Below are 141,885 nucleotides of genomic sequence, written 5' to 3'. Positions count from 1 at the left end.
TGTGTGTGTCTGTGTGTGTGTATGTGTGTGTGTGTGTGTGTCTGTGTGTGTGTGTCTGTGTGTATGTCTGTGTCTGTGTGTATGTGTGTGTCTGTGTGTGTGTGTCTGTGTGTATGTCTGTGTGTATGTGTGTGTCTGTGTGTGTGTCTGTGTGTGTCTGTGTGTCTGTGCGTATGTCTGTGTCTGTGTGTATGTGTGTGTCTGTGTGTGTCTGTGGGTATGTCTGTGTCTGTGTGTATGTGTGTGTCTGTGTGTGTGTGTGTGTCTGTGTGTATGTCTGTGTCTGTGTGTGTGTGTGTGTCTGTGTGTGTGTCGGTGTGTGTGTCTGTGTGTGTCTGTGGGTATGTCTGTGTCTGTGTGTATGTGTGTGTCTGTGTGTGTGTGTGTGTCTGTGTGTATGTCTGTGTCTGTGTGTGTGTTTGTGTCTGTGTGTGTGTCGGTGTGTGTGTCTGTGTGTGTGTCTGTGTGTGTGTGTGTGTCTGTGTGTATCTGTGTGGTCCAGGTATACCTTACCTTATGGGGATCAAACACAACTTGATGAATAACCGTTTTTACCAACCAACCGTTTTAACCGTTTTCCCCCAAATGGGGAAACTCTATTTTATAAAAATCTATGACTGCAATGAAAAAAACTAAAAATACAAAAACACTTGCAATTTGTTTGGTTACTTATGGTTATGGTTAGGGCTGCGTGGGGGTTAAGGTCGTCATAGTTAGCATTAGCATTTTCCCCATAGAAATGAATCAGCCGTCCCCCAAAAGATATGATTAGATGACTGTGTGTGTGTCTGTGTATGTTTGTACAGTTACTGCGTATGCAAAGAGGGGCTAATAATAGCAGGGTGTGTTTGCACAGGCCAGTCCCCATGGACCCCCCCCCCCCCCCCCGCCCCATGCGGGCTGCAGATTAGCAGCAACACGACAACATGGGCTTGCGGAATCAGAAGCAAGCCCGACTGCTGTACTACTAACGAAAAAAAGGATTCGGGAGGTGGGGGGGGGGGGGGGTTTGTGGGGCGCGAGGAGCTGCTTGCGTGACTCAACCTTCTGATGCTCCCATGAGGAGGCGCCCAACCACATGCGTCAGAGGACGGCGCCTCCTGCAGGCCGTGATGGAGCCTGTCCCTAAGGGGGGCCCGGGTCTGCGCCTCCTTCCCAGCGAGCCGAGCCGATCGCGGTCTCGTTACGGCGCTGATTAATTAAGCAGGCTCCGGTGGTACCATCTGCCGGCTGCACCCGCAAAACTTCCCCTGCCATGCTCAGCCGACTCCCTCGCCTGCTCCCTCGCCTCCTCCCTCGCCTCCTCCCTCGCCTGCTCCCTCGCCTGGCCGCGGAGCCCCTAAACCCCCCCCCCCCCCGTCCCCACCCCCATATTAATATTAATTTATAAATCGACACCTTGGGCTAACAGTTAATAAACACTTTGGCCCCCGAACCCAAGCTTAAAAAAACAGTCTTAAAAAATTAATAAGTCATTGCTGGGCACCTTGTTCCTCTGAGACTGATGCAATAATTAGATATAATATTAAATGACTGCTTCATTAAAATTATCATCCTCAGACGCGACGTCTCGGATTTGGGGATTCCGGCAGAGCGGAGCAGCGGTGGCGTTGTTCCATGTGGCCGGCGTCCGTCTGTTCGGCCTGCGACGCGGCAGGACGGATCCCGGTGCCATATCGAGGACGCCAACTGCGTGGCTTCAGCTCGGCGGCCGATTTGGGCAGAACCGCTGGAAAGTGCCGTGCTGGTTCCGGGTAAAAGTCATAAACGCTTCAGTGTATTTCGGCTTTTAGGAAACCTGCTTTTTAATAAATGTGTGGATTTTGGTAAAAAAAAGTGTAAAATGCAGCCAGTCTCTCCCAGTTCTGCCCTCCTGCACTGAACCTTCCTCTTACACTGGACCGTCTCCCTACACTGGACCGTCTTCCTACACTGGACCGTCTTCCTACACTGGACCGTCTTCCTACACCGGGCCTTCCTCTTGTTTACGAGCAGGCCAGTGATATCCTGTTAGCGTGCTAGTCTGCTGTGGGGTAGCAGATTTTTAATGATAAACAATCAGTTTCAGTTTGCCTATAATTATAAAGACACAGGGCCTGTCCCCAGCAAGACAAGCCTGCAAAACAACAGGTGTTTGCCTTAATAGCGGGACTGATCTTATAATTTCCTGTAGCTGAAAAAAGAGACAAATTGCTCTTAATTTCAGGCCCTGTGACATGTGACATGGTGAAAAAGCAGTATTAAAGAGGGCTGTTTATTAACCTCCTTTGATTCCACAAGAAAATAATGGCCACAGTAACAAAACTGGTGTATAACCTAAATCAGATATATTTTTAGTTCTACATAGGTGTATTTTTAAATTGGACGGAGAGAAAAGTAAAGATTAAATTATCTATGATGCAATATTCTGGAATGAATTGAATAACGGGAAATTAACGATTAACGATATATATATATATATATATATATATATATATATATATACATATACACAGATATATGCAGATCTTTGATTTACAAAATGTCCCCTTTTTTGATCACATTGAGTTCATTTTGATTGTTATGAATGCACAGTGTCCTAAAACATTCCAAACTACATTTCAAATTTATATTGGCAATGTTTTGTTCTAAACTTTCATTAAAAGGGTAATTTAAACACTTATCCTGGCTGGGCTCACAGAGCCTTAAAACCATGTGTTTTATTTAAATGTCTTGCTTTTGTATTTCAAAATACAATTATCTTGATACATTCTGTTTCATCCATCCATTCATCCATCCATCCCACTTTTCTTGTGCAGGCTCGGGGTTGATGGAGGGCTAGTTTGAGCATATGGTTTCATTCAAAATAAAAGTTTGTCTTCTGTAATTTTTTTTAAACCGACTACTGGAGTATTTATACGGCAACGTCAATAAAGTGAAAAAGCAAAAAAGTTGGCGTAAATAATTTTTTTCTTATTTTGTTCTCTTTGGCTCAGTTAAAATCCCGCAGGAACGCGATAACTCAGGTCGCCTGCCTCTCCGCTAACCATAACCTTGATCATGACCCTAGCCCTCATCGCCCATCCTGCCAAGCGGAAACACACCGCAGACTCTCCCCTACATCGCTGGGTCGCCCTGGGAGCTCTCACAGCCTCCTAACGGATCCCTGCTCTTCTCCTCTGTCCACCAAAACACAAGCCTGGGATTTGAACCAATGACCTTCTATACCCACTGAACCACATGTCAGGTATATATATGAGAGTGGGGTGTGCCTTCGATTGGACAGTCATCGGTGTAAATCCCAGGGTCAGTAGAGTGATTTCATTGTTGACCTTTTCCACAAGGACCGTAACCCCCATGTTGAACCTTTGAACAAGGACCCCCAGTAGCTCTAGGGACTGACTAACCCTGGCTTTTCAAAAATATGCCTTCAGCTTGGATCTGCTGCTTAGATAAATATATTTATACGTTCAAAATGCAGTCTTAATATGACAAATAACAAATTCTGTTTATTCCTAATGTAGACGTATTTTGAAAGCCATCCTCACAGCGATTTTACCCCAAATTATGGGGATTGGGAATTTCGGGAATCACTCGTGATATTTACAGGCTGATTTTCGGCTTTTCCGGATTTCACGCCAGTCATGGCAGGACAGGAGAGTGACTGAGGCATCACCGGTGACACAATGCTCCACGCTTCTGTGCTCGGACAAGGGGGTGCGATTTCGGGAAAGTTTTGGCCAAAATAACCCCTTCGGTGAGCAAACTGCCCCCCTCCCTGCACCCCCGACCCGCTGCCTGATCAAACACAGCATGGCACTGGGCCTTTCTGATAACAGCCATTCCCACTCAGAGCCCCCCTGCACCCTTATCTCCCCCCCCCTCCCCCGCCTATCCTTCACCGGACTGCACCAGCTGTGAGGCGACGCTCAACCCAGCCAGAACGGGGGGGGGGGGGGGGGTGCTTTTACCAAGAGGAACGCAGTACCGCCCATGATGTCGGTGAGCATGTCTGTACGACTTTTACCCTGACTGCTTTTACTAAAAATAAGAAGCTAACGCCGAGTGGTGAAATCTGCCTTTACACACACACAGACACACACACACACACACACACAGGTTCGTAGTGGTATCTTTGCGGGGACTTTCCATTCATATCTATGGAGAAAAACTCTAATCCCAACAATGACACCCTGAACCCCCACCCAGCCCTAACCTTAACCATAAGTAACCAAACAAAGCAGGATACATTTTTAGTTTTTTGATTGCAGTCACAGATTTTTATAAGACTGAGGTTATCCTTATGGGGACCAAGAAAATGGTCCCCATAATGTCAAAATAACAGTCACAATCTAATATAGACACACACACACACACACATACACACACACACACACATACACACACACACATACACACACACACACACACACACACACACACACACACACACACACACACACACACACACACACACACACACACACACACATACACCCGGCTTTGAAATCTCTTGTGGGGAGGGGGTATGCACCCGATATTTTCCAGACCTGTTTCTCATGAGTATGGATCACGCCCGGACGAGGGGAAATTTCACAAACATTGGTGCGGGGGTGGGGCAGGGGGGCATTTACAATGTAAATCCCGGCCTTTTGTCTGATTGGTTATGGTGAGCATTTCCGCCAGAGCCGGGTTTGGCGGGGAAGGGGGCCCGCGTCACTCACGGCACCGAAACAGTAACCGGCCCATTCAAAACCGCGGCTTCTCAGCGGGAAGAGATGCGACGTTTCCTAGGCAGGGATGAGAATCACAGAAGGAGCAGTAAAAGCATAACAGCGTGAGTCTTAGCGCGCATGTTACTATCCGAGCCGCAATCCCCGCTCCTACAGCACGGAGGCGACGGCGTCATCTTTGAAAGCGGAATAGGACAGCATTGGCCTCGGTCCCTCTATCACTGGCTGCCCCACACTGCCCCCCCCCCCCCCCCCCCGCACCTCGTTCTCATGAGCCAGATGACACTCCGGGGAAAAGAGGGAAAAAGACTGAAAGAGGGAAGGAGATGGAAAGAGAGAGAGAGAAGGCCGGAGGAGGGAGAGACGGAGTGGCCTGGCGCTCTGACCCCGACCCAGATCTGCTTCCTGCTGCCACCCCCTCAGGCCACGTTGGCCAGACCCGGACCGGCACAGGAGAGTGGAGCTTCTTACCTTTCTGGCCTTGCGTTGTTCTCCCTGCCTCGCCCGTCCACCGAGGTCACCCTGCCTCCGACACCCTGCTTCTGACAAAGTTTGCCAAGCACTGAGTGAAGAACGAGAGGAGGTCAGGAAGGGAACAAAGGTGGGGGGAGTGGGGAGGTGGGGGGGGTGCTCACCGATTCAGACAGGAACCCAGCTAAAGAGGAGCCATCAGCGCCCCCCCCCACCCCCCGGATGCCCCCATTCTGTCCCGTTCTGGCTGGCTGGACATGGGGCGCCCCCCCAAAAGGAAAAGCCCACCGCTAAGACCCAATCAGCCGCCCTGCCCTGGGGGGTCCACGGTTGCCCCTCTAAATTGGATATCCAGGCGGATTTGGGATTTCTCTTTTGTTTGTGGCCCCTGTTGTTGTCCTGCATATTTCCTGCATATTTCTGGTCCCCCCACATGCAAGAGCCTGAAAGCCCCCCCACACACCATGGGGGTGTCAGTTTTTATCATGGGAACTTCAGCTGGACACACAGTCAGACACACCAAGCCACTTAAAGCTCGATCCGGCCCACTGAGATACACAGTCACACCTATAGTGTTTGCTGCAGACATCCCTGATTAACAGGCCCTCACTCGTATATGGGGGTGCTGTATGGATTTGCGGGTTACAAAGCTGTGCCCATGATCACCATTGGTCCTCTGAGCGAGGCCCCTAACCCCTGATACTATAAGAAATGCCTGGCCCTGCTTTAGGATAAAGGTGTCCAGCACATAAATAAAGTGCTGTAATGTACTTCATAGCTAGTAGTACTAACAAGCTGTTAACAAGCGTAATAGTCAGGGCTGAATTGATCATCTGGTAAACCAAGGCTGATCTCAGGGGACCAGCCTGGGAAAAGTTATATTGGGACCTTCCCGTTAGGGACCCCAGAATTCAGGGCTGATTTTTAGTTTCAGTTCAGACATGCTAAGAGGGACACATCAAAAGTAATCTGTACCACTGCACAGTTTTCACTGGAGTGAAAAGTGCTGGCCTGTGCCTCAGAAGAAGCCTGCCACAGAGTCCGCCTCAGAGAGAACCCGCCTCAGAGAGAGCCCGCCTCAGAGAGAGCCCGCCTCAGAGAGAGTCTGCCACACAGAGAGCCCGCCTCAGAAGAAGCCTGCCACAGAGTCTGCCTCAGAGAGAACCCGCCTCAGAGAGAGTCTGCCTCAGAGAGAACCCGCCTCAGAGAGAGTCTGCCTCAGAGAGAACCCGCCTCAGAGAGAGTCTGCCTCAGAGAGAACCCGCCTCAGAGAGAACCCGCCTCAGGGAGAGTCTGCCTCAGAGAGAGTCTGCCACACAGAGAGCCCGCCTCAGACGAAGCCTGCCACAGAGTCTGCCTCAGAGAGAATCCGCCTCAGAGAGAGACTGCCTCAGAGAGAACCCGCCTCAGAGAGAGCCCACCTCAGAGAGAACCCGCCTCAGAGAGAGCCCACCTCAGAGAGAACCCGCCTCAGAAGAAGCCTGCCACAGAGTCTGCCTCAGAGAGAACCCGCCTCAGAGAGAGACTGCCTCAGAGAGAACCCGCCTCAGAGAGAGCCCGCCTTAGAGAGAACCCACCTCAGAAGAAGCCTGCCACAGAGTCTGCCTTAGAGAGAACCCACCTCAGGGAGAGCCCGCCTCAGAGAGAACCCGCCTCAGAGAGAGCCCGCCTTAGAGAGAACCCGCCTCAGGGAGAGCCCGCCTCAGAGAGAACCCGCCTCAGAGAGAGCCCGCCTTAGAGAGAACCCGCCTCAGGGAGAGCCCGCCTCAGAGAGAACCCGCCTCAGAGAGAGCCCGCCTTAGAGAGAACCCGCCTCAGGGAGAGCCCGCCTCAGAGAGAACCCGCCTCAGAGAGAGCCCGCCTTAGAGAGAACCCGCCTCAGGGAGAGCCCGCCTCAGAGAGAACCCGCCTCAGAGAGAGTCTGCCACACAGAGAGCCCGCCTTAGAGAGAATCCGCCTCAGAGAGAGCCCGCCTTAGAGAGAACCCGCCTCAGGGAGAGCCCGCCTCAGAGAGAACCCGCCTCAGAGAGAACCCGCCTCAGGGAGAGCCCGCCTCAGAGAGAACCCGCCTCAGAGAGAGTCTGCCACACAGAGAGCCCGCCTTAGAGAGAATCCGCCTCAGAGAGAGCCCGCCTTAGAGAGAACCCGCCTCAGGGAGAGCCCGCCTCAGAGAGAACCCGCCTCAGAGAGAACCCGCCTCAGGGAGAGCCCGCCTCAGAGAGAACCCGCCTCAGAGAGAGTCTGCCACACAGAGAGCCCGCCTTAGAGAGAATCCGCCTCAGAGAGAGCCCGCCTTAGAGAGAACACGCCTCAGGGAGAGCCCGCCTCAGAGAGAACCCGCCTCAGAGAGAGACTGCCTCAGAGAGAACCCGCCTCAGAGAGAGCCCACCTTAGAGAGAACCCGCCTCAGATAGAGTCTGCCTCAGAGAGAGTCTACCTCAGAGAGAACCTGCCTCAGAGAGAGCCCGCCTTAGAGAGAACCCGCCTCAGAGAGAACCCGCCTCAGAGAGAACCCGCCTCAGGGAGAGCCCGCCTCAGAGAGAACCCACCACAAAAAGCCTGCCTCAGACAGAGTCTGCCTCAGAGAGAGCCCGCCTCAGAGAGAGCCCGCCTCAGAGAGAGCCCGCCTTAGAGAGAACCCGCCTCAGGGAGAGCCAGTCACTGCAGTGGGCAGTGAGGCACGAGGGTCATCAGTCAGCTCATTACAGGGCCATCAGACCCAATTGGATCTGGTGGATTTACTGGGCTGGAGCTGTAGCCGATGCATTTTCGCTGATTACCGGCACCTCAGTCCTGTCTCCTTTTAATCAGAATCACAGACAGGAATCACTCTTGTTTCTCCTGAACAATGCTCAGTACATGCCAAGGACGTTATAGGGTATTCACAGGCACCTTCTGGGCATTCGCACAAAAAAGCAATGCGGTAAATCAAAGGCGCAACAGATTAGCCCTTCCGGGATTTCAGGCTACAGGTGTGTGCCCACGATTACACCTCCTAAACAACAGCCATTAAGACAATATTGATAAAGCTTGTGTGTAAATTTAATGGAGAATCCACTTGTGAAAAGATCACATTTAACGTGGCAGCATCTTCAAAGAGGCGAGGCTCAGGAATGACAGCCAGAGGCATGAGTGAGCAGGTTCTCCATCCATAAGGCATCGGCATCCACTTTCTCTTTTCCTCGCATCAGTCCATCCTCACCCTCTTCTGCTCGCTCTGACTGAGAGCCACGCTGTACAGGATCCACCGCTGGTCGCTGCTCTTCAGTAGCTGATCTCACACCTGTTCACGTCGCTGTGATCCATTGTGTCACAAACCCAGCATAGTTATAAATCACAGCGCTGTTATGGAAATGTGGCACTCAAGGCTGGGTTAGTGGGCAGGGGGAGGGGGGCAGGCCAGGTGAGGGGGTTTGTGTGGGTCATGTGATGCAGGGACTCTGGGCTGAATCGTTCCAGCTCGCGGAGTTTGCGTGTCACGTTCTCCCCATGTTGGTGAGGGTCTTCTCCATGTTCTTCAGCCTTCACCCCCAGTCCAGAAACATGCAGGAAGAGAGGTAGCATCTCTAACTTGACCATGGTGTGTGACTCGGATGTTTGGGGCGTACCCTGTGATAAAAGGGAATCCCGTCCGGGGTGTCCCCCTGACACGTTCTCCGCGCTTCCTGGGTCCCGTGCTGGGTGAGTGGGCATGGATGGATGGATGATTGCCCATGGTTTTAAAAGGCTCCACCCGACCACCCAATTTCGGCTACTTTAAGGCGAATTTCACGGATGTTTGTGCTTTCTCTACACCAATCTTCAGCTCATAAGAAAAGGAGATGGCAGCTTCCCACGGATGAGGTGTCGCACCTGGAACAGGAAGCGGGGACGCGGCCCCACGTGTCAGCGAGCCGCTGGAGTGTGTTTGACATGCGTGTGGATGTGGCAAGCGTGCTGATTCGCCGTGTCCTGCACCACAGACAGCCATATTGGAAGTGGCGAGCGGGAACGGCGAGCACAAGCTGTCGCATATGTTCACCGGCGCCGCCCCGCAGGCCTGGTGGAGTAGAACGAGGCGAGCTCCCTCCCTCCAATTAGCGGCCGTGATCAGTCAGTGTTGATGAACAGAGGAGGGGGTGGCAGACAGGGGGGCACGGGCGGCTTGTGAGCTGTAGAGCCACAAGTGCTCCCCCCCCCCGGGTGTCCCTGGGTCCCTTGGGCAGGGGGTGGCACACACACCCGGGGTGGCATGTCGGTGCATACAGCTCAGTCGGATTTCAGGCCCAAATGCAGAAAACGGACTGAGTGCGAGTTAAAATGTAACAGAAAACACTTTAGTAACCTACATGGGGAAATTCTCTTTTCATCTCCTCCATCTCGCTTCTCCATGAGACACACATAGAGAAAAGAGTAAGTTTGGGGGGGGCACAGCGCAGGGTCAGCCAGCATACAGCGCCCCTGGAGCTGGGGGTTATGGGCCCACAGACATGTGACTGTCCTGCTGAGGCTGGGCCTCAAACCGGCGACCTTCTGATCACAGGCCCCCTCCCGCTGACCTTTGACCTGTAGTCTTCCCTTCATGCAACATCACCCATGGTCCACACTTGCATCACCCCGGCACCATGGACTCTAGTGGCTTCTATCTACCTTAACACCCCGCCCCCCCTGCTCCCCTCACCCCCACCGGCCAATGAGATTGCGGCGTCTGTCTCAGACTGCAGGGTGTCTGCCTGGGCAAGCGAGAAGGCTCCAAAGACCACACGACTGACGGACAAGAGAACAACTGGCGCTCATCCCCACCACCTCCCTGACCCCCCCACCCCCTACACAACAAAGGCCGACTTGAGGAAATCCTGAACTGAGCCCCCCCCCCACCCTGGCACGTGATGGTGTGTGAGCATTCTTGCAGAAATCCCCAGGCTGGCGAGCCAAGGACCAGGGAAATTTAAATTAGGAGGAACACAGACGTGGGGGGGGGGGGGTGCATAGAAAATACATCAGGAGGGCAGAGATTAAAGGGGCCGAAAGAAGGTCTTGCAAGGTTGGAGGTCAACCTGGGGTTCTGGGTCTGCTGGGGCGGCCAGCATCTCCGGCTATGGTGGCTTTGCTTTGTTGTGGTACCGCTTCCCCTTTTTAAATCTTTTTTAATTTTGTGAGTGGAGTGCAGATTACCTTCGGCCTCTCTAATGCCACGTACGCATGCATGCTGATCAGCCTCCCTGTTGCCGACGGTCATCGCTTAAAAATGCATAAGAACAACTGATGTGTGCAAGGAAATAGAATCTGTATCCCCCCCCCCCCTCACTCCCCCCTCCCCTCCCCTACCCCACCCAACCCCCCCAAACGGGGAAATCCGCATGTTCTGAGAACACCATGAAAAAAAAAAATTAGCTTATCTCTTAATCATTAAACGCGAGAGACTTGGACAACGTCCTGAAAACTCTGCTGTCCCGTTAGGACGGCAGGTTAATCAGGTCCTCCGCGACGCTTAATGAGCACATCAACTTCATGAGACAATGAGACGTTTTAATTATGCGCCATCCCACGCACGGGGCCAACCCCATTTCAGTCCTGGAGGATTCGCCCTGTGCGTGGCACGCCGATGTTTTCCCTGCCGGTTTTAGGATAAAGAATCTTGTCTCAAGTGAAGATAGGTAGAGGTTAGGGTTAGGGTTTATTTATCCCAAAGAGGGTCATTTCGGCAGCATCTAATGAAAACGCCAGTTCTCAGGTGAGGCAGGAGCACAGTAGCGCACACAGCAGCTGTCTGGGGCAATAACAAACTCCAGAAGATTATTCGGAGGTCAGAAGCTGGGAGAGCCGGTGGGAATCACTGGAGCGTGACTAGAAGACATTTGTCAGCATTGAAGGAAGCATCATCCGTGGAGAGTGTTTAAGGTTTTCTTTTCAGGAAAAGCAGAATTAACACTCACCGGCGTCTCTCTTCAGGAAATCGGTTAAGGAACGGTGAGGTGCTCCTGCCTTTTGTGACTTTGCCTGTCGTGCCTGGACATTAACCCTCCTTTGGTTTGTGTTGCTCTGCTGAAAGCCACAGGCTCTGCTAGCTGTCTTTTGTCTTTTTGCCGTACGCTTACTTTTTATTTTTTATAAAACCTGTGCCACGAACCCCAAACCCCGAAATGTACAGTTTCATGGACGTTTTTCAAAAACTGCTGCTTTGTGCATTTCGATGAAAACGAGCAAAAATAAATCACAGTGACACTAATATTATTGCGCGATTGTCATTTGTATTTATGTTATTAAGTCACATTTCAATTTCAATTTATTTTTATATAGCGCCTTTCACGACAGAGTCGGCCCAGGGGCACAGTTCCGCAAATGGGTGCGTTGTGATACATTGTAACATTATTAAGACAGAATAATATAAAAACAGGGAAATGAGAAGACAAAGTAATTAATCAACATAATTAAGTTATTACAAGATGAGGCTGCTTACAAAAATATAAGACTGGAGAGAATGTAGAGAGAATTACTCGTGCAATTTGCCCCACATTTATCTCATGTTATATGAAATTGCTGAATTTATATTGTGTGAAAACACTATTTAGCCAGTCATAGTAACGTTGGCCTCATGAATTCCGAAAACGTGACCAAGCATTTGAGTTACTTTCCCAGAGTTTTATCTTCATTATGAGACATTTCTCATGTTTCATTACTTAATAGATTTTTTTTAAACAGGATAAAAATACGCTTTCTATTTAAAATATCTGGGTGCATATCTGGAGCTTATCTAAGGGAGAATATTCTTACAAGAAACAAATAAAATAATATTTGCTTTGCGCAGTTTGAAACATTCACAGGCACCGGATTTTCTAATAGAACAATCTAATTTCATTTTCATAAAATCCTAGCTGGTTAAGCTAAATGGCAACCGGCCAAAAACAGTTGCGAGCTCCTCTACGCGATGCACGGGTCTGCTGAATTCTACAGCCTTCCTGTCTCTGCATTTGGGCCCAGCCGCTTACAGCGCAGCCTGTCTTATACCACACGACGGAGGAGACACTCTCACACAGAGCATGCACTCTCCTTTCACATACGTAGGTGAAAAATATAATGCTTCACTCTCAGTGATGCTGTCCTGCCACTTATTTGTCCTTACATCTATAACCCAGTTCTCAAGAAAAATGACGACAGCATCATCCGTGCTCATACAGCATAGTAGTCATGTCCTGCTTCACACGGGACTGTGAGAGAAATCAAAAACGTAAACCGGCCCCCCCTCCCATTCCACACAAGATGACGGCCAGCCTGAGTCCACAGAACACCACCGAAAGGGAGCCGGCCGGCACGGCCTCTTCGGATCAGCCTGCACGGCTCAGTGCTGCCTTTTCCGAAGACGCTCGGGAAAATTGTATAGATTTGCGTTCTTTCTTCCTCAGCTGAACGACACAAATGCCACTTACTGCTGCTCACAGGCTAACATAGTCACCGTAAGTGAATTGTTCTGTTTTTTTTTTCCTTTATGGATTCCGTAGAAAGGAAGACTGCCTATTGTCAGACTGTCTGCCTGGAAATCGATTTCCGTGCCTCGGTTTCACAGAGCATTCAGTCCTGTATCCTGTATCTCTAGGCTTCAAACACATTATCTTTCTCTACAATGAATTAATATTGTTTCCAGTTTCATATCGGAATTTCTGGTCTCATTTTTTACCAAGACTGTAAGAGGAACATCATGACTTATCTAGGATTATATATGAACTTAACATGCATGCAAAACTAATGGAATGATTGCTTTGTTATTCTTGGATCCTGTTGGCAAAATGGACAGAAAAAAATAAATGATCAAAAATGATCATAGATTCAGGAAATTCTCAGAAACTCAGATCAACCTGGACCAAACTGAGTGATCCTGTGAGTGATTAGCTGTGCAATTAAATTCTGTGGATCCTGCAATTTTAGAGGGACCATTCCATAGTTTATTTAAAACCACTATTTGGTCTGGTGCTGTGGTTGAGCAGTAGTGTCATCTCATGAGTTGAGGGTTCAAATCCTTACTTCCAAAATCAACTATAATGTCAAAGTATTAATATGAGCATTTTCCACACTATTGACTTTGGTCTATACAGCCATTATTGCATATTAGAAATTGCCTCAGTGTAGGTGAAAAGTGGAGGTGGAGGTGTTGTCCAGAAGGAGGGGAGCCCAAGCAGATAGAGGAGGTGGAACCAAGACATCCGATTGGTTGGTTCCGCCTCCTCTAGTACCTTGGACCCACCTTCTCCACAATCTGATTGGCTATCTCTCTGAACCAATCATTTTTCATTCTGCCCTCAGAACATTTTTGTTTATGTACAACTCCCTTGAGCATCCCGCAAGGGTGTGGCATCCTGTCCAGGGTGCCCTCTGCTTTGTGCCCAATGTCTCCTGGGATGGGTTCCAGGTCCACCTCAATCCTGTGCCAGACAAGCCCTTGGAGGAGCCCTGGTGGGAAACCGGTGAGCTGAGATAGCACTTCAGTCCTGGGGTTTTTATCCCTGCCATTGTGGTTTCATTCTCTTTCATGGGAAGTGCCTATATTCTCCATCTTGCTCACAGACAGTATACTCCGTATTAGAGTCAGGCCCTAGCAGATATTTGGCAGGATGTTCTAGATGCACAGACCCATGTTGTGGATTGGCTCTGTGGCCCAGGCCTTCCCCTTTCACAACTGTCATGTATCTCACAAAGCTGACAGTGGTGGCACATTTGAACGGCTGGAAGGTGGATGGTCGGGTGGATTTCAGAATTTCTAAAAGGTGACAAGAGGGCAACTTAACTCTCAAAGCCTGAGGTGATTGCGATGCCTGTTTGGCTCTTGTCTGATCAGTGAGCCCACAAGAGGAACTTCAACAACCTCTCAAGGGTCCAACAGCAACACCCTTGGGCCAAGAACCTTTCAGCGGAAAATCCTAGGACCTTATACGTCAATGTATCAATATGCAGGTTTTCCAGACACTAAACACCATTGGCTTTGAATTCAAGACTTCTTTTAAGGAAGTAATGCCACCATAATTGCAGAATAGTCCTGAATGATGTGTGTATAATATGATTGTGAGTATGGATGTGTGTATAATATGATTGAGAGTATGAATGTGTATATAATATTATTGAGAGTATGAATGTGTGTATAATATGATCGTAACTATGGATGTATGTATAATATGATTGAGAGTATGAATGTGTGTATAATATGATTGTAAGTATGGATGTATGTATAATATGATTGAGAGTATGAATGTGTGTATAATTTGATTGTAAGTATACAATAACTCTAACCCTAACCCAAATCAGAACTGCCAAACTCAGCCTGTTTAAAATGACCTGTGTTTTCATTTTCAGACGATCGCATCCGGAAAAGACTTTAACATCACCGCTGGCTTCTTAAATTTAAAATATAAAATATAAAATATAATGCTGCTTATATGCTATATAAAAATAAATATAATACCAGGCACCAACCAGCTCAGCACCTGTGAACAGCTGCCCATATACTTATGTTTAACTGTGAAATGGCGTTAATTCGAGTACGGACTGTCAAGCAGGACTGTGCAGTAGCATAACGTTCGGTATCCTACTATATAAAAAATATTTGGGAATAAATTTAAAAGTCTAATTATATTCTCAAAAAAAAGGATCAGATTCATTCTGAAGTTATCCATCCATCCATCCATCCATCCATCCCTCTAACTAAAAATCAGATTGTGTTCAGTTCTTACATGTGACCGCGGTTACCGAATTGAGATCAACTTTCCTAACTAGAACAAAACGCAACGTTATGTGTATTTTTATCGTCTTTTGATTTTGGAAACAAACATTTAATTTGAATATTTTATATAACACGCAGACATATGTGTGTGTGTGGGTGTTTAATATTTAAGGAAAATGCTAACATAACGTAATCGCCGCTGTATTAGTTTTCTTTATAAAATAACGCCGATGTAGGCATATTCTCAGAATAGCGCAGTCCGTATTTCTCACATCCTAGGCTACTAAGGTTGAACAGCAGTCCCCTGACGAATTCCGCTTATATAGCCGCTCTCTACCATATCGATCAGGTACGTGCGCAGTTGTTCTTGCTGACCGTCTCCAGCTAAGTCCCACGTGTTCTTAATTTTTCGTCATGGGAAGCAAATAAAGGGACGATTCAATGTAATCACTATAAGGTTTTTCTTTTATGAATTAAATCGTCTGTGGACAAAAAAAATCCCTTAGTCATTCAATATCTGTTTAAATATTAAAATCCCAGTTTAAGCTTCCAGCTAGTTCTAAAGAGCTTTAAAGACGCCCGTAAGAGAGCACCGCTCATTGTAGGATAATCGCGCTGTCGTTTGTTTAATTGGGCTACCAGGACACAGGCAATATGAAATATGCCCTGTTAATGTGGTTTTGCAAATAAATAGCAATCTCATATATCACTGTGTTGGTTTCCAAGTTAAACAGTATACCAAAGGGGATTTAAAAAATTGAAATACAGGCCTATGTATTTTATCCTACATTTCTATAAAATACTTAATTTTTAAAAGTACGACGGTTTTGAATGTATTTTTAACTAAAGCGCAGAAAGTAAACTTGATTGTATATAAGCCTACAGGACGCTGTCGAGGGGGTCTGTGGAGTCACATTTAAATAGACCTACCCAAATACGCCTTAGGTATAGCGCATTTAACTTTATATGCATACTTTTAATAGATTTCCTTCAGCTTCGTTTATAGGCTTATAGGCCTATCCTGAAAAGTCAGCAGTACAAATGAACGGACATTTGAATACGCTTTATTTATTTTTTATAAATAAAAGATAATGGCATCATTATCTTTGCATGAATTTGCTCACACAATCAAAGCTGACATGCTTAATTTTAATCGTGTTAATTTAACCGCGGGGGCACGAAAAAACGACACGCGCCATCCGGGAAACTTTATTTTTCTTCCAACGACTTTGCCTTTTTTAAAGTGCAGTTAAGGAACGATGGGTCGCGCTTTTTCGGTGAACGTGATTAAAGCTTTTCTACATCGTTCACCCTTTATTTGTTTGTTTGCTTGTTGTGACTAATTGGCTTCTTTTGTTGTGGTGTCTCGCTTTTCGTGTAATTATTTCCAGTTCCACATGACCAGCGAGGGGTCCTCACAGAACTCATTTGAGGAAATCTTCCAGCCTAAAACATTTATGAGGAAAGACCAAAACCACTATCAAACGCTCAGTTATACTCACTGAATTACAATAAACATCAGATTACATGGTACCAAAAATTCGAATCATACATATTTTGGAATCTGTGTTGTTACCTAAATACAAATTAGGTAAATAATACTACGCATTAATCCTGCTGTACGCCAGCCCCACTTTTCGGTTTTAGGTGACAGCAAAATAACCAAGGAGAGCAAGCCGTTCTCATTAACAGTACTGACAGACCTAACAATGTTTATTGCAATATTTCAGGTACGGCTGCTTACCCTTAAGTAGATAGGCCTACGTTTCCTTCATCTAATGTTAGATTCGAACCGTATTTTATGCTGTTTTCCTAGCAGAAGGATGTACATGATGATTAGATACCACCGTTATTAGCTATCGCTGCCCTAACCTTTAAAAAGATTAAAATCTAGAAAAGAATACAGTGCCTATTGTACATCTAGTAAAACCAATTTCTTAAAAAGCAAATCAAAGTACGACACTCCTTCCGCGAGTTTGCATTATTAAAGATTTATCTCTTATATAGCTGACGCAGTTTTACAAACGAATTAAAGTAATTTGTTTCCCCCCCCCCCTGCATTCCACGTGATTGCGGACGGAATTAACTAAACTAATTATGTCTAGTTGTCCATGTCACGGGGCGTTACTGTTTTTACCCCTAAGTGGGTCCTTGGAGCGCGCATTGGCTTCATCTGTGAGAAAGATCTTGTTTTTTTAAATTGTAGCCCTATTATAGACGGCGCTGGCTATTTGAAAACAGTCATAACTGATAAAGGAAGCACGAAACTGCATAACTAAGGCCAATAAGTTTGTTAAGGAATTTGCGGAAGGGACTGGAATTGCAAGCTGACTTATTCGCTTGAAAAGGCGTTACTGCGAAATCTGCCATATTTAGCATCTCATCTGTGTGGCCTTAATTAAATAATTACTAAAAATCACATTTGCGTTCCATTATGTATTGGCTACGATATGAAGGACTGATGGAATTCACTGGATGCTTAGTATTGATTTTTAAATCGAATATTTTAGGAGTCACTCAACTGAAAGACAGTAATAAAATAAGCGTTGAGCATCGATTTTTATTAAAGACTCAGTGAACTTTAATCATATTCAGTTTTATTGTAAAAGTATAATTTCTATCAGACAACATCTGATTTCGGCCTAATGGGTATAGCTAATACATATTAACCTTTCATTTTCGGCGTAGTTTTCAAAAATCAACGATCTCCCTGTTTTCTGTATGTTCTTTGATTCGTTTGTTGATTTTATTATAACTTCCAATATATTATTTAACATATTGGGCATAAAGAAATACGTAAAATCACAGAGAACCATCATTCAAAACTATGTGTAGACGGATTTTTACGTATCATACTACGCTGAATATCAATATTTTACCATAGTGTCACTGGATGCTGACAAAACGCTATAGTTCGCTATAGACTTAGTTCGAATCCTGAGTTATATAACGGTCAACGCCCTTTAAAAATATTACCTTTTTCTGTAAATAGGATATATGAAACAACTTAAGTTGCAATTTAAGTACAAGACACGTGCTCGTTTGTTGTATAGAAATCATATACCTTCACTTTTCTAATAAATTTAAATTAAAATTATATTTTAAAATGTATGTATGTTTTAGGTGGAGGACTATTGGTCACCTCATTACATAGTCGTTAGAAATGAATTTATTAGTAGTACGTGCATTTATATAACTGCATGTAAAAAAAACCCTAAATTCCTTGGGAAATGTAACCTAACAGGTCTTTATAGCATCAGTAGCCATTCTTACCTTTAGAAATGACTATTCATGAAATACACCAAGGAAAATACTTTTTTTGACAAGACAAATAGAATTCCGAATAAAATATGTACTGAAGTCTTCATATGGACATGCATTTCATTGAATAAAACATTAGACAGAGTTCTGTGCAGTTCCTAGCTTTGTGTATAGAGGGTTTGGAAAATTCGAGTTACTAATTTGAAATGCACTATTTCGTTTTTCAATAAACTTACATTCAATTAAATTTATTATACGCTGAACTACCCGGTCGCACCACATTTGCCTGATTAAAGCTGACTGTTGATTAATCGTTTTGACTCAACCTCTCGAATGTATTAAACAGCATCAGCACACACCTCTCGGCTGTTTACGCTGAGGACGAGATTTTAATTAATTTTCAAAATACTATGGCAAAGACGATGGGAAGACCAATACAAATGTCTGCTTAGGGTTTACGTTAAAGTGATATAACACAGGTCGTGACAAGGAGACCCTTTAATGTGGAAATGTTAACGCGGCTGTTATTGTTGCCTACGAAGTGGATCAGCCATGTGCTGAAAGCACAAGTGTGATTATTTCTACGTTTAAAACCATGTACTTCAGATTTACAGACCCCGGGGAATTTTATATTTTATAACCATATTCCGCGTAGATTGATTTCTTTTTACTGATGCAAGGTGCAAGCGTCATATGACAGGATTAGAGTTTGCCGCGAGGCCCCCCAGATGCAGATACAAATTGTAGCAGGAAGGAGTAAAATACGCCGGCGTTCAAATTTGGTTTTGTTTGCAGCAATAGGCTGCTGTATTGCGGGTCTAACTGAGAGACAAGGTCACAGTTTAACATTGCTTTGATGTTTTGGTCCCTGGGACATATAAGCCCTTTCTTGTGAAGGGCTGAAGTGGCATTGACTTGTAAAATGGGACCGGCACGAGATCATGCAAATCCAAAATTATTCGAGTCTGCGCAGAATACGTAATATCGGAAAGGACTCAAAAGTGACAATGACACTTTTTAACTTTCCTGAAATACACGGCTATGCTGAAATGAAAAGTTCACGGCTAAACGGCAGAGATGTATGCGGTGTGTTTGGAAAATGTGCCTTATGCTCCAGCGTACCTTGGGTCTGTATGTAATAGATATATTTAAAATAAATTGCTAGCGTAATACTTCTGACATATGTGACATCTTGACAAATGCGTGCCTATGTAAATACCCTGAAACACATTGATGTGTATAATTGCATGTTCTGATGTAAAATTTCGCTCCCATGAAGGCCATTAAAATACTTTCCTTTGATGGCTATATTTATATTTTTTTAATGTTCAGTTAATTACTTTGGAACGGCGTTTTGTCGAATGTCAGTCAATTGACATTTAAGATCTACGCTGAAAAAAACATAAAATAATTTTTAAAAAGTCGAATATGGAAAATAAATCGGGACTTTTCTGAACTCCAGTCGGATACTAGTTATGCTATACTTCGGAGTGCCGCGGCAATTGTCTAGTAGTAAACTTGATGACGGCCATAAATGTAATTCCTTTGTTCCCCACGGTCATAGGACATGCACAGATATCCGAGGGTCAGGTCGGGCGGAGTGACACCTAACAATCAATCCACAACAATCAATTGTGTCGCTCCATTGTTCTCAACTGCTTAGGCACCGCAGCGCTATGAACTCCGCACTCATTCATTTCCTGTTATGAACATTATTAGTTATAGGTTTATGAACATTCGACCATAATCAATGTAACAGTTTTCAACTTTCAGACGCAGCCAATTTTACAGAAAAAAATGGCTGACACTAGGAGTTGCGTGACCCTGTCATAAATCTTTTAAAGTTGTGTAGTATAAGGCCTTTGGAAGAAGTAATGTATTACGTGTCATGTATACTGTTTTACTGAAACATATTATATTCCTTTCCGATTACAAAAATAACACTAGTTAACTAGTTATCAGAGCTTGTCAAGTTCAAATTGAGAACCTCAAAGTATTTAAGAGCAAAAACATCCAACACATCTGATCGGATGTGTATTTAAAAGTCGACCACAGAAACTCACGATTAACAGTTAAAAAAAACTGGTAAACAGCATCTATGGTGACACCTGCGTCTACTTTCTCTTCTTCGGCAATGTGCCGTGGAGGAAGACATCTTAAGGGAAGGAGAAAAAGTTTAGTAAAGAGGAACTTTGCAGCAGATGTCAGACCGTGGGGACCAAGGCCGTGCCTAGAGGAGGCATGCGATGTTGTGGAGGAAGAGGACATGAGTGCACATTGCGAGCAGTTCTTTAGTCTTTTAATGATTTCACGGTTCCTTCTCAGTCCTTTTTCCACCTAAAACGTTTAGTTTCAGCCCAGCGATCAACCGCGACAGCGCGACAGGGAGCGGAAGAGCCGAATAATTTCAACCTGCAACTCGCCAAAGGCCACTGATTCAATAGAAAAGAGGGGAAAAGTTTATTGTCTTTTTTTTTTTAACAAAATTTCCCATCTCTTCTACTCTCGCTCACCAGCATGAATTTTGACCAAAAACATCAATCGCATAGGACCGGGAGGTCAGGTAGGAACCCGATGTGCACATTTTACTTCCATTTAACCGTCGGATAACCAGAAATACGGCAGATGTTTTAACCAAGCGAGCAACAGTTTGGCGGGGCCGCACCCTCTTCGGAAATCTGCGCGCCAATAAGGTGAATGCAACAGCACCTTATATATGTGTATTATATATATGAAAAGACAAGACGGATATGAGAGACACAGGGGATGCTGTCAGGTGAAGGAGGGTCATTCGCCTTGTAGATATGTTAAATAAGTTTATGTCTATAGTTCGGTATTATACATCGTCGTGTATTTGGTTTTGGTATTATTTACTTTTCCCCCAAATATTATAGGCATACCACGTGTTTGTGTTCTTTTAAACCGTGTGGAGCACAGTGTAGTTTTAAATCTGCATTAGTTATTAATTTTGTGTATCTGAACTTAATGTATTGGTGTTTATAATTTGATGTCAGGGAGACTCAGAAGGCGGAGAGGTTCAGGGGGTATAACGTCGCGATGGCCAACCAGACTCTCATACGCAGCCCATCGGGCCCCATGCAGTACGGGCAGCATGCCTGCGTCTAGGCCTACACAGAGGTTCCTGTGTCATTTGAATACTTTCCATTCTGCGAATTATAGGCGACTTTTAAGTGTGATATGATATAGACTTACAGATCGATGAGATTAAGATGGCTGCTTTTAGCTGATCTGCGCTGTATTTGGGTCGTGTCTCTTTAATATGTGCGCAGTTTTGATTCGTCGAAGCATTTTCCTGGTGACTCGGTACCCGAATTTTAGTTACCAGGAAAATGCGGATGTGCTTTATGAGAATACAGTTTATTATTATTATTTTTTTTTTTGCATATAGCATGAACTATTGTGAAGTTGAGAATAACCGATGCTGTACATTTTGACACATAAAATCATTTCTATTTGTTAAGGACTAACACATATAAAGCATATTTAATAATCGTGTTTCATTTGTTTGGACAGGACATGTGAGTTTAACCCTTTCAAGGTCATTTTGTTAACAGCATCTTAAGTTTGCACTATTCGCTGTTTGCTCGAAATACGATTTTTGGTAGAACAGGACGACTTGTGGGTGTTTTATACTAAAATGAGCGAACAGGACACGTTAACCTGTCTGGCTTCAGATACATATACCGGTGTGATTGAACACGCCCACCGGAGCGGCCATACTGTTGATTGACTTCTCATTTCGTGATATCTAGCATCGTAGACAAAAAAATAGCTAATATTTTAAGAAAACACAATACGTTACATATAGAAAAGTTACAAATGGGCAAATTATCTCTCGCACTTTGAACACCTATCACGCATTTTTTTTCAGTAATTAATGGCCTTTTGAAACCACGCGCATGTTTATACGCGTGTCCGTTAACATTAAGCAATGCGGTAAATTTGTAAAATATGAAATTCAAGGACATGCGTGATGCAACAGGTTCGTGCTTCTGTTTTCCAGTCGAGTGGGACCCCGTGCAACGAAAGAGTAGCGGCGTTTTTAATTAAAGTACATAAATACCCACCACTGAGCTTAGCAGTTAGTACGGAGACGGAAAATGCATAGCTGACTTCTCCTAATGCGAAGCTTGCAAAAGATACAAAGTAGATAAAATGTCACGCGTCAGTGGTAAACTGAAGTCAATTTCTTGATCTAATCGGACTTTTAAATGAATTTAATATAATTTCATTATTCTGAAATGAGCGATTGTTTCAAACCTCACCTTCGAAAGTTGTTATTGTGAAAAAAGAAAAAATATATATTTTAGCGTCACGTTATTTACAACATAATTGTTATGTTTTCTGTCGCATTTTCCTCAATGTTTTACTGTCACTGTCACAAAAAAAAGAAGATTCATAGGAGACATAATACTGCATAGAATCTTGCTGATTTTTTTTTGTTTAAATCACTCAGCAAAAAATACAAACATATGGGAACACATGAAATATTATACAACACATTACCCATAATGCTTGGGGGTTTATCTCACCGTGAAACGTGATTTGGAAGGATCAGTTTAATCAGGACTATTTTCTGAAAGCATGGAAGTACAGCAGTTTTCCCGTTGCTCATAAATAAACGGCTAAACTGATGGCAATTTTGCGAAATATTTTCTTGGAATAATAGGCAGTAGTAGGACTACTGGTTATTAAGGCTACTGGTTATATTATCGATAATCCACTCTCTAGTAGTCCACGTGAGAGCAGTTGTTTCATAGCTGTTTGTTGGGAAATTTAAGCATTTTTCTTGTCGTACTGGTCTTCAGGTTTACCGTTGTCGAGCCGCGATGACCAGAGTACACATGCATGATCAGGCCGAGTGGATGCTAGCCCGGTCACAGTGTACATATTCCCTACACAGTCTCCTCAAGAGGCCCACCCCTGCCTTCCGTGACCCGTGAAATAACGCAGGGGATTGTTTGCTTTCCATCTCCGCTTGGACAGGCGCGCGGGCCGCTTCCCGCACTCTCCAGTGGAAGCGCTATTCTGTCGTAATTTGGTGGGCAAGTGAAATCAGCACCAAAAATGAATAAAAAAAATCAGAAGCAAACTTGACTGGGTTTAACAACAAAAAAAAACAAGAAAATCTCTCTCTATCTGTAAATAAAAGCCCGCCTTTGTCTGGGGAGGCCTGGAATAGAAAATATTTTCCGTTTTTTTTCATTTTAATTAAATTTGCTAATGTCATTGCATAAAAATATTGAAGGTTATTTGGAATCACGGAAGAGTTACGTGGTCTGTGTATTTTAATTAGAGCTGCAAGTCAGGATCAAACAGTGAAAAAAAAACAAATTCTGAATATGACTATAGTTAGTATTTTATTTAATTATTTATTTATTTATCATTTAAGAATTAATTCGAACTTAAGCGATATGATGTTCTCATTATGTTTACAGCCAGTGGGCGTGTAATAAAAATCTTGCCGAAGTGTTTATATGCGCTATTAGTTTCTTATTGTCTTTCCCGGCTTGGATGAACCCAGATTCGGTATTGCAAAGGAACGGCGGCGCTATTATTGTCCAAAAATGTAATATTTCCAAACGCAACAAAGGAGACGATAAATACGAGATGAGAGGAGGGTCTATCGATCGCATAGATCCGATGGTGCTCCATTCGGGCCTCCTGGTTAAGTTACAAATAAGCCGCGAGACCAAACGCCCGAGACTAACATACGACCCTATTCATTTCTTCTTTCATATTTGCTCTCTTGGTTGTACATTTCATTGCCTATAAATGACGATTTATTTCGATTTGTTTCCTGTGCGGTGAATAATTGGGGAATAAAGAAACCGGTAAGTTTGTGTCGTTAAATGAGAACTGGAACGCGCAGGATTATATACGGAAATGTTTTCACTGTCTCCAAATTTGATCAGATTTGATTTTTTGATATATTTTGCCTAAATTGTCTCAATAAGCATGTAAAATACTTAACATTACAGTTGCAATATAATATAATAATATAACTCTGTATTATACATGGAGCCTTTAATTACGATTCAGTATTAGTGCTTTTTGGTATTATTTGCTTTTACATACCAAAAATCTAGGGAGTTATTCTCAAAATATTTTAAACAGCCCAATTATTTTGTTTGTGTAACCTGATGGCCAAAACGTTCTTGTTCTTATTTATGGATAATTTTTACGAATTTTTAACTGCAGTCTTTTTTTGTGAGCACTGAGAATCCCGTATCATGGCAGATTAATCATATTAATGCGTGATTGTGCGACGGGGCCTCAATCCGCCTTCCGTTAAAAACAAAGATATTTCGGATGCTTCCTCCGTTGTAAATCGTTGCATGTAACTGTTCACACCGGCTAGACCTTCAGACGTCCTTCCAGTTTCTGCCGCGTGTTCTCTTGGGGGGCTTGTTAAAATATGTGCTGGTATCATTTTTAGCGGCTAATTATATAAGAAACGTTAAAGAGAAACATGGAACACCCGGCAAACAATACGTAAATGTTAATTCCTTTAGGGGGTTTTAAATTATTTTCTTTCCCCCCTTTGCCAATCATGAAATTTCTCCCAATTTAAATACCTTTTCCCCCATTAAAAGCTCATCGATGTTTGTCGATGTGTGTCTGACTTGGTCGAATCTGACCACCTACGCCCCCTCGTGGTCAAAATTGAGCCTCGTGTGTACATTTCAGTAAATACATAAAGAAATTTAGATAGTCGTCGCTGTGAAAATATTTGTCGTTACCGTCATACATAATGTTACCGTTATGCGCAAACATTTCGACAAGAAGCAAAAAAAATGTGAATGGAAGATTGTTCTATTTCTACAATATTTTTGGTGCAAATGAAAGTGAAATACTTTACAGCTCGATTTATAAGTATTTTAACATAGCCTCAGTAGCTTAGTTAAATGCTACGCTCCCTATTCTTCAAACACATTCACACAAAACGCTATACACTACGAATCATTAACCAGAACGAAAGCAAGCGCAAATGGGGGGAGTGGATTTTAAAATTACATGAAATACTAAGAATTGAAAAAACAATGAAGGTTGGTCTAAAATAATTTACACTAAATTTATAAGCTGCATACTTTGTAGTAATTTGTATAAACCCTGTATATTTTATACATGTTTTTGGTTTTTAGTAGATTTGTGCCCACAGTCCCGTTATGTGGCATCGATTTTAGTTTCACGAAAAAGCACGGCGTGTTTGGTGAAATCGACAAAATAGCATTTGGTTAATAACGAAGAAACAAACCATTTATATCTGAGTCGCCCAGCAACAGAAAATGCACACAACAAATACGAAAAGCTTGATTTAACGCGCTATAAACAAAATTTAGTATCAAATTGAGCAAAACGACCTTTAACAATAGATAACAGGCATAATAATTTCAGCTAAATACTTTTGTACAGCCATTGATGATGGTAATTCGATAAAACTTAAATCGTTACATAAAATATATCATATGCGGTATGGTAGGCCGAAAACGGAAGGTTTTGATAAGTGCATGTGATTATTTTAAACTTTCACCACTATTTAAATCTATTACAATATAATAACTTTGTTCAAAAATCTTCCGTCAAATGTAGCCTTATACGGACATACATTGGTTTGTTATTTTAACATTCCGTTGAGGAATTTTAACAAAATGGTGAAACAGTTCAAAATTCAGCAGGATTCACCGTTATTTCATTTTTCTGCGACTTTTTTTTACTTACGGTTAATTAAAAAAAACACGAATACACTAAAGAACAACTGAATATGTATACGTAATATATTAAACATAAACGGACAGACAGGGCGTATCAGATTTTTTGCCCAAAATTAAAAATAAGACAATTCACTCCAGCACCGGTACTCTCCGAGTGCTTTCATTCGCTTAAGAACAATTTCTAGCCTCGCCCTCTTTACTTCCTACCGCCAATGACTGTCAACCCCGCCTACAAAATTGCTCCATCTCTGCGATTGGTTAACATTGCAGAGCGCTGTCTGTGGTTGGCGAAGCGAGTGTGAGTGACAGAGTATCCGAAGCAGAATGGTGGGTTTCGGGGCCGAGCCTGCGGCGCTGTCCACACGGATGCGGGTCCTGAAACGCGCAGCGCGCACTATGGCTGTGGATTTGCCCGGAGGCGCAGCCACACGGTGACTTCGGCGCGCTTGTGCCTCATCGCGGGAACAGCAGAAATATTTACACGAAGAACAATAAAGACGGCATTTTTTTACAGGCTCTCCAAGGTGCATGAAGAAATTCCCGTAGTAAAGACAGTGAAGCCGGTTTACCTTGGATTACATTCGCATTATAAAACCGCAACCGAGCACAACTTCATCAGACGGAAACCAGTTCTTCCAAAGTTCTTCTCAAAACACTTGACGGTCATATTTGGATTGATAGGCCCATCTGTTTGATTTTTGTGGATGTTTTGCATTAATGTATTTTTATTAGTTTCCAAGCTTTCAATGTACTTCCACAAGTCAATATATAAATACTTTTCTTGCTGTACTTTGGAATCCATGCCGTCATCGACGATAACACTGAAGTATCTGAAGTAAGACTTCTCTGCGTTGACGAAGTGGATTGTTAACGACTCTTGTGGCTTCATCACAACCTGACGTGAAAGCGATGGTCGCGTGAGAAAAAGATCGCAACTCGGACGTCGCGGTCCTATTTTTTTAAGATTCACGGTCATAGTTTGCAGGTCACTTTCCACAGATGAGACAGAGGCTGCAAAGAAAGAAAAAATAAATTATTCATATATTATAGCTTTGAATAATAATAGAGAAGCTGAATTACGGACATTTCTACAAAATGAACAACAATCAATATAGGAGACGTATTTTTCCCCCCAAAGGCTTTCTTAAAAATATATAATAAAATAAACAAATAACCAGGCTGTTATACAGAGTACCACATCATACAGCGAACTACGGTGAAGGAGAGCACCCCTGCCTTCCGAGGAATCTGCAATTTTACAATAAGTCAACAAAATTATCTACGTTCATTCCAGTTTCATCTTTATTTTTAGAACGTGACAACTTTTATCCTGCTAATCTTAAGAAATTATTATTGGGCGTTTTTGACTACCAGAATCTTTACTTTTACGATATATACACACACAAATATATTGTTATATATGTATATATATATATTTTTTTTTTTTTTAAAAAGACTTTCAAGGATTTTCACTTAATTACCAGTCTTACTTCGCCGGGAGTGTAAAGGACACGCGCCGGCGAGCACTGGCTTTCCACACAGTTGAGTATATTTTTGTGCGGATTCACTTGCCCTTGTTTCTCTGCCGAGGCGTCACTGCACGTTTTCCGGCCGAGGGAGTTTGTGTCACACCGACCAGCCAGCTGCTCTGGCTATAAGACCTTTTCCATGGAAATACATTGCAAACACGACCCGTTCGCTGCGATGCATAGTAAGTGCGCTGCTACCTCTTTATGAAGCAATTATTATAATTATTCTTCCTGTTATAAAATTATTATTGTTATTATTAAGAATAATAATGGCTATTATCATTTGTAATTTGCAACTGCATTTCAGAAATGTCCGTACACATTTCAACAAATTAGAACAATTACTAAAGAATCACTACATTATAGCTGAAGAAGTCAAAAAATGCTGTGCAAGGAATTGTTCAATTCGTATCATTAAGGAAGAGGACGCTTGTTGCAGAAGCTGCGACCTTTGGTGTAACGTTACTGCTGGGGGGGGGACGTCTTACATTGTTAGTGCTGAGAACGGTTTTGCTGAGTTCAGTGGACTGTGTCTGTGTTTACCGCCATGCTTATTTCCTTCGGTAACAATGTGGCTGATGTCCGAAAGCTTGGGGGAGGGGGGCGGCTGGGGGTGGGGTTGGGGGGGGGGGGGTGGGGGCAGCAGTGGATGGTATGGTATGATTTAACAGCTCCAATCCACCACGCGCAATAATGCAACAGCCAACTTGACCTGTAAAGCAGCACATAACGTCCATGCTGAATTTCAGCGAACGCCTTCGGACAGGCCGTCAGTCGGACCCCGGTGACATCCCAGGCGTTGACGGAGTATCCGCATATACGCACCATCTCGCATTAAGACGCGCACCAACAGCGGTTTAATTTGAAATAAACTGCTAAATAAACTGCAGTGACTAGAAATCTTCACATATGTATATCTATAATTTATAATTTTCGAACGCGTGCCTGCTTTATTAATTATTTTTTTATTATTATTATTGTTATTATTATTATTATTATTATTAGTAGTAGTAGTAGTAGTAGTAGTAGTGGCAGTAGTGATAGTAGCAGGCCTTTAAATTTTATATTAATATCACTGATGCTTTAGCTTTTTTAAATTGCAAGAGGCGTTAAAGCTGTTTGATGATGCTATGCGGGGCACGTGGTGACTACGGCCTCTGCCGTTTAACTCTATTTACGTGTGAAATGCTTCTCTGAGCCTCGCTGTGCTCCAGCGACTTCGGGACGATTGGTCCTTTCACACGCGGTTATGAGAAATGACATCCTCTTACCACGGCGAGTTAAACGGTGGATTAGATGTACAGATCCCAAAAGTTACAGCTAATCACATTTCTTTCAAAGTGCAGCATTTTTTTTGTCATTTTGAAGAAGCGGATTGCAATCGTAACATAATACGAACATCCGTAAAAAAACAACAGGAAAATCCCGGGCACTTTAACAGACTGGCCATCGATACATTTGGGGTGAAAATTATTTAAACACTAGAATAAGTTACTTTTCTTGTTGGGTAGCATGCTAAAAACCCAATGACGAAAAACTTTGTGGTTAAAGAACTGTGGTAGAGATTGCATGGGCTACGATTTTTTTTGACCACACAGAAAATTTTCACAGAAAAGTTACAAAAAATAACAATGACGTTTTGCACTAGAAACAATGTACAGTTATTGGAACAGTGCCTAGAGATTTTCTGATCCTTAAATAATTTCAGATTTTGCGTCGCTCTCTTCCTCTCCTTCCAAAGGCCCAACAGCAAAATACACACAGGAACACCGAATAAAGTCGGTGGGTTTCTTCATCGGATGATGCCAGACGTCGTTAATATGTTATAGATGAAAGTGATGCCGTTCTCACTGTTTGAGAAATAGTAAGAGCGCTGTTCAGATATTCAAAATACACCTAGTAAATCCCCGGTATTAACATTTCCGTAATATAGGTTATGACGTCTCGTTATGGAATTAACCGGTAACCTGTTGTCAGGTGAACTACCCATGTCAATTTAAATACAGAGAACAGATAAACTTTGTCGACGATATCAAACGAATTTAGGAGTTTTTCTTAACATCCCGACAAAAATATGACTGAAAAGCAATACATCCAGATTCGTATGATCTGGATGTGATTTAAGACTATGACCATGAGGCTTGTGTTTTAGATGTAATTTGGAATTTGCACGGTGACGCAAAATGGTTTGATTTTAAACCTCGCGGCAAAGCCGCAGCTGGACTTTAAACAGGAGACGTTACAAAGCTGCCGCTGATCGTATTGTTTCCTGTCGTAGCCTCTGTCACGATATTTGAAGTCTGAGACTCTAAGTTTCACCGCCGTTAATAGACAGTCGAGCGCAGCAGCGACTGAAGTAAACAGTCTTAAAGTTGTACCACCGGCTTGTGCATGTCACTCTTAAAATGATTGTTTTCGTTTATTTGATGAGCAGAAAAAATATTTAAGGATGAGTATTTGTCTTTTGCATAATCACAATATATGAATAAACTATATCATTCATTTGTACGTCGACGTGCTATGAAGCCACAAAACGTGGAATATATTTAATCATTTATTTAGTGTTATATATAGTATTAGATGTACATAATCGAAAGAGATGTACAACAGAAAAACGGCAGCCCATTTTCTTTAGCACTGTAGTTACCAATACAAGACCTCCTCACCGTGAAGGAAAAGTGAACCGTTTTGAATGATGTTTGATCGAGACAGTGATAAACGCGGCGAGCATTAATATCGTTTCCTGACTTTAATTGCGTTATTATTATGATTGTTATTGGAATCGTGGGATTACTAAAATAAGTGAAATATTGTAAGCCTATTACGCGGTAGAAACGATCAAGCGATTTAGTCTAATTAATAGTGATATTTTTTTGCTGATAATGTATAATCAGCTTAAATGTTTTCGCATTTATGACTTGCAGTCTAGATTACATAATAATTAATGTTATATCACCATTTTTGGTTAAGAAAGGCCTGTGTGTCTGTCCGTATTACCGCGATTACGTATATGGTGTCGAATACAGGATATTTATTTATTTACTTTCTTATTTACTCAATATACTGCATTCCGCAAAACACTAAAAACAACATATGTCACTTGACCTGAACGTATCATGCCGAATGCAATAATTTTTTCATTGAAAAGATAAGCTTTATTTTTTATATATATTTCTGCAGTCACAGCGCTTGAATTCAAGCCTTGTATCCAAATTGGTGACGATATTTTCCCTTCAAGCTACTGAATACATTTTCCTATCCCCATATATGAAATTTCATAATCTGCCTCGGGGCTATTATTTTTTACTTGAGCGATGCTTAATCACATTTCTAAGTTAAAGGTATGGTCGGCCTCGAAGCCAGGATTTGCGGGCTTCGGTTTGCCTCTGAGCTGCCCCGTCTTCGTCACACACCCCGATTTCTTTTCAATTATGAATGGGAAGTAAACCCGTGACCCGTTAACGGCAATAACGGATCCTGACAAGAGAGATTGTGAAATAAAAAGACTAGCTTAACGGACCTTATTTTCTGGATGGGAGAACATAAACGTCTCTGACACCACAGCCCCCTCCCCGCGCCCCGGCTCTGGTGTCGCTGTCGCTCCCTATCTCTCTAACGGTAGGTAATAAAGTAATACGGATGGCCAGCAACATCTCCCGTATTCATTCCGTTTGAACGGAATGTTTATCCTAACATTAAATATTGATTGGACGCTTTAAAAGGGGCGCAACCCTTTTATAGTACAGACCCCCAGAGGCGTACATTGGAGAGATGTGTTATATGTACGCGGGGGTAAAATAATCAGAAGCAATAAAACATCCCCAAATACTGGATTTTAAACTGGTTTCCGAAAAAAAAAATCACCGGTATTCAAGCGAAACTTGATGAGGTAACTGAAAACACGTGTTAACATGAGGGGTTTTCGAGCTTAGTACGATGGCGTTTTTATTGACATCTGCTTGGCACTAAACACAAACCCTTGATTAGCAAATGAGTTACATTTGTAATAACTATTCTCAGTACTATTGTGCATTCTGAGAAAACGCCGACCGCAAACGCCGACAGAATGTAGTCATATAGCGGACGCTTGGTATTGCGGCTGAGGTCGGCCGGCTACCGGCAGCTGGCTCGTGTCACGGGGCAGGAGGGCGTCCGTGTGCGTTTGTGTGCTTCAGGGCCAAAGATGGTGCTGGACCAGGTCTCTCCAGGCAGGTAACAAGCTGGCCTCAGCGAGAGCCAAGGGCAGGAGGTCCTCTGAAGTTTCAAAGACTTTCATGCTACTGGGTCTGATCCTTAATGCCATCTGGCCAAAGTAATTAACATTTTTTGCTGAATAATTAAAAATAAGTTTTTCTAAATGTCTTTAGAGAAATGAATTATTCCGGATATGAGTTTCACTTTTAGTGGTTTGGCTTCTGCAGTCATGTAATCCATTTTCAGGCTGAATTTCTGATGTCATGAGTTCCCAAATTTTTTGGGGGGAAGTTAGTTGTACATTTAATCATCCCTGGACTTCACCACTTTCTCGAGATGCGTACCTTTCATTTTAATTGATTAATTGATCTGAAATCAACTCCTACTATTTTGTTAGTAATTATGACATCTTTTATAAGACCATGCAGGGTTCATTTAGGGGGTGGGTCATCAGTTTTTAAATCACGCTTTTTTAAAATCAGTATATCATGCATTCACATGCACATCTGCACATCGTGTAGCAGGATATTTAACACGCTGGATTGCTGAGCTTCGCTCATCCATGTAGGTTCTGCATTCCTTTAGGGCTAAACGAGCAGCCTTCCACCAGGAATCCTGAGTCCTAATTGCCACCATGGTACCGTAGCCAAAAACTCCATTTTCGGAAGGGGCCACGATGTGGCTGTATCCAGCTTGCCCCCCCCCCCCCCATCCGTGGGTGTGTGCAAGGCATCTCTGGCATTGGGATCCTGTGTCCCAGTCTCGCACCGGACGGCTGCCATGTGACTTTGGAACACTCAGGACTTCGTACACGTGGGGGCCACCATAGAGTCGAGTTTTTCTCTGAGCGTGATGGGGCTGTCAGCGTTGTCTGTGGGGGTGCGATGGCTCACATGATCAGGAAATCTTTGACTGAGAAATGCAGCCCCTCCCTTATTGATCACATTTTCTTGGTTCCAGATCAAGGGGCTCTGGAGCAATGTGGTAGCCGGGCGCCTGCGCTGGTATTCATCTTGTAGGCATAGTCCAGAGGCTCTGCTTATCTTATACTCAGCTTTCTCAGGAAACCTTGACATGCCAGTGGGCCCAGTGTACCCAGGTTTGTGCTGGGAAGCCAGTGCCCACTATCAAGCATCCCCACAAACACCCCCGAGTCTGAACACTTTTTATCAGTCAAACCATCTTCCTCTGCTTCTTTAATTTCCCAGAAATTTGGCAAAATAGACCCAGAGGCTTTTAATAACATTTTTTTAACCAAAATAAAAATAATACATGTAAAGACAGATTTTAATTTTAATATTGTCAGCCAGGGGAAACTAAGGGGATTTTTAAAAAATCCCCCTTCGGCTTGCTTACGAAACTCATTAAACCTTGGAGCTAAGATTATGTGCCCACGCTCGGTTTTTTTGGCGCAATATTTCCCCGACAATAGCAATCAGTATGTTAATACTGTAAAGTATCTGGATAACGCGCCATCGTCGCTCTGTTATTTCTCGTTGTGTTCATAAACCGTATTCAGGGCGTTAAGTGTAGGAAATAAATGCAGTTGGTCTCAGATGTTTATTAACGTAAGAATGGTCGAATATATATAGTTTTACAGGCCACCGGGCAGACTTCGAACGGCGCAGTTTTTGTTTGTTGTTGCTATTTGCTTTTCATCAAAGACGGCGGCCAGTGGGATTTCCGTTGGGGGGGGGGGTTTAACTCCCCAAAGCTTTGATATAATCTGGCTCTTCTGTCCCTTTCCGGTGCTGCGATCGCCGCCTCGTGTGCGCGGTGCGCTCGCCCGCCGCTGGGGGTGCTAATGAGCAGCCCTGAGTCCCGGGGACTGGGGTGAATTACGGAAACTTCCCCATTTCACAGATCACAGTGGCAAGAAATCGCATAAGAAAATCCGGTGACAGAGCTGTGCGTTCACCCAAACTCACCACAAATAATCGATTAATAAGTTGAGCATTTTTTTGCGATGGTAACTGATATTTAAATTCTTTCAGGTGTTTTTGAATCTGTGATGTTTTGTTCTGTGGATGGTTGACCTGCAGGACTGGTTGTCTGTGCCTCTTACGGGCTCTTATCTAATCAATAATAATAATAATAATAATAATAATAATAATAATAGATTTTACTTGGTGGCACCTTTCATGACACTCAAGGTCACTGAAGACGGGTTTTCCTGGTTTGAAACAACATCGTATTAATGGAATGTGGTGTTAGTAGAATCTAATGCGTTTCTCACTTTTCACAAGATGGGTTAGAGTTTGTAATGCCGAGGAATTAACTGCATATTTATTGCTGGCAAGCAGCTACTTCGTTTATAATCACTGCCGGCAAGATAAGAGACATCGGACGTGACCTTATGCTTGTCGTTGGTGGAGTGAGATTACTGTCAGAAATTCTGCTATCAAACAATGAGGTGCCTTGCTTTACATTTATGAGAAATCACTGACTCCAGGATCACTGGATCCTTCTGTAGGACACGGCGGGGTCAACCAGCTGGGAGGTGTCTTTGTGAATGGGCGCCCCCTGCCAGACGTGGTGAGGCAGCGCATCGTGGAGCTGGCGCATCAGGGTGTCCGGCCCTGCGACATCTCCCGGCAACTGCGGGTCAGCCACGGCTGCGTCAGCAAGATCCTGGGCAGGTGAGCGCCCCGCTCTGTAGCTCCGCCCACTCTCTCTACTCAGTGGTCTCATCCAGTAGCCCCACACAATGACCATACCTACCAACCAAGCCCAGCTCCCACCAGTAGCTCCGCCCACTATCCATACTCAGTGGCCTCATCCAGTTGCCCCGCACTATCACCACGCCTATCAGCCAAGCCCAGCCTCCACCAGTAGCTCCGCCCACTATCCCTACTCAGTGGCCTCATCCAGTTGCCCCGCACTATCACCACGCCTATCAGCCAAGCCCAGCCTCCACCAGTAGCCCCGCCCAGTGTCCCTACGCAGTTGCCCCCCCTTTCACCGCCCTACATTTTGACCCAAACCTGTTACTTCATGATTCACACCTGCGATTTGCTCGCACGGTTCCTTTCTCCCTTTGCACCCCAGTGTTTTTTTCGCACTCAGTCCCAGATTCTTAGGCCGTGAACCTTTTCTGGTGACACGTTGGTGGAGGGTGCGGTTTCTCAGTATTCCAAACTTAAAAGACCCTCTGAGCCCGCAGCTGTGACTCTGCACGCTCTGGAATAATGCGAGCGCCGTTGATTACAAGCAAAGGAGGATTTGGGATGAATACATTATATTTATCTTCTCTCCCTTGCCTTTTCTTTCATGCCCTCTCTCTCTCTCTCTCTCTCTCTCTTTCCCACTGTCTCTGTTTCTGCTTTTCTCTCTCTCCCTCTTCGGAGACAAACCCTGCGAACGGCTCAAATCCTGCCCCTCCCGTTCTGTCTCACAATGAAAGCTTACAAAAGGAAAAGATTCATCACATTTGGAATTTGCATCAAAATGAAACTGGTACCGTATTTCGTGCAGAAAGGGAGAGAGGGGCGGCTTGAAGGGTGCGGGATTAGCGGGCAGGGCTCTCGGCGCTGTAGAGAAATGTGTTCCTCATTGTTCCCCGACGCGTCCCCTTAATGTCTCTGGGTGTCTCAAAGCAGCACTGGAGTATTTCATTTCCTCACTGCTCCACCATCAGTAAAAAAAAGTCCCATTCATTTGGATCAGGCCAAATAAATAGATGGCAGATAAACCCCAGCTTACCCAGGGTGCACTGGGGATCGATTCACCATCATGTGACATTCCTCCGCCGTCAGGCCCTGCTCTCTGACTTGCTTTAACGTGTAGCAGTGTTAAGTGCTCCCCCCCCACCCTGAAAAGAGTGCTGTGTTGAAAAGTCCCTTTTTAACAATTCTGTGATCTGACCTTGGCTGAGGGTTCGACTCCCAGCAGGCCATGCACCTGGAGAGCCTTCTCAGCAGGGCCGCCCATGCTGTCGGGGCTTAAGTTGCACGGGGACTGAAATTAGGGGCTGATTAATTAGGAATCACAGTCACACTGGGGGGATCTGAGATACTGCAAGGGTTTGTACTTTAAAGAGTCAGATGTACATGCTTTTAGCTGAAGCAACATGCTTTTTTGAGAAAGCAAGGCGAGTCAATCCATGGAGCAGTTGGAGTTAAGGGACGTGTTCAGTGGCCCAAGGGTTACATCACTCTGCTGATCCTGGGATTTGAACCTACCAATCACACGCACATTGTATTAATTGTGTATTAATGTGCTGAGTCACCTGATACTTGTTGGAGGAAGGGGGGGCGGAGCTTGCGGAGACCCACGCACACTGTGGCTTTGCTGTTACCGCAATGTGTAAATCCGGCCCGACACAGACCAGTAACGTGTGAAAGTCGATGAGAACGTAGCCATTCTGGCCCTTGGGGCCCCCAGCAGCCAGGGCGTTCTGTGGGCTGGGGGGCAGGGAAGATCCCACAGCAGACAGCCCCGGTGAGAGATGGCACGTGCTGCATAGTAACCCCCCACCCCCCCCGCCCCGTGCCGCCTGGTAGCCCGTCATGGCACGCCTCTGTGTGAGGTACCTCTCTCTAACTCTCTCTCTCCTGCTTTTCTTTCCTCTACTCCCTCCTTCTCTTTCTCCCATCTTTTTTTTTTTATCTATCTCCTTATCAGCCTCTCTGTTTCTCTCCTTCCCCCTTTCTCTCTGTTTCTCTCCCTCCATCCCTCTTTCTCTCTATCTGCCTCACTCTCTTCCCCCTTTCTATTTCCCTCCGTCCGTCTCTCCTCCTCCCTCTTCCCCTGCCGTGTACCATGCCATGTGCGGGCAGGGTGCCATGTGGCCACATTCTCCATCCTGAAAGCTGACTCGTGCTAAATGAATAAAAAGCAGCCCCCCCCCCACGGGTAATTTGGCAGATGCTCATTCCCCCCCCCCCTCCCCTGGTACAGACCCCACACACACGCCGGCACCGCCTGGCCCTGCCAGGCGAATCCTGAGGAAGCTACTCATGGGTGACCATCTGACTTCTGGTCGGACTGGCATAGCGACACAGTGATGGATGGCGCCCAAATTATTAATTCATCTTATTAATCTGTCTTCCAACCGCTTATGCAGGGGAGGCTGAGCGGGGAGCCTGGAGCCTGTCCCAGGAAGCATGCCTCACGAGGCGGGGGGTGCGCCCTGGGTGGAATGTCAGTTTATCGCAGGACAACCGCTCACTCACTTAGTCTATTAGCATATACGCTAATGCTAATGCTAACCCTTAACTGCGTGTTTTGGAGCACACAGGGAAAAGCCACACAACACAGGAAGAGCACGCAAGCTCTATGCAAACTTCAGGCATACGGGAGCCGGGTGGAATTCAAGCCAGGAACCCTACAGGCGTTGGGATGCAGTGATTTTACTCATGCTTCTGAAAGAATGACCGTTCTAAGTCTTTCTGAATTTTCCCCAAGTCGATATAAAACCCGAGGCCCATTTGCCGGTTCTTCCCTTGACCCCGGAACACCTCCGCCTGTCCCTCAGGTACTATGAGACTGGCAGCATCAAGCCCGGCGTCATCGGCGGGTCCAAACCAAAGGTCGCTACGCCCAAAGTCGTCGACAAGATTGCCGAGTACAAGAGGCAGAACCCCACCATGTTTGCCTGGGAGATCCGGGACCGGCTGCTGGCTGAGCGGGTCTGCGACAATGACACCGTACCCAGCGTCAGCTCCATCAACAGGTACCGGCCCGACCTCCGTGGGGCCCGCTAAGCACTCGTGCGCCGGAGCACACTTACGTGTTTTCATTTAGTGGATGGTTTTATCCAAAACAAAGAACTGTTAAGGAATCTGGGTCAGACAGTCATCTACGGTGTGGGGCCAACCCTGGACTTTGAACCAGTAACCTTTTGATAACTTGCGTAGCTTCAGTACCACTAACCTGATGACACGAGCACGTTGTCCTTAAAAAAAGCGATTTCTGATACAGATTTTCGTGTTTATTTTCACCCAGTAGAGGCAGAATCCTAGGCAGTGAAACTGTTTCTTATGTCACTGGCCCTTGACCGAGCTATTAGCTGACCTACTGTAGCTACTACAAACCAAGTAACTTACTAGCAGAGAGGAAATTCTGGGTCGTCCCTCTGTACTTTTTTCCCTGTATTTTTTTAGCTAGACCTAGGACTGGCTAATTAATCATCCTGTTGTCAGCTTTAAATAATGAATCGAATTATGAGCTCGTAATTAAAACGCAAAGGCACCTTAATAATGTCTGGTTAACGGTGGAACATGAGACGGCCGAGAAATTGGGTTGGGACCGGGCTGTGGGGGCCGGGATGGCTCATTTGAGGGGGTGATTCAGGATGCGGGTGCTGTGGTGATTCTCGGGGTGAAATCATAGCTCTACATGGCCGGGCAGCTTGAGCATCCAGACTGAGTGGGCCCCCCTGGAACACATGTAAATCTGGAGGACGGCGCTTAGGAAACGGGTTCAGGGGCCCCGAAGGAACGTGTTGGGGCCTCGAACACATGAAAACCTGGTGACCGGCGCTCGGGAAGCAGGATCAGGGGCCTAGGAGGAACCTGCTGGGGCCTTGAACACATGTAAACCCAGCAGCTGGCGCTCGGGAAGCAAGACCAGTGGCTCTGGAGGATCTTGCTGGGGCCTCGAATACATGTAAACCCGGCAGCCGGCGCTCGGGAAGCGGGATCAGGGGCCCGGGAGGAACCTACCGGGGCCCCCGGCTCCATATTTATGAACAGGGTGCAGCTCGCTGGTTCGACACAATGTGTACAATGACACCGCCCCCCCCGGGAGAGCAGAGCGCGGCTGTGCATGGGCAGTCATGCAGGAAGCGTGTGGCCTGACTGCCATGTCGGCCTGCCTCGGCCCCGTGGCCCCTGTCACAGGCCACGCTCACACAGACACAGGCACACACAGACACACACACGCTCACACAGACACGGGCACACAAAGACTCAGACACAAACAGACACACACACGCTCACACAGACTCTTCTCTCTTCTCCTCCACAGAATCATCCGGACCAAAGTGCAGCAGCCCCCTGGCCAGCCGGGCTCCGTCACCTCTCACAGTCTCGGTAGGGGCCTCCGCCATCCCCCTGCCGTCCCCCCACTGTACCCTCAGCATCGTCCTATTGTTCCCCCACTGTTCCCCTGCTATCCACCCGCTGTCCTTCCTCATCCCCTCCGCCACCCTCCACTGTGCCCCTACTGTCCCCCCTTGTCCTCCCGTTGTCCCCCCACTGTTCCCCTCTTGTTCCCCCATCGTCCCCTTGCCGTCCCCCTGTCATCCCTCCTGGGGAGTTTTGCCATGGGGGCAGCACCGTGCATGTGTGTGTGTCGGTGTGTGTGTGTGTCAGTGTGTGTGTGTCGGTGTGTGTGTGTCGGTGTGTGTGTGTGTGTCTGTGTATTTGGGTGTGTGTGTATTTGGGAGTGTGTGTGTCGGTGTGTGTGTGTCTGTGTATTTGGGTGTGTGTGTATTTGGGAGTGTGTGTGTCGGTGCATGTGTGTCTGTGTATTTGGGTGTGTGTGTATTTGGGAGTGTGTGTGTCGGTGTGTGTGTGTCTGTGTATTTGGGTGTGTGTGTATTTGGGAGTCTGTGTATTTGGGAGTGCATGTGTGTCGGTGTATTTGGGTGTGTGTGTGTGTATGCGTGTGTGTATTTGGGAGTGCGTGTGTCGGTGTGTGTGTGTCTGTGTATTTGGGTGTGTGTGTATTTGGGAGTGTGTGTGTCGGTGTGTGTGTGTCTGTGTATTTGGGTGTGTGTGTATTTGGGAGTGTGTGTGTCGGTGCATGTGTGTCGGTGTATTTGGGTGTGTGTGTGTGTATGCGTGTGTGTATTTGGGAGTGCGTGTGTCGGTGTGTGTGTGTCTGTGTATTTGGGAGTGTGTGTGTCGGTGTGTGTGTGTCTGTGTATTTGGGTGTGTGCGTATTTGGGAGTGTGTGTGTCTGTGTATTTGGGTTTGTGCGTATTTGGGAGTGTGTGTGTCTGTGTATTTGGGTGTGTGTGTGTCGGTGTGTTTGTGTCTGTGTATTTGGGTGTGTGCGTATTTGGGAGTGTGTGTGTCTGTGTATTTGGGTGTGTGTGTGTTGGTGTGTTTGTGTCTGTGTATTTGGGTGTGTGTGTATTTGGGTGTGTGTGTGTCGGTGTGTTTGTGTCTGTGTATTTGGGTGTGTGCGTATTTGGGAGTGTGTGTGTCTCTTTGTATTTGGGTGTGTGCGTGTGTATGCGTGTGCGTATGTGGGAGTGCGTGTGCGTATGTGGGAGTGTGTGTGCGTATGTGGGAGTGTGTGTGCGTATGTGGGAGTGTGTGTGCGTATGTGGGAGTGTGTGTGCGTATGTGGGAGTGTGTGTGCGTACGTGCTGCATTATCTCATTAAAGGAGAATTCTCTCCCAAAATCAGATAATTAAAATAATGAATTAGGTAGAATAAGAAAGAGTGCCTGCTCTCGTTACATTTTCCACATCATTAGACAGTAAGTATGCCGCCGTTAGACTCCCCTGAGCTGCTCGATGGCGCCTCTCTATGCCGTGGGAGGGGAGACTGGATTAGGATCACACACCTTTCTGTGAGCTCTCCCTGGGAGACTGGCAGGGGGCGCTGTGTCAGGGGTGGTGACACGGGTCCTTTATGCTCCTGTTAAAATGACCTCGGTGTCCTGTCTGCCCCTCCACCACCCCCACCCCCCCCCAGCTTCCACGGTAACCGTGACTCAAGTGTCAGCAGTGACCAGTGACACGGCTGGCTCCTCCTACTCCATCAGCGGCATTCTGGGAATCAGCTCGGCCGCCGAGGCCAGCAAGCGCAAACGGGAGGAAGGTAGGAGGGGCTTCTTCTTCCTGGGAAGCGGGGGGGTCGGGGGGGGGAGCAGCCTGCGGGAGGGACTGTCGGATTCCACGTGTTTGGGTTTCGCTGGTAGGATGAGGAGTCCGATGCGGTTACGGAAGCCGAAAATGGAAGCACGTACGTGCGTGTGTGAGCGACCGGCCGTAGGCGTGTTCGCGCGGCGAGAGGTTGGCACGGCGGAAAAAGGGAACGGCGTAAACCCGCAGGGACCCTCTCGCCTCCGAACGGGCTGCTGCGTGCTGGCAAACCACAGCAGCAGTGTGGTGTGAGATATGACTCAGCTGTCAGCTATAAGCCAGCCGCACCCTCTACCTTTACTAGACGACGAAAAGGAGCATAACTATCTCAGCTACCTTGATTACCCCCTTCAAAGTGAGGAAATACAGGATGATAAATGATGAATGATTTTTCGGGGGTGGCGAGACAAAACCCCCCCTCCCCCAAACAGGGACTAGAATGATTCAGTCTGTAAAAAATGAAACGCGCATTTTATGAAATGATCAGTTTTACCTTCCCCCCAGACCATGGCATGTTCATTTATCCACTCACACATATGACTTAAACTGCCTGATCTTTCTGTCTGTATCGCTCCATCTCTCCATCTTGAGGACCACTTGTCCCCATTTATAATTAAAACGACCTTGAGGCTATTTACCTGCTTTTATTAATACTGGAGCAGCGAAGGCCGATGTCTGGAATTATCCAGCGGGATTCCGGAATGTCCGTCGGCCAGTCGGGACACGGGGTCAGACGCGATGTTTCATCGCTTATTTTAATAATGGAAAAGTGCCGGAATGGGTGATTTGCGTTATTGATGGACACGGCATTTGGGTGGCGGGTGCTAAACACGCGGCCTTATGACCGGGGATTCTGCCCCTTTTAGATGTATTGCTAAGTGTGGTAAATAGGCTCTGGGGCTGGGCCTGGCCAGGGAGCGGACCGTGTGTTTGTTGTGCTGCAGATCTATTAGGCCTCTGTCGAGATGGGGGGGCATGGAGCCATCATTAGTCCCGGGCTGTCAGCGAGGCATATTTACAGTAAATGAGCCCCCCCTCCACCGTGTTTGCATAAGGGCACATATGACATCGGCTCAATTATGCCTGCGAATCCATTAATCACGCTGGAGTCGGGCTCATTTAGGTGGAGCTTCCGACTGGGACGGCGTATCTTGAGTCCCGGGGCCGACGTGCCACAACTGCTTCTCCCTGCACTAGCTCTCATCCCTCCCTGCTGGCCATTAGAGCGCCCCCATGTGGTCGCCTGTAGCCAGATTTCTGAAATCCCTGGCCCACCTTCGCGTGGGAACACTGGGCCCACGTGTCTGGGACATCCTCGATGACATGTGCCCCCGCCTGCTTCCTGAGCCACCCCCCTCACCCTGGATGGGGCTCTGCTGGATGGCCATTAACCAGGGGCCGCGGGCGGGGGTGCGCAGAGCTCATGTAGAGCCGGCTCAACCAAAACAAACATGTTCATCTTGGGGGTGGGCATTAAAAAGCCATTGTGCGGGGAGACCCCCACCGTAAATGGGCCTGGAGCAGATGTCAGGGCGGTGGAAGGAGGCACCCATCCAATGCGGCCCCTCCAGTCAGTCCTCCCCCCCACAGACAGACCACGCTGTCCTGCGTCCTTCGTCAACAGCCATGGTGGCACAGACCCCAGTCCTTACTCTGTAGCCCCGCTGTGGCGTCCTGGAGAACTGGGGGGAAGACTGGAACTAATCAAAACAAATTACTTCAGTCACCTGACTCTGCCCCCCCCCAGACAGCTGGAGGCCACGCCCCCATGCCTTCTCATAGGCTCAGGATATTTCAGAATTCTAAAGAAGAATGTTCGTTGCCGTCGGCGATGGTTGCTGCAGTAACACAGGTCATACTTAACAGGAATGGGTAGGAAGCCTCACAGATGCCCCTGTAGACAATTCTGAGAAAGCCAGGATGCTTGCGGTCATTTCCATGTCTGCCTGTATCCGGCCACAAGTCTCCCCATCGCTGGGCCGACAGGGACGAGGTCCGCGCGGTTAATCTTGTTAAGCGTGGTGTTAATTACGGTGCAATTAGTGGGAGTTGCCGGCTTAATTGACGCTACATGCTGTTGGCAGCAGCGCCATGATGAAGCGGGGCATCCCTAAATGGATTTTTAATGCCCGGACCGTTGCCCGGCGCTGCAGCATGGCTGTGACTCTTACCGGTGCAGGAAGAGAGGACTGAGCGGGATGGTCCATCAGGAACATGCAAATGGATTTTATTTGACTGGGTTGATGCTGGTGAAGCTCCTGTCTGCAGGAGGGCTTCTGAAGGCTTCTGAAGTAGTTATTCACTGGCGTTTCTGCTGCCCTTCAAAAAACAAAGACACACCAAGGCTCCAAGGCTCTTTTCCAAGGGCGATGACTGTCCTCTGCACCCAGCAACCCCAACTCGGCAACAATTCCCTGCATTCAACCTCTGCTGTTAGTAGATGTCAGCTAGTTACTAGGTAAATTGAGGCTGATCCAGTGTCTGCCTGTTTTCATGCATGCTATGTAAAAACAGAGGTACGTGTTTTATGAATCCATCCACTGTCCGTGTCCCCTTTCCCCATGCAGGATGAGCCTGGAGCCTAGGCCATAAAACACACCAAACTGGGGGTGGGGGCTCTCTATGGTATGCTGCTCTATCGCAGGAAGCATGACTGAGTACAGAAACACACAGACACGTACACGTTTGTATCCATATCTTTGTGGGAACCATCCATTCATTTCTATGGGAATATCCCTAATCCCAGCAATGATGACCTTAACCCCTATAGAGACCTGCCCTTAACCATAAGTAACCAAACATTTTTAGTTTTTCGGTTGCACATATTTGGTTGCACGTATTTTTTATAAAGCTGAGCTTCCTCTTGTGGGGACTGACAAATTGGTCACTCCAACATCAAAATAACTCCAACATCAGTGTCTGGGTTGTAGTATGGTGACTGATGCCTGGGTTGTAGTATGGTGACTGATCCCTGGGTTGTAGTATGGTGACTGATCCCTGGGTTGTAGTATGGTGACTGATCCCTGGGTTGTAGTATGGTGACTGATGCCTGCGTTGTAGTATGGTGACTGATGCCTGCGTTGTAGTATGGTGACTGATACCTGGGTTGTAGTGTAATTACTGATGCCTGGGTTATAGTATACTGATAAACATTTGAGTTCTAGTATGGTGACTGATGCCTGGGTTGTAGTATAATGACTGGAGTCTGTGTTGTAGTATGGTGACTGATGCCTGGGTTGTAATGTCATAGCTGATGCCTGGGTTACAGTATACTGGTAAACATCTGAGTTCTAGTATAGTGACTGATGTCTGAGTTGTAGTGTAATAAGTAATGTCTGGGTTATAGTATACTGGTAAACATTTGAGTTCTAGTATAGTGACTGATGCCTGGGTTGTAGTGTAATAACTGATGCCTGGGTTATAGTATACTGGTAAACATTCGAGTTCTAGTATAGTGACTGATGTCTGGGTTGTAGTATAGTGACTGCTGTCTGTGTTGTAGTATGGTGACTGATGCCTGGGTTGTAGTGTAATAACTGATGCCTGGGTTATAGTATACTGGTAAACATCGGAGTTCTAGTATAGTGATTGATACCTGGGTTGTAGTATAATGACTGGTTCCTGGGTTGTGGTATAGTGGTAGACTTCTGGGTTGTACCATAGTGACTGATGTCTGGATTATAGTGTAACGATCATTTATGGTTTAAAATCTTATGACAAAAATCTCTTAATATCTCCCCTTAAAAAAGTGGATGTGAGTCTAGTGACATAATAATAATAACAAGCAATTAGTTTCAGTTTCAGTTCACATGCATGGATCACTGTTTATGTGTAGTGGCGACTGATGATGACTGGCTGAAACCATCTGAAGATGAAGATGTTATGAGAGCAAAGCATCTCCTGCACATGAAGGTGCCACATATATTAGGGCTGATATTATGGGGGTGGGGGGGGGGTTGTCAACAGGCACAAATCATACAGGTTACTGGATGCTTTAATGGGCCTTTTGTAACATGATAAAGCAGGATTTGTAATGTCACAAAGTTCCCTTTGCCATTAATTGTCTTATTTCTCTCTCTGTGCAATTTGTAAAAACACAAAGGGTCTGAATTCATAACATTTCCCAGCGTGGCCATAAACCATTCAACGGCAAAACGGTGAACATGCCCAAAGATTCACTCGGTAATTGGGAAGAAAAAGTGTGAATTGATTTACATGCGAATTTATTTTGCGCGTCCCTTTAGCGATGGGGGCGGCTGGAAGGAACGTGCCACACGTCTGGGAGGAACATGTGGCTTACCGTGGTATTCCTGGGCAGCCCTGGGTGCTTCTGTGTTGCTTAGATTTGCTAGACTGAGTCATACGGATGCGAGGGCTGGTACTCCTATACTATGTATTAAAATAATGTTCGAGTAAATCTCGGTGGGAAACAACATCTTCTCACTCACGTGCTCCTGCAGCATGAATTCACTTTGTATTCCGGGAAACCTGTAATATTATTATTGTTATTATTATTATTATTATTATTAAAAGCCGGAAACTCCGTAAAGCAGCGCATAGAGACACCAGCTCACACGTTTCAGAGGCCGAGGCTTCAAGAAAAACAATAGATACGACAATCCTTGATTTCATTCATCAAAATCCTTCTCCAAACTCTCTCTGTCAGGCGCCCGGTCTCCCGCCGTGCATCGCAGGCATGAAGACTCCACAATTTATTCCCTTTTAATTAGCATAACTTAGCCCTCGTCAACGGGACACGCGACATGTGATTAAAAACCTCCCAGTTAAACGTGGAGGTGGTCAAAGTGGCAAAGTGGAGGGTGTGTTTTTTTTTTTTGTTGCGTCTGCCGTGAGAAAAGCGTGTAAAACCTGCGTCTCATCGCATTATCTGCTGCAGTGTTTATTTTTGGGGCTGCTGGCGTGATGCTTCGCTGTTCAGGCCTCTTTCGGAGCTAACAGGAAACATCGGGGATATCATGCCAGTATGGTAATACATGGTAATACATGGTAATACTGCTTGTTTCCTGATTTTCTCCAGATCCGTTAATGTTAGCAGGCCTGTAGGGAACTTTGATTCCATGTTTCATCAGTGGGGGGGGGGGGGGGGTGGGGTACTGCTCCTTATGGTGGTGGGGGGCTGTTTCTGTATTTTTGTAGCAAATAGTAAAGTCCTTGGTGTATTCCTGTGATCCAAGTATGGATCGTCAGGCAGAGGGCTGGGTTTGGGGGGGTCAGTGGCAGCTGTGTGGTAGGCGGGATGAGGGGGGTTCAGGGAAAAGGCCCCACACGACCTGCGGTGACCCCAGCCGGCCAGGGGGAAGTGGCCTGAATGGCGGGAGCCTGTGCCAGGCGCAGACACAGAGGCCATTGTGTCCCTGTCTGTCTCCTGCCAAAAGACCAGCTTCCAGGGAGGGGCCTTTGACGGAGGGGGGAGGGGCGGCGGCCTCCCCAAGCCGGAGCCTATCAGGCAGCGCTGCCCCCTATAGTGCTACGCCTTACGTTCGGTCGTGGGGACACCCATGGTGGTGGGGGGGGGGGATTTTTATAAACGTAACCAGTGTTTCCTGTGTTTTCACCCCCCGTACTTCTCACCCCCTGAGAGGCTTAGCATGAGTCAGTGGGGGGGAATGGGGGGCACTGAGGGGGGGGAGCCCTTTCTCAGACCCGCGGCCCCCTCAGTGCCCCGGGCTTTGATCTTGCTGGGAGTGGGGCCCCTGGAAGGCGCTCACCCGCGGCTGTGGGCCGTCACAGAAGCCCTGCAACCCCCCCCCCCCCCCAACTCACTATGCTAATCTGCGCCTGGCAAGGAGGGACCCACCGCCTGCATCCGCCCCCCTGCATCTCCAGCTGACGGACTTGTTGGGGTCCTGCCCCCCCCCCCCCCAAAAAAAAAGGCTTTCATTTTCAGAATAGACAATGAAAAGGAGAATGGGGTGAGAAAAGGACCAGGACAATATGGCTTCATTGGTTTTTTTTGTACGTGAAGGAAAGACAGTAAGCAGGCGAGACTTTCCTGAGCTGCCGGGTCTCCCGGCCTCCTGGTCCTGAGCTGCCGGGCCTCCCGGCCTCCTGGTCCTGGGCTGCCGGGCCTCCCGGCCTCCTGGTCCTGAGCTGCCGGGCCTCCCGGCCTCCTGGTCCTGGGCTGCCGGGTCTCCCGGCCTCCTGGTCCTGAGCTGCCGGGCCTCCCGGCCTCCTGGTCCTGAGCTGCCGGGCCTCCCGGCCTCCTGGTCCTGGGCTGCCGGGTCTCCCGGCCTCCTGGTCCTGAGCTGCCGGGCCTCCCGGCCTCCTGGTCCTGGGCTGCCAGGTCTCCCGGCCTCCTGGTCCTGGGCTGCCGGGCCTCCCGGCCTCCTGGTCCTGGGCTGCCGGGCCGCCCCGCCCTCCTGGTCCTGGGCTGCCGGGCCTCCCGGCCTCCTGGTCCTGAGCTGCCGGGCCTCCCGGCCTCCTGGTCCTGGGCTGCCGGGCCGCCCGGCCTCCTGGTCCTGGGCTGCCGGGCCTCCCGGCCTCCTGGTCCTGAGCTGCCGGGCCTCCCGGCCTCCTGGTCCTGGGCTGCCGGGTCTCCTGGCCTCCTGGTCCTGGGCGCTCGGCGGCCAGCGTTTATTCACGTTTCATGTCTTTCGCCTCTGCTGGGATGAGGCGAGGGAACGTTTGGCTGGAGCCCCATGCCGGGTGTGTTTGAGACACCTTCGGTGCACGTGGTTAGGGGGACCTCTGATGGACACTCAGGCCCGTGTTAATTCCCGTTACACACTCAGGTTCCGAAAACAGCTGCCCCCGCCCACCTCGATCCGTCTGTCATGGCTGAGCGCTCAGCGTGACCAGTGGAGAATAACATTTCACAGCCGTGCCGGGGCCCGAACGCCAGGTAACACGCTCTGGCGCTTGGGGGGCACGTTATGCAGCGCCGGTGTACGATCTCGGTGTGTGTGACTCTCTGTGATCGGCCTCGACCTCACAGCCGACCTGGATGCTCATTACCGGGATTCCAGATCCGCAAGGAGGTCCGGGACTGAAACACATGTTAGTCCGGGAACAATTATTTAGATTTTCAGACAGTATTTTTTCCTCCAGTTCGCCAAGACAATAACTTAAGATAATAATTAATCAAAATAGGTCACCGTCAGGTGAAGCAGCAAAGGAAGGATTGATGGGGGCTACTTTATCCCTAAGGGGAAGTTGTCTTTTTGCCCATTGCTGAGACACACAGACATACAGTTGAGAGCAGAGATTTTAGGGTCAGAAAGCAGGCTAAGGCTACGTCCGGCAACCCTGGAGCAGCTGGAATTAAGGGTCTTGCTGAAGAGCCCAGTATCGGTGTCAGCTGGCTTCTGCTGAAGCAGGGACTACAGTGATTTTTGTATGGCGGGGGGGGGGGGATGTTTGGATGTGAGGCTCTAAATAGTCTGTCTTAGCAATATGGGCCTGTTTACAGCCTTGGGGCAAGCTTTGCTTGTGATTGGCTGAGCCAGGCTCCTCCCGCCATAGATCAAGACAGCTTGAGCTGTTGGGATGTGGCAACGTCATCGGGTTGCACATTGCTTTGGTCACATGACTCAGTCGCAAGTGTTCACCTCTTAAATTGACAAGAGATATGCTCAGTGTTGGCCAGTCAGGGGGGCGGTGATTTATGCTTATGATGTCTGACTGGTTAATCAGCAGGTCCAATCAGAGAGCTCCTCTCATATACAGGTGCGTAGCTGCTGTTTTCTGCTCTCTTACAGCATGAGAGTTGGAAAGATGGGCGCATCATTCTCTGAATCCATGCTGCAATTCCCCCCCCCCCGGCCCGGCAGGGCAGCCCCCCCCCCCCCCAACCCGCTTTCTCTGGTCTCACACTTCATTCTCATCCCTTCTTATTCTTTTTGATTTAGTGCCTCTGATTGCCTGACTGCGGCCTGGTCCCTGGGGTTCAGCCAGAGTGAGGGCCAGGGGCGAGGGGGGGGGGGGGGGGATGGGGCTGGTAGGAGAGAGGGGGGGCCTATAGGCAGTGGTGGGGGGTGTGGGTTTGGAGGTAGCCGAACCACAGGGGACCTTGGAAAAGCAAAAAAGTGTTTCTCGGCTAACAGGGATGAGTCGCTCCCCGGGCACCCCTCGCCTCTCTTCCCCTGATGGGGGGAGAGGGGGCACCACTGTCCATCTATGAAAGCGATTAGCTCACGTTTATAAATGGCCCAGTCCGGAGGCAGCCTGTCTACACGTACCTCATGCCATCAGTACAACATGCTGATGTTCATGCGTTGTATAGTCGCCTATTGATGATGTCAGAGCTCCCAGCACTGTGCACATGTAAACAGCGGCTTAAATATGATACCTAGGCAGAGTCTGACACACAGCGGTATATAAAAATAGCTCAGTTTGCATTGACATCTTAGCAGAAGATGAACAGTCTAACCCAGAATAATTTAAACCAGTGTTTACCTAAAATCACAAGTAATACTCTATTATTTATCAGGTTGTTGGATAGCAGTTGTGATAGTGTACAAATCTGTTACTACAGGCTATTAAAGGCTGCAATTTTACCAATTAAATACCTTCGTATCAGTGGGGTATTTAAGGCCCACATGCAAGCAAAGCTGGTGATCGATTGAGTTTGGTGCATTTGAAATTTGGGTCCCTTTTTACTTAGTATTTCCATCCATCCATCCATCCATCCATCCATCCATCCATCCATCCATCTTCTAACTGTTCATCCTGGACAGGGTGACAGGGACTGGGTATTTTGTATCTGTAATTAGTCTGTCCACTAAAAAGCAGACTTTATGTAAGAGGGCACAGTGAGTTGACGCTCCAGCCAGGTCGGATCACATGCACCCTTTTGGACTCCCCCCACTGCCCCCTCCCTCCTCAAAGTGGCTGGGCCCACACCGATGAAGAAAGCAATACATGGGCCGAAATGGCACCATCAGCGAGACATGATTGATCAATTGAATTCTATCAGCCGGAGTGGACAGTGGGATTAACTGGGTCGCTCGGGTTCAGCCAGTTAAAGAGTTCTGCTTGGCCCAGCTTCATTTCACCCGGGCCGGCCTGCTGAAATTGGTCAATCAATAGAGGCTGGAGACGAGGTGCGACGTCGGGGGCGGGTGTGAGGCCGGCCTGTGGTTGGGTAATGCGCGTGTGCAATTAGAAGTGGGGGGGGGGCGATTTGATGGGCCTCTGTGTGGCCTTGTCATCCACAGCTGTCTGACCCCCTCAACAAAAAGTATTTGGGATCCCCCGACCAGCGATTTTATTTTGTCTGCCTGAGTCGTGCTTTGGGTCACATTTGAAGAGAAGGTGCTCTTGTCGGCTGTTTCTCCTGGATCGCTTGTGATGGACACAGAAGTATCACTCAGTGCTCAGGCAGACGCTTCTGTCCATATCTCGGCAGTAACAGCTTAAATCTCTGTGTCAATGCCTTAACATTGGAGATAAGTTAGGACCCAGACTTTTAACTACATGCGCGTGAGTGTGTGTGACTGCTGAGGTTGGCTAGTGTTTTATACTATAGCGGTGAACTTTCCATGCTATTTTGCTCCAGTCAGCCTGGTTCTCTGTGTCTCCTGTCCACACTGCGTCTCTGTGTCTCCTGTCCACACTGCGTCTCTGTGTCTCCTGCCCACACTGCGTCTCTGTGTCTCCTGCCCACACTGCGTCTCTGTGTCTCCTGTCCACACTGCGTCTCTGTGTCTCCTGCCCACACTGCGTCTCTGTGTCTCCTGCCCACACTGTGTCTCTGTGTCTCATCTTGATTTTGTCTCTGTGTCTCCTGTCCACACTGTGTCTCTGTGTCTCCTGCCCACACTGTGTCTCTGTGTCTCCTACCCACACCCTGTCTCTGTGTCTCCTGCCCACACTGTGTCTCTGTGTCTCCTGCCCACACTGCGTCTCTGTGTCTCCTGTCCACACTGCGTCTCTGTGTCTCCTGCCCACACTGGTTCTCTGTGTCTCCTGCCCACACTGCGTCTCTGTGTCTCCTGTCCACACTGCGTCTCTGTGTCTCCTGCCCACACTGCGTCTCTGTGTCTCCTGTCCACACTGCGTCTCTGTGTCTCCTGTCCACACTGTGTCTCTCTGTCTCCTGCCCACACTGGTTCTCTGTGTCTCCTGTCCACACTGTGTCTCTGTGTCTCCTGCCCACACTGTGTCTCTGTGTCTCATCTTGATTTTGTCTCTGTGTCTCCTGCCCACACTGTGACTCTGTGTCTCCTGTTCACACCCTGTCTCTGTGTCTCCTGCCCACACTGTGTCTCCCTGTCTCCTGCCCACACCCTGTCTCTGTGTCTCCTGCCCACACCCTGTCTCTGCGTCTCCTGCTCTGGCCCTACAGCGCCTCTCTCTGTGTCTGTCTCATTGCAGCACTGCAGGAATCTCCGCTGGCAAATGGCCACTCGCACCCAGGAAGGGACTTCCTGAGGAAGCAGATGAGAGGGGAGCTCTTCTCACCACAGCAGTTAGAGGTATTGGACCGCGTATTTGACAGACAGCCCTACCCTGACCTCTATCCCACCCCCGAGCCCAGCAAGCCCCACCAGGTAAGGGGATGACCACCCAGCTGCTGGGTCTGCCCCCCTCCACCCTCTTGCTCACTCATTCTGCAGCCTGTCTGCTTTCTAAGGCACCTTTCCACCTCCTCAGGTACTGTACTTTTGGAACTAAGAATTTGGTACTTTCTTTTTTTCCATTGACTTCTAGTTGAGCACCACTATCAGTACCAGTACCAAAAGTACCAAACCAGCTGAGGTACTTTTTCGATACTTTGATACTCCGGAGCAGGACTTGCAAACGTGATTATTGTTGATTGGTTACGGAAATAACCTGCCTCGCAAACACAAAATACATCTGTCATCCTGAACAAGTGTATTTGTAAACTCAGAAAATAATGATAAACAAAGTAAAAGAATCATAATGATGGATGCGTGTACAAATAAAGACACCAGTTTTGATTACAATCTGTTTGGAATATACGATTCAATGAGATGCGGATGCCGTGACAAGAAATAAAAAATATTTGCTATTATATATTATGGCTGCACAATATTGGAAAAATGTCAAATATGGTACTGTGATTTTGTTGAAATAAAAATTGGTTTAGCAAAAAACCAAAATTCTCACAAACCTGTCTAGGAATTATTTACATGGCAGGGATGACAATGATAATGATTGTCTTGGAGAGTGCATGCAGAGCTCGTGCAACAGCAGCGGAGGTAAACTTGAAACTTTTTAAACATATATAATCTTGAAAAGGAACAATCATTAAAATTGCAAAGCTTGCTAAGTTTTGTTTCCTATGACAGAGTACACATATTTCAGTGAAACTCCCTCCAAACGCTATAATGTTCAAACAGTATGAAAATGCCTGATCTCAATCCAATTGACTATTGCAGTCCCTGCAATGTATGAATTGCTTGTGCATAACATGTGATATCAATATTCATAACGTATTAATATCACACATCAGCCAGCTCTATAATATACTTAAAAAAACCATCTTTGAATTAAGAACAAAACATCCCACCTCTGTTGTGATGATGCCATACTTTTTGAAGTACCAAAAGTATGGTACCTGGTGCAGTGGAACAGCGCTCGTAGGCCTGGGTTATCTGCCCCCCAAAACCATTTGCTTGCATTTACACACTTCAGTGAATTGTCTCCTGCCTTATTTTAAAATTGATCTTGGAATAGTTCTTAAGATATTTTTCAGGATTTACTTGTTACATGAAGCAGAGGTGTGTGTGTTACATTCAGCAGAGATGTGTGTGTGTATTAAATTCAGCAGAGATGTGTGTGTTACATTCAGCTGAGGTCTGCGTGTTACATTCAGCAGAGATGTGTGTGTGTGTGTATTACATTCAGCAGAGATATGTGTGTGTTACATTCAGCAGAGATATGTGTGTGTTACATTCAGCTGAGATGTGTGTGTTACATTCAGCTGAGGTGTGTGTGTGTTACATTCAGCAGAGATGTGTGTGTGTGTGTGTCACATTCAGCAGAGATGTGTGTGTGTGTGTGTGTCACATTCAGCAGAGATGTGTGTGTGTGTGTGTGTGTGTGTGTGTGTTACATTCAGCTGAGGTGTGTGTGTTTCAAGCTCTTGTTTGTACTTGGCCTGTTCCATCCAAAATATTTCTGCAAATAAGTTTAAAAACGAAAATGTCTTTCGGGTTTGTCGCAGGATGCCTGAGTGTCGTTCCCCTCAGCGACTGAGGAGTTTGTTGGCACCCTGGGACTTTAGTGTTTAGCGTGGAGTCTGTGTCGAGTGCTCGATTACTTCTGGGATTTACTGACTGACTTCGTTTTTCATTTACTGAACAAATTCAGCTGTTTCTTCAGACTCGGAGCAGCTTTCATGCTTCTCATTAGCCGCTTCATCTTGTCACTTTGGATCGATTTATATCGTCGCCCGCTGGGCCTCGGTCTGGCGCGTCCGTGCTGTGCCGCGTAAATATCGGCCGTTTGCAGCCCCGCACACACAGAGCAAGTGCATGTGTGTCCCGTCCGTCTGCCTGTGGGAAGAAGTCCTCAGCGAAAGCCCGGTAATTCCCAGCCTATCTCTTTAGGGGCCCCGCGGAGCCCGGCGGGTCGGGGTCAAGGAGCCCTGCATTAACCCCAGAGCGGCGGGAGTCCGGCTCGCTTAATCACAGTGATTACACGGGGAATCGGCCCGTTGCCGCCTGGCCACGCCATCCATTCACGGGCCCCCACCGCCCCACAATGGAGACCCTCCTTGGCATCCAGCTCCCCCTCCCCCACCGAGGATTATTGAATCACAGGGCCCCCCGATTGACAGCCCCTGCCGGCCTCACCTGAACCTCCGGTTGCTCTTCGCACCCCCGACCCGCGGCACCCCCGCCTGGGGATTGACGGCGGGCTTGACCCGTGCTGCGCTTGTTGTCGTTGCACCGTCTCGCAAACATGAGAGATGCCTGTGGCGGGGGGAGGGGGGCAGGGACCACTTTTGCCTGTCAGAAGCAGATGTGCCAAACGCTCGCATTTATTCCCCATTCCGCATGCTGACAGAGCGGTTACACTCACAGCTCTGTGTCACTGGGTGTGTATCAGCCAGTCCTGAACCAGCACAGCATAAGCCTAATTACTCTGTCTGTCTGTCTGTCTGTCTGTCTGACTGTCTGTCTGTCTGTCTGTCTGTCTGTCTGTCTGACCGTCTGTCTGTCTGTCTAATCTTCCGTACCATTTACTGCCTCAGGTCTCTGCTGTTCTGGTCACACTAAGGCTTTAGGTTGGGCTTAAAAACAGTTTCCTCTATAGCGTTCTGGAAGCTTCCAGCTCCAGGACTGACAGGCTTTTCCTTAGGTCTTCCACACAATCGTGTTCACCGTGGGTCTCCTCCCTCCTGTAGACGTCTCTGACTATTCAGTTTGACTTCGGGACGTCCAGCCGCTGCTTTAATCGGGCAGGATCTGAGGCGTGGGACGGGTGCGGATGCTGGATGTCAGGGAGGAGACAGACACAGGCCGCCTGCAATCACCCCCCCCCCACCCCCATCCCCTCGGAGCGGCTAAAGGCTGCTCAGCAATTAATTTGTCTTTCTGACTTCGCAGGGGTGCCTGTAATGCCGTACCCTCGTCACACGGAGTTCATTTAAATTTCCCTTTCAATCGCAGCAAATTGCCAAGGTGATAAATCAGAGCGTGAGGCCTGTTTCGCCGACTGTAATCGCGGCCCTAATTCCCGGCTAATTATCCTGAGCAGGCACACCAGATCAATAGCACAACAAGACGGGGGCGTGGGGGGGTGACAGCCGGGAGCAGGGGGGGTAACCCCACCATCACACCCCATCGTGGCGCGGCTCCTCCCCCCTCTTTCCGTCTGCCTTCCCTCTCCTGCAGTTTAAAGGTTAAACAGGGGGTAAAGGTCGAAGCTGGGTGCTGATGGGAACTGCAGTCATCGACTCCTCACGCAGGGACACAATTAAGCCCCCCCCCAGCCTCCCACACCTGTCTCTCAGTCATCAAGGGGTCCATTTGCATGGGCCCCCAAGGTTACAAACAGGAACTGTAATGGGGGCTCCAAGGTGATTTTTTTTAGTGGGGGCAGAAAATGACAGACACCTCTTCGTGGGGTGACCCCGGGCCCCTCCCTCCAGAACTCCCATCTATTCTTTGGACTCTGATTTGATTCCTTTCACTTAGCAGCCTGTTACTTAGTAGCACACATGTTAGTTATTGTTTTATTGCTTAGAGGGTTTTTCTTATCTAATCCCAGTTTGTAATTTTCTCTTCTTAGAAGCTGCTGGGTATTCGTAGCAGAGCGCTTTAGCTCGTACGGCGGCAGACTATCAGAGCTTCTCCTGGGGCCCCTTAAACTTTTACCGGGAAATTTTCCACCCTTTAATTTGTCATTTAGGACGATAACACACTGCTGTGTACTGACCACTCCTTTGTATTTATAAAGATTATATTTATAAAGTCTCTCAGCACCTGAGGTCATCAGCGTCAGTCCTATTCTTTTTTTTTTAAGTGTTGCTGGACTGTACCACCTGGAGGGGATTCCGGGGGAAGGGGACCTTTTAGAGAACCAATGAAAAGGCTTTTTGAAGAACGAATCAGACAGAGAGCACAAAGTGGCTCCTACCCACACCCTCCTCCCCCCCCCAGCCCCCACCCCACACACATGTGTCTGGCCCGCCTGAGCTGCTTTTAATAGTGCCTGTCAGAACACCCCCCCTGCTTTCTGTCATCCCTGGCAGGAGTGACAGCAGCTTTATTTGTATTTACAACCTTTTTTGCAATCGGTCTGTATGAGACAATGTGAAGGTGGGTGGCAGGGTGGGGGGGGGCATCGGGTGGGGGGGGGGGGTGGTGGAGTGGAAATGCTATTATGCAAATGAAATTGAACATCCTTGTTGGGTTGAAATAATTTCAGTGTAGCCCGATTAAGGCTCATCTGTTATTGATGTGGACAGGATGTCTGAGGGTCCACAGCTGGTGGGCCAGGACCCGGCTCAGGGCCAACCTGGGAGGGGGGGTCAAAACAAGGGGGAGGGTCTGCAGAAGCATCCCAGGGTGAAGGGTACATCTCCTCATGTTCACCTTTAAAGGCCGCTGCTAATGACGCTAATGTCCGTTAGCTTTCGCTCATCCCCAAACATGCTCGTCGTTCGCGTTGTATAAGATGCAGCTGAGCACCATCCTCACAGTCCGCAGAGCATTAATGTTACGTCTCTTAATTCTGTTTTGCTCACTTTACGGATTCATTTTTAGGCCTAAGGGACCGGGAATTAAATTTATAGTTTGATGAAGCTGAGATCTTAAGGTAATACTAGGAATAGTTAGCTGTGTTGGTGGTACGCAATTGGAATTAAAATGTATTTAACACCAAGTCGGGCTGTCGATTTTACAGTGTCTCCTGGTTCATTGAACATGCAGACAAGAACCACAAGCAATATTTCAGATGTATATTTATTTATTATATGAAAGAAAAATCACAGCTATAAGGAAAAGTCTTTTCTTTATTTTAAGTTCCTTAATGTGCTGCAAAAGCTCAGTCCTGCACGCAGTGTTCGCACATGGGAGCCGGCTGTGCCCTCTCCGCCGGCCTCCCCTCTCCGCCGGCCTCCCCTCTCCGCCGGCCTCCCTTCTCCGCCGGCCTCCCCTCTCCGCCGGCCTCCCCTCTCCGCCGGCTGTGCCCTCTCCGCCGGCCTCCCCTCTCCGCCGGCCTCCCCTCTCCGCCGGCCTCCCCTCTCCGCCGGCTGTGCCCTCTCCGCCGGCCTCCCCTCTCCGCCGGCTGTGCCCTCTCCGCCGGCCTCCCCTCTCCGCACAGCCGGCCTCCCCTCTCCGCCGGCTGTGCCCTCTCCGCCGGCCTCCCCTCTCCGCCGGCTGTGCCCTCTCCGCCGGCCTCCCCTCTCCGCCGGCCTCCCCTCTCCGCCGGCTGTGCCCTCTCCGCCGGCCTCCCCTCTCCGCCGGCCTCCCCTATCCGCCGGCCTCCCCTCTCCGCCGGCCTCCCCTCTCCGCCGGCCTCCTCTCTCCGCCGGCCTCCCCTCTCCGCCGGCCTCCCCTCTCCGCCGGCCTCCCCTCTCCGCCGGCCTCCTCTCTCCGCCGGCCTTCCCTCTCCGCCGGCCTCCTCTCTCCGCCGGCCTCCCCTCTCCGCCGGCCTCCTCTCTCCGCCGGCCTTCCCTCTCCGCCGGCCTCCCCTCTCCGCCGGCCTCCCCTCTCCCTTTCTCTCTCCCCTTCCTTTCCCAGTTCCTCTGTCACAGCTGTGTGTCTGCGTTCTGATCAGGGTTGATGGCTTATGAATTCCGAAATTGACGAAATTTACAGGAAAAAATGAGAATGATCCATCTTCTTTAGCGGCCTGTCACAGTGCTGGCGAAACTTCATAATCCTCAATTACGCCGTGCTATTCCGGCACATTTACATGTAGGCAGCAGGGTGCCCCCGCGCGGAAGAGCCGAGGGCAAGGGGGAGGGGGACTTGGACCGTTTACGTGGCCCGGAGGAGGGGGCCATGAACGGGAAGGGGATGAGTCAAGGCTGGGCAGCATGTTGGCCCGTAAGGACGCGCCCCCCCCCCAGCACAGGAGCCTGTAAAATGTGTCATTAAAGCCGAGTCTCTGTGTGTGCAGCTGCCAGTATCCCGCGGATGTATTTACGCAGCAAACCACGCTCACAGCCTGGGAGTCACACATTGCGTCTGGTGGCGCCTTCAGGGTGGTCACTTGTATATTCGTCTCGCCTGTAAGGGCACCCGTGAGTGGGCCACATCTCCAGCGTTCTGGGAAACGCTTCTTGGCCTCGGTGACATACATTTATAGTTTGATGACGCTGAGATCTTAAGGTAATACTAGGAATAGTTAGCTGTGTTGGAGGTACACGGTTGGAATTAAAATGTATTTAACACCAAGTTGGGCTGTCGATTTTACAGTGTCTCCTTGTTCAGTGACTTCCAGCTGGAAGGACACATCATTGTGATGATATCCTCCACACACACACACACATCCACACACACACACACACACACTCCCCATTACTATCAATTAGCGCTCACTATCAACACACAGCTCAGTTATTACCAGCTTAATGACACTCTGCTCCATCAGAATTAGTGGCTGCACCGTTTCTCAGCATCATGGCAGTAATAAAAGGATGAAGTCGTTAGAGCCGCCTTGAGTAATCTGGGGGTGCGTTTGGTGGGAGGCTGTCACTGTCACCCCCAACCGGCACGTGCCCCGGTGGTGATGTGAGGTCACAAGCAGGTGAGGCTCATGCATCATCTGTATCTAGTGCTGGTGATGGGTGGGGTGATAGAGAGGGGTTGAGCTGCAGGGGATTCTGGGATTTTTTATCTTCCTCGCCCCCCCCATGTATACACTTCGTTGACAAAGAAAAGCACACTGACCGCATTATGTAACATTATTTCAGTCATTTGTAGATTATTTCTTTCCCACATTATTCCAGTCCCAAAGTCTTTCATTGGCAGATTATTTCATAATCGGGGTGTTTTATTGCAGTCCCACGTAATTTCATTCCCAGAATTTTTCACTCCCACATAATTTCATTCCTAGAATTTTTCACTTTCACATGCTTTCATTCCTAGAATTTTCCGCTCCCATATGCTTTTATTCCCAGATTATTTGAGTCCCAGAATATTTCATTCCCAGATTATTTTATCGTCAGAATATTACAGTCCTGTATTATCATTTCCCAAATTATTGAATTCTCCGATTAAACTTATTGCAGAATATTTAATTTTCTGTTTATTTGAGTCGCACATAATTTTATTCCCAGAATATTTCTCTCCTACATGCTTTCATCCACAGATTATTCCAGCCCCAGATTATAAGACTTCATTTTATTCCCAAATGATTCCACTCCCACATGATTCGATTCCCAGATATTTTCAGTCCCACTCGATTTTATTCTCAGAATATTTAATTCCCAAATGCGTTCATCACCTACGGAGCTGAAAGGACCTGTGCAAAAACATAAGACATATATCCACATACGTGCGCAAAAGTATCTCCTGCACACGTGAAAGTAAGTCATGTCTTCGTGAAACTCTTGTGCATGCGAAAGTATCTCGTGCACGTGCATGTGCATGCAACACTCTTGTGCACACACAAAAGTAACAGAATTGTTTTTGCTCAGGTGCCTTCAAGGGCTCCGTAATCCCCTGATCATTCCAGTGCCAGCATATTTTATTGCCAAATTTAATTCCCAGATTATTCCAGTCCCACATATTTTTATTCCCAGATTATTCCAGTCTCACCTGATTTCATTCCCTTTTGTTCTTTATCTCTGCTTTTTGCTCATGGGTCTCTTTGGTCCAGGTGCTTCTGATGGGGGCTGGGGTGGGTGTGAATCTGACCTCTGAAATTGCTTTCGACTGCGAATGGTCCCCCCCCCCACTTTCAAACTCACGCCAATCTGCAGAGCTTCAGTCTCTCTCTCTCTGCTCTTCTCCCCACAGACTGCAGACTACTCCGCTATGGCGTCGCTGGCGGGGGGCCTGGACGAGATGAAGAGCAGTCTCACCAACCCTGGGCCGGCGGAGCTGGGTGCCGGCGTGACGGGGCCACAGTCGTACCAGCTGGTGGCAGGTGAGCACTAAGGGAGCCCACTGCCGGGCTGTGGAAGCATGGGCCGCCCACTGATCTACAACAGCACCTCTTATTGCCAGTAGTGGCTGCTCTGAATGCTTAGTCAAACAAGGGAGACAGATAAAAACTGCAAGAATAGCAACCCAGACATGGAAACGAGGGAGACCTGCCAGGGAATGAGAATGTCTGGCAAAGCGGGAAGCTACTTTGTGATTATGGTCTGTGGGGTCCCATTCCAATTCAAGCTGGTATTCCCTCACTGGGACAGAGAACACAGGCTTCCTAACTCACTGACTCCTGACATCCAGCTGGAAGGACACCCCCTCATGCGGAGGAGTCAGATGACAGACCCCAGGGAGTCAGCAGCCCAGGGAGTCAGCTGACAGAGCCTAGGGAGTCAGATGACAGTGCCCAAAGAGTCAGGAGCCCAGGGAGTCAGCTGACAGACCCCAGGAATCAGTTAACAGTGCCCAGGGAGTCAGCTGACAGACCCCAGAGAGTCAGGAGCCCAGGAGTCAGCTGACAGAGCCCAGGGAGTCAGATGACAATGCCCACGGGGTCAGCAGCTCATGGAGTCAGCTCACAGATCTCAGGGAGTCAGCAGCCCTGGGAGTCAGCTGACAGAGCCCAGAGAGTCAGCTCACAGATCTCAGGAAGTCAGCTGACAGAGTCCAGGGAGTCAGCTGACAGACCTCAGAGAGTCAGCAGCCCAGGAAGTCAGCTGACAGAGCCCAGGGAGTCAGCTCACAGATCTCAGGGAGTCAGCTGATAGAGTCCAGGGAGCCAGATGATAGACCTCAGAGAGTCAGCAGCCCAGGAAGTCAGCTGACAGAGCCCAGGGAGTCAGCTCACAGATCTCAGGGAGTCAGCTGATAGAGTCCAGGGAGCCAGATGATAGAGCTCAGAGAGTCAGCAGCCCAGGAGTCAGCTGACAGAGCTCAGGGAGTCAGCTGATAGAGTCCAGGGAGCCAGATGATAGAGCTCAGAGAGTCAGCAGCCCAGGAGTCAGCTGACAGAGCTTAGGAGTCAGCTGGCAGAGTTCAGGGGGTCAGCAGCCCAGGAGTCAGCTGACAGAGCTCAGGGAGTTAGCAGCCCAGGAGTCAGGTGACAGAGTCCAGGGAGTCAGGAGCCCAGGAGTCAGTTGACAGAGCCCAGGGAGTCAGCGGCCCAGGAGTCAGCTGACAGATCTCAGGGAGTCAGCAGCCCAGGAGTCAGCTGACAGAGCTCAGGGAGTCAGCAGCCCAGGAGTCAGCTGACAGAGCCCAGAGAGTCAGGAGCCCAGGAGTCAGCTGACAGTGCCCATGCATTCTGCTCTCTAATGAGAAAATCATTAGGATTGGAGAGGACAGCTGCTCTGACAAGGTGTATTAAAGGGTGTATTAAAGGGTCTCATGGGGGTGGTTGGAATGGGGGCTTGTCATTTACTGAAGAGACAGGGAAAAGGAGGGGGGGCAGGACTGTACCCTGACACTCACAATGAAATAAGGGAAGAAGAAAAACAGATCCTCGTTATGCTAAGGGCTTCCCAGCATCTGTGGCCCCACCCCTTATTCACACCGAGTCCAATTCACACTGGAAGTACCCCACAATGCTGGGACATTGCCCACAATGCTGGGACATTGCCCACAATGCTGGGACATTGCCCACAATGCAGGGACATTGCTCACAATGCAGGGACATTGCCCACAATGCAGGGACATTGCTCACAATGCAGGGACATTGCCCACAATGCTGGGACATTGCCCACAATGCAGGGACATTGCCCACAATGCAGGGACATTGCCCACAATGCCCCCCCCACACACACGCACTCTATGCCGCCCATTCCATCCAAAGGGGTGCCATGAGGTACCAGTCAGCTCTTGGGAGTGGGAACATTTTCATACATCTTTTTGAAGTTGAAAGGGCATTCTGGGAAATGGCTGTTAGTTTGTGGGCCACACCATAATGGAGAAGGGAGATCACCTGACCATAGACACCAAAGTCCAGAGAACTGAATGGAGTGTGATAGGGCAAACATGATTTCTGCTTTCTATTTGCCTGTGAAATATATTAAGTTTGTTTCTTACATGTTATATGTTATGCGTCTGTAAGATGTGTGCTTTGAATGAAGCAGAGGATATACACAGGAATGTCCGGCTGTGGGTATATACTTCTTTGGCTTTCACATCCACCTATAGCTCTACATGAGAGATACTTTTTGGGAACAGAGCACAAGGTCAGCCTGCACGCCAGGAGAAGCTCAGGTTAATTAAAGGTCTTGTGCTATGGCCTGAAGTCGATACTGTTACTCTGGCATGGGATTAGAGCCCGCAACCTTCTGGACATAGACTCAGATTCCTAACAAACTGAGATACACAACAGCCGTTAGCAAACAGTATTATAAATATGTTCCTGGGTAGTTAAATGCAGCACCATTTACACCTAGATTGAAGCAGACCTTTATTCTTGTTCGGGCTGATTTGTGTTTAGCGCTGCCCTCTAGTGGTGGGAAATGTAAATTTGAAACAGAGCATAGTCACGGTAAAGCCGACTTTTACTGCCCGGTGAAAAGCGACTTAATTTCATAACTGCTTGTAGCGTAACTCTCGTTTGAAGCTGTTTATTTCAGAGACGATCACATATTGCAGTATGTTGCATTTGCTGATATATAAATATTGCATTACTAGATGGGTAATATGATCCAACATGAACAGCTGTCTTTAGAGATGCTGTAATTGTTCCTTACTGTCCATCGTTGTTTTCTAAGTGCCTGCGAGTATGATCGTCGCCCCCTGCTGACAGGAACATGCTCTCCCTGGGCACCAGCCCCCCCCCCAGTGGACAGGCTCCTGTCTGATCCCTCTTACTAGACTTCCCCATATTCCCTCCCACTTTCTCCTCTCTCTTTTCCTCTTACCTTCTCATATTTATCCCCTTATCTCTCCTCTCCAACTCTCTTTTACTTTCTTTCTCCACTTAATCTGTCTCTCCTTCTCCTCTCACTCTCCTTCTACTCTCGCCTCCTCTCTTTTTCCTTCTCTTTTTGTCCTTCTCTCAATTCTTCTTCTAATCTCCTCCTTCTCTCTCCTCTCCTCATTCTCTTCTCCTCTCTCCTTACTCTCTCTCCTCCTTTTCCTATCCCTCTCCTCACTCCTCCTTCTTCTCTCTCTCTTCCTCTGCCTCTCCTTTGCCCACCCCGGTCCTGCCCCACGCAATGACCCGCTGCGGATTATCAGCCAGTCGCCACTAATGCCCCCCCCCCAAAACCCCCTTACTACTTCACAAGCTGAAGGAAACTTTGAAGTGTGGTAAGAGGAGGGAGGCAGGGCGCAGGTGTGAGACCTGCATTATCAAGATGAAGTTAAGCTACCGTGAGAGAGAGCAGACAGACTCCAGCAAACCCGGAAGGAGATGCTGTCCACACCACACCTAGGGCTTTCGCTGCATTATGTTTACACATTTTTATTTGTTTAGTTGACGTTTTTATCTGTAAATGGATACTTACTCAATGGCCCAATAGCGAAATCACTCTGCCAGCACTGAGACTGGAGCTGCCGACCTTCCGACCACAGACACGGGATCCAAACCCACTGAGCCACGCACTGTCCATGTTCCCTGCCTGTGCTCTCATTTTTGAAACCATTTTTACTAATTTGCATCTCATTTCAGATGTATTACACACCTTTCTTTAAGAATGTACGGCATGTTTTGTTGGCAGCTTTTGGTTTCGGGCTCAGCAGACACTGAGAGTCACAGATACAGGCTTGATCTTCACTAACCCTGTGATATTTACATTGAATTTATTTAGCATTTATCTTCATAGTAAAACACAGAGCCCCACAGCGCCTTTCCTTCTATTCCGGGACCTTGTAGCTGGGCCTGCCTCCTGCGGCTCTCATGGACCACCCCAGTATGGAGGTTGGGTCTGTCTGGTTCTGCCGTGAGCCCTTTTCCAGACCTTCCTTATTTTGGGAGAAGATTCCCAGCAGTCTGGCTATTGGGGCAGAATCACGCCATAGTTCTGACCCATTTTCTAAGGATCCCTTGCTGAGTTTTGAACCTGTGTCTCCGGGTCCCGCATTGACCCCAGAGCTGCCCAACTGCAGTCCAGCTCTCAGTGTCCTCCCTGCCCCCCCCACTGCTGAATAAAGAGAAGTGAGCGGAGGGGGCATTCATGAAGACGGATGGCGTGAACTCAGCTCGCTTTTATTGTGCTCACCGTGTGGAAGAGGGGAGATGATTTATCGCTACGGGGTGTCATGTAGTCTAATGCAGTTATAAATCCATGCAGTGTTGATGGGCAGCCGAAAGGCGGGAGGGAGGGGGTAGATGATAGGGGGGGGGGGTAAATGTGAGGACAGGGCCAGGCCAGGAGAAGGCTGGGATTGAGGGGAGGGGCAATAAGTTCCAGTGTCCTAGTGGAGACGCCTTTGGGTGCGAGGCATGTGTATATGGGTGGCTGGGGGGGGTTATGTGACACCTGCTTGCCTGTTATCAGCATGCCCCCCTGCCCGACCCCCCAGCACCTGTGGCATTTCACTATTTGTCAGGGGGCATCCTTGGTAGCCCCCGCCCGATTGACCCCTTCCCCCCGGCCTGTCTGCGTGGGGGACATCTCGCTAACACCGTCATTACGTGAATGCGTGTGTGACCGCTGTTTTATCAGCCACTAATTAGAGTGCCGGCAGACAGCTGAGGGCAGCTCGGGGGCCCGGGGCCCGGTGCCGATTGCGACAGCGAGGGCCCCCGGCTGGCCTTGTCACCCCCCCCCCCACTCGCCCTCCCTGCCCATGTCACTTTCTTGGCTTTGCGCTGCCCCACTTCTTGTTCATATAATTAAAGGCTGAAATTCCCCCCCCCCCCCCCCCCCATTAGCAGAATGAACCGGATAAACAAGCAGGACGTAGCGTCAGTGACTGATGAAAGTCGGGGGGACGTGACGTATTTTAACCCTTCTTGGGGAGTTTCCAGAAACTTCTACTGCTTTCTGAAAAAAAGTGCAGACGTCAAACAAATGTCGTTCGCTATCATGAATTGTGTGTTTCCTTGTCATCTTAAAAAGAATAACAGCAGCTTTAAAAGTGTTGATTGCTGGCAGTGAGCCGACCTGTAAACTGTGCCCGCCTCCCTGATCCGTGTGGCGACTGACCAAGGCGTACACGTGTGTCTCATCCCTGCAGGCCGCGACCTGGCGAGTACCACCCTGCCTGGGTATCCGCCTCATGTGCCCCCTGCTGGACAGGGCAGTTACTCCGCCCCTGCGCTGACCGGCATGGTACCTGGTAAGTAAGAATACCAGGTTGTTACCATTTTTTTAATATGTCCCAAATTTTGCATTAAGGAATATTTTTCTAACCTAAAACCTCTTTCTTTTAACCCCGAATGTGAAAAGCGTGGTTTGGTCGTAATCTAATTCTCACCCTTGTTTGGATGACATCACAGCCCATTCCGTCCACATCTGCGACATTTGATTCTTAATGTGATCATTACTGAGTTATTCCCACCAAATCCTAGGAAAGAAATTCCACCTAGTAACTGTCAGAGTCAGGGGCAAAGTGTCTGGTGTCTGGAAAGGGGCGGATCTTTCTGGCCAGATATTTGTGACATTTGGATGCCGGTGGGTCTGTTTATATCATGGGACACGTTGACAGTCACTAGACCCTGTTACTTGATGCTGGTTGTGTCGTGGTGTTTTTCGTGAAGAGGGCCTAGGGTGTGTCACTCCGGGAGAGATGCGTACATTTGTGGCACTCGCATTGCAAAGCCAGGCCTCCCAGAACGCGATCCGGTTCCACGTGTGTTTTGGAAAAACTGGGATGGTTTACAGATACAGTCTTTGTAAGTGCTGTCCAGCCTTGATACGAATGAGCAGACTAACTTTCCGGGTTCGATCAGACAGATTGAATAAATTTGACCGTTGCATTTTTCTCAGAATGGGGCCTCTGATTTTGCTACCCCTCCCCCGGCTATAACCTATGATAGCCTGTGTTATAAATCAGTCCCTAAAGCAGCAATGCACTCTGGTTCCATGGAACATTTTGGAGGGGTCCGTGTTCTACTGTATCCCCGGGACCCGTGCTTGATGTTCCGGGTTCAGGAATGTTCCGCGCAGAAAGGTCACCGTCGGCAGCAGGCCGGGATTTATGGCGTGGCGATTGACTCTGCGGCAGGCGCGGTTCTCCATAGCGTTGGCCACCTCGAGCGGCCCTGCAGCAGAGATGCCAAGCGGCGCCAGGGAGTAGCGCCTGATAATTGAATTCAAATCAGGTTATGTTTAACTACTGCTTGGTCATTTAAATAACTGTTGCCTGTCCTGTGTCCGCCCCTTCTGACAAGGGACCCCTCTTACCCATGTTTTTTTTTCTCCTCCTGTGGGGATCTCAGGAGAGGGAGTGTGCAGGGGTGTGTGTGCGGGGTGGGGGGGGTGGGTGTCTCTGGAACTTCCTCTTTCGTCCTGTCTGCTAGGATGACAGCACTCCCCTGGGAAGGGGGGGGGGGGAGGTGAGGGGTGGAGGGAGGCAAGGGGGTTGTTTTGTAGGGGGGGGGGCTTTTTAAGGGACAATGAATGGAAAGATGCAGCCAGCATATCGGAGCTTTGAATACAGTCATTAGGGCCCCTATGAAGCAGCTCAGCTGTCCGTTCCCTCATCAGTAATTTGTTTTAAATGAAAATCACCACTGACCCATGACTAATTCATTCATTTCCAGACACTCCATCTTATGTTCCTTCTACTCCTATGATCCGGATCCAAGACAACAGAGCCTGTTGGGGCTACACAACAGTCAGGGTTGAATTTTAATCCCGCGCACGTACACGCGGCTGTGCGCACGCACGCGCGCCGTAGGTGCGGGGAGCGCGCGATCGACTATCGCCGAGATATTCGTGTCTATATTCAAATTCACTTAAAAGCGTGCAATCTGCTCCTCGGTTTGCATCCATGCTGTACGGCTCCGTGCCGTACACTGTACTAATGCACGTCCTAGAAAAGGCAGTCGTGCGCAGAATCCTGGGTGTCTCCTTCGCATGAGCGCTATTTCTGCACCCAGCTAAATTTAATACATTAGCTTATATGGGGCTGCCCTTAAGTCATTTATAATTACCAAGAGTTTTGCGACATTTGCGGGGAAAAAAACTTTTCTTTCTTACCAGTGTTCCAGCAGACTTGAAAGGGTAAATCAGCGAATATAAATCGTAGAATAGTACGTCAAATGCAGGCATAGCGCATCAACAATTTGTCAAGTGCCAATGATTAAACATCGAATACTAAAATAATCAGCGGCGGAACCTAAGAAGCGCCTTTCACAGGTTCTACCTCAGATATTAAGCATATTAAATAACCTTACTGAAAAGTAGACACTTTATGATATTTTAACATACACATTAATTATAGATAGATAGATAGATAGATAGATAGATAGATAGATAGATAGATAGATAGATAGATAGATAGATAGATAGATAGATAGATAGATGAGATTTTTTATCACCTTTGTTAACCAGTTATATTAGCGGCCGTCGGAAGCGCAGCGTTTGCGCCTCTTCGTTACCCGCACGTTTGAGCGCAGATGTGAGCAGTGATGCGATCAGAGGGGGCCACCTCCTCCACCCCCCCGTAAAGCATATGCAGTGAGTTTCCCAGCGAAGCTATAGGAGCACAGTAATCATATTAAATATATTAGGAGCAATTCGTCGGTTAAAACATTGCTGTTTTTCTGCTCTATGCGAAGCACTCTGGGCATAGCCTAACGCTTACCAGTTTTTTGTTTTAATCTTCAATTTCATTAATAAGGTACGATGCTTCCTCACTGCACCGACACAGCTAAAGACCGCCAAAATAGGGCAGGGAGATCTCATTAACCGGGGGAGGTAGGGGGGAGTTAAAGACTCAGAATGTGCTTTAGAGGCTGCTTGGTGCTTAGGGAGGCGAGGGCAGAGGGTAATAGACCTCAGAGGAGTGCCGAGAGTGAAATATTGACTAATATGTAAGACAACTGGAGGTGGAGATACCCGCTTACTGAGGGAAGAATTTGAGGAAAAGGATGAATAAGAAAAAATCCTAATGTATATATTCCAAATTAATAAAGTTTAAACAAAACAGAGTTTTAAAAAAAACTAACCATTTCACAGTGCTGTAAAATTGCTGTGCAAATACAGTTTATTATATATACAAGAATATTTGCAGAGTAGCGATCACGACGAATGTTAAAATACCCAATGTGAACGCGTTTACGTTTTATTTTACGACCTTCCAGAACGTATTCCAATGAATAGTAGCGAGATTTGCAAACACGAGATAAAATGCATTCAAATAATGTAGCGCACTTACTTTACTTCACATGCAGTTAAACTTGTACGCATTATGGATCATTCCTGCAATATATGACAGCAATAAAGTGGCTTTTATTATACCGCGCGGAATGTGTTTAAACCCCCTTAAACGACTTTATTCTCAAGCTTAAAGCGACGGCGCGAAACTGTATATGTATGTATATATATATATATATATATATATATATATATATATATATATATATATATATATATATATATATATATATATATATACCAACGACCTTGTTGTTTGCGCCCCGAGCGCCAACAGCATTTTGCGCTTCTTTGACGAGCGGGTTTGACCTTGAGGGCGCAGCAGCGGCGGGAGCAGCCGCACCTCCGCCCTCCCCGCTGCCGCTCGCGCACACCCTCCCTGCTCCTTCCCCGCTCCCCGCTCCCTCCTGGAGATCACCCCTGTCTTCCCAACCTGACACGCAAACCTGTCGCCACACACGACTCTCCAGTGACAAGAGAGAAAATATTAACAGTCCGGGTCTGACAACTGATGTAAGATAGCAATTACCCCATCAGCTTAAAAGTCTTTAAAAATGCTGTCAATATTCCTGTTTTATTCTTTTTTATTAATAGTCATTGGCATCGCTGCTATGTACACAGCTTAAAGAAACCGACATTTAAAGTTATTTATATGGTCAGTAAATCCGCTCAGACTTAAGGATGCCAACTTCCAATTTAAAATAAGCAGGTTACTTTTTAATAGTAAATAGTGTCATATTTCCACCAAGTTTAAATTAGAGACAAATATGTTGGGGGGAGAGAGACCATTTTACTGGAACGTGAAACACGGAGTCCAGTCCACACTCCAGAAAGATGGTCATTGACAGCAATGCCTGCCCCCCACTTCAATGGAAGGTTTCCTTTTGTGTTTTTTGGGAGGTGGGGGACTGACTGGCTCCCCCACTACCTGATAAACACATCCCTATAATAATGTGCTCTTTAACCTGGAAATTCCTTTTTTTCCTTTTCATTTTCCAAATCCTTATCTCTGTCTCTGCTGTCCTCTGCCTCTCCTCGACCAAGCCCCCCCACCCCCCGCCGCCCCCCCATCTCCCCACCCTGCCCCATTCGGCTGCCTCTCTCCTCACTTCCCAGCACCGCATCCCTCGTTCCTCTCCTCCGGCTGCTGCGGGGGGTTGACACCGGGGGTGCATGGGAGCACTCAGGCAGAACAGACGGGGGTGGGGGGGCACAGGAGAGGGCCGGGGGGCCCAAGACTGTCAGCCAAGGGAAAGAGCTCCCTGGAGAGGAAGAGAGAGAGAGGGAGGGAAGAAGAGAGGGAACAAGAGGGAGCGAGACAACAAGATAGAGATGGAAGAAGATAGGGAGAGCCAGGAAGAAGAGAGATATGGAGAGACAGAGCGAGGGAGGGAGAAAGATATGATGAAGGGAAAGAGATGAAGAAGCAGAGCGAGGGAGAAAGAGAAGGAGAGACAAAGGGAGGGAGGTAGAGGCAGAGAGATGGAGAGAGGCAGGAAGAATGAGGGAGAGAGAGGGAGGAAGAGAGGGAGGGCGAAAGAGAGATGAAGACAGGGAGGGAGAAAGATGAGAGAGAGGGGGAGGGAGAAAAAGGGAGAGATTGAAAGGCAGGGGTGAGAGACGTAGGGAGAGAGATGAGAGATAGAGGGAAGGAGAAAGAAATGGAGGGAGAGAGACAGAAAGATGGAGGGAGATAGATGAGAGATAGAGGAATGAAGAAAGAGAGGGAGAGATGAGGGAAAGAGATGGAGAGAGGGAGGGGAGCTGGTGATGGGGTGAACAGGGAGGCCTCGAGAGGCCCTGGAAAGATTTGCCACCCTCACCAGAGAGACGTCAAAGGAGGCGAGGGGGAGCCCAGGGAAGGAGGCGTGTGGTACATTTACATAGCTGTCTAAGAGGCTTGATTTGCCCGCCATTGCAGCGAGCGCCCTGGCGGCCCCGAGCGGGCTCAGCGGGCTCAGCGGGCTCAGCGGGCGCCCGTGCACGACGCCAGCAAAGACTCTTTTTAACGCGGCGTTTTGCTCTCCGCTCTCTTGCAGGCAGTGACTTTTCCGGGAGTCCCTACTCCCATACGCAGTACTCCACCTACAATGAATCCTGGAGATTCGCCAACCCCGGCTTGTTAGGTGAGTCACGGCGTCTTGTCCCCCCGTGCCGCCTCCAGGTGTGAGTGGCCTGCACAGCGCCCCCTCTCTGCTAGTGGGTGTACAACAGCTTTCCAGCATGTGCCGCATAATGGATGATCAGTGGCCGGTTGACATATAAGAAGAGCCTTGATTCGGACCCTCTCCTGTGTGTTCCATCACTTTGCCGTATTTGTTTGGTCTCATCCGTGTTTATTTGGTGCCGGCTAACAAACGCCAGCAGAATGTGCAGCTCTGTGACGATCCACCTCTGGCCTGCAGCTAGGGGGCAGTGTTTCTATCAGTCTTTGTAGATTTTGTTGGTAGAATTATACCTATCCATCCATCTTCCAGCCGCTTAATCACTATAGGATTGCTAGGAGGCTTGGGGGCAGTCCCAGACTACTCAGGACACAAAGCAGGGATATGCATGGAAAGAGATGCTGGTCCATCACAGGGCACACATGCATGGACACACTCCTACACACAGTCACATGTTCTGGGCAATTTAGAGAAACCAGATTGTCCAGTGCGAATTTACACGACACGGGGAGTACATGCAAACTCCACACACACAGAGCAGAGGTGGGATTCAAGCCCCCGACCCTGGCAGTGTGAGGAAGCAGGGCTCCGCACCGAGTCCGATAGGGTAACGTATTCCTTAAATTCCAACAAGCCGCATTTTTAGTAAACAGAGTAAGCGATGAGGGCAATATCATGGATCTCGGATGAATTTCAAATACGTGAAACTGTGAATAATCTAAGAATTTTGCAAGTTAGGTTATATTTGTAAACTCTCCATGGAGTCTTACTCATCATTTCTTGTGCTTGAGTACAGCTGCATTTCACACTCCTTTTGCCAAGCCGTAATCTGCAGTGCTTCAGAACGTCCGGAAATTAGTAGATGAAATCCAGGGAGCAGAAGGCAGTGGGAACTTTTACATGTTAACATCTTTCCCTGAACTAGCATCTGACTGTTCGTTTTTTAAAAAACTCGATTCAGCAAAATTCTAAAAAGATCCTCAAAGGTTACAAGTTTTTCAGTACATTTGTGACGAAGGAGTTCCTAGGCAGAAAAGGACAGAGATACTTCTGTTGAAAATTTATATCGAGTTCTCTGCCCCGGGTCCCATCCACACCAATATTTCCCCAAAGTGCGGGTTCGACTTCAACAAAATAGACACAATTCTAGCTGTAAGGCAAACAGCTGAGCTGAAACAGGTTTACAGAAGAGCTTTAGTCTGTGCTGTACACACGTGTGTTGCATCCCAAACAGAGGAGGGGGGTTTGGTGGTCACAGTTTAACCGCTGTCTGGTGCTAGTGTCACTGTATGGCCATGTATGTGTTTTTCTGTCCGTGTCTATTACAACATTTATTCTGACCTTAACTGCATATACAATAAATTTAGCTAATCACGTTATGCAGTTTGAATTTAGATAATTGCAGTAGGCAGTATGAATTTAGCTATCTGCAGTATGCAGCATGAATTTAGCTAATTGCAGTATGAATTTGGTTAACTGCTGTATGCAGTGTGAATTCATTTAACTGCTGTATGCAGTATGAATTTAGCTAATTGCAGTATGCAGTATGAATTTAGCTAACTGCTGTATACTGTATGAATTTAGGCAATTGTAGAATGCAGTATGAATTTAGTTAATTGCAGTATACAGTGTGAATTTAGGTAATTGCAGTATGCAATGTGGATTTAGCTAATTGCAGTATGCAGTATGAAATGAATATGAATAATTTCTGTACAGCTTGTTTGTGATATTAAGTAATTCACTTAAAAAACTTGGTATCTATTATAGCCTGTGTATTTACAATATACCAGAAGTTTCCAGATGGAATTAATTTTGTTTGTCGTTACTGTAGTGAAAGATTTGTGACTTGAGATTTGAGGTGGACACTGGGTGTCATTTAGCATGGCTATGAAGTGTCAGGCAGTAGTTTGAGTTCCAATAAGAAAAGCTGGTTCTCTTGGCCTGGAGACAGATATGGACACGGAGTCTGTGTTTGACATTCAGGTGGTGTCACCGATTAGTTGAGGGTGTGGCAGGATTGAGACTATGAAGACCCCCCCCCCCCCCCATATCGCTTACCCATCCAGTGTCCTTTGCTCCCCTCAGTGTTCCAGCAAGACTATGGCTCGCGCCTGGGCCCCGAGATCGGATGCACCTCTGGGCTGTTTGCCGGTCAGTCGGGCCAAATGCAAGGTACGTAGGGAGCACACTCGGCAGGGGGCGGCTGGAATACAAAGGGAGGTCACTTTCAGAAATGCTGGGACGCGGGGGCAAGGGGGAGGGGTCTCATAGCTAAACAGAGTCACACTGCCTTCTGCTTCCGCTGGGTCCCAATCGCTGGCTATGGAGCCTCCCGTGACCTACCTGAGGGCCCTGTTTACGTTTCCGTAATTCTTAACCGCCAAGCCAGGCAATCGATTCACCCTCAGTCTGGAAGTTTATAGGACAGATGTTGCCATGTTTAAATTATTCAAATGCGATGCACGAATGTTGCCCCAGTGTTGAGGGCAGCCATGAGTAGGCATGGCCTTTTAAGTTCAGAAGTCCAGCTCTGATTGGATCTGAGCTCTCGCACAGCATTAATGTGTTTGTCACAGTCATGTGATGAATTCCACGCATGGTGGTTAGTTGCTATTAGTAAACCGTGCAAGAGATTGATAGGAGGAGGGTTGAGCATGCTGGGATGGAATTTGACAGCTGATCTCCATAGTCACAGAGAAAGCATGATGAGAGGGATCCTACATGGAGAAAGGCCGTTGGCTGCCGCCCGCTGTCGCATTTAGCTGTGGTCGTCAGCATGCTGTCCTCCATGACGGCGCAGAAGACCATGCAAACCACGGCCTTAACACCCCCAACTCTCCAACTCATGCCCCGCAATCTGAATCTCTCTGTCTGCCTCCTTCCATCCTCCGCCCTCCTTTCCGTTTCTGTAGGCCCCGCCATTCTTCTCTTCATTTCTCATGGCTAGGCCCCGCCCCCGCGGTGACCCCCCCCCATCTGTGCAAATACACAGCTATGGCCTTATTAGCCCATTAGCTTAGCGAAACACCGCTCTTCTGCATCTTTCCTCACTCAGATGGGACACACACACATCCACCAGTCCCTCCATCCCTTCCTCCATGTTCTGGCTCCCCCTAATGAAGAATAATGACGCAGCGGCTGCCCGGCGGGCTCCTTAAAGGTGTTTCATCTTACCAGCTCATCAGCACTTAAGGCCGACGCTGTGATCAGGATTCATTCCTTATTTTGGAAACTGTTACTTTTCCCTCGTGGTGATCAGGACAAGCGAAAGAGGGTTTAAATTTTATCTGACAGTGATCGCACTGCCAGAAGCACCCCCCCTCTTTCACTGCAGAAGTATGCAGTGCTACTTGGTCCTGGTTCACGGTCACAGAATGTGAATCCCAGAGGAGCCTCAAATCTTAGAGCCCACGCGCGAGTGGACGTTCCCTACCAATGGCCTGCTAAACCCCCCCCCCCTTCCCCAATGGACCCCCCCCACCCACCTTGACAGTCCTAGGGGACTTGCCCCATTCTCTAGGCCACAGACGCTTCATCTGTGTTGGCCTAGCTGGGAAGGCCAGTCCGGACCAATTTGGATTGCCAAGTAGTTTGCACCCTCTGACCGATAACCCACAGCACCTCCTTCAGGTGAACGGCGGTGAGTGCATGTGCGACCACAGAGTAAGCAGGAACAACATGCAACGATTTTAAAAAATCAAAATGAAAAAAACCTGTTATTTCTGTTATTAAGATTTTTTACAGCTTTAGGTCTTTTACAGTTTTTACATTTTTTACATTTTTACAAGTCTTTTACATTTACAGTATTTGGCAGATGCCCTTAGCCAGAGCGACTTACATACGTGCTTTGAGACTCTGCGATGAATTTTTCCGATACAAGCTCAATAAGGACCCAGGCTATACCATCTATCTGAATACTCTGTTGGGAAAGTGCTAAATTTTTATATATATATATATATATATATATATATATATACACACAAACAAGGAAAAGAGCTTAGAGTAAGAATACAGAAGTACTGTACTACTTCAAGTATTTCTGAAAAAGGAATGTTTTCAGTTGTCGCTTGAAGACAGTCAAGGATTCAGCTGTTCGGACATCAAGGGGGAGTTCATTCCACCAACTAGGTGCCAGGACAGAGAAGATCCTTTTAGTGACAATATATCTATATATGAGAGTGTTGTACTATTTCTTTGGCCAGAAAAAAATTATCTCTTAGAAAAACTTTGAATCATTACCTTATTAATTTCTGTTTTGTACTGTATAATACAGAGAAAGGACTTTGTCCATGTCCCAACTGCAGGATTGAGTCTAAGGCAGTGAAACGCCTTTGTCCATGCCCCGACTGCAGGATTGAGTCTAATGCAGTGAAACGCCTTTGTCCATGTCCCGACTGCAGGATTGAGTCTAATGCAGTGAAACGCCTTTGTCCATGTCCCGACTGCAGGATTGAGTCTAATGCAGTGAAACGCCTTTGTCCATGTCCCGACTGCAGGATTGAGTCTAATGCAGTGAAACGCCTTTGTCCATGTCCCGATTGCAGGATTGAGTCTAATGCAGTGAAACGCCTTTGTCCATGTCCCGACTGCAGGATTGAGTCTAATGCAGTGAAACGCCTTTGTCCATGTCCCGACTGCAGGATTGAGTCTAATGCAGTGAAACGCCTTTGTCCATGTCCCGACTGCAGGATTGAGTCTAATGCAGTGAAACGCCTTTGTCCATGTCCCGATTGCAGGATTGAGTCTAATGCAGTGAAATGCCTTTGTCCATGTCCCGACTGCAGGATTGAGTCTAATGCAGTGAAACGCCTTTGTCCATGTCCCGACTGCAGGATTGAGTCTAAGGCAGTGAAACGCCTTTGTCCATGTCCCGATTGCAGGATTGAGTCTAATGCAGTGAAACGCCTTTGTCCATGTCCCGACTGCAGGATTGAGTCTAATGCAGTGAAACGCCTTTGTCCATGTCCCGACTGCAGGATTGAGTCTAATGCAGTGAAACGCCTTTGTCCATGCCCCAACTGCAGGATTGAGTCTAATGCAGTGAAACGCCTTTGTCCATGCCCCGACTGCAGGATTGAGTCTAAGGCAGTGAAACGCCTTTGTCCATGTCCCGACTGCAGGATTGAGTCTAATGCAGTGAAACGCCTTTGTCCATGTCCCGACTGCAGGATTGAGTCTAATGCAGTGAAACGCCTTTGTCCATGTCCTGACTGCAGGATTGAGTCTAATGCAGTGAAACGCCTTTGTCCATGTCCCGACTGCAGGATTGAGTCTAATGCAGTGAAACGCCTTTGTCCATGTCCCGACTGCAGGATTGAGTCTAATGCAGTGAAACGCCTTTGTCCATGTCCCGACTGCAGGATTGAGTCTAAGGCAGTGAAACGCCTTTGTCCATGTCCCGATTGCAGGATTGAGTAAAATGCAGTGAAACGCCTTTGTCCATGTCCCGACTGCAGGATTGAGTCTAATGCAGTGAAACGCCTTTGTCCATGTCCCGACTGTAGGATTGAGTCTAATGCAGTGAAACGCCTTTGTCCATGTCCCGACTGCAGGATTGAGTCTAATGCAGTGAAACGCCTTTGTCCATGCCCCGACTGCAGGATTGAGTCTAATGCAGTGAAACGCCTTTGTCCATGCCCCGACTGCAGGATTGAGTCTAATGCAGTGAAACGCCTTTGTCCATGCCCCGACTGCAGGATTGAGTCTAATGCAGTGAAACGCCTTTGTCCATGCCCCGACTGCAGGATTGAGTCTAATGCAGTGAAACGCCTTTGTCCATGTCCCGACTGCAGGATTGAGTCTAATGCAGTGAAACGCCTTTGTCCATGCCCCGACTGCAGGATTGAGTCTAATGCAGTGAAACGCCTTTGTCCATGTCCCGACTGCAGGATTGAATTCCCTTTTCAGCATAGAGGCCTTGCACATGAGTGTTTCCATAACTGTCCTGTTGCATGAATTTGAGCGTCCCGATTTATATACACACATTGTAGCCCCTGCTGATGTGCATTGAAAGAGTCTACCCATAGCTTTCCAGTTTATCAATATCTTCCCCTGGCACAGATGGTACCTGGTCTGGAGTTTGTCAATGTCCAAGGGACTTCATCTACTCCCAAGACACAGAAACATGACCCAGAGAATAACACAATATCCTGGCTGATCCATCCTTGTATTGATGGTCTGTCTTTTCTACCATAGTATCAATGCACCATATTCAGCTGATTGAATAATTGTCCATTTAGGTTCTTGCTTTGTTCGGAAGATGTTCTGCAGCTCCTACTCCAATACTGCTAACACTGGGAATTCAGTGGAAGCTCAGCCTAGCTGCACATATGCCTAGTTTACTCTTCAACTGTATGTATTTTTGTAATGTGCTATTTGACTAGTATTTTGGTTTGGACAAAAGTGTCTGCTAAATGTGTAAAATGTAAATGAATTGGAAATGGTTCTGATTTCTAACTGGATAATCCCGCTGTCCATCAGCAGCAGTGAGATAAAGACATCAGGGGAGGTTACTTCTAGGGAAGATGTCTGCTCTGCTTGTTGGGGTTGACAGTTTCAGGACTGTTTTCTTGTTTCCTCCACAGGGTCTCCTTACTACTACAGTGCTGCCACCCGAGGAGCAGGACCGGCCGCCACCACCACTGCCTACGACCGCCACTGACCCACCCCAGGGGTGGGGGAGGAATGGGGGGCGACGGAGGAAAAGCACCAGCACCAGCCCGCGTAAATCTGCTGAGAGGGTGGAGGGAGAGAAGGACTCACTCGTTCTGAATGCCTTTTTCTACAGGCATTCTCGCGGGCAGCCTCCGAGACCCCAGCCTGAGGTCTTTAAATATGACACATGCTCCCCCCAACCCTCCCTCAACCCTTCTCCAATCCAAAAAAAGAGAAACATAGATGGCCTTAAGGTCACTGTCCAGCCAGAGGTGCCCAACGCCAAACTGATGCCGATAATGAGAGCTGGGTGGTACCCTGACAGCTCATAAAAAAAAGGTACCGATTTGTCCCTCAAAACCACCCATCATACATGGACCAATCAAAGGTTTACAATCCAACGTGTTGACCAGTAATCGCCGACAGCAACCAGCACCGGAAGTGGCAAACTCAGCATTTCATTTTTCCGCTGACGAGTAGAAAAGGAGAAAGCATACGAGATCTCGGCAATCATTCCTGTATGCAGCCAGCTTCCAGAATAACAGCAAACACAACAATGGTTGTCATCACCCCAACTTCTCGCATGGGTTTTCTTCATCTGCCTTGTCCTTTGTCACCTCCGTCCTGACGTGCCACTCAACGTAACGTGTACCACCCCTTGCCTCCAGAGGAAGTCAGTTGTCTCTTGAGCGCCCCCCCAGGGGACTTATTTCACATTACACTAACATGTCCCCCCAGACCATATTCCAGACATCCACACTGAACATGCACAGGGTTTTCCATGGGGCGGGTACCTGGGCTGTATGGTGAACATGCTGTGGAAATAGCAGACCCGTCTCGCCAGTGGTAGCAGTCCCGTGTGTTTTGGTCTAATAGGACAGGAAGTTCACGGAGATCAGGAAGCAGGTGGAAGCCTGAGAGACCCTCCTCACAAGGCCGCTGCTCCCATAGGCAACTTGTATTCATCCCACCATATTCCAATCCCAGCACTTTTAGTAGATTCAACTCTTAACTCAGCTTAAGATCCCATTTTGAAATCGCAGTAAATGTATCCTCCAGGGGACATCGCTGATAAGAGGCGGTGACCCCCCCACACCCATTCACACCCCCTTTTGTGTCCCCGGTTTGCAGGATGGGACCACTATGGTGACAGACAAAGAGACCATTTTCTCCCCCCGGGAACGAGGCCCGGCGTTTATCCGTCTTTAATGAGTATATATTGGCCTGAGAGTCTCCCAGTGGCTGAACTGAAGTGGTCTTGCCAGTTTAGATGATGATTGAATTGATGAAGAGCTGGCGGCAAAATCCTCTGGCGGAATTGAGAATCTTTTCTTTGTAAAACCCTGTGTAGACACTTGGGTCCTGTGCCGGTGTGTGTATGAAGCTGATTTTCTTTTCTGGAGTGCCATTTGCTCAGTGTAGATTCAACTGCAGAGGGCTTTGGTGTGAGATGATGCTGTCCGTCTTGCCATATATTGATCTACATGCATTCTATGGGGAAGCACAGATGCAAAACATCTTGCTGACTTCCCTCTTGCTTCTTTTCCTGTTCATATCCTGGGGGATTTGACGTCCTGCTCCAAATGCTACTTTAGACTGTTGAGACACATGGAGGGGTGCGTTATAAACTCGGGTTCGATGGTGGGAGGGGGGAAGCGGAGTGTACACAGTGACTCTTCTTTCCCGGAGACCCATCGAGCTTATTTCTCGATGTAAAATGTCCTTTTGGGGGAGCAGAAGTTTGAACATCATGTCCCTTGATGTTTTTGTATCTCACATAGAGAGGCCTACACCCACCTGCTGCAAATTCACATATGGACATAGAACAGCACACAGATCTCCAACATCATTTCAAGCATGGCCTGGTGTACATGACCTTGGCCAGCCAAATATAATAGTCTGAAAATAGTACAATAGTGGCCGATAACATGGTGTGTGCAGGGTACAGTGGTTTGATAATCTAGCTAAAGAACACCAGCTTTGGATTTAGGGCAGGGGGAATGGAGAGAAACCGTGAGGTGATTTATCAGCTGGAAACGTGGCAATTTCTGCTCCCTCGTTCGTACCAGACGTTTTGAAATAATTCTTTACTCAGGGTAAGACCTTCAGCATTATCCGAAAGGGTGCTTTGGTGAAAGGCAAGAGTTAAAGAGCGCTCTGAGGGAATGAAGAACATAGGCGCTACAGGACAGTTTGGAAGTACAACATGCCAGATGGCCATGACAATGTCAGTCAGTGGCGCGGAATTGTGCTGTGCCGGGAAGCAAGACTAAAGCACAACAACAATGAGCCCAATCAACATTCAACAATGTTGTACGTCTTCTCCAGACAACCTACCTTGATATCCTGTTAGAAGTGCATTCAGAATGACGTCATTTCCTCTGTACCACTACTAACTAGTACAAATGTATCCAATAGCATGTAAAAACTATACGTATAGGAATATATTTATATATGTACACCGAGTATGTACAGAACTCCAAAAACTGACTTACAGCACAGAAGCGTAGGTTCTCTCTATATGCAGAGCATTTGAGTAGGATTTTAATGTGTCTTAAATGGGTTTAGATGGTGAAGAGTTTAATATATTTCTATGGTAGCCTAAACATGACCAGTGTTCTGTAGATGGTGTGTGACAGTGAGTATGGTAGCAGGATACGTTAAATGAAACACAGGATCCCACGACAGCCATAGTGAGAAGCCATCACCCAGTTGCACTTCTCCCCAAGTTGCTTGTAAATTTAGTTGCCACCTCTTGTCTGTGATCCTTGGCTGTCTTGCCCATAAGAGATTGAGGACACGGAAAAAGTGCATGGTATCTTGATACCCAGTGCAACTTCCACGTCATACCGTAGTTTACGCAAGTGGCAGGGGACAAGTCGAGACCTCCAAGGTAACTGAAGACCCGCGTCCGAGGATGAATGCCTTCACTGGCAGTGCCGCTCAGGGGGAGGGTGCTTCTCAGGGGGAGGCCATCTCTGTAGATTCCCGCTTGCAAGGCCGCAGCGTGGCAAGGGGGGGAGACACTGTGTCCCAAGATCCTCTGGTCCGCCGTAAAACCATGTGACACAATACATGACCAAAAGTATGACGAACCTTCATTGAAAACGCCTCCCTTTGTGGCTAAGTAAGACCTTTAGCATCAGTTTGAGCATTAGTTTGAGCCCAGATGAGAGGATTATTTTGCCTAATACCCGTTCGAGCTTTCAGTTTGGTTGAATGAAATCATCACGGCACAGGAAAGCGGTGCGTGTGAAGTTCTGGAACCTCATCTGGAACCTAAATCACGTGAGGCAGTCCGATTCATTTTTGATGTCTCCTCTATGTGTTGCAGTGTTATCTTCTGAATGTAAGCATCATCTTGTGAATTCATGCATTTCTTAGGCTAACTTGCGTAGACGCAACCCATGGAACCATCAGAGCAGTGTTAAAATTGACCTTATTCCTTCCATCCAAGGAGCGATGCACCTGAAGTACACCAGCTAATTTACAGGACAGTGCCTTCTCTCAGCGTCAGTGACATTCTCATATACCCTACTCTCCTGTGATTGTCAGCAACCCAAAGTCATCTAGTGGACTTGGACGTCCCCAAAAAGCTGCCAATGTTTAATGATTTCCAGCTGGGAAATTCAACCATTGATGGTCATGTGGTTTATTGCACTAAACGCAGAACCTTCGACAGACAGGAAAAACTCAGTCTAGGGGGTTATTTCAGCACAAGTATGCCAGTAGTCACGGAGCACAATCAAGACCCAAGTTGCCTGTTTGGTTTGGGTTATGAAGCTTTTTTTATGGAATTATGATGCTACAAGCAGTATTAAAACATATTTGCAGAGTATGCAATTCAGATTTAGGGCTCTGGTATTGTAACCGCAAACAGCCCCGACTTTTGTTCTGTTGGTTTGAACTTCTTAGGAGCTCAAATCTTGATCCTGAAGTGCAGGACTGCTAGACAGTGTTATCATACCATAGCAGAATTGTAGTGTAGATTTCACCCCTCACCATTGGACCATTTCTCATCCCCAGTGTCCTCCTGTGTTGTATGTCTGTTTGCTGTATGGCTCTTAACGAGCACCCAACATAGGCATGTGACCTTCTGCGAATGTTCCGCTGACTTGAACTCCTGTTATCTGTCTGAGGTCCAAATCAATGCTTCGGGGACACAGCAAACAGAACCTTCAGCTTAGGCCTCCTCTAGCAGTTAACACCGAGTTTAGCTAGTTGATCCATATCTAAAGAGGGTTGCCCTAACCCTGGTTTGACCCAAGCTCAGGTGAAGCGAAGCACAGCAGAGTTGTCATGCTAACACTCTGAAAGGCATGACTGGGGATGTGTACTTCCTTACCTGCTGTGTCCTCTGTGGCGGTTGGGGTTGGGGGGGGGGATACCGGCCCTCAGGGACCGTAGACCTGCTGCGACATCAGAAACCATCCTCTCCATCTTCATAAAATCAGCTGATCGCTCCCCATTCCCGCAAGATCAAATGTGCTTACCTCCCTGAAAAAAACGTGCCCCATGTCTCCTTAGGAAAGGTTATTTCGATATCATTCAAAATTGCAAATCCTTAAAAAAAATACTGAATAAAATCAAAAAAGTGGGCGTAATATTCACGGGCCCTGTCCAATTTTCATACTGACCCTCATGAATAATCTAGGATGCAAATCAGAGGAGGTATATTTATGATGTTTTGTTACTACTGCGCAACCCGTCGCCTCGACACATCTATCAGCACAACGCCCAGCGAGTTGGGCGCACGATTATAAACGGAATTATAATGAAGCAAAAAGTGACTTCATTACAGCGGTAATTGATTTTCTGGGCTTTGTTCTTACTCTTTGGTCTGCTAACCATTCGCTCCTACTGACAAAAAAATCCCTTTGAGCCAATCACAATGTATAATTCTTCTCATTAGATTCAGCAGAACGCATTGTTGAAGTTCTGCGATTTTAATAAGTCTGTTCCAGGAAGTACAAAAAGAATTATTATTAGATTTTTTTTTTTTAACTCCCGTGAGATGAAAAAAAGCCGCAAAACAGCAAGTGTGACATGTTAAAGTTTCTCTTAATGTAACTGAAGAATTAAATGTTTGGGGGGAACACACATTATGACACATGAAATAGCAAGGGTTTGCGTCTTTTGATTAAACGCTGAAATAAAGGACTGTTTTATTCTGTCTATTCCTACATGCAAATATTATCACATTTTATAGGGGCTAATTGGTCTGTGATTCTAATGATCCCATTTCATGCAAAGCTATGGATTGCTTCAGGGGACATCAAGGATTAGGCCTTTATAGCTGTCTGAACAGCTCAGCAACTATTTAAAATGAAAAGGGGGGAGGTACCACACTCCACCGAGGAGTTTTGTTAGCTGATAATGGAATTTCTTGCGCAATGGGAGAGACCACCTCGGAAAATTTGAAAGTCACTCTCGTACGTCCCGTCTCTCCGTTTACATACCGGGATCCTTCGGTTCCTAGGCGCAAGAGATACTGGCAGCCTATCATCTTGCGACAGATTGAGACGCTAATCCCCGCTCACCGCGACGGGCTACCGAGATTTCGGAATCGGAGGGGTGGCGGTTCGTTCGCTGCAACTGGGGTGGCTGGGATGCCAGACTGGGAGGGTCTAGCCTTTACTAAGGATTTCCAAAAAAAAAAAAACACAGATGTCCTGGTTCTCACCTTACAGTGGCCTTTCTGTAAACCCTCGTTATGTTGTGTCCGTGGCTTCTTCTGTTCTGGAGTGTTGAGGATATTTTATACCGACTAGGTTTTTGGAGAAAAAAACGCTGTGAGGAAAGCAGGCGGATTTGTAAATCGAAACTCGTCGACGTTAAAAAAAATAGCTAAACACAGAAACACGTAAATACGAATACATATCTATAGCATCCACCAAAGTCTGAGATGCCAGTTTAAAAAAGGAAAAAAAAGCGTCACTTGTAAAGAATTGAAAAAAAGTTAAAAAAAAAAAAATACATTGAAAATGCCTTGAAAAGGATGGAGACGACAACGAAAAAAGGATCCTTCTTTAAGAAATGTGTATGTTTTCTATTCAATTTTCTAGTAGCTAAAACAAACTCGGTGTTCTTTATTAGTGTCGTGTGTTGCTTTTCGTGTCATAATATTTGAATGTACTTACAACAGGGCCAATTTGCCAAAGATATACAGTATCGATTCATTTCTCTCTCTGATTTTGTTTTCCGGGTTGTTCAAGCTGGAAATTGTGACTTAAATATCATTATTATTTTGATTGCTATTAATATTATTATTATTATTATTATGTTTTTTTTTCTTTCAAGAAATTTAATTTTATTTCAGGTTTTTTTGTTTATAAGATATGGTGAATTGCAGCCAGCTGAGAATGACTCAGCACAAACCTGCAATGTTATGAGATTGTAGGCTAATCAGTATATATGTACATCTGTTCACCTGAGTGACTGTCCTTGTGAATTATCGATTTATGTACCAGTAATGTGAAGCAAAAGTAATTATTTGTAAATATTTGCCATAATTTTATTGGTTCCTAAAAATAAAAGTAATTTTTTTTAAGTGAAAAGCTCTCCTGTTGTCGTGCTCATCTCAATGGCTTCTGTCTCATGTACCATGTGACCCGCAGACTGCTGGGTGATTGGTTTTCACATGAAGGTCACATGATGTGACTGGTGGCTGATGGGTAGAATATTAATGAATTAATTAGGGGTTATTTGTGATGGTAAAGATTGGTCTCAGTCAGCTTCAAACTTTGAATATTAATTATTGCACCTTTACTTCAATTCTTTTATATTGAAATAATGATATTTCTGATTATTTTACAGTCGAAAGGTATACACCATGACCCCCTCCCCCCAAAAATGCCGAAGCTGAACTTCCAGCCCAGATGGGTGGGGGCCGGGCTGGAGGGGTCGGGGCTCAGGGCGATGTCGGCTGTCCTGCTGGCGGCCCAGGGGCACTTGGCCAGAGTCCCAGGCGGGTGGGGGGGGTGGTGGGGACCCGGGTGATAATGGGACACATGCGGAACGACACGCCACATGCATGCTAAACAACATATACCCAGCTTGAGGCCGAGTGGCAGCCAGGATGCTGTTTGGGCCGGTGCCCAGGCCTGTGTGTGGGCATGGCAAGGGAGGGCACCACCCCCCCTCCACAGCCCGCAGGCCGTCACAGCGAGGGAGGGAAATGGAGCCAGGATGCCAATAGGGGCTTATCCCTGGGGGGCACAGCCAGTCAATCATGTCGGCAACACAGGTCTATAGTGCTCAATCCTCAAAAGGGGTACTGACTTAGCAAACCACGGGCACTCCCCGCCCCCCCCCCCCATACAAAACTTCAACACCCCCCCTTCATTGCCTAATTTCGCTTTTTCTCAGACAGTCTGTGCTGGGGGGCAGGGAGCAGGTGCCGATGTGAAGTTTGCCTTGGGTGGCCAACGTCATCGCTATTGAAATCCCACTGGCACGTAGACAGCCCTAATTTCCAACCACCCCCTAGTGCCGGAAAAGCTGCACCGGGAGGCTCAGTCGATGCCGTCACGCTTCCCAGAGCCTTTCCGGTGTCAGGCAGGGACGAGCCCAACTCCCTTCAAACTTTTTTTTTTTTTTTTCCAGGCAAAGGGGGAAAAAATTACTTACATAATGTTCCAAAAAGCTTATTTAAAAACAGTTGAATAATAAGGGTGAGCTGTTCCACTGCCCCCCCCCCCCCCCCGCCCCCTCTTAGGAGAGCGGGTGAAGTTCCTCAGAGGGAGCAAGAGTCAGGCAAATTAACGCCACTCAGTGTGGGCCGGCAGCGCAGCAGCCGAGCCGGGCCGCCGAGTCGCACCGTAATTGCTCTCCCTTATTAGATGAGAAGCCGTAACGGGTGCTGGGAGAGCAGGGAGGAGGTGAACAGCCCCCACCCCCACAGAAGAGATGCCCCAGAGCGGCCAGCGACGCTGCCTTTTAAAGGGAGCCTTAACTGGTTTTTCTGATTTTACCAGCTGCTGAGATGGTCCCGCCAGGAGTGACTCTGGATGACGGCGACCGCCGAGGCGCTCGCAACATGCTAAGTTTGTCGGGTCCGATGTGTCTCACAGAAATCGCAGTCAGAAAGGAAAGTGCAAGTGGCTCCAAAGTCCACTGCAGACAGCTACTTATACAATCAGCCAAGTTTGGTTCCAGATTATTAATAACGTCTTAATGACATTTTGATACAAAGTGTGGACTTCCAGACAGAATTAAAAATCGGCTCAGATTTTCCACTAAAGATGTACAATATTAAAGAATGTCAAGATAAAAATCGCAGATAGAGCTACGTCTCTGTTGGGTTTTTGCTGACTCTCCCTTGGCATTGGGCCAAATTTCTCAACGTCGAATCCCTGTTTATTGTTTTGATATGTTTATACTTAATAGTCAGCAAGTTAGAATCCCTAGTCAGCTATGAACAGAAAGTCTGATTCTGATAAACACAAAAAGTATTTTGACTCTTTGTATGCAAATATGAGATTCTCAGTTATCTTTTACAGGCTCTTTGCGGATTAATTGGACATTAGTAATTAGCAAGCCTTCCTGCTTGCTTCCTGCTGTAACAGTCAGAGTTTAAACGATGAGAAAAATGGTGAGGTGACCTCTTTAATCCATGCGGCTTGGAAATTAAATGAAGGCTTTTCACTCGATTGACAAGCAGATGCAAAGTGACGCTGGACGCCCCCCTGCAGACAGAAAGACCCCCCCGTTGAGCTGGTGTCGGACACCCAAGGCTGGGTCACTCATCCGACATAGTGTCACCTGTCTCGCTAATCTCCAGGAAACTCTCCTCTTTTGCTGGGAGAATTAAAAGCGAAGAGTCTGGCTATTTTTGTTTGCAAACTAAACTACCGGATGTGAGGTCCGCATTTTAAAAAGTTGCAAAGTAGGCCAAGCGATTTTGAAATTTGAATGTATGAAGTTCTTCTGCTGCCAGTCACTGGAAAATAAATTGAAAATTATTTATATTTATTTATCTCCTTGGTATTCTTTTTCAGGATAGTGTTTGTACCGTGAATTTTTTATTCATTTGCACCATGTATGTCTGCACTTTGTGTACCGTCGTTTCACTTTGTTTTGCACTACACGTTTGTTTGTCTGCACTGTCTACCATCAGTTGATTTTGTTTTGCACTACGTTTGTTTGTCTGCACTATGTGTACCATCGTTTCACTTTGTTTTGCACGACATGTTTGTTTGTCTGCACTGTCTACCATCAACTGATTTTGTTTTGCACTATGTTTGTCTGCACTATGTGTACCATTGTTTCACTTTGTTTTGCACTACACGTTTGTTTGTCTGCACTGTCTACCATCAGTTGATTTTGTTTTGTTTTGCACTACGTTTGTTTGTCTGCACTATGTGTACCATCGTTTCACTTTGTTTTGCACTACACGTTTGTTTGTCTGCACTGTCTACCATCAGTTGATTTTGTTTTGTTTTGCACTACGTTTGTTTGTCTGCACTATGTGTACCATCGTTTCACTTTGTTTTGCACTACACGTTTGTTTGTCTGCACTGTCTACCGTCAACTGATTTTGTTTTGTTTTGCACTACGTTTGTTTGTCTGCACTATGTGTACCATCGTTTCACTTTGTTTTGCACTACACGTTTGTTTGTCTGCACTGTCTACCGTCAACTGATTTTGTTTTGTTTTGCACTATGTTTGTCTGCACTATGTGTACCATCGTTTCACTTTGTTTTGTTCTGCGCTACATGTTTCTTCGTCTGCACTATGTGTGCCATCATTTCACACTTTATCTACCTCGCAGCTGTATACACCAGCATTTCTCCCTGGGATCAAGAACGCTTCATCTTATCTCATCTCAAGGTTTGGAGTCAACAACGATGGGAAACAAATCAGGACCTAACTCCCCACCCGGATCGTCCTTATTTGGCCGGCGGCGGCGATCTGGGAGAGCAGCGAAGTTTCAGCGCAGGCCGCGTGGGACGGGAGGGGATGGTGTTGGTGGGCGCGGGACAGGCATGCCAGCGCTGAGCTGGTCAGGGTTTGACACACAAAGCCCGAGGCCCAGAAGCTGGCATGGGGAGTGCCTTTCAACTCATTTCAACTTAGCGCTTCATCTGGCGCCGTCCCTTTAATGAGACGTAGGAGTCACCTCTCAGGGAGACACCTGACAGAAGTAAAGGAGCATAAAATCGTGACCTGTAACTAATAATAAAACCTCACAGGCATGAAATTCATCCGGGGGAGGGGGGAGCTCCCTTTTCTGTGAGCCGGCTGACAAAATGGAGGCAGCTCCTTTCACTCGCATATTGGGGGGTCGTGAGGGTGGAGGGAAGGGGGAGGGATCCTTTAATCGCAGAAGAAGCGGCTGGCGAGGAATGCACCGCGGTGAGTCGGGCGATGTCGACCACACGCCGCTCGTTACCATCTTTGTGCCGGAGGTCAGAAAGCTCAGGGAGGCGAAGCCTGCGGCGGGGGCGCGTGCCGAGTGGTGGGGGTGGGGGGGATATTCTGGATCTTCACATCAAGGCTGAATATGTTGTCAAGAATGGAACTCCATTTTGGAAGGCGAGGCTCTATTTACAGATTATACTGTTAAAAGATGACGTATTAACCTTCCGCTGTCAACGGAAGTTTAAACGACTCTTTATGTCAGAAGGCAGGTGTTCAAACAGACTTGTACGCTGGAGGTTTCTGACTCAAACCCCCCAGGGGCCCCACAGCTGTCCTCTTTAACAAGGTAACTAACTCAGATTCCTCCAGTAAAATGTCAAGCTGTCTTACATTGGTTTATATTGAAATAGAATATTTATTACTTCTTATAATAAGATGTAAGGAGTTTAAATGTATAATTAGCCAGGATTGACGCCCTGTGTGATTCCCCCATTGTTGTGGGCCTTCACCTGCTTAGTGTTTCCGGAGGCAGAATACTCCTGGCTTTCCAGAGTGAGGTCCTCGTTTGTAACAGGGTCGGATTGAACTGGAGTCTGTAAAACACAGGAGCGTCACCTGAGAGAAGATAAGTTTTACATTGTAAAATATAATGCTTAAGAGCTTTTAAGATGATTTTATTCAAAGCAACATGTAATTTTTTTTGATAAAGCAGGGCTAGACAATGCCTGGAGGGTTAGGGCCTGGCCTAATCCTCACTGACCATGGGATTTGAACCCACAACCTTCCGATTACCAGCACAGAGCCCCAACCTCTCAGAGTAATTTATTTGAACCCCTGTCTTTTTGAGAATCTCATCTTTTATATGTTCGCCCCCCCCCCCCCCTCCCCTTCTGGGGGTCCTACCCTTCACCTCGACATCCTGGGGCTGACACGATCGAACCTGAAGCGGGGAATGGATTTAAATAAATATATAAACGAACAGATAAGTGAGAGAAATTGCAGCACATGCGAGGGGGGGGCTGGCTACGAGGAAGTCTTTTCTCATTTGCGGGAAGTGGATGCTTTCCGAGAGCAGCCTGTCGGGGCCGACGGGACGGGACGGAGGGGTGGGGGGGCAGGCGGCTTTAGAACAGAGAGAGAGCGAATGCTTGATGTTGAGATAATTCACATCGCCACGTACTGCCGGCTTAATTTGGAGCAAATTGGCCGATTTGGCAGGCTGCTTGAGGTGCAGCTGCCAAGCCACGTTACTGCTGTACCTCCCTGACCTCTGAGAACATCAGCCAATTTGTTAGTTCAGGGTGACACTTCACATTACACACCGTCCATCGAGGGGGTGATCATTATTTTCCTGGTCACTGGACAACTGTTCCTAGTAATTAAATGGTAGCTTTTTTCCAACTAGTTTGTCGTGGCATTTTTGCCGATGTTGAGATAAATGACGCCTTTGGTTTTTGTGATGACTTGTCAGGTAACATTGGAGCTGACTGTGTGTTTGGGGGCTGCAGAGGGGGGCAGCATGACCTCACTTTTCCAGGGGCTGTGGGTTCAGTCCCTACTCCCAGGTCGAGGTGTGTGCAGGTGGTGATGTTTGTGTCGGTTTCCTCTCGTGGCCCAAAGATGCGTGGATTGGTGCCTCTTATTGCCCAAATTATGCAGATGGGGTTGCATCCTGTTCAGGGCAAGGCCAAGTTCATGCCTAGGCTACCCGAGGTTACAGGATAGGCCCCGCAGCACCTTAGGAAGGACAGAACCTCCATTGCTTGGAAAGTCTTTCCGCCAGCTAACCGTGCCCAATAGCTGATTATTGACATTGCGTCGTTTTAAACTCTCTTGTTTCTCTTTTGGCTCAAAAAATAGTTCAGGCGGCCCATTTTGGGAGGGGATGCTACGCAGATTAGCCCAGAGCCCCCAGAGAAGCTAATCCGGCTGTGGCCTAGAGTGTCCCCTCCCTCGTGTCTCACGGGAAACTTAGCATGAAACTGCCACGGACGGACAATCACTGGAAACGCTCAGACGGACCGAAAGCGTTACGGATCCCGAGGATCAGCCCAGTGTAGATCTCTGTGCACGGCCTTTCGGTCACCTGAGGAAACATCACATCATTCCCTCGTTGGCATATAACTCACACAATTTCATGCCTGTAGGGTTTTACTGTTAGTTACAGGTCATGATTTCATGGTCTTTTACTTCGGTCAGTATCCGGCATCCATACTAACTCCACTTCAGCTTTCCGCTTCTGAAATATTTCGCAGGTTCTGTTCAGTACAAATATCGAACATACCACACGCTCATTCTTTCTTTATCATAATTTAACAGAGCCCTAAAAGAGGATCAATGGCCAGACGTACGATAATGATTCCTAATTATCCTCTCACTTTCTTTTTGCTTCTCAGTTTCGATTTTTTCCCCCCTCACGGTTATTTTTCGGTTATCGAGTGACGCTCTGTTATTCATATATCAATATTTAACGGCGCTACAACTTGATATGTGTCTAATTAAGATTTTTTATGTTGCATTAAAATTCCGCTTTTCCGTTTCGGAATTAATTTCAATATCCACTGGCCGATGAAGGAAAAAAAACGCAAATTGGAATAAATTGATAAATAACGTTTTTGCCCCGCTCATTTGTTCATATTAGTGATCATCCTTTATTCTTTTTTTTTAACGGAGGTTTATGAGGCTTAAGCCATGACTCACCTTCCTCCTTACCGTCACGCTGATCTGAATCGCCGGTGAACAGCGACTCGTATTGGCGCGGTTAAATACGACTCGCTGCCCGCCGTGAGTCGCGGCATCGGCGACGGAGTCTGATCAGAGGTTGTTATTAAGTACATTACATGGGGGGAGGAGGGAGCGAGATCACTAAATCAGAGAACCTTCCAAACAGCCCTCTTAACAAGCCATGTAGTGTCATGTCATTTCTCACCCCACCCACACCCCACAGCAAAATCTAAATGTCAAACGACACCGTCAGGGGCGCGTGGCGAACCCGCCGGCGCGTGTGCGTGTGCCACAGCGCCCGCGTGACAGGGATAAACGTAGCATGTTAAGCTAATAGCGGCGCTAATTCCTGAAAGGCCGAGTCCCCCCCCCCCCCCCACACTTACCCTCTCATTCCCACCCGCCCTCCTGCACCCCCATTCCCCCCCCACCCCCCCATCCACTCCTCCCCGCCCGTGAAACTGACATCCGTGAAGCAAAAAAATAAATAAATTAGAAAAAGTGAAAGTCAGAACTGACAGGCAGGAGCCCCCCCCAGCCCCCCGTGCTCCCCGGCTCCCGGACCCCCTCCCTGCGGATTTGTCTTCAGTCTCTGCCCCATGATGAATGGCCCTGTCTGCAGAAACTCATCCCGGGCCCAATTAAAGCAGCCAAGAGGCACCGCCAGCCGTCAAACGGAGGGGAAAAACTCCCTGCACATACTTGACTTCTTTTCCCTCCCTCTCTCTCTCTCCCTCTCTCCTCCTCCCTTCCTCTCGTACACTCCTCCCGCTCCGGCTCCTACTCCTCTCCATCGCGCAGGCAGACACTCTCTCGCACATGCACGCCAACACACTCTCACACTAAGGTTAAACATAAAAAGACACTTTTTAACAGAGATGCTTTCTATTAATCACGTGCATGAACACACACACACACACACACACACAGAGTCATTCTGTCAGAAAATGGCCATTTAATGCTTTAGCGAGCCGCCGACAGATATGTCACGACCAGCCGTCCTCTCTGGGGCTCCCCTGGTGCCTCTTTCATTTATTAATTAGGCGACGGCTGCCCCCCCCCCACACCCACTTTGCCGAGCACCGCGGGAGAGCCAGGACAGGGCCGCGAGGTTAAGGAGTGGCGAGAGCGGGGGCCCAACTTTGCTTTTACGACACGCAGATGATAGGCGGCCCCTGCGCGTGCCTGGGGGGGTCGCGGGGGTCACACTGCCCGTCAGACGCAAGAACAGACCATGAACAGGTCTGCCGAAAGCATCTGTGTATGTACGCCTAGAGCCGCATAAATACCTGTGTCTACAACGAATTATATGGGGAGGGGGGTAGGTAAATATAATGTAATATATTTCTGTGCCTTTTTATAAATATGAAACATTATCATCACAATGCACGACAAAATATGTGCAGCGTTGTTTGTTCAAATCCATTAATTCAGTTGCATCAGTATTAGCACAATGTGACAAAAATATAATGTGTTTGCATCACTCCTTAACTGTGTTCTGTATGCGTGGATTTGGATAGATAGATAGATAGATAGATAGATAGATAGATAGATAGATAGATAGATAGATAGATAGATAGATAGATAGATAGATAGATAGATAGATAGATAGATAGATAGATAGATAGATAGATAGATAGATAGATAGATGGATTTGATCGCATACATTGTCATATCAGACTGTGACATGTTTTACGGGAATCTCCCATCCTTTGGGTAGGTAGAAAATGTTGGGAATCAAAGTGGGGGGAGGGACTCCTGATGACATCAGCATGCCAGATCCCGCCCCTGAACTTCTGAACTCTTCCTAGCCTTTGCAAAACTCACCTGGAGACTGATGGAAACTGAGGGGCTCACAATGACTGATGGGTATTAAAATGTCTCGTCTAGTTTTGCCGTGATTAATACTCTGTCAAATCAGTAGCCAGTTTATCGATACTTAGCCAACAGGAGCACACCACCATGTACGACAAACGGCACTCATCTATGTTTCAGCTACAACACTTTGGGAAAAGTTTTCAGCTAAGCACAGGACTGGATTGAGAATGACATTTTGGATTTTAGAACCCAGAAGCATAATGGGAGGTGGGTGTTTTTTTTGAGCGTTTTACCGCTAGCAGACTTACCGCCCCGTTCTGCCACCCCGCACCTCCCACACCGCACGTGGCTTCCATGTTTTTATGTTTTTTTTTTTTTTTTAATCGCAAAGCATCCCACCGTCACATGGCAGAGCAGGAGCGGAACATACACCGTCGCCTAGCCGCTGCCAATCGCACGCCGTCCATTAGCCTTAAAGTTGAACCAGCGCTTCTCATTGGCCGGAAGTCGCCTTTTCCCTCTGGCGATATGATCAAATCAGATTGAGCCAGAGGCGGTGCTTCATTTTCTGTCTGCAGATGAGCTTGATTCTCATTCCAAGAAGGAGGGCGATTGACTGATCGTCGCCCTTTCCAGCCTGAAGGCCCTCCTGTGCTGCACTGATCCCAGATCAGCACACCACCCACCTAAATCACAAGAGAAGGGCCCTCATACCTTAAAGCATTACAGTCATGTGGTGCCATTGTAATCATTCTACCAGTAAATCAGTGCCCCCCCCTCCCCAAAAAAAAAAAAAAAAAAAAAAAAAACTCTCACCCTGCATCTGTCCCCAAAGGACGGTCAACACATTAGGCAACATAGGGTGCCATTTTCAGAGGGGGTGCCAACTTAGCGAGCCAGATTACATTTGTCCCAGATGGGGAGGGGGGTGATGCTGATGGTACTGCCCACAGGCCTCTGTATTCATCCTTTTTCCTAAAGCCCCCTCCCATCACCAAATGGGACCATAATGCTTTTTTTACCCAATGTTTTTTTTTTAACTTACAAGCTCTCTCCATCTCCCCCTGCCCCCACCCAACCTCTTACTCTCTCTATCTGTCCCCCCACCCCTCCCTCTCTCTGTGTTTATCCACGGCTTGTCACTCAACCGGGGAGCGGTGGGGGGGGCAGGCAGAGTGGGAGTGATCTGGGGTCCTTAACCCCAGGCTGGGGGTGCGCATCTGACAGCAGGGGGCGGCGTGGAGGAGACAGAGAGCCACGCGACGGCGGCGTGACGAGCGGCGCGATGCTCGGCGGCCCGCTAACGCCAAACGGTGTCAATCCAAAAGCCGGCACGCAAAACACGCAATTATCGGCAGCGCCGCCGTACCCACAATCCACCGGGCCTCCTGAGGCTTCCCTACGTCTCATTTCATTAAAAATAATGGGATTTAAGGTGCCCAGGAAATCTGTTTACAAAATATATATATATTCAAAAGTCACTCACGTGTAAATAAACCACAGGAAGGTCCTCACTGCAGTAATCTGGTCCACAAACCCTTCTGTGAGTCAAATTCTACGTAAGTTGGATTTAGCCGCATTTAGAACACCCTATTGATCAAAATGTTTCAGCCTAAAATAGAAATGCGTAACAACACACATTAAACAAATGAATAGGCAAAACATCTATTTACTGACAGGTAAATGTCACCTTTGTGCATTAGCATGTCCATAAGTACGTCATGAGCCCATATTCCATCCATCCATCCACTCGTCCATTTTCTGTAGCACTTATCTAGTACAGGATCGCAATGAGGGTGGAGCAATTCTGAGGCAGGGGGCACTGAAGGGAATTCACAGTTGGTCTTTCACTGGACACATATCAGACACACAAACACACACACTCACCCAAAAGCTGAAGTATTATAGGAAAGACAAAATTATCGGCCCTAAGATCTTGCAGATGCTTACAGATGTTTGCAGATGTTTACAGGAGCTGACTGCACCCCCGAGCTGGGAGCTGGGCAGGACTGCAGTGACACCGGAGAGAGGCCCTCCCTCGGTCACGGGGGCTGTCTCTTTACTGCGGTTTTATCCCGCTGACTGCGAGCGGCGCTCCGACAGCTTCTCTCATCTCCGAAGCTGTCAGCGCCGGTCCAGGCTGACTCGCCGTGCCGGAGACGCTCACCCGCTCAAGGTTATGACATCAGCATCGCCGTGCCCCCCTCCCCCACCACCTCCCACCGGGATCTCACCCTACGACTAAGCGGGACACCCCCCCCACCCTCCTTCCTCCGGTGGGGAAGCAGGTCAGCGTCGCCTGGGCCACAGACAGCGGGATGTTTTTGGAGACCAGTCAGCCCCCCCACCAAGCTCTGGGGGGGGGCAAAGGCACCCCGACGGTAGCGGCGGCGAGGTGAGAGGAACAAAGGCCCCCTCGCTGGTGTGGGCGTGGCTGCTCCGCTGGAGGCATGGTTGCCATGTGCGTTTTGGGGATGCGGGGTAGGGGGGGCGGGGGGGTCCTTTGAGGGGTGCAGAGCCAGGCGTCAAGACATTTCCCGCTCCATTTCCCCCCCCCCACTCTGTCCCCTCGCTCCCTAATTAAAATGTCCGCGGCTGCAGCTGGTGCCCAGCTGTGCACTGGTACGGGTGTCAGCCTGTCTCCTCTCTCTCTCTCTCTCTCTCTCTCTCTCTCTCTCTCTCTCTCCCTCCTCCTCACTTTACCCCCCCCCCTCCATTCCACAGAGGTCCCATCCGTTTTTCTTCCCTCCCTCTCATCACTGACAATTAGACCATATGGATCAGTCAGAGGGCCTCGGAGATCACAGGGAGAAAAGGTGACAATATAATTAAGGTTTTTAATTCTCTGCCTGAGTGGGTAAGTCCAGTCTTCATGATAATTAGGCCACTTCTAATGAAATAAATCTTTATGAAAAGACCACCCCCCCCCCCCCCCCCCCCCCCCCCCCGCCTGTAGACTGACGTCTGGCTTTCCTCTGCTGTGGCATGTTTGCAGACAAGTGCGTTAGCACGCTGTCCCTGTGTTTACCGAATATGAAAACGGACGTCCCTAAACGCTCTTACAACCAGTGCCGACGTTTTTCTGCCGGTCGCCAATTCCGATTGATCCAAACCCTTTTAGTTTTTTCACAAGGTCGCTATGGGGCGTGACCCACCCCCTTTCTATTTTTTCACACGGTCGGTATGGGGCGCGATCCAACTCCTTCCTGGTTTTTCACAGGGTCGCTGTGGGGTGCCATTCCAACTCCTTCCTGGTTTTTCACAGAGTCACTATGGGGTGCGATCCAACCCCTTCGTTTTTTCCACAGGGTCACTATGGGCCGCGATCCAACCCCTTCGTTTTTTCACAGGGTCACAATGGGGCGTGATCCAACCGCTTTCTGTTTTTTTCACAGGATCACTGTGGAATGCGATCCAACCCCTTTCTAGTTTTTCACAGGCCATCCGATAACAGGGACTGAGGCCTAACGCCACCTGCCCATGTTATGAGGTGCACTACGGGGGTGTAAAGATGCATCGACGCTTCTTGATGAATTAGTGGCGATTCAATGCATCGGTATGTGAGCATCAGAATTGATTTTTGTACGGTAAGGAAAGATACTCCTGCTTCCAGCTTGCAAAGCTCTCTTGTTTCACATGCTGCAGATGGATGGATAAAGTAGCAGTGGCAGAATGCAGATTCCCAATGTGCAGGATGGTAGGGGAAACCTGACCAACATTCATAATGCAAGTGCTACCTGCTGATCTTTGTGCTACAGTGATGGTCTTAGCGCTACGGTGATGATGCTTTTGGGAAGCTGTCTGTTTTGTGGTGCAGAATACTCACTATAATGTGCACATAATCTTAGCGCTATGATGCTTTTGAGAGACGCTCCTCTTTAGCAGCAGAGTGTTGTTCTTTTTTTCAAGAAATTGATCGAAACCTCGAGGTAACTAACTAGATCGCGAAGTAAAAAATAATGCTGGTCTTTAGAGATGCATGAGATCAATATATCGGTAGCAGTTTGATGTGTCAAGCTGAAATTGTGCATAAATATATTAAGTTTATTAATATTCAAAGGAGCACCAGAGCTGAAGACATAAGTTCTAAAATAATGGATATGAGTGGATAATCAGAGTAATCGAATAATCAATTAATTTAATCAAAACATGACAACAATGAAAGATTTCCGACGCACCGAATCAAATCGCCTTAGACTTTCCTGCTCTAACGTAGACGACAGGGTCTTTGAGCAGCATGTCCAGCAGGACTTGTCACGTGACATGTACAGTGAGCAGCACCTGATTTTTGTCCAGCTCAACGGCAGTTTGTTCAAAAGTCCTTCGAGGATGAGCTATCTAACATTACAGACCAAAACCATCCTCATCCTCATCCAAGAATGGGCGGGGCCGGCGCAAGATCTGCAGACGACCGTCATTTGGACCGCGCGGCTCGAAACGGCGGAGTTTCATGAGCAGCTACATGAGTGGGAATAGGAAGGAAGTCGACTGGAAACCCCAACAATATGGAAATTTGTAGCGAGACACAGAAGGGGATCCGTCACACGGTGGAACTTTCTCAGTGACTGGCTTCACGTTTCCGCAGATACCTGTGTCAAGGGGAGCAGCTGACACAGATTGCGGGCTTTATTGAAGTGCACACCGATCGTCGTCATTCTCCCTCATCTTAATACGGCCCGTCAGGCTATACCGGGTAAACACACAAACACACACCCACACCGACGCACTAAGATCCGCCCGCGCCTGCACACATTCGCACAGACAGAGCCACACATTAAGAAACAGGCGCGCACACACACACAGGCATACATTAACAAACAGGCGCAAACACATACCAAACGGACTGAGTAGCCAGGGATCACACAGCGTTCAGTCCACGCGCTTGGGAATAATCAACCCGTCCCCCCACCACCGGGACGGCGTCTCCTCCCCCCGATTATCTTTCCCGGGGGAGTTCTAGCGAACCACCAACCACCGCGCCATCCTTGCTAAACATCCTTCATTCTCTATTCACTTTACTACACTTGTAACTTGCAATTCCGACCAGCGAATCGCGCTCTGCTCGCGGAAATAAAAGCCAATAATTTAACTTAAAAATACCGGAAAGTTTTGCAAACGTTCGCCGGACCATCGGACGGGCATGACGCGCGCGTTCGCTGCTCATTCCCGTAATACGGGAGCATGCTGCTTATTAATTATTCATGAGCGGCGTCCCGCTGTTGCGTCAGTCGCATAGCAACTGATGCGAAGTCATTCGGTGCCCCTCGGAGAGTCAGGAAAGACGAGTGTCTGTGTTCGGTTCGCGACGAGAAAAGCTGCCGGTGGAATGCGCGTCTGGCACGGGATCCTAACCGAGCCAGCGAGGGGAATGGGCCTTGGAGATGATTACAGACGGTATAGCTATCCAGCCAGTCAAAGCAGTAACCACATAGGTGGCAAGGTCGGTTGTCCAGTTAAACTAGCCACGAACAAATTTCAGCAGTGGTAAACTAGAAAATTTAAGTTATATAGTTTTACTCACTCATTCTGTAGTGGAATAGTATTTATTTATTCTTTTAGTTATTCTTTGGGGACCGTTCCTTCATAAGGGGGTGTGCGGCAGGGGACTGTCACGGCTTAAATGGTCTTTCTTTCCTAGGAGAAGCAAACAGAACGATACCTTCTGCGCTTCTTGGTGTATTAAGAGATCCTGTAATATTTCAAGGTCATATAAGCAAAAATCAGTTTTCATTATATATAAACTATACATTTTCTAGATAAATTATTCACTTCGTATAGGACTGGCTTCCTTGGACTGAAGCTTTAGAAGGACATCCTGGAGGAAGTTCTGCGGAAAGATCCAGAGGATGTTGAAGGACGCTGTTCAGAGTTCTGCCCTTGGTCTGTCTTCTTGCAGATGTGAAGGCGCCTGACAGCAGATCAGAGTGGCACCTCCTCAGCCCGTGATCCAGCCTGGTCAGGTCACCATCACAGCGAGCTGCAGGCCAGCCGTTCAGATAATCAGTCCTCGCACCTTCTCATTGGCTCAGGGGTCCTCACTCTCATGCTCACACCCAGGTTCAAATTACACTCCTAGCGCATAGGCCTCCATCAGCCCTGGGTGTCCCCGGCACACAGACCGCCAACTCCGCCCCACCTCCTGCACCCTCTTTAGACCTAAAGACCTGGGAGCGTGACGAATATGCAATTAAAGCCAACGGATGGCGTGAGGGGGGCTCCCCTGCTAGGGGGGGTCCGCACGCAGAGCGCCAAGGCAAATGGTCTCCAGGCTGGAGAAACCATCACTCTTCCAGCCAGGGTGGGGCAGGATGTCTGGATGACACAGTGTAGATATCAGCACACGGCGGGGTACGCTTCTGCAGAACGCCAGAACCGCTACCGACACCGGGCACTGGGGCCGCCTCCTTTTCCCGGGCGTGCAGGTCAAAGCGGACAAATGCTACAGCAAAATTTACATCGTTAGCACCAAGCTATTTCCTATGACTTTTTAATGCTTGCATCTTCTCCGCGATTTTATGTATGCCGGCAGAGCCCAGAAAGGTCGTGTTTACATAACTCTTGCCGGACTGCCATGACGGCGGGAAACCGGAGAACATCCGCATCCATTCATTAGCTGGAAACTAATAGGCAGAGACGTGCGCAGGGAAGGACGCAGTGTGAAAATAAAGGCTAACAAAAGCTACCCAAAACATAACTGTGTCTGTGATACAAACTTGAATGGATGCATACCATGCAGTTAGCATATGATTCACATTAGTAGTTCAATGTTAATATAAGATAATATACTTTAATAACACACTGATCACTATATCCTACTCAGTAGCTTCACATCAACCACCCTGAATGAGTCATCTGGCTCGTAAGCCAAGGCAAGATCTACACCTTTTCCCAGCAACAAGCGAGTGTTTCAGGAACCTTCCGAACTGACACTGACCCCCAAACTTTGCACACTACAGCACTATCAGCACTGCATCTGGCTGGCCTCATACCTCACAATGATTACAATCAACTCCTACCACGCTCAACTCCCATCTGTGCCAAAGGTCAGCCGGAATATTGATTTCTTATCACTGAGACAATCACAGCTTACCCGTCCTGATATAAAAGAATCTAACTACTAGTTTCAGGCCGCATTAGTCTTAAAACTCTAAAAAAACGGGTTTGTACTGCCGTATAATTCTCCCTAAGCAATAGAACCATCAGGGTATCACCAGCTGTAGGTCTTACTTTTCCGTGCAGGAGGGAGACAGTACGTCTCATTTATTTAAACTGCTTCAAGTAAGTGATTAAAGAAATTCAACAACTCTTAGTGAAAAGTTTTATTGCCATTTCTGATTTGCAGCTTGGATGCAAAACAGCTAACTCTTAAGCGGTAACAAAAATAGTGTTCAAAATGTCATGTTCTACCAAAAACCTCCATCTATATAAAAGCCCAGGCTTTTGTTAGGTGCATGCACATTTGTATTTTGAATACAAAATTACATTTATGAAAAGCGCACCACATGATCCCCAGGCGTACAGCAAATCAGTGCCAGGCAACGCCATGGAGACCAATTAAAAAATAATAGGCAGTATTTCATGTAATAAAAACAAGTCCTGTCATTGGCCAGACTGATCACATTACCGGTTAGTAGCACCAATCGCGGCATCAGCCGCCGGTCCGTGGCTTCCGCAACAAACGCAGCATCTTTAAAAAAATATAGCCGAGTCCGCAGGTGTAGACAGACAGGTTGAATAACTTAAATAAGTAATCGAAACTTGTGCTGACCATTAGCCAAAGGCAATAGTAGAGGAGCCATAGGCAGAAGTAAATAAGGTAAGTTAGTGCATCCACAAGCCACTGCACTAAGGTCCATAAAATCAATAAGGGACTGACGACGATCCAGACACACCAGTAGAGTGTGGACATCAGATAGTCAGTGATGCTCCCAGGTGACACCACGCTGTCCTGAAATAAAGCCCACAAGCCACTGAGTCAAAGTCCCAGAAACACACGTTTGACATTTTAGTACCTGCTTAGTCTGTCAGTGGTTATAGGTTTGCAATACAAGTCCTCAAAATTCAGAGGAATTTTGCAGGTAATCTTGCAAAGGAATTGTGAAGATAGTGCCATTTGTTAGTCGTGAACATACAGCGCCCTCCTTCTGGAAGGTTCTGAGCTGCATCTGAGAGTCCAGCAGTTCTTCGGCAGTAGATTCCAGTTTGTTTTTTACTGCAAGACAATAACAGGCATTGTTAGAGGTCAGTCAATCCACTATTATGAGGATATTGACCTTATAATCCATCCATCCGTGACTGCTTACCCAGTACAGAGCCGGAGTGAAACCGGAGCATGTCCCCAGGCGCTGGGCGGGATACCAGTCAATCACATGACCCACACAATCACACATGCTTGCATACAATACGGGTAAGTCTGAGGCATCAGTATGCCTAACAAATGGTTTGTGGACTATGAAAACCGAACAGAGGTGGAAAGCGAAAATCCAGACCAAGATTTCGTTTCAACCAACCAACCAGTTCAGTACTCTGTGCATGTGACTCTTTATACCCACAACTGGTTGGTTGAAACAAAATCTTGGTTTGGATGTTTACTTTCGGGACCTGAACTTCCCACCTCTGGGACCAGAGAAAACCCACGTAAGCTTGGGAGAGAAGACCCCACACACATCTGGGATCAGGAAATGATCCCAAATTCCTGCAGTGCTACCAGCCGGGCCACTGTCGACTCGAACGCACCAGTACAGACATATCAACAACACTTACAGAAGGCGGCAGTGACCAGCAGCACCACAGCCAATAGTAAGAGCCAGTAGGAAAGCCTCCATTGGTCAATATCTGAAGGTGGGCTTGCTTCGGGGCTCTAAGGAAAACAGTCGTGTCAGTTAAGGTGCAGTTTTCAGACTTAAACCGTGGCACATGTCAGCATAACGGGCGAATGATAAACCCTGACACTGGAGCAGGGTGGACTTTAATGGTCTCGCTCAGGGGTGGCAAACCTGATCCATGGCGGTCCGGTGCAGGTTTGTGGGATGACCTCTCAATCAGCCAATAATAAAACAGTGGTTCGCAACTCCAGTCCCGGGGACCCACTGCTATTGGCTGACTGAGAGGTGACTTCCGTGGTCTCCTCTTGGTCTACCGCTGTAATGTCTTGGTTACACGTTAAAACACACTATATTGTAGAAAAGGAGCGTAAATATTAACTATTAATATTAACCGTTAAAGTTTGACTTGGATGGCAAATTTTATGGTATAAAATAAGTATTATACATCATTGCTGAGCAAACCAAACCCGGAGTCAACACAGAATGCCTTTCTCACATGTGGCTTTACCCCAAAAAACCTGCATATATACAAAGGCAGGGATTGGGTGGCACGGTGGGTACAGCAGGCAGCTAGCTGGACATTTCAGGGTAGAGGGAAATATCATCCGCGAATCCACTATTTAAAGTCGGGGTAGCATTCAATAAAGTGAGACCTAATGAGTGCATTTAACAACTTACGATCAGGACACCCATCAGTGACAGCTCGCCCTGTGCACGGACGCGGATAGCCGACGTCCATCCCGGCAGCGAGGCGTACAACCCGGACGGAACATCCGGGCACTAAACGTATTTTACCTGCGATAACTCACCTTTTCCATAAGCACTTGCACAATGTTTGCCAGTTTGTAGTTCCTGACTACATCCTCCCAGCGTCTGCACTCCCTCCGACAGTCTGGGCACTTCAGCTCCAAAGCCGTCCGGAGACCTTGTATGCAGCGGTGACAAAAACTGTGCCCGCAAGGTAGCAAATAAGGGTCTTTGTAGATATCCAGACATACGCTGCATGTCAGTTCATCGGAAATGTCACCCATCTTAATTACAAGCAGCACGCAGCAAAGTAAATGAAAGACACCGCGACATACGCAGGGAAGCGGACGCAACGCCGCAGAAACATGTTCTGCATTCATATCCGGGAACAGGACCGGTTCAAAGGTTATATGAGCAAACTCTGAAAAGTTTTTTTTCTGCACGCAGAAAGCTCGAAATACGGATGAACCGAGTTTGGGTTATGCGTATATATTTGTATTTAGGCCAAAATTAAAGTTCAAATGTAAAGAAAAAGAAAACGAAAGTGAAAATACTGTTGCAACGGCAACATTTAGTAAATGTCTGCATTTTGCATGCAGATTGCGGATTTGAATTCATGCGCGGATGGTCTTCCAGCGATTTTTCCACTTTATGTGAATCTAGCCTAATGCAAGACACATTTTAAAAACTATTTTCTGTGATAATTTGAAAATTTTTACTTGCTGCATATCAAATCTCTGCCCTGTTAAACTGTGTATAAAACTTTGCATTTTAAGGAACAGGAACAAACATTCCCAATAAAACATAAGACAACTTTAGAAACATTTATTCTTACGTAAATATTGCCTCCGCTCACGTGACTAGCTTGAACCCCCCCCCCCCCCCCCCCCCACGCCCCCGTGGCTTTGCGGGACCGCAGAGGGACGCTGACAGGTAAAGTCTGCACGAGCGGCCGCCCCGACCAGCAGGACTCATCACTCCCGGACCAGCGAGGGGAGGGGATGGGGGGGGGCACCTTCTATACTTTATCTTCTTATCCGTGCATTAACCTTCCTCCCCCCTGCAGGGCAGCAGAGAGAACACGGCGCAATGGGGGTTGGCGCTTTTGTGTCTTTTCTTTACAAAAATAAATAGCTCTTGAATATTACCGGCTCTTCTCATTCTTCTTGCAGCCTGCCCTGTTTGGCAAATTTAATAAAAGCATAAATAATAGATACGCACCATTTGTGTCTTTTCGAATAGAATAAAATGAAATATATGTAGAAGTATTTCAGCTACATAGTAACCTAACTAAACGAACGTTATTAAAACGAAGAGCAGTTAATCAGCTGTTATTGTAGTAATGATTTTGTGGAGCACAGTGATGGTGCCCCTTCCGTCCGGCGAAGGGGGGGTTAAGTCCTTCACGGGCGGGGTCGCCTTGCGGGCGGCGGTGATCAGAATGACACGGTACAGAGATGAAGTAGTAATTCAACATCAACCTCGTTTTCCCGGACATAAAGTTTAACTCCGGAAGCGCAGCTGTGACTTCGCTTAACGAGCCTAATAAATCCCGTTTAAAAACAAGCAGAGGGAGGCAGCGCCATGCAAATGAGCGCCTCACCTGATAAGTCCGGAGAAGAGGCGACATGATCTAGAGGCCCGGTGCTGGTTAAAGCATATTTAAACTAGCAGATGCTCTGCTCGTCAGATGGCATCACCTAACTGCATGACGTCCAGACTCCGGCCCCGACGTTTAATCAGGCTCACCAACGCCTTATCCTCGCTCTTCCCAAATGTATATTCATAACACCGCGCGAATGACCCGGAGGAGTTCATTATTTATAATACAGAATACGTTATAATAATAATCTTGACTAGATTCATCTAAACACAAAACTGGTTATAAGAAATACGGATATACAGTCTAAAATGAAGAATACATAGGCATTTTTTTCTCAGATAGGCCTAGATAAAGTGAGACTGTGGTATCTACAGTAAATATATTTATATATACTTAACTACGCATAGGACAAACAGTATTTGGCAAAAGTGATACAATACGTTACATCCAAATTGTTGGTTTTCTAGATTAAGATTGGCCTTCACATAATCACCAAACCAGCTTACGCTACCCTGGTGTCTGGGTGTGCAGAGAGGAAAACGCCAGCTTAATTAATATAAGTACGAGTAATCTAGCACACAGGCTATTCATTGATTGTAATATCTGACCTCACACTATTGTACTTTGCGTTGTACGTAACGCTGATCACGGTAACACTGTAACGGCAGATCAGAGCGATGTTTTACGTAGAAATCAGGGCTATACAGGACGTGCATGGACTAGGGTCTCCGAACTGTCCACATATAAACCAACTCAACTCATCAAAAACTGAGAGCAGAAAATACTTGTAGCCCTACAGTCGGGTTAGGGAAACCCGTTGCATTTTTTCTTTTATTCCCCCCTGTGTCGGTCCCTGTGACCTCGGCCACAGTCCAGTAGCTCCTCTCCGGGCGCAGCGGAGCCGCGTGCTCGGGACCCCTCCTCAGGGAAGCCTCCTTAGCGGACCTGCCATAGCTCGCCGCGGGAGCACTCGCGGGGACGCGTGTGTCACGACAGGAGAACAATAGCAGGACACCGGCGGATACATGTGTCAGATTCGCAGTGGGACGTTCCCAGGTACCAGGCTGAATTCGGAGCGAGACCGCGTGTAATCTCGAGAGGAGAGTGGCAAGGACTGATGCACGGCTGTTGGGGAAGCCCTCTCAGCACTGCGGCGAAAAGCTGTGAAGCTGTACAAGAGCGAGACTGTGCCGTGCAAAGCAAACAAACATTTCACATCTTCTTACTCTGCTGAATAAAGATTCATCGTGGCATTTCTCTAGGATCTTTTAGGTACAACCCTGTTTTTTTTACCATGCCGTTTCTTAAAAAAGCCTACATGAAGGCAAATTGATGCTCTATAATAATAATAATAATAATAATAATAATAATAATAATAATAATAATAATAATAATAATGCAATTGGGTTAAATGAAGAGGGATGGGAATCATTAAAAGAATAAATAAAATGTTTTTCTTTGCAGAAAATTGAACCCAGCTGAATAAACGGTTTGATATAAATGTTTGACTAATGCTGTCCGCGCTGCAACCGCCATGATATAGGAGCTCGTTACCTGACCATGCTGTCTGCCGGGGGTCGGCGGTCTGCCTCACGCAGACAGACCGGCCTTCAGCCCACGAACCGGGCGGCATCCAGTGACTGCGCGTCCCTTTAAGGGACAAGGATCCATGTCCATGGTCTGCTATGAGCGACTACAAAGACGGGGAAGCTAGAAAACCCAGACACATACACATCAGTCTCCAATCTTGACACAAACGTTTAATGTTTACATTGTTTATCTATGAGGCAAACCAATAACTGTTGATAACTGATGAAATGCTGCCTTTTGCATTTTGACTGATTTTGCATCGCGAAAGTAGAGTTTAACTACACAATCCTAAATACAGGCCTAAAACATTAAGCGCCATACTGTCTGATAAAAACACAATTCACTATAATCTTATACGGTTTTGTATTTTTGCTATTCTTTTCATTCAGCCTTATTCTTTAGTGGTTACTGGTTTTTCTCACAAGGATCACAACGTAGAAAGTGTATCCCAGTCCTTCAAGATTATTTTATCATGACTGCACACTAAATAATATTCTGCCAAATACACTTTCATAAACATTACCATTCATTCAGCAACGCAAATTTTTTTATAATAACAAATACTTATCGACGGATTTATAGTCTGATAGCCTTCGCACTAGCACTTGGCTATATTTTCTAAGAAATAGTATTAGGGAAAGTAGAAATCCTCGCTGAACATTCTTTGTGCAAAGTAAGAGAACTAAAGAGTTACCTCTTCGCAGTCATCATTCCCACCAAATGGGCCGGGCGCTTTCCCTCTTTTTGATTATGCTCTGCTGACACCTAGTGTTGATATTCAGAAATGTAAAAATCGATTTTGTACATTTACTTAGCAGGCGCCTTTATCCAAAGTGACGTACGACTGAGAAAGCAGAGTCAGCCAGTCCCAGGAGCAATTGGGGTTAAGGGCCTCGTTCAGATACCCAACGACGAAATCATTCTTCCGTCCGCGCGACCTTCCGGTCACAGCTAGACTACAGTCCTGCCACTCGACGCACTTTGAATATCCAAAGCTTCCATAGAATACCAACAGTTAAGGTGTATTGTTTGTTGTACGAACAATTAAACAATTAGGTTGCAACAATTTTCATTATAAAAGAAGTAAAGTTATGACGCAACGTTGCATCAAGAAAAGGTTACAAATATAGTTTGATGGTTACTTTCAGTTAAAAACATAGATAAATACACCTGAGTAGCATGCAATCAGTCCGAGGCGTACGGATATCTTTACATCTCCCATCCAGATGTAATGCGGCAACATCTGGATACACCGGCAATGAGATAACAGAGCTTTGGCTCCATCTGCTGGACAAATTAAATCAACGCTGAAAATGCTGTAGGGATAACGTTACCATGCATACAAGGAAACGGATGCAGCGAATCTTATACAAATATCAGTGTGTACTAATTTTTGGTCAAAAGCAATATAAGATACACAATCACACTGTTGATTACAGCTACAGATAAAGTCGGAGGGACCTTGTACCAGTTGTTGTCCCCCCCCCCAATTTAAATAACAAAAGTTAAAGGAAAAAGTTTTTAAAAAACACAAATGAATAAATAACATTCCGGTTGGAATGATTTTGCTATTTATTCTCAGTATGCTACCATCTGCTGGCTGGGTACTCGCGGTATGGATCTGCATCAGCGGCCGGTAAGTCCATGCACCCTCAGCTGTCGTAAATTTAAACGACTAAATCACTGTTATGCACTTCACTACCCCCCCCCCCCCCCCCGCCTTTTTATCTTGAACATGAAGAAAAATCATTTATGGCGGTGGACAAAGCATCCGCCGCCACATCTGCTTGGAAGATCGGCCGCTCCTCCGTTCATCCCCGAAAAGTGCCTCAAGTGTTAATGTTTTCCATGTGCGCGCGAACGACCCGATTAACGCGAATAATACTCAACGTCCCATACGGAAATTAAAATAAATGCAAATTAACATCTGACAACCCAGCCCCGAGTGTTTAACACTGTTACAGAATCAAACCGCGTGTTACAAAGGCGTCGTCCTTTGAAACGTGGTTAGAGGAGCAGCGTAATTTCAGAGAAGTTCATATAAAAATATATATATATATATAAAAACACAGTGTGTTTTTCAGCTAGCGTGATGATGGTATTTCTTTGGGTATAAAAGGTTAAGACAGGGCGAGTAACATGCGGGGAATTATATTAAACCTCATTATGCGTCGATTAGTGTGCTGACGTGTTTGAGTGGCTCGGGCAGTGGGAGTCGGGGGGGGGGGGGGGGTCGGTGGTTTATCCAGAGGATAAACACGTGGGTGCTGGCGAGGGCAAAGCAGAATGACACCTATTCTTTAATTTAACTCCCCCCCCCCTCCCCCCCATTCCCCACCGACCATTTTCGCAAAGGAACGCTTAAATGATGTGTCACAAAACAGAAGGGCTGAATTAAGAAACTAGCAGTCCACTCTCTCAGGATCCACATTCTGGGGGGTTGGGGGTAACTATTCCATATATGGTTACCATGTGGCTTCCAGAGCCGGCAGAGAGACGGCGCCCCACCCTCTCTCCACCCGTGGCCACTTCACTTGCTCCAGCGGAGTGTTTTATCATGCTAATGTGTGCAGGCGGGGCTGTGCAGTGCGGGGGTGTGCAGTGCGGGGGTGTGCAGTGCGCGTGTTCGGCTGTACGCACCAAGATCAGAAACCCCTGATCAAAGACAGGATTTTTGAACCCCCCGTCTCAGATTCTACACCCCCACCCCGTCTTCGCCCTACTCAACTTAGCCCATATCTTCATTGAAGATTTCATTACATATTCAGGCTGAAGGACGCCCCCTCCCCCAAAACAAAAGGTCATGGTTACCTTTCTCTGGTGTGCATGCAGAGGATAGCCCTTTACACACAAGTGTCATTATACAGTGTTGAAACCACATCAACACCTGTGGCTGACATTTTGTCCTCCCGTATTTTAATTACAATGTAATTACGGTAGGTGTGATTACCACAAGCGACACTGTGGCCTGGCACCTATAGAGTTATAGGTTTTCTCTGTGAAATGCGCCCATCGGACTGACAGACTTCAAAGAGGAGGAAGACTGGAATTTTTGAAGTTCCCCTGGCGCACGATTGAGGATTTGACAGTGTGTGTCCTGTGATGGACTATCACTCCGTCCAGGATGTACCCTGTTTTGTGCTCTGTGATGCTTTGGGATTGTATGATCTCCAGAGTCACATGATGTAGTGTGCAATGTTAATGCTGACATTGCAGTATTCATATGCACATGCAAGTGTAGCATTGCAAGGACAGTAATAGTCAGCTGGGTCAATACCATGGATGTAAATTATGGGGGAATGGGGGGGGGGGTTAACCCCACCAATAACTAAAACCAGTTAAATGGGTGGAAACCTCAACTTAAATGGGTGGTGCCCCCCGCCCCCCAATGCTCGACCCAAAATTATACCCATGCTTGAGGCCTTCAATAAGTTTCACCAAGAATGCAGAGACCGCACTTGTGGTCTTGGTAACAGCGGTCTTGCTGACTTGCCTCCGAAGAACGAACTTTGGACGCGATGAATCATGGGATTGTTCTGGTTTGCACCTTTGATATTTGGGACAGAGCAAAAACGACATCTGGGGATTTGTACCTTGCTCTGTACTTCTGTGCTTAGTATTGGAACTGGTCTTCGGCAGTGGAAGATGATGTGACACGGGTACGAGAAGTACGGTCAAGCAGGCGAACTGAGAAACATCCCACGAGTTTTACTTGGCTGGACGTTATTTCGGGTCTTTTTTTGTTTTACAATATGTCACAATGTTTAACACGGAAAAAATGTCAAATATCGTGATTTTATTCCATTATTGTGGAGCCTGGAGTCTGGAACCTCGAACTTGGAGCCCGTCTCCGTCTCAGAAGGTGCCTGTTGAGGCAGCTGGTGCCTTGGCTGGAATGCAGGGCCCACGTCTACATTAAACCCGAGGAAATAGCAATTATAGCAAATTACTTATTTAATATTATTTAAAAAATTTTATTACTGGGTTTTTATTACGTTCAAAATGAATGATAGCAGTAGATTAGGACAAAGTCTAAAAATAAATCATACAAGGAAAGTGCCCTTTCTAGGAAATTAAAATGAACATTTTTAAAATATTAAATCAGATTAATTTTAATTAGTGCCCTTTTCCCATAATCAACATATTTTGTTTTCATTCATTTGCAGAAAAAGAGGCTTTTGAGTAAATAATTTTGGAGAATCACACTGAATATTGAAAAAGGCTAAGCTTTATTATAAATGGTCACTATGTAACTCACACATTTTTTTAAACAGTTTATGCGATAACAGACATTAATATTATATGATGCTATGCAGATATGAGCATTACTTTGCGTGATATATATATATATATATATATATGATGCAATAGAAAAGCACATCAAATAAATATTGTCAAAACTGTTTAACTGTTAACAGCATTTAAATCTCAGTGCCAACTGGCTTCTATAGATATAAAAACATTTATGCTGTATTTACAGTAATTTAAAAAAGACTGTAGAAAATATGCTTGTAATAATTGGCCAATTGGAATGTGAATTCCCACCTTTACTGGTGTCAGGTTTGGATATTTAATGAATGAAGGCATTTCCGGAATGATCCGGCCCTGGAGGCCTTCGTTTCTGACGTTCCATGCTGGACACTCCTATCACGATATGGTGCCTTAAGCACCCCCTCCCCAGCACTTCACTTTACCCCACTGGAGTCAGAGCCCCCTGCTGGTGAGTGCCGGCAGCACGTCTAGCCCTGCGAAGGTCCTCACTCGGCGAGCTGAAGACAGGGTTTCCTCCCCTACGACCCTGTGGGGCTGCAGAAGTGTGACACGGGTCTCCTGGCGCCTGGAAGGCAGAGAATCACGACATAAGGTCTCGAGTTTGAGACTGACGGACCGTTCAGAGAAAGCAGGCCAATGGCTGTTCTATAAAGCAACGGTCGTCAGATCTGAACTAAAAAATTCCACATTTATTTTAATCTCCCCAATACTGGAAGCAGGTATTTCACTGCGTGTATAGTTCAGCCCAGCTCTAAGGGTTGATGTTTGGATGGATACTTGGAGGAAACCATGCAGAAGGAACACAGCTGTGGATTTCTGCTGTAGATCATGGTAACTGGAAGAAACAGTAAGATGTAGAGTGATTTATATCTGTACGCTCTACGACAAGAGCCTTGTGGAGCAGATCAATACTATGAAGATCTGTGAGATCCTGAGAAAGTGTGTGTGTGTGTGTGTGTGTGTGGGGGGGGTTCTGTGTCCATGGTAACAGTTAGGCCTGCTCTTCCCTGGCTATCCTTGCCCCCCTGACCTGCCTCCTCTTTCGGGGGGTCCCTGCCCTATCTATCCTGTGTGAGTGGTCACCCCCCCTCCCCCCCCCCCCGCCACATGGCTTACCTCTGGGCCCAAACTGCTTCATGTAGCAGTAGGTGCAGTAGGGCTTCTCGTCGTGCTGGAAAGGACGGGAAACAGCAGGTAAGTGTCAGGGTTTGGGACGCAGGCCTCCATGTCCTGGTGTGACACCGGCGACTTTTGAGGGACACTTAAGTGTGTGACTGTGTGTCTGAGCAGTGGTGGTGGGCTTTCGGGGTGGGGGGCATCAGCCTCCACCCAGAGCTGCTCCACAGCTGTTTATGAAAGTCTTTTTTTTTTTTTTACATTTTTAAATTAAACCACGGTGACGACGTAGCTTCTAATCACCAAAGCGGAGGGTTACAACAAGAGCAGGTGACCAAGAAGTAAATGCTGAAATGCCGCGGCTTTCGCGATGTGACCGTGACCGTGATAGCGTGGGGGGGGACCCGGGGTCCTGCGGCGCCCTCTGCCTCCGTACCTCTGCGTGCTGGCCCGGGGTCAGCTGCCGTTTACACTCCTGACACTTCAGGCAGAGTGGGTGGTAATCCCGGCCCAGGGAACGTTTCTTTTCACCTGTCGGAGGGGGGCTTGCCTCGTTATGACATCATCACATGAATTCAAGGCCTTTTGCACTGAGATTTATAAATAAAACTGACACCATTTTGTTATAGAAATACGTAGTAAGATGTATGTAAAATTTTAGATATGCAGATCTAAATAACAAGAAGAGGACAGAATATTGATTCTTCTCTAATCAATCCCTTTGTTCAGTCAATCTTACTATGTTTTCTTAAAGCAATTATTACTCCTTATGAAGTTTACCATTTATTTCACAGTATTGTGCTAATTTTTTTTCTGCCGTAGTCTAGCCTGGCCTGGCAGCACTGTGGCGGGCGGTTCAGACACCCCGCATAACCCCCCCCTTTCCTGCCTAAGCAACACGGGTTGCTCCATTTGAATTAACCCACTTCCTGTTTTGCTGCACATCCTCCTAGATTTCATCAACGGTCAAAAGCAGCCTGACGTGTCTCTCTCTGCCCTCTCGCAGGATTGCAAAAAGTGCTAGATAGCATTCTGGGACCCCGGGACAGAAGCGAAACCCCTGCCAGTCCTCGCGTAACATTCCAGTGTGTAAAACACACACTCCTCATCAGTCACAACATATGGGTTACTCAGATCCTCCGCAGTCCTCCGTACACACATACCCACACAGCAAAGCATGTAACCAAAGCCAGCAATAATTTTCTATTTCTTGGAAACATTAATAACTAATTATGCTAAAAGCTGAAAAGTTCCTCAAGCACATACTAGTAATTTAATGAAAATGAGCAGCGTGACCTAAAATTGAGCAGCTGGTAAACTTAAGCTACTGCCTTATTTACTGTTTTATATTTAACAAATACAGTTTGTCCAAGGTTAAAACCTTCAGGTGATACCCAAGGTGTCAACACAACACAATTGTTTGAAAATACAGTGGTAAGTAGTCAAGGCAATCCTGGTAGTTTACTTTAAGTCCTGAATGATAACATTTTGGCCTTTTTATATCATCCATCCATCCATCCATCCATCCATCCATCCATCTTCTGTAACCGCTGGTCCTATTCCGGCTTGCAGGGGGTCCGGAGCCTATGGCCTTTTATATTCCTTTAGTTATTATATAAGATTCTTGTTTTTGCTACATTTCCTGTTGTCCGTTGCTCTACCTTTCATGCATTTTCTGTTCTGAGAAGCTGCAAAAATCTAAACAGATTTAATAATCTGAAAACTCACATCAACTTTAACTAAACATAAGAAGCCTTATAATCGGAGCAGAATCGCATCATGAAAGGCCGGATGTCTGGGAAGTAGAAACGAAAGCTATTCTGCTCTTAGTTCTGCGTCAACGTGACAGGCATAAAGTGCATATGCACCGTAAACTCACCGAAGTAGACGGGCTTTCCACAAATCGGACAGTATCCCACCATGGCCCCCGCCGACGTCAAGTCTCGTTCTCTCCCAGATTAAACGCTGCTGCGCGTCTCGGAGATAATCAGGGACAAATTCCACATCAGTGTAGCTGCTGCAAGCGCCGTCGAGTGACGCCAGGATGTGGTACCAGGCATAAGATGAAAAAAGAGAAAAGAAGAGCAGGGGAAAATCTGTCATTTCAGACGACCGCAGCTTGCAGCTTTTTTTCGGTGTTCAGAAGACAAAATGGTGCCCCTGAATTTGCTGCTCCGGAAAATGTCAGGCAGGTTTCAGATTTAGCGTCTTTTATTGACAAGATGCCATTTCGCTGAACGATTTGACAGCCAAATGCTGCAGATATGGAAACGTTTGACAAAATGAACCGCTGACCCAAACCTGGGTTGATTCATGTTTAGCAGTCAGCGGGTTCTTCAAAACTTCAGTCAAGTGCTGAATCACGAGAAGCTTTAAAATTAAGTAAATGAAGTGAAATAATGTTTCTGCGTATCTTGTCTTGCTCTCGTTTGAAACATACACACACACACACACACACACACACAGTGGTGAGAGTGAAGCTTGGGGTTTGAGTACAGGGTCAGGCCATTTATCCGGTACCCCCGCAACATTTTGGGGGGTTAAGGGCCTTGCTGAGGAGCCCAGTGAACATGTGACTATTCGGTCAAAGATGGGATTGGAACTGGTGACCTTCTGATGGCAGAAGTCAGACACCATCGCCCCAGTTTGAAAGTAAACACACCATTTTAGTCATGCAAAAAATGCTAAACTTGGCATTTCAGAATCTGAGGGAAATTTTAACCGGTAGGAGGTGTAGTTTACAACCGCTGGAAGGCTGTTCCGCCATGCAGAAGCTAAGGCTTATGGGAGATGGGAGACCCCCAGCCGGCAAAGACCCCAACCCCGTCTCTCCCTCGGCTCGAAGCTGCTATGGGCGCCCTGCCGACCTCAGCGGAGTGACCAACCTGCCTGGAAGCCTTTTAATGAGTAAATTCAAAAGATCTCAATCAGCCGTGGATTTGCAGCTGAGATAATGAGACGAGTTACATTGTGGGAATGTACCAGGTGGAAAACAGCGATAGCATTTGAGTTTGCGCATGTACTGCTGATACATGTTTTATTCAATATTAATAGTACAGAGAGTTTTATTGTTATTATTAGCACGAGATTATTACATAACCATCCATCACCCATAACCACTTATCTAGTACAAGTTCACGGTGACATTAATTATATAGTCATGATATAAAATTAATTTTAAATTTGAATTTTCCCTGTTATTTCCAGACCCCCCCCCCCGATCCTGATTAGGGTGAGTGGAAAGCAGCTAGACGAATGGATCGAACTTGCTTTGCTATTCAGCGTTTCGCCAGCTGAATGAGATGTATCATTTTTTACAGGTGGATTTTTTACAGAATTTCTATTGTACAGCATATTTCTATTTTTATTTCTATTATGTACAGTACACTTCTATTTTATGTAAAGAATTCTCTTTTAGGTCACTGGCGGTCGTGTAAGCATTTCACTTCATATCGTACTGTGTACGACTGTGTATGTGACAAATAAAATTTGAATTTGAATTTGGATCGGACACGCACAGCGGGGAACGAGAAACCCTAGAACAGGTATTCAAAAGTAAATTTAAAATTTAAATTCAAAATTGGACTTCATTGACACAATTATTGCCAGGGTCCTTGTTGCTAAAGCACAGCATTAAAAATAAATATTCAGAAATAAATGCACAGCTTACGGGTCTCGCATAATCAAGTGTTATTGCAGTTGTAGCCTGAAATAGTATATAAAGGGAGACTCTCTGTCCACGTGACACCCATCCAGGCTGTTCTTTCTTCATAGATGTAGCGTACTGAGCTTTACATCTTCCAAAGCTTCTCTACATACAAAGAAATTCGCGTTTTAAGTATTTAATGCCATTTTTTTTTCTTTTATTTTTGCCCACTCGGTATTGTTATTATTATTATTATTATGTTTATTTTTTTACTCATTTCATTAACTGGCGAGCTCCTGAATTCCTTCCCTCCACAAATTACACCTCAAAAGACACATAAATCTGTATTTCAGAGCCCCACTGAGTCTGAGGGCCCAGGCTTGTGGCGATGCTCCCCGCCGCCCAGACTCACCCACTCGCATAAATTACCGCCGGTCTGAAGATTAAACCCTGAGCGGCGCCATGAAAAGCCTGCCGATGGTGAGACGTGTGTATGTGAGAAACGCGCGGAGATTTCATGTGTCGCGTCCCGTTTTTTCTTTTAATAGTTGAAAAGCGCTGCACTTCAAAAGGGATTGAAATTCGATTAAATGCAAAAAAAAAAAAAATAATAACAACCGAGCTTCATTTGCATTCTCTCCTGTTGTCTCAGTTTTTAGCCGTCGAGTACAAAGAAGAAACACTTGGTTATATAGACTCTTCTTCGGCAATGGGCGCTATTATTTTAATATAAATGCCACAGGTTCTCACAATAATTCGCCTACTGAATAAGAGCGGGCCTACATTTCCTGTGTAAACGTGCCTATTGCTATAGGTAGGCTATTCTGTCTCCTTCTCTCACATGATCCCGAAGTGATGCTGGACGGCGTTTCCACCTGTGGTTATATAGTTTGCCAACCAGCAATTGTGTTTGGTGCGCAAGTCAGGCTGCAAAACTCAACGCGTTTCAGTCTCAGCCGATTCCTCTTTAATAGCGAATAAAATTTTACGAGGGCAATGCGGTTTAATGGCAATCGTAAAAATAAACGTTTACGGGCTCGGTGTGACTCCATGCGCCAGAAGCAGATGTGCAGAAGGTGCGCGCTGTGTGCATAGAGAAGGTGACCGGGGGACTCAGTCAGCAGGTGACAGAGACCGCGGCGGGGGCGGGGAATGGCACCTTCTACGTGCTCCAGCATCAGGAAATTAGAGAGGCAAGAAATAATCATTAAAAAAACGCAGATTTAAGAGCCAGGAAATGGACAAAAGGAGGCTACAGCGGTACAGGAGCTGTCAGGAAACAGGACTAGAAGGGCGGTGTTTGGGTGGCAAAGAAAGAAGGAAACCAGGAACGAAAAGAACAATTAAGGCACCGTCTCCGGGGGGCCTGTGACTAATCAGAATAATTTGCACTGAGCCGTCCCCCCCTCCCCCATCCGTTTACACTCCGCTCCCTCCCCCTGTCCTCTCCTCAGACTGCTTTTGTCTTCCCACCGGAGCAGCTTCAGGTGGGGGGAGTCGAGCCTAGCCCCCCGTGCAAAGCCGCCGTCCATTCTCTTTGCCTTCATTTCCCACCAAATGCTGCTCCAAGGTCATATACAGACATATTACATATGAAATTCCACCAAGTTTTACATTTTTTTGCAGAATCTCTCTCTGTCTCAAGCAGCAGCACTACCCTCCCGCACAAAGTTTTAACTTTTTAAGTAATCAACTCTAACACAGCAGCAGCTTTTCATCAAAAACACACTTCTACTAACAACTCTTTAAATAACACCGCAGACACATGCAGCAGCAAATAAACCCTCTTCCCCCACCGACATATTTTGCACACCACGCTCATCGTCCCAACACACTTTAGGCGCACGCACACGCTAATACGACACAACATTAAACACTATACATGACACTACAACACAACACAGTCACAGGACAATAGACAGTAACTATACACAACATTTTACATTATTTGCATGGCTGGCACTGCGCCAGCATGCTGCGCTGCCCGATGGGTATAGGCTCCCCCCCAGCCTTACAGTATATATTTTGCGGTTGCAGTGAAATGACAATTGTAACTTTAAACTTAGGCTACAGCATATTTCAGTATAAATCTTTAGACAGATAACCTCTGCCCTTAGGATATTCAATTTATATTGTAGAAGTTTCATATTTTCGAGACAATCTTCTAGGGCAGAGTGTCACTGGGCTTTTTCTATACAAGATCGACTTTGTACGACCCTGCCCAGTGTCATACAGTGGTATTTGTGAAAAGATACGGATAATAATGCGAATAATGCAATATTGACAACAATGTGAGCGGCGGGGGAAGGCTATGAATTTAGGCTTATTGTTTCTCCATCGGACTCAAATGGAGGCCCCTTTTTTATTTACGCAAGTTTTCGCGTGCTCGTTTTATAGTGTTGTCGCAGCGTTTGTTGATCCGAAGTAAATAACACTGTGATAAAAACATGCATTAGCATATAAACGTGATATCAAGCTGATCAAATTTTCACACAGCGTGCGATTTCCGTAGGATCTTTGATTCGACTCCTACTGGGACGGCAGAATTCACACAGATATGACTCAAAAAAACAACAGCCTACCAGGAATCAGCGTAACATTTGAACCCTTGTTATTTCTTCTGCTGATTTACATTGACTGAATTATAACTGCATTGTTGCCAGATAAAAGCATATAATGTTATCCTGCAGATAAAATTTCATACGAGTTTACCGTTTCTTCCTAGGATTGACTAAAATCTTCCAGTAAAAATACCTGTTCTGCTTAAGAGATCAAAAGTACCCAATGTCATGTTTCGTGATTGGTTCAGACTAAATATTGGTCATGTGTAAAAAACAATTGGTAAAATTTTATTGCAGAATAACGTGCAGAATACTAAAGACATAAACACTTTCTTGGTTTGAATTGATACTATTAATGGTAAAATTGTGATATAGGCTACTGACAAATAGTTGTTTGTGTTATTTTATGGTTTAGGATCTCTGTGCAGTGGGTGGGGGATACGGTGCCCTGACATCCCGTTGAACCCACCCCTCCCCTCAAAGTAACCGGAGAGCGCCATCATAATTAACACCTGCTTAATTACGGACTTGGATGACACGGTCGTGCCTCCAACGTCGGAATCCGGGGCCCCGTATCCGCTGTAGGTCTGGCACCAAACCAGCGACCATCCAAACGGATCCAAGCTAAACTCGCCACGCCCTGCAAACCAGAATCAGTCCTCTGCTTGCCGATGTAAAGCAGGCGCCTTCCGAGATATCTGCGCTTAAAACGCATGTCGTCAATTTTCTTGGGTTCCTCCCTGCCAACAATAAAAAGATGCAGATCAAAAAAAAAAAAAACCAAATCTACTTGGCATCTACTAAAAACTATGAAAATGACAATGTCGATCCAAAGTATGTCGACCCGATTTGCTTTATTTTTGTTATGCAAATGTTCTGAATTGAATTGCTTATTTTGATAGCGCTCCTAACGAGAAAACGGAGCTTTCAGAAGACAGCGACCCTGAAAAGGATTTTAAGCTATTCTGCAACAATGTTCCACAACACGGCTGAAAACTTCTCATTTTTTCCCTGAAGAAATACGTACCTTCTAATTACTGAGCCGTGTTTTTAATGAAATTAAAAATATTTTATCAGTTTAAAACATTGCCGTAAAAAAAGGTTCTTTGTTTGAGGGCAGAAATCCCAATTTCCAGTCTGACAGTAACAATGACAAAAATAAAAAGAATATGTCTATAAAAGATACGAATCACAGAGTCGATGTATAATGCAGGCATCTGGTGGAAGGTGATGACTGGCTGTGACGCTCACGTGACCCTCCCCATGTTAGCAGGATGCTGGGAAATGCTTGGATGCAGGTGCTGGATGAGAAGGCCAGGAGCCAGCAAAAACTCGAGTTTTGGGTTTTGACCAAAGGTTTGGGAGCTCCCATTGATTTGTGACCTCAGAGGCAGATGGACCCAACCGCGGAGGATGACATCATAGTCAGTGAGTGCAGAATAGCCCTGGTTAACTGTAACAGGATGCAGAAATATGAGGCAGGGAGCATTGTAAGGGAAATGGGGGTCACAGCTGGTCACGGCTATCAAAACGGCTGCAATGGGGGGGGGGGGGGGGGCAGTCACACTGCACACAAGTATGAAAGGCGAGTGAAGTTCTTAGGAAGGACAAAATGACGATATTATATAAAAGTTATACATAAATATAACCTCATAATACACAGCGATAAGTGAGAGTGGTGCACTGTGGGTTACGGTGGGTAGTGAAAGTGATTAGTTGTCATTGTCGACATGCCATAGCACAACGAAATGTGTCTTCTGCATTTAATCTGGATGTAACATCCTGACATAGCAGGGGGCGGCTAATTCTGTCCCCAGGGAGCAGTGCTTGTGGGCAGTACCTTGCTCAGGGTACCTCACTGGCGGAAGAAGTTGGCAACAAGAAGTTGTCTGGCAGCATAGGGGCCTTTGAAGCTCACCTCCAGTGACGCCCTGGACTGGCTTCACAACACTGCAAAGCTTTGTGGTCAAGAGCAGTGCAGTGTCCATAGCTGGAGGGGATGCGGCTGGTTAGCCTGCTGTTGGTAGAGCTGCACTGTAGCCAGTGTTCTGCAGCTCGGTGACCCTATAGCCAGTTACGGCCTTCGACTGGGCCTCCAATCAAAGCTTTTCAGTGACTTTTTACTCACTGATGATTGGTCCAAGCTAATTGACCATCATACTTCACGAGTTGTACTGTCCACTTTTCCATCCATCCATCCATCCATCCATCCATCCATCCATCCATCCATCCATCCATCATAGACCACTTGTCCAGGGTCGAGTTGCAGGGGCAGCAGTCTAAGCAGAGATCCCCAGACCTCCCTCTCACTAGCCACCTCCTCCACCTCCTCCGGGGGAATACCAAGGCGTTCCTCAGCCAGCTGAGAGATACAATCCCTCCAGAGTGTACTGGGTGTCCCCTGGGGCCTCCTCCTAGTTGGACATGCCCAAAACACCTCCCTAGGAAGCCATTCAGAAGGCATCTACATGCCTGAACCACCTCGATTGGCTCCTTTCGAAACAGAGGAGCAGCTGCTCTACTTTGAGCTGCTCCCGAATGTCCGAGCTCCTCACCCTATCTCACAGGCTGAGCCCAGACACCCTGCGGAGGAAACTCATATCTGCCTTTTGTATTCGCAATCTCATTCTTTCGGTCACTACATATCCGTTCAGTCCCGTTTTCCCCTCACACGCGCACACACAAACTTCCTTGGGCAAAAACGCGCAGAAAAGGGATGGAGAGGGAGGGGAATAAAAACCCACATTCATCAAAATTGCGGTTCGGTGTTCATAAACACCCAGCGGCGTCATGAGAAGCCGCACTCCTACGCGGCGTTAGCAAGCCCACGCGCACAAACGCACACTAAGAAAACGCAGAAAAACGCACTCGGGCGCCGCCAAGAGAAACGCCGACCCCACTGTGAATGATCCAGTCACGAATATCTGGCTAAAGGAAAATTTCCAGCCGCTGGCATTTCCCCCATCCTAGACTTTGCCGTGGCTGAGCTGTAAAACTTAATTTTATGTTCGCAATTGCAGTTTCATTTTCACTAAATGTGCATGAAAAGAAACTAGTTAAAGCGTGTAAGTAAAACGAAATCAAAAGCGTGCATAATCAGTCTTAATGTGCTCAAACTGGAACAACTGTCCATTACATTCCAAGCTATTTTGTTATTATAGAAAGACTGCCGGCATCATTACCTTTAAATTAACCCTTGTATCAATCAGTTCAATAGTCGCGACGTTTGCTTCGCAGTAATGGACACATTAAAAGGTTTCATCTAAGCGTTACGTGACAGCAATTTCAGACCATCATGAGTCATTTAACATCATTCTTCGGGGTGATTCTAGAATGGACTCGTGCCACTATGCAAAAGATATTTCACTCCCTACAAAACTACAGTGTGTAGGGAAACGGGAAAGTCAAACTGCAAATATGGGAAACTGAAAAAAAAAATTGAAGTTGCCCAGTCTGATGCTTAAGTTGCAGGTGTGTATCGGGAGCACTGGGCGTTAACTAGGGAGATTAATAAATCAGGCCCTATAGGTAAGGTCTGCTTTCAGCAGTGACGGGGACCAAATCAGTCCTGAACCTCCCGACCCCCACAAACACACACGTTACTCCCGCAGTATTGGTAAGGACCCACCAACATGGCAAAATCCGCATCCCTGATCTTGTTCCCGTCCTAGGGCCTAAGGCAGGTTTGACAAGCAGCTTAGATGAATCTCTGTAAAATGGTACTTAAGCACAGCTCAGTTAATGACTTTCTATGAGTTACAACACAATGCATTTGGCAGTATTAGTCACTCCTGATTTTGTAATGACGTGGGCAGCACTGGTATATTCAACAATAGATGTTAAATCGCTCTTAGTCGGCTGTGTTTAAAACTGCGAGAAAGTTGTAGATCAAAACGTGCAACTCTCAGACATACACAACAGAATTCTTATTTATTTCCACATGTAACACAAAATGTGCTTTTTAAGAGGTACCTCTTATTAAAATAAAAGTCCCATACAGGACTTATTCATTTCTACATTTTAAGGTGCCGTGAATCCGTAACAATAATTCACTGCATTCATACATACATAAATGAAGGGATTCATTTCATACTTAAACACTAAACGCCATTTACCTTAATGGGTTGGGCACTGTCATAAAAAAACAGGTTTAAAACCAACTGATACTTTCAAACACGATTTGGCCGGACAGATCATTTAAAGAGGCTGTGACAGTCAGGTCCGTCACTTTAACTGAGCTGTGACGTTTGGGAAGTTTCCCTCCCTGCCCGTTTTACACACTGAGCACAATATTTCTCTCCATCTTTAATCTCACGTCTGTGTATCCACACCTATTTTCTCAACCACAGTACGGCTGGTGTGAGAATCTAAAAGGTGCCCCTCCCCCATCTGTTTAAATCAGCCAATAAGAAAGTCTCGGGGACACCCCCTCCCGCTCTACCCTCCCCCATCAATAACCCTAAAACATCCCCTTCCCCTTCCACTGCCTCGCCGTCTTCTTGTAAATGCTGGTGCCATTCCGGGTAAAAGAAAACGCCGTCCCTTGTCTGTAGCGCTTTATTTATGCTTGCTATCTGTATTCAAGTGAAAGAATTCACGTGAATGCATGCGAGAAGTGTCATATCCAGTCAAGGGCAGTGGGAAGAAAGGATGGGGGAGATGCAAGGGCAGCAACGCCCTGTAAATTACAAATTAATTCTGAACATTCTCAGTCAACTTATGTGCATTTATATATTTAACTAGAACTGTTTAAAGGTGAAAGGTCCCTTACACTTGAGAACAATGCTTCATTTTAATATAGTTTATACATTTATTTTTGCATTAACAACTTGAGTTTTTTTTAAAACATAATTTACATACAAATGAACACGATAAGTACTATACATTTTTTATAATTTACGAGTTAAGCATTAGGCTTCACAATTTTGACGTAAACATCTTATAACGGACTTCAGTTATTCCTAAAATTCGTGCACATCTGGCATTTTGCTTCTAAAACACAATGTAGCATTGTATAGGGAAAAAAAACAAATTTAATATTCAAGTACAGGCAGCGTAACCAAAACGGCAGCACCCAAAAGCACGTTACTTCAATGAACGAGTAAATAACAAATGTCACATGATTACTGCTCGAAATTTAGATCTGGGGATGCACTGAACCCACACGACAGGCTTCGTGATCAATCTCACGGGGAGTACTCTCTTCGTAAATAATTTACAACTTGCCTCGTCCCTGCCTTTGCATACCCTCTTGTTTTTACTCTCGCAAGACAAGAGTAATCGATAACTACAGTTTTATTTACAAGAGCAAGTAATACATTGTAAAATATGTAAAGTACACTAAAAAGATCACATATATGTATATCAAATAATATTTATTACAGGTTTTCAACTACCAACTTATGATGTGTGAAAACAGAAGCGCTAGTCACCGTTGCGCTCTGTCCTCGATGCATCTGGACTTATTGGAGATCTGAAATCTCATTGATCTTCCGTCACGTTTTATTGTGACGTCAGGCGAACACACACACACACACACACACACACACACACACACACACACACACACACACACACACACATTTGTGTGGGTAGCGAAGGGATATAAATCGAGCGACTGAAAATAACAGCGATTATTTTTCCTTTCCCCAGCGGGCTTCGTGGAACAGCTCTGTCCTTATGCTTGTTTTAATGTAAACTCGTTGGCCAATGCAAGGTTACTTTAAAGTGATAAACCATAATATTTAAATGCATAGAATAATAAACCATAGTATTTAAATTGGAATAAGGGATATTCTATCGAAATTTTCACTGAATGATTTTGTTAAGTAGGACACAACCTTTTACACGATAATAATAGACCTAACGGTGATTAAAACATAAACCATACACGGTTAAAAAAGTGAAGTCAGGTTATAGCTAGTCCCGTTTAAGGTAGCCCGCATTTAACTTCTGGTTTTGCACAAGTTGGATATTTACGCCCCTATTTGGCATTCCGCGTGTGTTATTATAGCGCTCGCACATGGGCTGCGAAGCCGTCCGCTGGCTTTTACGGAAGTAGCGTGTGTTTAGCTGTGCATGGCTAGGGAGGGGTGTGTGTGTCCCTTGTTTTTCTCAGCCTGTTGGAAAGTGGTTATCCAGCTGAAGCCGGGGAGGCAGACAGGAGCAGTCAGCGCAGGAGAAAAACAGAACAGCCTGGAGGGGAGGACAAATCAGGGGATTACCAGGCTGGGGAGTTACGTATTTTTTAAATACTTACCAGGATACATCCCTAAACACAAGGAAATAGACGCGCAGAGGGGGTTGGTTTACTGTGCTGTTTTTAAACACCCACCAGCAACAAAAACAAAAGGGGGCATAAATTAGGACAGGATTTTATTTTTAAAATGTGCGTTTTTTTTTTCTAAGCTGATTTTGCGTTGTAAAACGGGGAGTGGGGGAATAAATCAGTGAGTGAGACGTGGGGCGGAGATGAGAGGAGTCCAACGTGTCCCGATCTCTCTCTGAAGCTGAAGCCCCTTCGCCACGAACTGCCTGAAGTGCTTGAAACTACTACAGAGAGAGAGAGAGAGAGCAAAAGAGAGAGGGAGAGAGAGAGAGGGAGAGAGAGGGGAGGAGGAGCAGGAGGCAAAGGGGGAAGTCCAGGAGGAAATGCCAGTTGCCGCAGCTGGAGAAACCCACAGCCCAGGACCCCTGTGTTTATTCTCGGCCCCCATCCCGAAACGGGGTGATTAATGTGAGGGACGCGGGGGTATCGGTCGCAGGAGCAGGCCGATTACGGAGGCGTGAAGGGGTGGGGGGCAGGGGACTCGGGAGGCACAGATACACCGGCAGCGGGCTCCCACCAGCGCCTGGGTCCGTCTCCGTCGCAGTCTCGTCCGACCCCCCTCACCATCACCCACCGCCTATGGATCCACCGAGGACCCGATCGCGATCACGGTCTGGCTTTTACCAGTACGGCGTTAACGGCAGTGGCAACGTTACCGCCGGCGGCAGCATTGGTGCCGGCGGGGGCACCGGCACACACCGCCCCCGGCAGCACAGCCCCGGATGTGTGGCACTGACGGTGCACAGCCCCGCCGATGCACAGCGCTCCCAGGGAGGGAACCAGCCCGGTGCTCACAGAAGCCACGCTGCAGGTAATAAACATAACCCCCTCCCCCTGGTCCTTTCAGAAGCCCTGTTATGGGAGCTCACCCCCCGGCAACCTCGCGAATCAGGAGACGGCAGGTTATTTTTGCACGACTAGTTTGACGTTACTGTTGCCATTTCTATTTAAACATGTAGCTGATCTGTAAAGGAATCTCTTTCCCTGCTTTATTGCACATCGACACTTTAATCATGCCATGTTTAAATGTATGTTCTATTTCTACTAATATATTTACCTTTTAAAATCTCTTAGTTTGCGTTATGGAAATAAGATGTGTCACTCGTATTTTTTTAAATGCCATTTGCAAAACTCTTGCTTGCTCGTGTCGCATTTTTAAATATCGTAGCAGCTCATTGGGAAAAGTACTGGTACTTAACGAGTAGCCTGGAAATTGTCAACCCGTTGTGTTTTTTTTCCGGTGAGGGATTGAGTTCACATTTCTAATGTAATACTACACATAATTTATGTGCTTTTTAGTGTTAAGAGACTTTCACCCGTCTGTCTAATCAGGTTGATAGAAATTATTTAGGTTCTCTTATAAGAAGATCGATAGCTTAATCGAATTAACGTCATATTGTCAAACTTTCATAAGTATACGTGATATTCCGTCAAACTACTGAAGAGCCACTTAGGTTTTACTAAATATTTGTCTATTCTTTGTAAATAAAACATACCGTTTATTTGTTGCAAAGTTGAAAGGATGCATGTTTGTACGTGTTTCTTGATCATATAAACGGACGCAGTTTGCTTTTCTACCTTCTTAAAGTGTTTTCGGTGAAGAAGCTCAGCCTTGCTTTGCACCGACCATATATGCTGAAAGACCCTTTAACGTCTCGCCGATACTGTGAAGTAGTCATAGATTTTGGTTTTATCATTCACTTTTGTGCGTTACGCTGCACGTATCGGGTCTCTGTTTTGAACACATGCACTGTTGGACTACTCACCTTATTATACCATGAACAAGTATTATAACGAGTGAACGAATTGCGAAACATTCTGGCAATGGGAATAATTTTGGACCGGGTCTGGCCTCAGAGAGTCGCTGGGTTGTATACTTACGGAGATGAATGTAAACGCGGCAGAGCCGCCAAATTTCCTGTCTCTTAACACCAAAACTGGCGGCCTTTGAGGTCTTTTTCTGTTACCCGATTTTCTACGCAGAGATGAATTGTGCTCCTTTCTCTCCCATAACTTGCAAGCGAGTGGAGATTTTATGTAAGGGCGTCAGGCTTGGGGGAAAATGTGTCCGAAGACGGCTCTGATTTGCTTACTGAGTTCTTACCTCTCCTTTCCCCTCTTTTTTCTCCTCCTCCTGGATTTTTATCCAGGCCCACGTGAAAGCGTATGGTCAGCATTCTGCACTCTAGCCTCTCTTTCACATCACACACTGGGCCACTGTCCTCATGGATTGTATTCATGTTTCCGTGGGTCTTTCTCATATCCAGCCCTAAATCCCACTTTTTTCCCCCCCAGCTGGCTTTATTTCCAGATGTTCTGCCTTTGCAGCACGATGACGCTGGACATTTCACTTTGCTCTTAGTTTCTGTGCCACTGTCCTCCGGCAGATGAACTGTTTTCCTCACAGCTCCTGTCCTGAAGGCACTGAGGAAATGTGGTAAAACTGGGTTTCCCAATTTCCATCAAGTTGTTCAATACCTCACTGCATAGGTCAGTTTCCTCACATACGCATGGCTGGTGATTGAAATCCCACAGCTGTGTGTGTGTGTGTGTGTGTGTGTGCGCGCAGTTTGCATGATCTAGGCCGCTTATGTTGTGTAAGTTTTCCTCTGGGTCTTTGATATCCTCCAGCAGTCGAAGGCTAACCAGTGTGGTTAATTGGCTTGTAGATGAATTACTAATTAGCCAATAGTGTATGGTTGTGTGCAGCCTGAGATAAGTTGCTGGCTGTCTCTTTGCCTTGACTATGGTGTACGGTTAAAAAATATGTAGATGTCAACTTCGATGGGCTTTTTGGGAGGGTTTTGTCAAGTTTTTATTTTGTTCGAGGGATATTTAGAGGCTGACTCCGTGGAAATATTAACGATCACGTAACTCAACAACCTCTGCTATGCTGATGGTTCAGGAGAGGCCCAGTTGTAAGATACATGCAGACTGTAAATGGCTTCTTTGGGTTTCGGGCCACCTCAGTGGGCAGGCTGGTTCCCGGGTCTCTGTGGTAGCTATGCGCTTAGTCTTTGTGATTCAACCCAGTTTGCGCAAATGTTAACGCTTAGTTATGCTGCAAAACTACAAGGTACTGCAAATATATTTAGTTATTTTTGGTTTGTGTTTCATGATACTTAATAGTCACTGGGTGTTGCTCTGCCAAGTCATGTTTTGTCAAATTGTGGAAAAGGTTTTAAGGCGTTTTTGTTTTTGGTTGCTGTGTGGCCGGGGAAATTTTCCGTCTCTAGTGGAGCGGTCGGAGTAGTGTTTTGAGGCTTTGGAATCGGGTGATGTGGGCGTGGCCTGGGAACTGCCTTGCACTGGCCGTTTGGGGGCATCCTAGGGGTGTGGGGCTGGGCTCGCTGCTCTGGGGGCGTCCGCATCTTTCGCCCATTTTGTCGAGGTTTGGGTTAGCAGGGATTTAGAGGTTGTGGGTAGGGGTAGTTAGCACTGTTTCCGTGGGGACACAGCTGAGGTCAGGGGTGCAATATGGAGTGGGACTATTAAAGGAAAATGGACCATGAATGCAGGGTTTACTGGAGAGTTTCTATAATGAAGGTGTCCCGCCCAGAGCAGGATAACACAGGTGCAGGCTGGTAAAAAGGTGTGCAGAGTCCAGAGTCCATGTCAGGCTTCCCACCATCTTACATCAGCATTATATCCCCCCCCCATTAAGCAATTATAATCTCTGTGTGTATGACTGAACATATCTGAAGGTTTCCGCTTCCAGCTTTGGCCCTGAGTGATCTGCTGAGATGTTTTCTTTCGTGCTTGTTCCCAGTTGACTTTTGGTCTAGGTTCTAATGAAGTGTTTTTTTTTTTTAAAGTACATTTGTGTTCTTGTGATGAACTGCCGTATTGCTTCCCAGTTGCTATGGCTGCGGTATCCGTGGTTGCTTGGGCTTCTATTTGTTACTTTTAGACTGTTTATGAGAAGTTGGTGATCTGGGTTGAGACTCTGGTTTGCTGGTTTATGCTCTTTATAAACCCCTTAAGACGGCCCTCATGTCTGGTATCCTGGTAATATGTTAGTAATCTCCTTTTGTGCAATAGGGGGCACTAACCTGCCCTGCCCAATGACTGTAGGACGCAAGCATCACTGAGACATGTGGTTGAGGCGGTGTTTACCACCACTCAAGACACTCATTTGCGTGGAGCCCCCTGTGGGCCACAAACAGTCTCTACATAGGGGACCCCAAAGTGATTTTATTTTAGTGGGGCCCCCATCAAGCCACCCCTGACTGGGTTCTCGGATGTCCTGAGCTTGACCTGGGCGTGATCATTGTTTAGTGTCAGTATGTAGGGGAAGATTGCGAGGAGCGGGCGGGGGGGGGGGGCTGTTTGGAGGATTTGACCATTTAAGCTGTAAAAACGACCTCAAGTGCCCCCAACCCCCCTTGGCTTTTGCCTTGCCTGTGTGGTATGCCGTAAGGCGTGTGAGTTTCTGAGTCGCAGAGCTCTGGGGCTCCGTGCTGAACCAGGCTGTTCCAGCCGACCTCCCCGGGGCTGCTGGACCCTGAGACTTGCACCCCGACAAAGGAAGACATTTGGGGGTCTGAGTTCTGCGCAGTGACTGGTGCAAAGCACTTTGGGTGCCACAGCGGAGTACTGTGTGCCCCCCCATTGCTGGCCTTCTCTCTCTTTAGCCCCTGTTGGGTGGGTGGGTGGGTGTGTTTTTGTTTCTGCCTTTTTTTCTCTGCCCCCCCCGTCTCTTCAGCGCTTTGTCTTTCACACGCACATTCCGTATTGCCCCCCCCTCCATCCAGCCCCAGCCCCCCGCCCAACAAGGGGCTTGTTTTGCATGTGCAAGTGTGTCTGTGTGACTGTGTGCATGACTGTGTGTGTGTGTGACTGTGTGCATGAGTGTGTAGGAGTGTGTGTGTGTGACTGTGTGCATGAGTGTGTGTGTGTGTGACTGTGTGCATGACTGTGTGTGTGTGTGTGTGTGTGACTGTGTGCATGACTGTGTGTGTGTGTGACTGTGTGCATGACTGTGTGTGTGTGTGACTGTGTGCATGACTGTGTGTGTGTGTGTGTGACTGTGTGCATGACTGTGTGTGTGTGTGACTGTGTGCATGAGTGTGTAGGAGTGTGTGTGTGTGACTGTGTGCATGACTGTGTGTGTGTGTGACTGTGTGCATGAGTGTGTGTGTGTGTGTGTGACTGTGTGCATGACTGTGTGTGTGTGTGTGACTGTGTGCATGACTGTGTGTGTGTGTGACTGTGTGCATGACTGTGTGTGTGTGTGTGACTGTGTGCATGACTGTGTGTGTGTGTGACTGTGTGCATGACTGTGTGTGTGTGTGACTGTGTGCATGAGTGTGTGTGTGTGTGACTGTGTGCATGACTGTGTGTGTGTGTGACTGTGTGCATGAGTGTGTGTGTGTGTGACTGTGTGCATGACTGTGTGTGTGTGTGTGACTGTGTACATGACTGTGTGTGTGTGTGACTGTGTGCATGAGTGTGTGTGTGTGTGACTGTGTGCATGACTGTGTGTGTGTGTGACTGTGTGCATGACTGTGTGTGTGTGTGGCTGTGTGCATGAGTGTGTGTGTGTGTGTGTGTGTGTGTCTGAGTACCCAGGCCGGAATCCTGTGCTCTGTCTGGTGTGATTTTTACAGTCTGGGATGATGTAGGAACTGGGCTGCAGGAGGCTTCCTCAGTGTGATCCAGGTCGTTCAGTCAACAGGGTTTGATAGCGGCAGCAATAATAATGTAACCCTCCTCCCTTAAAAATAGTCCCAGGAGACCACACACCCCTGTGCTGTGCTGGCCTAGCATAAAAACTTAGACAATGCAGGGCATCACTCATTTTTGAAGGCTGGGGGGGGGGCACTCTGTTGAGGGTGTCCTCCATGTCCAGCTTCACGTTCAGCCAGCTTGCGAAGGCATTGAACACACAAGGCCTGGGCTGGAGAGATGCCCATCCCGGTCAGCTGACAGACAGCCCAGGCTTGATAGAATATTAATATTTTTAATTGTTATTATTTTTCGCAGGGGTTTAAAGGATATTTTCTCATGCATGCTCCCTCATTACTTACCTGTCTCTGTGCTGTGGGGGAGACAGACTTCCTCGGAACAGAGCAGTGATATTTTTTTAAAAGGATGTTACTTAAGAATGACCTTGTGGGAGGGAGGTCTGTTGCTGTAAATCCACAAGAATTTACCCTGGATGTGTTGGAGTGACGGGCACCCGGCGGCGGTGGAGCCTGCGGCCAGAGCACCTCACCCCACGCATCCCTAACCGCTAACCACGCCCACGCTACGTGCGTCTGCAGTACAGGAGGGTGGACTATCCGAGGGCAGAAGGCAGGGGGCGCCCTGGATGGGGTGCCAGTTCAGTGATCGGTACACACAATGCGGAAATGAGGCTCCAGTTTGCACAAGCGCCTGATCTTGGGCCGCGTGTGGAAGCAGGAGTATCCGGGGGAAACCTGCACGACGCACAGAGCCCTAATTATTAATCAGCTTCATTTGTATGTCTTATGATTCATTTTTTGAAAGCCTGAGCTCACACTGTTCAGTCGTCCCTGGCCCTTTATGTCTGACAATGGGCCGTCCCGCTTGCTTTGAAATCTGTACACAATCCTCCATAATTAATTACAGCTAGTCTGCTGATCCTTAATTAGGCCCTTAACATGTCCCTTGTTTCTTACCGTTTCTCGCCGTCCATTTCCCTTTTCATTGCGTTTGGCTTTCATCTGGCTCTCCGTCAACGCGGAAAGCTACCGAAACGACCCGTTTTAAAAATAAATTGAATTAAATCACGCACATTGCAGCTGTTTATATGTAGCAGGTAAAGAACTCCGCGTAAGCAGCTACTTCGCATGTTTTATTATAACCTCATGCGGCAGTAAATATACCGAGAATGAAGGGCGAATTGAAACAAACATACGGCTGTAAAATTGTAATTAAGGTTGGTTTACGAATTGCTTCGTAAATGTAAATATAAGTTATCGGAGTAATTTGTAAGACGCCTCTAACCTATGATAAACGTTAAAGATTCTTATTGGATTATTACTGCAAATTCATTGTAATTGTTTTATTTTGTCTCACTGCCTTTTACTATTCCATTCATGGTAATGTTATTTAAAGCATGACCCAGGGAGGTTTTTTTAAACTCTCGGTATTTTTATTATTATTATTATTATTATATATATATTATTTTTTTACTTTATTTCTCCGCTGCTGGATTCGTGATTTGGTAAGCGGCGAGCCAGTCAGCCTCTTGCAGTTTCCGTTGCCCTGCTTACCAGCCCCTGGCGGACACACCACTGTCCCAGTGGGTGGCGCTGTAGTTAAAGAACCGTCTTGTCACTTTCTGGACGCAGGAAGGAGGTTTAGGGATTGTGATGTGTTAAACCCCAAATAAATTACTGAGCTCAAAAATCGCTAAAGTTAAAAAGCCTTGATACTCCCTTCAGTGTCTGTTCCTCTAAAACACTATCTAAACGGTTACACAGGGAATGTTTACAATTTGATTACGGTGGGTCAGGATTTATATTAACTAGTCATTTAATGATTCGTAGACTAATATCATTTAGCCTTATTCTTTTCATCATGTTTAAAGTACCATCCACCATTATCAATTCAGGGTAGTGTAGCATATCCCAGAATCCTCTCCTCTGTTCCCACAATTCCCTTCTGCTCCTCATCACTCATAGGACCAGCTGTGGGTGTATTCCACTTCACTGCTTTGATTTCTCAGCAGCTGATGCTATTATGGGTACTTCGGTAGGTTGAAAATCTGGATTCCTCATCTGACACCTGCCCTGGGACTCGAACCAGCAACCTCTTGGACATGAGGCAAGTGCTGTACTTTCACAGACATACTTATGTATACATATTTCACCTCCATTACATAGAGGGCTGTATATCCAGCCTTCACAAATACACAAGGCTCCTTGCGAGAATGACCAGGAAGGCCGTACGCCCTCATTGGCTGTGTGTTGCCGTGACTGCGGGTCACATGACCGAAGCACCACTCCTGCCTACATTCCTGGCTCTTTAAGTAGATTTGTCTGGTGATGCGATGGCTTTCAGGGTGGGGGAACTGGAGCGAAAGGGATCGATTCGGAGTGGGGGGAGCCAGCGAGTGGGGTGTGAGGATACGCTGAGGGGGGGGCAAAGAGCGGCGCAGCTGGTCTGGGAGGGGGAAAGAGCAGGTTAGTAACATGTTATGCGAGTCTCTCAGGGACAGATCGATGACCGTAGCCCCCCGCTGCACCCCCCTGCATGTCTTTTAGCTGCACGGCACCCCACTGATTCCCATCTACTGGTGCTCCATCACCACATGAGCTAACACCCCCACGCAGCTCCCATCCTCAGAGTCAGGGGAGCCAGGTGAAGGACACGCATCCTGCGCATCATAATTCTGTTTGCCACCAGGTAATCACATGACCGAAGCGACGCCCCTTTACCACGCTGCCCAATCAGAGCTTTAAGATCCTGCCCATTAAAAGGGGGGGAGGGATGGCCGTCTGGATGCCTCTGAATGGCTGGTGCCGATCAGGCCTTAGTCCAGCAGACCAAACACACATGTTTCAAGAGGTGCTTTGATCCCATCTCTCCTTCATCTCCCCCTTTCCTTTTATGCACCCCCCGCCCCAGCTGTGTGGATTCAGTGTTTGGGAGAGTGTGTGCTACACTGTGTGTGTGTGTGTGTGTGTGTGTGTGTTTACCACCAATCAAATCACATATTTGCCCCCTACTGGGCATAGACAGTCACTACACTAAATATTTACTTAATTAGGAGATGCTGAAGCAGGGAGTATTTCTGAGCAATATTTTTTTCTGGGGCCCCAAGGTGACGTTCTATTGGGGCCCCAGGAGCAGCAAATCAGCCCCCGTGTCTCTGTGCACTAAATGGGCTAACAGGTCGCTCTGCTTCTTCTTCTGCCCTTCGTCGTGACGACGTGTGAATCTGTAACTCAATCTGTCGCAGAGCCATCTCCGTTGTCCTTCACCATGCTGTTTTAATGGGGGGGGGGGGGGGGGGGTCATCCTTTTCGTGCTTGAAGCTCCTGTCATGCCGGCGTTTGCAGCTGATTGATTGAGCAGCCAACAGTGTGGCATTGAGGTGGGGTGGGTGTTTACAGCTGATTGGCCGTGTGACATTGAGGTGGGAGGAGTGTTTACAGCTTACTGGCCGTGTGGCATTGAGGTGGGATGGGCGTTTGCAGCTGATTGGCTGTGTGGCATTGAGGTGGGAGCGGCGTTTGCAGCTGATTGGCTGTGTGGCATTGAGGTGGGAGCGGCGTTTGCAGCTGACTGGCCGTATGGCATTGAGGTGGGAGGGGTGTTTGCAGCTGATTGGCCGTATGGCATTGAGGTGGGAGGGGCGTTTGCAGCTGATTGGCTGTGTGGCATTGAGGTGGGAGGGGCGTTTGCAGCTGATTGGCTGTGTGGCATTGAGGTGGGAGGGGCGTTTACAGCTGACTGGCCGTATGGCATTGAGGTGGGAGGGGCGTTTGCAGCTGATTGGCCGTGTGGCATTGAGGTGGGATGGGCTTTGCAACTGATTGGCTGTGTGGCATTGAGGTGGGAGGGGCGTTTGCAGCTGATTGGCCGTGTGGCATTGAGGTGGGATGGGCGTTTGCAGCTGATTGGCTGTGTGGCATTGAGGTGGGAGGGGCGTTTACAGCTGATTGGCCGTGTGGCATTGAGGTGGGAGGGGCGTTTGCAGCTGATTGGCCGTATGGCATTGAGGTGGGAGGGGCGTTTGCAGCTGATTGGCCGTGTGGCATTGAGGTGGGAGGGGCGTTTGCAGCTGATTGGCCGTGTGGCATTGAGGTGGGAGGGGCGTTTGCAGCTGATTGGCCGTGTGGCATTGAGGTGGGAGGAGATCCAGAAGGGGATGCCTTCGTTTGCTCATAATAAATAATAATAATTCTTAATAATAATAATATGAGCAAATTAGACATACTATGAGGACTAAACCAACAGTCATAATTACTGTATTACTGTTATTTGGATTAATATTTTTTCAAATTTGTTCGCAATTTATTATGTTTATCCACCATTTATGTACACTTTCATATTGACATATTTCTAGTATTTGCAGTATTTAGTCGCTGTTGTTGTGGGAATCTGAACACAAGTTTTCCACTCACCTGCGGTCCACCAAGTGTCAGGTGACGTGACGTGTAAAGTGATTTGATTGGACGTCTCCGGGACCCGGGGCGCGTGTCACTTTCCCTGTATAGGCAGATCCCTTGGCCACACCCACAGCTGGCACCTCACAGCCGTTACAGAAAAACTATTCCCCAGTATCCTCAGCCTTTGTTTGACTTTTAAAAGGATGTCTTGTCCTCTCCTCTTTGACGTGTTTGGTAATTGTGTGACTATAATAGAAAATGCGGATTTGTAAGTGAAGTCTTTTGAACAGATTTCTTGGTCATTTTGTGTTTTAAAGTTGATGTTAAAATGAAGGGAACAGTTCCTTTAATCTGGTATTTAATGGAATATAACCTTTCTCTCAAGTCTTGCGCATTTCTGAACAAAGGAAAATCAAGGTTAGCTATTGAAAGCCTGGGAAAGGATACCGGCAGAACTTTAAAATGCTAATTTTTGCTCAAATGGTTTGTATTTATCCTTTTAGGTTGTTTCTCTGGTGCTATTTTTGTGTCTCAGTGTTATTTCCGTCGTGGTTGTGTCTCTGTTGCCATGGATAAGTTTGGTCCTTCCTCTGAAATGACCCAGGATGACGCCCCCCATGCCAAGCTGTCACGCTACGACCGACTAGCGCGGTAGCACCAAAGCTAAGTCCTTGTTCTCTCCACCTGCAGGGGGAGTCAACACCAGCTTCGGCCGCTACCCTGAGAGGGCATGCAGTGACGAGAGTGACAAGGTGAGGGCACTGGCTGTGCATGAACTGCTGGGGCATGGGGGGGGGGTTGGGATTACCTGTTGGAGGAAGAAATAACAGCTTCGTGGCTGTGTTTTGGGGCGGGTGTATAGATGTAAAGTACTGGTGTGACCTTTAGGGGGCGCTAGATTCCATTGGGTTTCTGCTTGGCATATGTCAATGGCAGGAGACCCAGAGATCTCCAGGAAGCTCGGAATAATGCTGTGATGCCAGATACATGCATTCTCACCTCCTCTTACACCTGCATTAACTTGTCTGTCTGCCTAGGATTTACATGACTGACTGGTTTTTGGCACCTCCCCCCCCAGAAAAATAAAACAAACCGTTATGTGTCTGTCCTCCCTCCTTTTTCCCCTTCCCATGATGCCATGGAATGTACCATTATGTGCTTGTGGGGGAAGGCTGTTCTCATTCTGCTCTGTGCTGTTCTCTGTGGGATTGCCCAGGGTGGGATTGCCCCCTTCTGACACACACTGAACCCCCCCCCCCCCCCCAACGCTGGCTCTCGCTGGAGTTGGTGGCTGTACTGAGGCGTGGGCGTAGTTGGGCTGAGGCACGGCTGTGTCACCCCCCCCCTGTCCCCGGATTCCACCGTGCAGTCCTGCCATGACAGGAAGTCCCGGCTTAGCCCCTTCCTGTGGGCGGGAGTGTAGGCGTGTTTGTCTTCCTGACATGCTATGTAGGCCGGAGGTGTCTGGCTCAGCGGCTCAGGATACTGCCTGTAATCAGAAGGCCGCCGACTCGTATCCCAGTTCCAGCAGAGTGATGTCACTGTTGGGCTACTGAGCAAGACCCTTGACCCCGAAATGCCCCAGGGACTCTTCTCTGTATGTCACTTCACATAAAACTGCCAGCTAAATAAATGTAATGTAATATAGTGCTGTTTGTTAGGGTTGTTTCATGTGTATATTGTTGATGTGAAATTTCCCAAATGATACCTAAACAAAGTATCTGTTTTTATTTTGGGTCTTTGTTTACATCGATTAGCAAACGGGATGGCTGCTGTAAGCCCGCCCTCAGTGTACAGACATGCATAGCGGCCAATCATGTGCCAGTGGTTAGTGGATGCCTTATCCAGGTTGGCTTACGGGCACAAGGCCCCGCTCCTCGGCTCACCTTTCGGAGGGGCTTTTGAAACTGAGCATTGACACGGCAAAACCGGCATCCTGGTTTGCCTGTGGGCCCCGTGGGTGGGATGGTGATTGGGGTCACACTGCTAATGGTAACGCGGTGTGAGCATTTGTGATTTCGTATGAGAATGTTTATCCTGCCCTGCTGTGCGACGAACCCCATAGACTTACTTATGATGTAATGAACAGTGGTAGGAAAAACTGTTAGAAGATTCTGGAACTGCTGATTACACTTGCACAGTGGGTTGGAGGAATTTTAGGCCGTTCCTTGTTTCATTTCACTGATATTTCTGGACTCTTATCTGAACCCTCTTCCTGTCTGTCTTCTCTCTCTCTGCTCTCTTTGGGTCATGGAATTGTCTCCCAGTACGATTGGGGTCTGGACCTTGACTGGGTCGCCAGAACACATTGTGTTGAGGCCACTCCGATGTCGATTCAGGTCATTGTCTCGTCGCATCATCCGACTTCCATGAAGCTTCGGTTGACGGGCTGCTGGCCTGACGTTCTCCTGTGAAATTCCTCAGTAGCATTTTGGGTTCATTGTTCCCTCAGTGACAGCAGGCAGGCTGGGCCCTGAGCTCGAAAATCAGCCTGACACAGTGAGGCTACCTCCTCCACGCCTCGCACGTGGGGTGAGGTTTCGCTGCTGGTCTGCAGAGCTGGGTTCCCTACGAACATCACTTTGCATGTTTCCAGTAAAGAGGTTCAGCTTCTGTCTCCTGTGTCTGGAGAACATTGAGCCGGAAGCACCTGGTCTTCAAAGAACTTAATGACGTGCAGCATTGTGTTTTAGGCCCTGTCAGTTACTCCCCCCCTCCAGCCATGACTGCCAGTGGACCCCCTACAAATACTAAATCACAGAACAATAATGAATGGAAGTTTTGGGCGCCCCCTGTATGTCACTGACTGTCACTACACTAGGGGGTGGTGTCGGACCCCAAAGCCACTTTTGGAGTGGTACTCCAGAGAACATAAGCTTGCCCCTGCTTCCGTGAGCTCCAGTGGTTTTCTTGTACTGGATATGGGAACAGGAACCTGTGGCAATTGCAGAGGTTCCAGCAGGTATCTCCTCTTAGCCAGGGGTTGATCCTCATCTCTGGCAGCACTGGATGTCGCGCTCCTGCCGTGATCCTTACCGCACTTCTGCCCCTCGGGAGAACAGAAAGACTCCGGACTCCTGAATTCTGTCTGACAGTAGTGATGGACGCCCAGGTCATTATAAATCCGACTGCAGCTCCTTCCAGTCTGTGCTCCTCTGGAAATTTCATACTGGGATGGAACAGCATATAACCAGGACTGTGAGACTGGGTAAAAGTCAGGCCTGAGTTGATCCTAAAGATTCACGTACTTTTTCCACCAGCAACCTTGATGTTTAGACCATTTATCCAGTAAAGATACGTAACTGGAAAATACCATGTTTGTTAGTGTCTTTTTGTGTCTTATGACTTTGATGAAGATCAGAATGCATTTTAGATGCTTTCTGAGGAAGGAGTTCAATGTTTCACTTGCAGCTATAGCATGCCCCCCCATCCTGCTCTCTGTAATGGGTCATTCCAATTGTACATATGATATACTACTGTGCCTCCCTGCTCTCTGTAATGGATCATTCCAACTGTATGTCTGATGTTACATTAAATATATTCCCATCCCGTGCTTTCCATAATGGTACATTCCAACTGTATGTATGATGTAATATGCATTAGTGTGCCCCCCGCCCCCAATAATGGTACATTCTGACTGTATATATGATGTAACGTACATTAGCGTATTTCCCACAGGGTGACGGCAGTCCCCGGCCGAAGAGGCAGCGCCTTTCCCAGCAGTCTGGCCTGGAGCTGGTGTCGGCCCCTCCCCCCACGCCCTCACCGCCCATGCGGCCATGGGAGCTGCCCCCCAGCCGGCGGCCGCATGTGCACCCGCCTGCGCACTACCCCACCGAGCGCTGCCACACGCCGGCCCGCCACCCCCGCAGGTGTCTGCGTGTGTCATGTGTGTCATGCGTGTCATGCGTGTCATGCGTGTCGCTACACCAATGAATGCTAACCCTAACTCCCCCCCCCAGCCCCCCAGTACGACGGCAGCGCGGATGGCGGGAGCGCCACCCTCGGCACCACGGCCCCTTAGGGGTGGGGCAGGATGACAGCTACCAGCACCCGGCACAGAGCTTCCCATACAGGCCCCCCCCGCAGGGCCCCGAGGACCCCAGGGCCTTCCACCCCCCCGCACTCTCCCCCCGGCTGCTGCACCCCCAGCAGCAGAGCACCATGATGGTGGACCTGCATGACCAGGTGAGGTGACCCCCTGCTTAAATCGGATTGTGCTCCATTAACGGGAGGCTGTGTGTATTTAAGCAGCCCCCCCCCCCTCACCCCCAGCTGCAGCAGGGCTCTGTTCCTGTCTCCTACACGGTGCCCCCCGGGCTGCCCACCCCCCTCTGCACGGGGCAGCACCTCCCCGCCTGCTCCTCCCAACAGCAGGTCCCCGGGTGCTCGGTGCTCTTCAGTGGGCAGCACTACCCCATGTGCAGCGTGCCGCCGCAGGTGGGTGCCGGTCTGTCCGTCTGCGCATGCCTGTGTCTGTCTGCGTCTGCCTTACTCTGTCTGTCTGTCTGTCTGTGTCTGTCTGACTGTGCCGGTCTGTCCATCTGCGCATGCCTGTGTCTGTCTGACTGTGTCGGTCTGTCTGTCTGCGCATGCCTGTGTCTGTCTGCGCATGCCTGTGTCTGTCTGCGTCTGCCTTACTCTGTCTGTTTGTCTGTCTGTGTCTGTCTGTCTGTGTCGGTCTGTCTGTCTGCGTCTGCCTTACTGTGTCTGTCTGTCTGCATCTGCCTTACTGTGTCTGTCTGTCTGTGCCGGTCTGTCCGTCTGCGCATGCCTGTGTCTGTCTGCGTCTGCCTTACTCTGTCTGTCTGTCTGTGTCTGTCTGACTGTGTTGGTCTGTCTGTCTGCGTATGCCTGTGTCTGCCTGCATCTGCCTTACTGTGTCTGTCTGACTGTGTCGGTCTGTCTGTCTGCGTCTGCCTTACTGTGTCTGTCTGTCTGTGTCTGTCTGACTGTGCCGGTCTGTCCATCTGCGTATGCCTGTGTCTGTCTGCATCTGCCTTACTGTGTCCGTCTGGCTGTGCCTGACTGTGCGTATTCCTGACAGTATCTGCCTGTGTCTGTCTGTCTGTCTGCATTTGCATGTCCATCTGCATCTCCCTGCATATGTCCCAGTCTCCCAACCTGTTTGTCTGCGTCTGCCTGTTTGCATCTCTCTGATTCTGCTTGTCTGTGTCTGGTGGAGTCTGCCTGTCACTAAATACCCACAGTTCACTCTTCATTAGTTGCCATGGTAGCCTTTGGGAGGCTGATCGCCCCGAATCCTGCGGTCCCTGGTGCTGCGGTGTGGGAATTTCGGGGAGGTTCAGTCATAAACCTGCACGTTTTATGGTTTATGTCGTAACTGTGCTGTTGGAAGCGAGCTTTGCGTTAGCGCGTTTCATGGCCTTTATTAAGCTGTAAAATATAAGTGTAGTGTTGAGCACAGCAGCCTGCAGCTCACTGCCATAGTGCCATCTTTATTGCAGATGTTCTCAGGATAACGCTGAAGATTTGGGCTTCCCAGCCCCTCTTAATGCATCAGCTGTCGCTGAAGGGAATCGCACATGCTGCGCGTCTGGGTCTGCGCAGCTGCAGTAAAGATGGAGCTGCATCCCCTGCGTTCCAAGTGGCATTTCTGCCGTGTGCATCAGCGCAGTGTATGAGGGAGGGGTTTCGGTGATTCTCTGGCCCCGCCCACAAAGTCCCTTCACCCCCCCCCAATGTTTCAAAAACTAATAGAGTCAGAAGACCGTAGGTAACTGGCTAGTGAGCGGATGATGCTGCTTTAGGAACATATTAACTTAATATTTAGTGTAGTGACAGTTTGTGGCCAGCAGGGGGCAACAAATCCACTCTGAATCCCCCCCCCCCTCTCTGTCTGTCTCCCAGGTTCTGCAGGCCTGCTCTGTCCACCACCTGCCCGTCCCCTACGGCTTCCCCTCCCTCCTGTCTGCTGAGACCGCCATTCCTCCTGCATCCGTCACACGTGTCACACCACCCGGCCCACCTGCCCACCCCCGGGCACATCGTACCCTTCCAGACGCAGCAGTCCCGCTCGGTGAGTCCCATCTCCCCCCCCCCCCCCCCCCGTCAAAGCGAGATGACACATGAGACACACGAGAAAAAGCTGTTGTTCGGACGGCATCGTGCTGCTGAGGTTTCGATGTCTCGGCTGGTTAATTTAGCGAGACCGTCTGATAGCTGAATGAAATGATATATCAGGGTGTGCAGGAACGGCTGCTGAGGAGGCTTTGAGTAACAGGAACCATTGGCGGGGTTTTACACTGCTCAAATCGCTAGTTTGCGTGCAGCCCCTGAAGTTTGGGGGCCCCCTGTTGGCCACAAACAGTCACTACACTACACTGAAGTACCATTTTTGAGTGAAGCCCAGAAACGACAAAACCGGTGACCTCTGACCTTAACCTAGCCTAGTGTGCAGCTGTGTCAGAGCCTGTCTCCTCACTGCAGGCACTGCAAAGAATTGAGAATGAGGTCGACCTTCTCGGAGAGCCCCTCTCAGTGGGTGGGGCCTTCGGCTACCCCCAGTCGGCACACCCCAGCAATCTGCCCCCATCTTCACAGATGCCCTTCCTCTCCCATGACCCGCTGCCCCAGGAGCTGTTCGGGGTGGTAAGACCCGCCTCAGGGCGGTAATTTAATCATCTGCCTCATGGCACTTAGTACAATGAACTCCCTGGCAAATTTGCCAGTCTGGGTAACAATAAGTTACAGTTGAAAAGGTAAAGGTAGCATTTGTTTGTGCTGCTCCCATGTCAGGAAACTCTGTTGTCCTTTAAACCACAGAATCAGCTGACGGCACCTGCTTTAATACCTGTCTTTGGCCCTTATGTATGGTGTTTAAGACAGTTTTTGAATATTTCTCATGTTTTATCACTAGCTGCATACTGACGGTGTTTTTGTTCCCCCCTCAAACAGCCCTATCCTCACTTCATACCTCGACGGCTCACCGGACGCCGGTACCGCTCCCAGCAGCCCCTGCCCCCGCCCCCATACCACCCCAGCTTCCTGCCTTACTTCCTGTTAGTATCATCTTCCAATCACAAACGCTGTTACTTAGAGATAGCAAAGACAAGGCCAGCTATTGGTGCTGATCATTCTAATATACGGACATGCTATTAAGTAATAGGAAACCCTACCTGAAAGGTGTTGTAGCGTGTGACTACATCCTGTCACGGGCATTTTCACTTGAGTTCAGAAATATTTGTAATTGGATTTTAATTCTTCTGTAGTCCAATTTAAGGGGGCAGTGAGTGGCTCAGTGAGCTAATTCTGTGTGTCTGTGATCAAAGCATCGCAGGTCTGAACCCCAGCTTCCACAGAACAGTCACATGTCTGTGGGTCCTTCAGCAAGGCCCTTTGCCCCCCAGCTCCGGGGGCGCTGCACATTAGCTGACCCTGTGCCGTGACCCCCCCAAGCTATGAAGAGTAAGACGGGGTCAGCAAAGGGAAGCATTCCAGTGTACCTATAGAAGTGGCACAATATATACAAAATATTGCAAATTTATTGTTTTTTATAACAAAAAATATTTACTTCATTCATTTAGAAATAATATATATCACATGACAAACAACCAGTAGTGTTAAATGAAACATTAATTTCAAAACCAAATTGCAGTTTTAATGGAACTATTTGTAGTTGGAAAGTTCATTGACAAGCAGCCTCATTGGTGGCTTTTTAATTAGTGACGCCTTTGCAATAACATAAAAACACCAGACATTCGTGTTTACCGTCCCTTTGGGAACCAGTGACTACAACAGCAATTAACAGCAAAATGGCAAGAACAGAACTGAATGAGGTGGTCAGAAAATGACTAATGAACAGGAAACGTCTGTGTGGGTGATATGTGCAGATATGTTACACATTGTCAGCAGGCTTCTGTTGTGAAACCAATACATTTGTAATATTATTACAGGTAAAGTGTCCCCGGACTTTGTCAGCACTGTGTAAAAAGTGGTACAAAGTAGTACAAATGTCTGTGTGCTTTTAAGCTGTTAGGCGGCACCGTGATTCTGTGGGTAGCTAAATGACCCCCCACCCCTGGTCTGTGAGAGTGGAGGTCAACACCCTCCCAGTCTGTCTCTGGGTCCCACCCCCGGTCCATGCTGTATGTACATTCTTTGTCTGCCTTGTGCACTGTGACTGAGGTGTGTGTGTGTGTGTACACTGTCGGAGAGGTGTGTGACTGTGCTGCTCCTCTCCCCTCAGCTCCATGCTCCCGGTCCAGCCCAGCGTGGGACCTGCCATCAGCCTGGAGCTGGAAGTGGACGACGGAGAGGTGGAGAACTATGAGGTCTGCATGGTGCCCAACATCACATTTATTCCTGTTACTGACCACACCCCTCTCCCATTGGCCCCTCACCTCATCTCATACTGCCTGTTACTGACCACACCCCTCTCCCATTGGCCCCTCACCTCATCTCATACTGCCTGTTACTGACCACACCCCTCTCCCATTGGCCCCTCATCTCATATTGCCTGTTACTGACCACACCCCTCTCCCATTGGCCCCTCACCTCATCTCATACTGCCTGTTACTGACCACACCCCTCTCCCATTGGCCCCTCACCTCATCTCATACTGCCTGTTACTGACCACACCCCTCTCCCATTGGCCCCTCATCTCATATTGCCTGTTACTGACCACACCCCTCTCCCATTGGCCCCTCACCTCATCTCATACTGCCTGTTACTGACCACACCCCTCTCCCATTGGCCCCTCACCTCATTTCATACTGCCTGTTACTGACCACACCCCTCTCCCATTGGCCCCTCACCTCATTTCATACTGCCTGTTATTGACCATGGATGCATGGATGAAATCTGCTCTGTTTTTAGGCTGATCCGTATGCTGGGCATGTTTCCCAGTAATGAGATTCTTGCAATGACCATTAGTCTGTAATGAGGGAACAGCGGGTGAGAGTGCTTCCGAATGATTGATTGACATAATGCCCCCCCCCCCCCCCCCCCCACCAGGCCCTGCTGAACCTGGCTGAGCGACTGGGGGAGGCCAAGCCCAGGGCCTGACTAAGGCCGACATCGAACAGCTGCCTTCCTATCGGTTCAACCCCAACAACCACCAATCGGAGCAGACGCTGTGAGTGAGGGCAGGGCCTTGGGGCGGGGGGTGGGGGAGGTAGGAGGCGGGGAAGATACTCTGGGGGAGGGGCTATGACTGAGGACAGGGGCTGGGGCAGACCCCCCCAGACGTGGGAGTGTGGCCTCGGCTGGAGCCGGAGGAGCAGTGAGGATCTGGGATCTGCAAAGTCCGGATGCAGACAGCGCCTCACAGCTGCATCAATTCGCATTGCAGGTGCGTCGTCTGCATGTGTGACTTTGAGTCGCGGCAGCTCCTGCGCGTCCTGCCCTGCAGCCACGAGTTCCATGGCAAGTGCGTCGACAAGTGGCTCAAGGTGAGTTTGCAGGACGGAATGGCACCCCCAGCCCCCCAAGACCAGCCCTGGCGGCTGGCATCTAATTTACCCGTTCTGTCTAGATATTTATACCCAAAGTCCTTCTTTCCAGAGGTAACGCAGCCCTCACAGGCACTGAACATGCTGCGTTTTTATTAATGTGTTTTTTTTTCCCTCCGGTCCCTCGGTCAGTGTTTGCCAGGAACATAAATAGGGGCGGGGCCACAAGGGGCACCAGGAGCAATTTGATAGGCTCCCGGAGTGCCCCTCCCCTGTCACTCACCGATTCAAAACACACCATTGTGTGAATTATGGCCCCTCTTATGCCCCCATCTTAAAATAGAAACGCTAATATCGCCCCCTGGTGTTGACTCTACAGCAGCACCATGATTTTAACTATAGTGAAATTTGTATACTGCCGTCTCTATGGTGATACTTGGCATTTAGTGGTAAAAAAAAACATCACTTTCATCACCTTGAGGCATAAAACGACTGGGGAGCTAACGACATACTGCTTTAATCAGCAGTCCTTACCCCATCTCTTGTCCGCAGGCCAACAGGACGTGTCCGATATGCCGAGCCGATGCCTCTGAAGTCCACCGGGACTCGGACTGACCTCCCGCGCCGCCAGCTCGGCCCACACCCCTGCGTAACAGACTCCAAAGATGATTATCGGATACCCAGCTAGCGTTCGTGTCGCCTGTCCTGTTCCTCAGACGGG

The 141,885-nt window shown here is 47.4% G+C and overlaps 4 protein-coding genes and 1 long non-coding RNA gene across 10 annotated transcripts in view; 2 read left to right on the top strand and 3 right to left on the bottom strand.

The window, feature by feature from the left end:
- The first annotated feature begins 20,306 nt into the window (after positions 1-20,306).
- On the top strand, positions 20,307-82,631 carry LOC125705069 (paired box protein Pax-5-like). 3 transcript variants are annotated; one of them, XM_048971404.1, is made up of 11 exons: positions 20,307-20,695; positions 34,065-34,230; positions 37,068-37,265; positions 38,561-38,625; positions 40,244-40,369; positions 50,749-50,849; positions 58,818-58,947; positions 64,110-64,211; positions 69,295-69,381; positions 71,506-71,592; positions 76,005-82,631. In XM_048971404.1, the coding sequence occupies exons 1-11, from the start codon at positions 20,650-20,652 to the stop codon at positions 76,079-76,081; spliced, it is 1,185 nt and encodes a 394-aa protein (XP_048827361.1). In that variant the 5' UTR covers positions 20,307-20,649; the 3' UTR covers positions 76,082-82,631. The 3 variants fall into 3 exon arrangements, with proteins under 3 accessions (XP_048827361.1, XP_048827360.1, XP_048827362.1); XM_048971403.1 differs by having other exon boundaries at positions 50,749-50,924; XM_048971405.1 differs by lacking the exon at positions 20,307-20,695 and adding an exon at positions 20,703-20,825 and having other exon boundaries at positions 50,749-50,924.
- LOC125705070 (uncharacterized) lies at positions 63,816-66,501 on the bottom strand. The gene is made up of 3 exons (XR_007381343.1): positions 66,418-66,501; positions 64,037-64,208; positions 63,816-63,916 (listed from the first exon to the last, which is right to left on the bottom strand). It is a non-coding gene; the product is annotated as an uncharacterized LOC125705070 (long non-coding RNA).
- A 15,651-nt stretch (positions 82,632-98,282) lies between the features above and the next one.
- LOC125705047 (E3 ubiquitin-protein ligase TRIM11-like) lies at positions 98,283-101,046 on the bottom strand. 4 transcript variants are annotated; one of them, XM_048971367.1, is made up of 5 exons: positions 100,613-100,955; positions 99,975-100,150; positions 99,742-99,838; positions 99,111-99,190; positions 98,283-98,926 (listed from the first exon to the last, which is right to left on the bottom strand). In XM_048971367.1, the coding sequence occupies exons 2-5, from the start codon at positions 99,981-99,983 to the stop codon at positions 98,627-98,629; spliced, it is 486 nt and encodes a 161-aa protein (XP_048827324.1). In that variant the 5' UTR covers positions 99,984-100,150; positions 100,613-100,955; the 3' UTR covers positions 98,283-98,626. The 4 variants fall into 4 exon arrangements, 3 of the variants coding, with proteins under 3 accessions (XP_048827324.1, XP_048827323.1, XP_048827322.1); XM_048971366.1 differs by having other exon boundaries at positions 99,975-100,955; XM_048971365.1 differs by lacking the exon at positions 99,975-100,150 and having other exon boundaries at positions 100,613-100,954.
- A 6,907-nt stretch (positions 101,047-107,953) lies between these two features.
- Positions 107,954-111,236, bottom strand: zgc:195282 (uncharacterized protein LOC100192223 homolog). The gene is made up of 4 exons (XM_048971727.1): positions 111,011-111,236; positions 109,568-109,662; positions 109,132-109,186; positions 107,954-108,580 (listed from the first exon to the last, which is right to left on the bottom strand). Exons 1-4 carry the CDS (start codon positions 111,051-111,053, stop codon positions 108,534-108,536), a joined length of 240 nt encoding a protein of 79 aa, XP_048827684.1. The 5' UTR covers positions 111,054-111,236; the 3' UTR covers positions 107,954-108,533.
- A 9,753-nt stretch (positions 111,237-120,989) lies between these two features.
- The window catches only part of LOC125705074 (E3 ubiquitin-protein ligase RNF38-like), a 22,904-nt gene continuing 2,008 nt past the window's right edge, over positions 120,990-141,885 (top strand). The window contains 14 exon segments of the mRNA XM_048971415.1: positions 120,990-122,477; positions 132,442-132,503; positions 135,430-135,623; positions 135,714-135,939; positions 136,027-136,191; positions 137,623-137,694; positions 137,696-137,791; positions 138,202-138,363; positions 138,670-138,773; positions 139,961-140,045; positions 140,728-140,767; positions 140,770-140,848; positions 141,065-141,164; positions 141,717-141,885. The exon segment at positions 141,717-141,885 is cut by the window's right edge and continues 2,008 nt beyond it. Of these exon segments, the coding sequence (XP_048827372.1) occupies positions 122,246-122,477; positions 132,442-132,503; positions 135,430-135,623; positions 135,714-135,939; positions 136,027-136,191; positions 137,623-137,694; positions 137,696-137,791; positions 138,202-138,363; positions 138,670-138,773; positions 139,961-140,045; positions 140,728-140,767; positions 140,770-140,848; positions 141,065-141,164; positions 141,717-141,779 (1,680 nt within the window). The 5' untranslated portion in view covers positions 120,990-122,245 and the 3' untranslated portion in view covers positions 141,780-141,885.

This window comes from Brienomyrus brachyistius, chromosome 12 (genome assembly GCF_023856365.1).
Source record: "Brienomyrus brachyistius isolate T26 chromosome 12, BBRACH_0.4, whole genome shotgun sequence".
NCBI classification, from domain to species: Eukaryota; Metazoa; Chordata; class Actinopteri; order Osteoglossiformes; family Mormyridae; genus Brienomyrus; species Brienomyrus brachyistius.
Note: the sequence above shows the minus strand (reverse complement) of the source record. Positions and strands in the feature narration are given on the sequence as shown.

Coding starts and splice junctions, on each gene's coding strand:
- LOC125705069 (XM_048971403.1), top strand. CDS start 20,650: ATGAATTTTGACCAAAAACATCAATCGCATAGGACCGGGAGGTCAG. Junction 20,696..34,064: donor GCATAGGACCGGGAGGTCAG/GTAGGAACCCGA, acceptor ATCCTTCTGTAG/GACACGGCGGGGTCAACCAG. Junction 40,370..50,748: donor CAAGCGCAAACGGGAGGAAG/GTAGGAGGGGCT, acceptor GTCTCATTGCAG/CACTGCAGGAATCTCCGCTG.
- LOC125705047 (XM_048971365.1), bottom strand. CDS start 100,930: ATGAATGCAGAACATGTTTCTGCGGCGTTGCGTCCGCTTCCCTGCGTA. Junction 99,839..100,612: donor TGCAAGTGCTTATGGAAAAG/GTGAGTTATCGC, acceptor TGTTTTCCTTAG/AGCCCCGAAGCAAGCCCACC. Junction 99,191..99,741: donor GCTGGTCACTGCCGCCTTCT/GTAAGTGTTGTT, acceptor ATTGTCTTGCAG/TAAAAAACAAACTGGAATCT.
- zgc:195282 (XM_048971727.1), bottom strand. CDS start 111,053: ATGGTGGGATACTGTCCGATTTGTGGAAAGCCCGTCTACTTCG. Junction 109,663..111,010: donor TGGAAAGCCCGTCTACTTCG/GTGAGTTTACGG, acceptor CCCCTCCGACAG/GTGAAAAGAAACGTTCCCTG. Junction 108,581..109,131: donor GAAGCAGTTTGGGCCCAGAG/GTAAGCCATGTG, acceptor TCTGCCTTCCAG/GCGCCAGGAGACCCGTGTCA.